Source organism: Aythya marila, assembly GCF_965140915.1.
Source record: "Aythya marila genome assembly, chromosome: 3".
NCBI lineage: Eukaryota > Metazoa > Chordata > Aves > Anseriformes > Anatidae > Aythya > Aythya marila.
The window spans coordinates 118,955,267-119,093,349 of record NC_139044.1 but is presented as its reverse complement, the minus strand read 5'-3'; the positions used below and the strand labels follow the sequence as shown (position 1 = coordinate 119,093,349).

General features: G+C 54.2%; 6 protein-coding genes across 7 annotated transcripts in view; 3 read left to right on the top strand and 3 right to left on the bottom strand.

Moving 5' to 3' along the window:
- The window catches only part of KIF3C (kinesin family member 3C), a 12,486-nt gene extending 5,169 nt beyond the window's left edge, over positions 1 to 7,317 (bottom strand). For both annotated transcript variants that reach the window (XM_082757274.1, XM_082757275.1), the window contains exons 1-4: positions 5,811 to 7,317; positions 2,016 to 2,117; positions 1,771 to 1,893; positions 1,452 to 1,570 (exon numbers count right to left, since the gene is read on the bottom strand). In XM_082757274.1, coding sequence (XP_082613400.1) covers positions 1,452 to 1,570; positions 1,771 to 1,893; positions 2,016 to 2,117; positions 5,811 to 7,247 — 1,781 coding nt within the window. In that variant the 5' untranslated portion in view covers positions 7,248 to 7,317. The remainder of the gene's footprint in view (positions 1 to 1,451; positions 1,571 to 1,770; positions 1,894 to 2,015; positions 2,118 to 5,810) is intronic.
- A 9,375-nt stretch (positions 7,318 to 16,692) lies between these two features.
- RAB10 (RAB10, member RAS oncogene family) lies at positions 16,693 to 54,874 on the top strand. The gene is made up of 6 exons (XM_082756855.1): positions 16,693 to 17,234; positions 36,477 to 36,537; positions 45,430 to 45,568; positions 48,794 to 48,883; positions 49,382 to 49,483; positions 51,896 to 54,874. Exons 1-6 carry the CDS (start codon positions 17,108 to 17,110, stop codon positions 51,977 to 51,979), a joined length of 603 nt encoding a protein of 200 aa, XP_082612981.1. The 5' UTR covers positions 16,693 to 17,107; the 3' UTR covers positions 51,980 to 54,874.
- Positions 54,875 to 56,952: 2,078 nt separating this feature from the next.
- Positions 56,953 to 64,532, top strand: GAREM2 (GRB2 associated regulator of MAPK1 subtype 2; the record flags this gene model as incomplete). The annotated part of the gene is made up of 6 exons (XM_082755505.1): positions 56,953 to 57,064; positions 59,398 to 59,538; positions 60,822 to 60,952; positions 61,879 to 63,012; positions 63,383 to 63,546; positions 63,668 to 64,532. 6 exons carry the CDS (start codon positions 56,953 to 56,955, stop codon positions 64,530 to 64,532), a joined length of 2,547 nt encoding a protein of 848 aa, XP_082611631.1.
- Positions 64,533 to 65,560: 1,028 nt separating this feature from the next.
- HADHA (hydroxyacyl-CoA dehydrogenase trifunctional multienzyme complex subunit alpha) lies at positions 65,561 to 90,321 on the bottom strand. Its single transcript, XM_082757276.1, has 20 exons — positions 90,204 to 90,321; positions 86,199 to 86,240; positions 86,041 to 86,111; positions 85,146 to 85,279; positions 83,790 to 83,928; positions 82,613 to 82,732; positions 82,425 to 82,527; positions 79,855 to 79,977; positions 79,461 to 79,579; positions 78,561 to 78,617; positions 74,762 to 74,871; positions 74,336 to 74,470; positions 73,598 to 73,769; positions 72,865 to 72,951; positions 70,681 to 70,821; positions 69,806 to 69,874; positions 68,853 to 69,048; positions 67,978 to 68,092; positions 67,287 to 67,432; positions 65,561 to 66,182 (listed from the first exon to the last, which is right to left on the bottom strand). The coding sequence occupies exons 1-20, from the start codon at positions 90,289 to 90,291 to the stop codon at positions 66,037 to 66,039; spliced, it is 2,313 nt and encodes a 770-aa protein (XP_082613402.1). The 5' UTR covers positions 90,292 to 90,321; the 3' UTR covers positions 65,561 to 66,036.
- Positions 90,322 to 91,443: 1,122 nt separating this feature from the next.
- Positions 91,444 to 104,819, top strand: HADHB (hydroxyacyl-CoA dehydrogenase trifunctional multienzyme complex subunit beta). Its single transcript, XM_082757286.1, has 15 exons — positions 91,444 to 91,782; positions 92,171 to 92,212; positions 93,618 to 93,717; positions 93,933 to 93,977; positions 95,192 to 95,291; positions 96,504 to 96,591; positions 97,148 to 97,335; positions 98,712 to 98,892; positions 99,842 to 99,963; positions 101,421 to 101,500; positions 101,590 to 101,637; positions 102,039 to 102,126; positions 103,406 to 103,480; positions 103,911 to 104,075; positions 104,691 to 104,819. The coding sequence occupies exons 1-15, from the start codon at positions 91,716 to 91,718 to the stop codon at positions 104,724 to 104,726; spliced, it is 1,425 nt and encodes a 474-aa protein (XP_082613412.1). The 5' UTR covers positions 91,444 to 91,715; the 3' UTR covers positions 104,727 to 104,819.
- Positions 104,820 to 114,737: 9,918 nt separating this feature from the next.
- LOC309875937 (interferon-induced very large GTPase 1-like) lies at positions 114,738 to 129,164 on the bottom strand. The gene is made up of 2 exons (XM_082755724.1): positions 129,143 to 129,164; positions 114,738 to 122,176 (listed from the first exon to the last, which is right to left on the bottom strand). The coding sequence occupies exon 2, from the start codon at positions 122,172 to 122,174 to the stop codon at positions 114,861 to 114,863; it is 7,314 nt and encodes a 2,437-aa protein (XP_082611850.1). The 5' UTR covers positions 122,175 to 122,176; positions 129,143 to 129,164; the 3' UTR covers positions 114,738 to 114,860.
- Between the last annotated feature and the right edge of the window lie 8,919 nt (positions 129,165 to 138,083).

The window sequence follows — 138,083 nt, the reverse complement described above, 5'->3', positions numbered from 1 at the left end:
AAAGGGCAGAGGAAGACTGTCATTCAGAGAGGAGTGGAGGAAACATCGTCAGCTCTGAGCGCTGCCTCGGGGCCAAAACCCCACCGCCTGCTCCCCTGCGGGTCCCCAGGCACGGTCTGCAATGCACGGTCTGCAATGCACAGTCTGCAATGTGCAGTTTGCATCGTGCAATTTGCAACGCACCATTTACAAGGAAGCCTGCAATGTGCAGTTTGCAACGCACGGTCTGCAACATGCAGTTGGCAGCACAGATTTGCAAGGCAGCCTGCAATGTGCAGGTTGCAATGCAGGTTGTGATCCACAGTTTGCAAGGCAGCCTGCAACACGCAGTTTGCAACGTGCAGCCTGCAACGCACAATTTGCAATGCCCATGTTGAGTGCAGTCTGCAAGGTTCAACTTGCAACACACAGTTTGCAACATGCAGTTTGCAACGCACAGATTGCAAAGCAGCCTGCAACGTGCAGTTTGCAACGTGCAATTTGCACCGTGCAGCTTGCAGTGCACGATGTGCAAAGCAGCCTGCACCGTGCAGTTTGCAACACGCAGTCTGCAGCACAGCCCCCACTGCCGAGCCCCTGCAGCTCATGGATGCACCAGAAACCCCCCGGGGGCTCCCCAAACCCAGCCAGGAGCCAGCTGCTCTCCCCAACCCCTCTGTCCCCCCCTCAGGCCCTCTTGCAGCACTCGCTGCCCCCTGCACCCCCCCAGCTGTGGGGCAGGTCGGGATTACAGCCCCCTGCCGGCGTCCCGCCAGCCCCGCTAAGAGCATTTCCTCTCAGCCCCGGATTATTCTTGTCACTTTTTTTTTTTTTTTTTCCTTTTTTTTTTTTTTTTTTTTAAAGCCTTAATTCATTTTGAAAATCCCTTCGGAGGATGGGAAGCCGAAGCGGCCACGCTGTCACAGCAGCGAAGCTTCCCCAGGCGAGATGCGGGCCGAAACTGCATCCAATTGACCCCAGAGGGAATTTTTGTTTTCCCACGTTGGTTTTGGGGTAAATCGGGAAGCTGCACAAGGCCGTTCCGAGTAGATGAATTGCCGACATGAGTCTGCAGGCTCTTAAAATGTTTTAATCACCTTCAAAAGGCCGGGTGGTAAAACTGAAATGAGATTCTGCTCGGAGTAAAACCCTGAATATTTCATCATGAAAACGCTGAAATATTTATACGTGTCTGGGCTGTTATTTTAAGATATTGAATCAAATAATTGCTTGCAGTGAAAACAGACCCACCGGGGGTGCTGGGGGCTGGACCTGTGCTTCCGAGGTGCTCGGGAGGGAACCGGGGGCCCCTGCACCTCGTTGCACCCACCCAGGGGCACGAGTGGAGCGCAGGGGGGGTGGCACCCAGGGGTGCCCGTGACACCCAGTCCTGTCACCGTGCACACCCAAACTGCTGCTGCTAATGGGGGGGGGCCGTGCTCTGTGCCCCCCATGGGCTTGGGGCCACCTACTTGAGCTTCAGCTCCCGCGTCTGCTCGTTCTGCGCCTCCTCCAGGTCCTGCCGCACGCGGATGTACTCGTCGTGCTGGTCCTGGATCTCCGCCTTCACCGCCTGCAGCTTGGCGTACAGCTGGGTTGGGGGGGGGACACCATCAGCCCCCAGCCCCTGGCACAGTGATTCCCCCCCGGGACCATGCTCGGAGCCTCCTCCAGGCCAGCAGGTCCCAGGGGGGGGGGACACAGACAGGGCAGGGTGGATATAGGACGTACCCCCCTTGAGATAAGCACCGAGGGCACGTCTGGGTGTCCCCCCCCCCAAAGGTTTCTCACCTTCTTCAGCTTCTTGGTTTTGATCTCCACCTCCTGCTGCAGCGATGTGTACGTCTCCCGCAGCTCCATGGTCTCCTCGTCCCGCAGCACCATCTCCTGCTGCATCTCCCTCTCACGGCGTTTCTGCGGCCGGGGAGGGGGGGAGAGAGGCTGAGGGCTGGCTCGGGCACGGCCCCAAACCCCCACCCCATAGGCACGCTGCCCCCCCAGCCCCAGGGACGGTCCCCACACGGGTCCTGCGGTACCTGCTCGGCGATCTCCTGCCGCTTCAGCTCCAGCATCTTCTGCTGCTCGTTGGTGTGGTCCATGATGGTCCTGCCGCCGATCAGCAGCTTGCTCTCCATGGCCTGGGGGGGCACAAAATGGGGTGGGGGTCAGTGGATCTCCAGGAGGGGCAGGCACTGAGCTCTGGGGACAGCGCCAGGACCCGAGGGGACGGCACGGAGCTGGGACAGGGAGGGTCGGGGGGGTTGGGGAGAGGTTCTGCACCCAGGGGTGGGCTCCCCAGGGACGTGGGCACGGCACGGAGCGGCCGGGGTTCGAGCAGTGCTGGGACAACGCTCTCAGATGTAGGGTCTGGTTTTGGGGTGGTGCTGCACGGACTCCTCCAACCCATGGCATTTCGTGGCTCCGTGACCTGCCCTGCCACGCTCTGCTAATTGGGCTGACCCTCGTTAAACAAAGCTGGGCCACCTGCAGCCCGAGCACCCCGGGGAAGGAGCTCGGCACCCCCGGCACCCATCCCCAGGGTGCCCAGCCGCAGCGGTGCCCGTCCACGGGATGCAGGGACACGGGGAGGGGACGGGCACGAGGCCAGGGCTGCTTCAATCCCGCTTCCTTCTGCCCAGCTGCGAGCCCTGGGGTGCTGTGGATGTGCCGGCCGGGCTGAGCCGAGCACCACGAGCACAGTTTGGGTCCTGCAGTGCTCAGAGCAGCTGGAAACACTGGGGTGTAGCGGGTCCTGGGGCAGGATCTGAGCTCCTCGCTCCAGGCACAGAGCTGGGCATCCAGCTCCATTTCCCTTGGGATAGTCTCATCCTGACCCCCAAACCCTATCCATCCCATCCACTCCATCCCATCTTATCCCTTCCATCCTATCCTACCCCATCCCACACACCCCATCCCTCCAAACCCACCCAACCCATCCCATCCTATTCTGTCCATCCCATCCCATCCTAACCCTCCAAACCCACCCCACCCCATCCATGCCATCCTATTCCATCCATCCCATCCCACCTCACCTCACCCCATCCCATCCCATATCCCCATCCCATATCCCCATCCTATCCCATCCTATCCCTTCAACCCCACCCCATCCCCTTCCATCCCATTTATCCCATCCCATCCCAGTTGTGCTTCCCATCACCTCCCCAGGGCCAGGGGCTCCCCGTCACCACGCTGTGCACACACACACACACCCTTTGCACACTCTTCTGCACACACCCACGTGTGCCGGCGCTTGTGCACGCGTGCCCTCCCGTTTACCCCCCGCACAACATTTGCACACTCGTGTGAGCGGCCGTGACAAAGGCTGCGCCCCCCCAGCCCCCCGGGACCCCCCTCGCCGCCGTCTCCAAGCAACTGTGAGGCACGAGGGCGGTGACGCCACGCGAAGGGGACCGGCATCTCCCCGGGCACGCAGGTTTCTGGGGCAGAACTGCTCAATCCCTGTTTTTTTCCCCTATTTTTTTCCCTTCCCAGCATTTCACGGGCTCCTGCAGCACCCGACACCGCGCCACGGGGACGCTGGGGAGCCCCCGGGGTGGAGAGACTGGGACCAGGCACGACGCATCGCAGGTCCTTGCTGCCAGGGGTGCTCCTGTCCCCCCTGCCAGGGTTTATTCCCTGCTGCTGCTGCACAAAAGGGTGTTTCAGTCCCGGTGCTGTGTCCCCAGAGTGTTTATTTACTGCAGCAGGGAGGACTCGCAGCCTCCCTTAATACGGCTGAACTCTAAGCCTCTCGCTGCAGCCTGCTCCTGCCCCCGGATAACTCCGTGCCCTGAGTGGGATCACAGCGCTGACCCCACTGCCCCGTGGCTGCAGGATTCACCTGGTGGATGTGCCCCGCTTTATATGTGGGAATTTGCCTGTTATTGCTCAAATTTGCAGCACCTGAGCTCCCCGCGGGGCACCCGCACCTCCCCACGTGCTGCGTGGCTCTGACACCCCCCCCGTGGCTCAAGCCCTTGGCTCATCCGTGCTGGCAACTGCTTCCCTGACCCCACAACCTGGGGAGGGGAGAGGTTGGCTGCGTCGCCCACGGGTGGGCAGGGTGCCCTGCGTGCCCCGTGCTCGCTCCCACGCGTGCCAGTGTGTCCCCCCCCACCCCCAAAGCACAGGGGCTGCCTTTGTGCCAACCCCGCTGCAGCTGCGGGGACAAAGCGCCCACGAGGGGCTGTGCCGTGCTGCCCACTGCATCTTTCCACACCACTGAAACCAGGAAAACCCCCCCCGAGCCCATCGGGGAGGGCACCGCAGGAGGCTCTGCCCCTCCGCTGCCAGCCAGGGATGGTTTTTCCCCCGCGGGGTGATGCTGAATTGGGTCCCCCCCCCCCACCCCAGGCTGGAGGCTGCGGAGGCCACCGAAGGGGCTGCAGCATCATCCTGGCCTCCGGCCCTGCCTCGTTACTCAGCAATTACAGGGCACGCCGTGGCCCCGAGCCAGACCCCACTGCACCACGCCGGACAAGGAGACACCACGGGGAGGCTGCCAGAGGGAGCCTGCGGCACGGCACCGCTGCAGGACGCAGCCCCCGTGCCCGGCACCCAGCCCCGTGAGCCCCCAGCCCCGAGAGGGCCACGGCCAGCGCCAGGATGGCCCTAAAAGCTCTGACCCCCCCTGTGTGAGCCCGTGGGTCCCCGTGCCCTGCAGGTGACCGGGCAGTGCTGGCCATGTCACACACCCGTGCGCACGGCCGTGTGCCCCCGGTGACACAGGGGTGCCCATCCCTGCATGGCGGGGACCCCTCTGGCACCAGGGTGTAACGGGGAGCCCAGCACCTGCCCGGAGCTCTGCCCCAGCAGGGAACAAGGGAAGGGGCTCCCCCCGGCTCCTGTGAGCCCCCCAGCACACCCGTGTCCCACAGGTCGTGGAGGAGCAGACATCAAAGCCACCCCGGGAACCTGCCACAAGCAGCCCCGGGGGCTCAGCACCGAGCGCTGGGGTTGCAGCAGGCGCTGAGCTGGGCACAGGGGTGGCACGGGGACAACGGGGACAGCCCCTCCCCAAATCCCCCGGATCCCCAGCCAGGCGTGACGCTGTTGACACAGGGCGGTGGTGCCGTGGCTCAGCACCCAGGCTCCTTCCCCGCCTCGGCACCCGCATCCAGGGGCTGCCTTCATCCCATCCCTGCACCCAGGCGGGGCCCGCAGCAGCCCCGAGAGGCTGAGACAGGGCCGGTGGTGCCGGCATCACCGCAGCAGGGCCGGGAGCAGGAGCAGGAGGGGGACCCAGGGGTGCTGCCGGTGCTGCAGCATGGCCACAGGGCTGGGCTGGGGCTGCTGCCACCCCTTTCACGCTCAGCCCTAAATCCCTGAGCATCCCCAAGCTGGCAGAGCCCCAGCCCCGGCCCTGGGCATGTTCCCGGGGCCACCTCAGGGTGGTGGGAACGGATCTGCAGCATCTCCCCCACCCGCCACGAGCTGCTTTGTTGTGCCGAGGGTCGGCGCGGAGCACGGCGCGCTCGTGCCACCAGCGGGCCCGGACGGGTGGCCCCGCGCCCCCAGCAGCACCCACAAAATGGTCCCATGAGGGTCCGTGCCTGAGGGCAACCCCTGCCCACCACCGCCCCAGGGGCATTGGGGTCCCCTTGGGCACCCAGTTTGGGCACATTGCTGGGGAACCCAACTTGGACACCCAGCATGGACACCCAACTTGGGATACGCAACTTGGGACACCCAATTTGGACACCCAGAATGGACACACAGCTTGGGACACCCAACTCAGGACACCCAACTTGGACACCCCACAAATGCCCACAAGCAACGCCAGCCGCAGCCCAGCACCGCTCACGCGCGCCCCCCACGTGGCGACCCCGTACCTTGTACTTGGTGGCCAGCAGCTCCGTGGCCTCCTGCTCCTTCCGCAGGTCCTCTATCATCTTCTCCTTCTCCTCCAGCAGCTTCTGCTTCTCCTCGCTCACCAGGCTGTGGTCGTCCTGGATGGCGGCCTTCTCCTCCTCCAGCCTCTCCTTCTGCTCCTTCAGGTAGTTCTCCATGTTCTTCTCCAGGCCGTCCTCGTTCTCGTCCTCCCCTTCGTTCTCCGTGGCGCTTTCTCCGTCCACCGCCTTCTTCCTCCGGCTGCTCCTTCTCCTCTTCTTGCCCAACATGCCGCGTTTCTCCAGCTGGGCCTTCAGCCGGACGATCTCCTCCTGAAACTCCCGCAGCAACGTGTCCTTGGGGTCCTCGTTCACCCGGGGCTTGTTCTTGATGTTCTTGGCCCTGTTGGCGAACCTGAGGGTGGAGAGGCTCTCGTCGTAGCTGTGCGAGGCCGGGCCCAGGGTGGCCACCATGATGGTCTTGGCGTTGCCCCCCAGGGAGTCCTGCAGCAGGCGGGTGAGCTTGGAGTCCCTGTAGGGGATGTGCGTGCTGCGGCCGTCCACGAGGGCGGAGATGACGTTGCCCAGGGCGGAGAGGGAGAGGTTGATCTTGGAGGCCTCCTTGGGGCGCTCGCCGTGGGCTCCCATTTTGCCCTGGCGCTCGCTGCCGGCCAGGTCCACCAGGTTGAGCTTGCCCACTCGGATGTGCTCCTCGCCGTCCGGCCCCGTCTCGCTGCACTCCACGGTGATGAGGAAGATGGCGTGGGAGCGCGAGCTGTACTCGTTCATGTTGGTGCTGCCCACGGCGCGCGCCTGGCTGCCCAGGTTCATCACGTGCTCGATCTCCTTGACGTTCTTGGTGACGAAGGAGGAGAGGTCCTTGATGTACACCCCCGTCTCGGGGCTCTCCTTCAGCTCCAGCTTCTTGCCGGGGTCCTTGGCCAGCAGGTCGCGGATCTCCTCCTGGTAGATCTCCAGGTAGGAGGCGCGCACCAGGTACTGCTGGTTCTGCGAGCGCGAGATGTGCGTGAAGATGTGCTCGAAGGCGCTGGGGATGACGCCGCGCTTCTCCGGCTCGGCCCACGAGCCCTGCATGGTGTAGGTCTTACCGGTGCCCGTCTGCCCGTAGGCCAGCACGGTGCCGTTGAAGCCCCGCAGCACCGCGTCCACCAGCGGCCGCACGCTCTCGTCGTACAGCTCGGCCTGCCGCGCCCCGGCGTCGTAGACGGCGTCGAACGTGAAGGTCTTGGGCGGCTCGCCGGGCGCCGCGCGCGGGTTGCGGATGCTCACGCGGCCCAAGCCGGGCTCCAGCTCCACGATGCGCTCGCAGCCCGCAGCCTCCTCCCGGCGGCTCAGCGGACGGCACCGCGCCACCACCCGCAGCGCCTCGCCGCCACCGCCGCCACCACCGCCGCCACCACCGCGGGTCCTGCCGGCCATGGTGCCCCGTTCGGCCCCGTTCAGCCCCGTTCGGCCCCGTTCAGCCCCGTTCGGCCGCGTTCAGCCCCGTTCGGCCGCGTTCAGTCCCGTTTGGTGACGTTTGGCCCCGTTTGGTGACGTTTGGCCCCGTTTGGCTGCGTTCAGCCCCGTTCGGTGCCGTTCGGTCCCGTTCAGCTCCGTTCAGCCCCCGTTCGGCCCCGTTTGTCCGCGTTCGGCCCCGTTCGGCCCCGTTGGGGCCCGTTTGGTGGCGTTCAGCCCCGTTTGGCCCCGTTTGGCCCCGTTCAGCCCCGCCGCTGCCCGCCCCAGCCGCTGCCAGCCGCGGCCCCGGGGCCGGGGGCGGGCGAGGGGCGGCGGCGGCGGCGGCGGCGGCGGCGGCGGCGGCGGCGCGGGGCCGGGCGGGGCCGGGAGGTGGGGAAGGGAAGGGAAAAAAGGGGGAGGGGATGGGGAGGGGAAGGGGGAGGGGATGGGGGGGGGAAGGGGGAGGGCGCGCGGCTCATTGGCGGAGCGGGAGCGGGGGCGCGCAGGTGCGGGGGCGCGCTGGGGGGGGACGCCCTGCGGGGAGGGGAGGGGGGGAATGGGGGGGAAAAGGGGGATTTGGGGGATTTGGGGGATTTGGGGGGTGGGATGGGGGATGGGGAAGGGGAGGGGATGGGATGGGGGGGTGGGATTTGGGGTCGGGATGCGGGGCGTGACTCAGGAGTGGGGTGCAGGATGGGATGCGGGATGGAATTTGGGATCGGGATGCAGGACGGGATTTAGGATGGGGACATGCGGCATGACTCAGGATTGGGTGCGGGATGGGATGCGGGATTGGGATGCAGGGCATGACTCAGGGTTGGATGCAGGAGTGGGATGCAGGATGGGATTTGGGATTGGGATGTGGGGCATAAATCAGGATTGGGGTGTGGGATGGGATTCAGGATTGGGATGCAGAATTGGGATGCAGGACAGAATTTGGGATTGGGATGTGGGACATGACTCAGGATTGGGATGCAGGATTGGGATGTGGGATGGGATTTGGGATTGGGATGCAGGATTGGGATGCAGGACAGGATTCGGGATCAGGATGTGGGGCATGACTCAGGATTGGGATGCAGGAGTGGGATTTGGGATCAGGATTTGGGACTGGGATGCAGGATTGGGATGTGGGATGAAATTTGGGATCAGGATGTGAGGTATGACTCAGGATTGGGATGCAGGAGTGGGATGTGGGACAAGATTTGGGACTGGGATGCAGGACAGGATTCAGGACTGGGATGTGAGGCATGACTCAGGATTGGGATGCAGGATGGGATTTGGGATTGGGATGCAGGAGTGGGATGTGGGATGGAATTTGGGATTGGGATGCAGGACAGGATTCAGGATTGGGATGAGGGGCATGACTCAGGATTGGATGCAGAATTGGGATGTGGGATGGGATTCAGGACTGGGATGTGGGATTGGGATGCAGGATGGGATTTGGGATCGCAATGTGGGATGTGACTCAGGATTCCAATGCAGGAGTGGGATGTAGGATGGGATTTGGGACTGGGATGCAGGATTGGGATGTGGGACAGAATTTGGGATTGGGATGCAGGACATGATTTAGGATGGGGACATGGGGCATGACTCAGGATTTGGATGCAGGAGTGGGATGCAGGACAGAATTTGGGATTGGAATGTGGGACATGACTCAGGATTGGATGCAGGAGTGGGATGTGGGACAAGATTTGAGATTGGGATGCAGGACAGGATTCGGGATAGGGATGTGGGACATAAATCAGGATTGGGATGTAGGATGGGATTTGGGATTGGGATGCAGAATTGGGATGCTGGACAGAATTTGGGATTGGGATGTGGGACATGACTCAGGATTGGGATGCAGGTTAAGATTCAGGATTGGGATACGGGGCATGACTCAGGATTGGGATGTAGAAGTGGGATGTAGGGTGGGATTCAGGACTGGGATACAGGATTGGGATGTGGGATGAAATTTGGGATCAGGATGTGGGGTATGACTCAGGATTGGGATGCAGGAGTGGGATGTGGGACAAGATTTGGGATTGGGATGCAGGACAGGATTCGGGATTGGGATGTGGGACATAAATCAGGATTGGGATGCAGGATGGGATTTGGGATTGGGATGCAGAATTGGGATGCTGGACAGAATTTGGGATTGGGATGTGGGACATGACTCAGGATTGGGATGCAGGATAAGATTCAGGATTGGGATACGGGGCATGACTCAGGATTGGGATGTAGAAGTGGGATGTAGAATGGGATTCAGGACTGGGATGCAGGATTGGGACCTGGGATGAAATCCAGGATTGGGATGTGGGACATGACTCAGGATTGGGATGCAGGACTGGGTTCAAGATTGGGATGCAGGATTGGGATGTGGGACATGAATTGGGAGTGGGATGCGGGATTGGGATTTGGGCTCAGTGTGCCTGATGTGGGGTGCAGGATTCAGGGTATAGGATGCAGGCATGGTGTTAGATTGGGATGCAGGGTGCTGGGAATGTGATGCGGGGTGCAGGGTATGGGATGTGGGTTGTGGGGTGCAGGGCTTGATGCAGGAGTGAGATATGGGATGCAGGGTACCCCGTGTGGGGTGTGGGGTGCAGGATGCAAGGTGCAGAATGCAGGGTGTGAGGTGCAGGACATGATGCAGGATTTGGGATATGGGATGCAGGATTGGGATGTGATGTGGGGTGCAGGGTTCCTGGTGTGAGATGCAAGAAGTAGGACTGGGACGCAAGGTGCAGGATTTGGGATATGGGGTGCAGGCTGTGGGATGCAGGATGCTGGGTGCCCGATGTGGGATGCAGAATGTAGGACTGGGATGCAGGATGCCAGGTGCAGGATTTGGGTTACGGGATGCAGGTTGTGGGATGCAGGAGTAGGATCCAAGGTGTAGGGGGTGTGGGACGTGATTCAGGATATGGGATGCAGGTTGCAGGGCACATTATGTAGGACATGGGATGCAGGACGTGGCGCAGGATTGGGATGAGGTGCTGGGTATGGGGTGCAGGGTATGGAACTGGGATGTGGGATGCAGGGTGTGGGACACAAGGAGCAGGATTAGGGACAGGAGATGCAGGACGGGGCTGTGGGAGGCCCCCCAGCCCCTGCAGGGACCCTCACCCTCTACCCGGGGTCACTGCGCTCCCCCCACACCCCACAGCGACCCCCTTGGTCCCGGCCCCCCCAGGTCAGCGGCTGGGTGGGGGCTGAACTGTGCTGGAGGTTAATGGGGCCGGAAGCAGAGCTTATCCCCTAATTAGCTAATGAGGGCATTTGCTGCCCTGTAGGGCTGCCCGGTGCCACCCCAATCCCTGGGGAGGGGGACGGTCCCCGGGGGGAGGGGAGGGTTTGGAGGTGGGGGAGAGGGGAAGGAGCAGGGATGGGGGGGGACTGGAGGGGCTGGGGGGGCAGTAGAGGGAGGGATGGGGGTGGGGAGATGTTTTTGGGGTTGCAGGGGGGGGTTGAGGGATGGAGGGGATGATGGGGAGGTGGAGGGGGCGGTGGCTGGGGTCTGGGGTGCCCCCTGGGTTGGGGTCCCCCCCCCGCTGCCCACCAGCTCCAGCCCCCTCGTCTCAACCCCCAGCAGCTCCTGGCTCAGTGGCACCACCATGGGCTCTGGGGACAGTAATAGGGACACGGATGGGGACAACACTGGGATGTCACCGTCCCGCACCAGGCCCGGGGCAGGGGTCCACCCCTGGGGGCGCAGCAGCCAGGTGGGGTCAGCCCTATGGGGTGCCATGGGGCAGGGAGCCTGGTCCCCGGTGTCCCCAAGGTGTCCCCAAGGCTGTGGGGACGTGTGGGAGGGCGACACGCGGGAGGGAGCGGTGTTTAGGAAGGGGACACAGGGACAGGGTGACACAGAGGGACAGGGTGACACGCAGGGACAGGGTGACACGCAGGAACGGGGTGACACGCAGGGACAGGGTGACATTAAGGGGCAGGGTGACATTAAGGGGCAGGGTGACATGCAGGGACACTCGCTCGCCCGCAGGTGTCAGCAGGAGGCCGGCTGGTGGCCGTGCTCGGGGTTGTCCCCAAGGCAGTGGGGACAGGGCCCTCCTGGGGTGATTTCACCCTGAGCTCCACCACAGCCGCTCTCACTCCCCCTCCTCAGACTAAAAATGGGGAAAAAAACCCATGGAAAGGGCTCGGGGCTTGGGGTGAGGACGGGGAGATCACTCAGATGCCTCCAGGGACGGGGACTCCACTGCTGCCCTGGGCCTCGCCACCCTCTCCGTGAAGAAAATCTTCTGGATGTCCCCCCTAGACCTGTCCTGGTGCTCCTTGAGACCATTCCCTTGTGTCATAAAAGTGTCCCCAATGTGTCACGGCCACCCTGGGACACCGCAGCCACCCACGGGGCATCATTGCTGCTGCTGGGGTGTTCCCAGCCCTGAGAAATCTGGCTGGGTTTGGGTACCACGGCCAGCCCCAGGACACCTCTGTCATCCCTAGGACACATTTGGGATGTCACGGTCACCCCAGGGACACCACAGCCACCTCGGCACCCCCAGGACACTGCGGGCACCCCCCGGACACCGCGCTCACCCCCGCCTGTCCCCGCTCTGCCCCGTCCTGGCCAGGGCTCTAGGGAGGGTTTCCCTTTGGTTCCCTCCCTCCCTGGTGCTTTTATGGCCCCTGAGGCCCCCCAGTGCCCCGCAGAGCCCCACCAGGGACGTGGCCGGAAAATAATCTGGAGAAATAAGTGGGAAAATCGGAGAATTTTCCCGCTGCCCCAGCGGCGCTCCCAGGCACCAAGAGCACCCTCTGCAGCCAGCGAGGTCCCTGGGGTGGCCTCAGCCCTCTGCCGGGGGAGTTGGGGGGGGATCCTGGGATCCCAAATCTCATGAGGGCAGCAGCCCAGCCCCGCCTGCTGTCCTTGTCCCGCAGAGGACAGGGGGCAGCTCCCGGCCGGGTGTCAGATGCTGTCTGTCCACGCCGTTTCTGCACAAGGTACCTGGGGCATGAGTCTCGGGTTACTGCCAAGTCCTTCTGACTGTGCCATAAACGCCCCTCGCCCCGCGGGCAAGGTGCAGAAGCTGCTGAAAGAGCAACCCCGAGACCTCCCCATGCTCCTGGCAGCCCGAGGGCATCCCACCGAGCTCCCAGGCAGCTCCTCCCGTGAATTTCTGCCCCTGGATCTCCTCCGCCAGCCTCTGGGGTTGTGGGGTGGGCTCCTGGTGCACGTCCCCACCCCGTTGGGCTGAGATCACTTCTTTTGGGGGATTTTTCCCACTGCAGCAGGGCACCAGCAGGCAGCGAGGCCGGGCAGGAAGAGCAGAGCTCCCGCAGCCCACCCCGGGGGGCCACGAGGGGATTGTTGGGGTAGATTTACCCCATATCCCAAGGGATGGGGGCAGTCGGAGGGGCAAGTGAGGCTTAACCGGAGCCTGGATTTAGGCCGGATCAGTTTGCTGGCAGCTGACTCTGCTATAATTAGACGGCGGCTTCGGTGAGGGAGCCAACTTGGAGCTCCAGCCCCTTCCAGCCCGCAGGCGCATTAAAGGCAAGCGCCCGGTCCCAGCGTGACCCCAGATGCTCACGGCAGCGGGGTGAGGAGCTGAGGAAGGGGAGATGAGCTGCAAAACCCCTGCAGAGTGGGGTTTCTTGGCCTCGGGTGTGCTCAGAGGAGAAAGCCCTCGGGGGTGGCCCCGTTGGGCTCCACCAGGACCCCCCAGATGGAAAATCACCGGGACATGGGGTAGAAAGGGTCTCAGCTCTGCCCCAACTCGCTCTGAAACCACTCTCAGTGGCCTTGTCCCAGTGGGATTCCTGCAGGAAAAGCAAGCAAAGAGCCCGGGCTGTGCCCCACGTCCCTCTTCCCATCTCTGCTGTCACCCAAGGGGAGCGGAGAGAGGGGCCGAGGGAGTGCTGGCAGCCAGTTGGGAGGCGCTGGGCGTTTATCTGGGAACGGGGTTTCAACAGATGTGGTGTGAGCAATGTCTGTAAGGCAACCAGATCAGCGTCGATGCTCAGAGATTAAAGGATTTAATGATCTGCTGGCAAGATGTAATTTAAGGAGGCAGAGCTCTGGTTTGACAGCGCTGAATACGCAGCGAGGAGTTCCCAGCCTTCCCCAAACCCACCCAAACTTCCCTTCAAACAGAACAAACCTCCCGTGCAGGGCTGGGGGGCTTCTCTACACTGCCCCGGGGGCTAACATCCTCCTTTTAACTATCCTCCTGTTTGGGTGAGCGATGATTAAATGTTTTTAAATGTTACCGTGCTCCCGCAGAGCCTTTTGCTCACGAGCTGCCCCTCATGGCACCGACCCCAGCGCCGCGCAGCCCCTTGTTCTCCTCGCTGCTCCCCTCCCCGGTGAAAAGCCCCGAAAACAAGGCGGTGACTGGCTCTGCAAAGCACTGCTGACAACAATGCCGGCCTTTCTCCTCCGCTCGCGGGCAGCGCGGGATCGTGACCCAGCACCACCGCAGGCAAGCGGTGCTGCGAGGAGAGGGCAGGAGCTTGGGCAGCAGAAAGGGGGAGAATGCCTGGAGCAGGTCGGGGCGCTGAGAAACAAGACCCCGAAGCCTTCAATTTGGGGAAGGGCCCCATGTGTGGGCAGACAAGAGGGCAGAAAGCTCCTCGCTGCCTGCCGCGGGGCTGAGCCTGGCCGAGCCTCCCATGCCGAGCGCCGGCGGCCGAGCTGCGAGCACGCGGGGCTAAATACGTCCCTGGCACTCCGAGCCCCTCTGCTGAAGGCTGGCCGGGCTCTGCGTGACCTTCCTGCCGCCTTCAAGTGCTGATGAAGTATTTCTGTACTTCTGCTCTCGATGCCAGGGTGGCGGCAAGGGCAGAATCTGGGAAGAGACGGGCCCTGCTTCCGAGGCGTGGAGCTGCCTTTCTTGTTCCTCTTAGTCCCTGGCTTTGCGCTCCAGCTGGGCTGGGGGACAGATGTAGGAAGAGGCAGAGAAGCACAAACCGAGCTGGAGAACCCACAGCCCTGCCAGAAGCTGTGGTAGGAGCCTCTCCAGATGCTGACCCATCCTCCAGGCTGCGCTTTTAGGAGGCTTGCTCATGTCTTGCTGCTCAGATCCCCCGAAGGCTGAAGAGTGGCTGGGAAGGCCACTGAAACCTCATGCAACGCCTGCAAGTGCTTGCAAAAGAAAAGCAGTGTGGGGACCCTCCTGGACTTTGTATCACTTTTACTTTCTCTTCCCAGGAATTCATTTTGCTGATAAAGCTCACTCCTTTCATTTCTTACATTTTGCAACACAAGAGTGTCTCAAAACATTCGACCAGCTCCTAGATATAGTTCAACACTGATTTATTTTGAGACCCTTGACCAGCTCCCATAGTTTGATATTTATTATATCATAGTTTGATATTTATTGCCAGGGGTTCCTGGCACCCACAGGCTGGAGTTTGGTGCTCAGGACCCGGGGTGCTCAGCAGCACAGCTGTGCTGCAGCAACCTCTGAGAAGAGCAGCATGCAGAGTCCTTTCAGCTCCTCTCCTGTCCCTCCCAGACAACGTGCTGAACATCTAGGGCCGTACCACCAGCCCCATAAGGGACCCCGTCCTTGCCGAGGTTTCGGGTCCCAGCAGTTCCCAAAATGGTGGGAGCTGCAGGCGACTGTGGGGCTGTGGAGCCTGTCCCAGAGGGCTCCCAGAGCTCGTCCCTCGGGGCGAGGAGCGGGGCCAGGAGCCAGCTCCCCCCTCTGCCAGCCCAACCCATGCCTGGGGCAGAGCAGCGCGGGTCCAGGTCACGTCCCTGCCCTGCCTGCCAAAAAACAAAGCTGTTTGCTGAGGCCGTGGGGCTGGGGATGCCTCCCAGATGACAAAAACCTTTCCCAGCCCTGCGTACACCCAGGGCCGGGCCCTGCTTTGTGAGAGGCTTTGAGTAACCAGCAAACCCAGCGCGTTGCAGCTCTCCTGGAGCAAACCTCCCCAAACTCAAACACTGTTGCACAACGGGCTCGTGATTCACTTTTTCCCTCCCCACTGCAAGATCTGAAGGGCATGCATCTTCAGCCTGGTGTTGCAACCCCAGCAGTTCAGCTGAGGAGGGGCCCGCGGGTCCTCGCTGTCTCTGTTCCTCCTAATTGAGTCCTAATTAGCCCTCGGCACAGGGGATCGGTGCCCTCCTGACACCAGGAAGGAAGATCCTTGGGAAGATGTGGTGGGGAGGGCTGTGAGAACTGCTGGGCGCCTCAATGGACGTCCCAAATGTGCAGCTTTGTGGGGACAGCCTCTGGAGCAGGACCACAGGGCACGGCCGTGTCCTTGGCCTCAACAGGGCATCTTCTGTGGGACTCAGGGCAAAACCCAGGCAAAAAATCCTCCTGGTTTGTAGAGCAATATGCAAGATTTCCTGTTACTTCCTCTCCAGGAGCCTAAAATATAAGTTTCTTTGGACTCCATTGCAGATGAAGCTCTCTAGGACCAACATTTATTATAAAAATCTATGAAAACTTCTAGTGATGTGTCTGTGCTGATGAATCTTTTGGGGACTGCAGACCCCATTGGCAACCTGTGGCGGTCTCTGCACAGTGGAGCTGTCCATTGGCACCGGCATTTCCCCCCCAAACATTTCAGTTTCAGACAAATATTTTACAGAGGGTGAGGCAGTTACATTTATTCCATGACCTAAATATTTACCTGCCAAGGTTTAAATACTCATTTTTTTCATTTTCATTCATACCTAGGAGACATTTTCAATAAAGACTTGTGAGGTGGGCTTGTACATAGGGAAGAGGTAAAAATGTTTTGTAATTATTCCACTTTGCCTCTCTGACAGTGAAGAGAGGCTACTTTTGAGGCACAAATCACATTTTTTTCCTACTGAATCTTTGGAATTGGGTGAATTACGCGGTGACGGGTGGCAGGAGAGGAGGGAAGGGCTTAAAGCTGAGTCAGGGGAAGCTCGGGCTGGGGTTTGTCACTGAGGGGAGGCTCATGGAGAGATGGGATGAGCTCCTTGGGGAGGTGGGCACGGCCCAGAAGCTGTTTGGGATTCATGAAATGTCCGGAAAATGTCCTAAAATTGAGGGACAAAAAAATATGTGGTGTAACGGCTGGGGGTGGGTGTGCTGTTAGACCTACGGGTTAACCCCCGTGTGGAGGAGGCGGCCTCAAGGACGGCCCCTCCCACGGCGGGACACCCAGCAAAGCACCGAAAAGCAACCTTTATTGGTTAATTTTTATTAAAAAGAGGCACAAACTGCGCGGGAGGGGGGGGGCCGTGAGGGGGCCGAGCCCCGCGATCACCTCACGGCCGCAGCCCCTCCCCCTCCCTAGGGGCTCCCCGCGCGACGTCACCCCCCCGGAGACAAACAGACAGCGGCCGCACCCAATCAGCGCAGCGGAACGGAGCGAGGGGGCGGGACTTCAGCGTTTCACCCCTCCGCGCGACGTCGCCGCGGGCCCGCCTGTGCGTGATGACGTCACCGCGTGCGCGCCGCCTCCTCCCCTCAGTGCCACCGCCTCCCCCCCCCCCTCCCCCTCCTCCTGGCGGCCTCCGCCGTTACCGAGCCGGGAGCGCCGGGGCACGGCCGGGCCGGGCCCAAACCGAGCCCAAGCCGGAGCCCAAGCGGGGCTGAAGCGAGCGGGGCCGGGGTTATGAGGCCGGGCTCCGCCGCTGCGTCCCGCTGAGGAGCAGCCGAGGCCCGCGGCGGCGCGGGGAGCGCGGCGGGGCAGCCATTTTGTGGGCCTCCTCCTCCCCCCCCCCCTCCTCCTCCTCCTCCTTCCTCCTCCTCTTCGGCCTCCTCCTTCCTCCTTCCTCCTCCTCCTCCTCCTCCTTCTCTTCATCCTCCTCGTCCGGGCCCGGTGCTGAGGGCGGCGAGGGGCCTGCAGCGGGCGGCGGCGGTGGTGGTGGCGGTGGGGGCGGCGGGGGCCGCCTGCGCCTCCCCATGGCGAAGAAAACGTACGACCTGCTCTTCAAGCTGCTGCTCATCGGCGACTCGGGCGTCGGCAAGACCTGCGTGCTCTTCCGCTTCTCCGACGATGCCTTCAACACCACCTTCATCTCCACCATCGGTCAGTGCCCGCCGGACACCCCCCCACAAAATGTCCCCATGTCCCCGTGGCCCCCTGGCCCTATATCCCCGGTCGCCATATCCCTGTGTCCCCCTGACCCCAAAATATCCTCGTGGCCCCAGTCTCCACATCCCCAGGTCCCCCTGGCCCCATATCGCCAGGTCCACCTGGCCCCAAAATATCCCGTGTCCCCCTGTCCCTATATCCCCAGGTCCCCATGTCCCCAGTCTCCATATCCCCAGGTCCCCCTGGCCCCAAAATGTCCCCGTGTCCCCCTGTCCCTGTATCCCCAGGTCCCCAGTCTCCACATCCCCGTGCCCCCCTGACCCCAAAATATCCCTGTGTCCCTCTGACCCCAAAATCTCCCCAGTCTCCACATCCCCAGGTCCCCATGTCCCCCAGTCTCCACATCTATGTATCCCCCTGTCCCCATATCCCCAGGTCCCTCTCACCCCAAAATCTCCCCAGTCTCCACATCCCCATGTCCCCCTGTCACCCCCCTTCCACCCCCAGCCGTGTCCCCATGGGCTGGATCTCCCCCCCATGTCCCCTCCCCAGTTCCAGCCCCAGTCCCTGCTGCCTCACCCCCCCCCCCCCACCCTCTCTCTGTGGCTCCCCACATTTTATTTATTTCTTTTTCCCCCTCCCCGCCGCCGCCTCGTTTTGCAGCTCGGGTGCCGAGCCTCAAACCCTCTCTCCGACGGGCTTTGGTGGCGATTTAAGGGAATTAAGGCTTCCGCCGTGCCTTGTGGTGTAACTAACGTGTGCGGGCACCAGCCGCACGTCAAAGGGGGAAAAAAATGGGTTGGATCTCGGCTTTTTGTGGCTGGTGGAAATCCCTGAAACGCCTGGCCGTGCAGGTGTTGACCAAGGGTGGGAGAACGCTGTGCCAGTGAGCACACGCCTTGTGCTTCCTCCTCAGTGCCCCAGCGTCACCCTAAAAATCATAGCTCAGAACTTGAGACGTAAAACAGGGGCTCGCAAGCAAGGACCTTGGTAACCTGAAGCCAAAGGGAATCTGTTCGGGCTCGGAGGGCAGCGAAGTGCCAGGGGGCAGTGCCCTGAGAGCTGCTGGGGCTTCAGCTCGTGGTTCTGCTGAGGAGTTGTTGGGCGGGGGGGGATGGGGGGGCAGTGAAGGTTGCTTAATGCCAGCTTTTACCATCCCGTGCCTGGGCTCCTGGCGGCTGTGTTTGTTTTTGCTGCCGTGGTTCTGTGCTGCTGGGCGAGTTGTGCCGTGGGGCACGCGGCGTTGGTCGCTGTTGGAGGGTGCTCGAAGGCTCCTGGCTGCTCGCAGGGTTACAAACAGCCAACATCTGGCTTCAGGAGGCAGCAGGTGGATATATATATATAAAAAAATATATAGGTGGCTCTTGCTCCAGAGGGCTGGCGTTTTGGGGACCAGTGATTTTAATAATGAGCTCCCGGGGTTCATCGCTGGGCAGGTTTTGAGGTTTCCGGCAGAGCATCGCCAGGTTTAGCAGCAAACGTGCACGAGGCTGAGAGCGTCTCCGAGTGCTCGGACCGAGCTGGAGCAGTGGGTATTTCTGGAGTGGATAAACTGTAGTGCTTATACACTAAAAGGCAAGTTTTCTTTCCCAAATTTTGAGCCGAACGTCGAGGTGTGGCAGCAGCAGGCACCGCTCGAGGTGGGTGGCTGGGTCAGAGGGTGTCAGGCTTCCGTCTTCACAGGGGAATTTGGCAGGTTTGGGGGCACAAGTGGGTTTTCCACGTGGTGCTGTTGTTTCACCTTACACTGAAGCCACCTTCATGTGGTTATTTGTCTGCAACGGCTTAGTGAGGAGACGAGGTGGGAAGGTGTGCGTGTGTGCAGGCAGTGCCAGGCGAAATGGAGACTGGACATAAACACCTTCAAATGCAGCCACGAGGGAAAAATCCTCGGCTTTTGCAGAGAGCTCAAACACCTGCCCAGTCGTCGTTGGCACCCTTACAACAATCCAGAAATCTGCCTGAAATTGGGTTTTCTCAAACGCTCTCAGGTTTTCCCTGCGGCAGTAGCAGGAATACTGGCAGTCCAGGAGGGCCACGCAGCCCGTGGAGGTGACTGCTGCGATAACCTGGCCCCTGCTGCAGCAGCGGGGTGGGTTTCGCAGCCCAAGAGGAGGCGTTGAGGAAAGAACCTGGATGAGTCTTTGACCCGGAGCAACGAGGAAACGCCGTTTCCAAATCGCTTGTGTACACAGCAGGTGACATTGAAGGCGCCTGGCTCATTGGCTGAACCTCTCCTTATATCAAAAAGAAAAAAAAAAAAGGAGAGAAACCACCTTAGGAGCTGGTTAGCTCTGATTCCTGCTTCTGTGTTTACCCAGAGCTCCACCAAGAGCCGGAGATGGCGCAGCACGTCAGAGGTGCTGCAGCACGGGTGGCTGCGGGCAGGGCTGGGGATGGCTCTCGGGGACTATTGGAGCCCGTCCGTGTGCGTAAAGGGTGTGTGGTGGGGGGAGGCGACCGGTTCTGTAAAGCAAAGGCTTGTCTGTGTGTGTAAACGCAGATGTGATGTGTGTTCCTACTCCACGTTAGCAACCTGCGTGCCCTTATTTCATCTTCACACCTTTCAGGAGTGGGTTGAGCACGCTGCGCGGTGACGGTTCGGGTGCTTGTTGGGGGGCTCTGCTTAACATTTGACTTCGAGTCGCTTCGATGCCGTACTTCCTGCCAAAACAGCAGCTAAGCTTCTGGTGCGACGCGGTGCGTGTGTGAATGGTTTCGTTACCCTGTCCAGAGGTGCTATAAATACTCCCCGTGGCTCCTCGGCGAGAATCCCTAAGTCATCGCAGCCTCCCCGCGGGGAGCAGGGCCCTTGCCCTCCAGCGCCGCCGCTCGCAGGTGGAGAGCGACCGAAGGAGAGAGAGAGGGCTGGGCCTGGCTGAGCCACTTCTGGCTCTGGCAAAAAAAAAGCAGCGATTTTGGGGTGCAAAAATGGCTTTGAGCTTTCTTTTTAAGCAGCCGTGGTGATGGTGCAGTTCCGCTTCAGGGCGCGGGTCGGGTCTGTCGCTGGAAGCCGCTCCTGCGATGTAGGGGCACCCCCGCTGCCTGCCCCTGTCCCCAGGACCTCCTGAGGTCCTTTACTCTAGGACCAGCAGTGTGAGTAGCTTCCAATCGATATTTCCTTAATTTCCTGCTGTCGATTTGTTTTGGCACCCGGCGTGACAAGGCTGGAAGCGAGCGGTTGAGGAGGGTCCGCGCGGCGAGGCCGTGCGGGGTCAGCAGGTAAAGCAGCGCCTGGGCCGCTGGGTGGGGAGGGCTGGCGGCCTCAGGATTTGAATGGCAGAACGAGCTCAAGCACATAATTGCTATTGTTTGACAAAGTAAAATGCAAATGAAGGTGAGTCACAAGCAATGTTTTCCCATGGAACCTGAATGCTTCCAGTAATGTGCTCCGGAGAACAAAGAGCGTGCAGTCCTCCTGAGAGCCCCGCTGAAACCATTGGCTTTGGTGGAACTTCCATGGGTCGTAACCCACGCTGAGATCCAGGTGCTCTCTGGGCCTGTTCTTTACTTGCAACCGCCTCAACTCCATGCTTAGGCGATTCTGCAAATACAGGGATGGAGAAAAAGCAGCAAGGTTTTGAGGTTTGGTCACTGAGTGTTTTATCCTGAACGCGGGAAGGGCTCGGTGCTGGAGCTGTGCTAGCAGCGTGCAGCACGGCCTTCTTTTAAGGGCAAAGGTATATGCAAACTGCTTGCTGATGAAATCATTTTTTTTCTCAGCTTGTTTTTATTTTTATTTTTTAATTTCTTTGGCCTTTGTTAGAAGTGATTTTGAGTGTTTGCTTTGGGATCGTTGTATAATGGTGTGTTTAGATAGTCACACTTAAAGCAAGTCCTGGGATATCAGACATACAACTAACGAGTTTCTGTATGTACCCTGGGAGGTTTGTTTGCCCGTTGTTGTAACAAATGAATATTTGGAAGGAGACACAGATAGCAGACGGGGGAAGAACGTGGTAGGAAAACAAACGGGTCAGAAATTGTTTTGGATTGTCAAAGCGCTTTTAGCTCCGTGGTGGCTGTGATGAACCCACCTGTGTTCCAAACTTTTAGGGTCCAAAAAAAGGTCATGGTATTTCTACAGCCGTCAGAAGCTCTGGCTGCTTCTGCCCTGTGTCCCTTTCTGCCTGCTCTCTGTAGCTGCTGGCAGTGACCAGCCTCGGGTTCTGTGCATACGGGGCCAGGGCTGTGCTCAGGCCGTGCCCCACTCCTCACGTGCAGCGGGTGACTCAAGGAAAAAACCCTCAAAGCAAAAAAAAACAAAACCCAAAGGGCACTGAAAGCAAACAGCACTACCAAAGCAAGCACCCCTGTGCCCCAAACTCCTCTCTGGTCACTTCCATGGCCTGGGGTGGAGCAGTCAGCACCCAGCGAGAGAGGCAGGCGTCACTTTTGCAGGTGGAGCTGGATGCTGGAGCTCGCTGCCACGGCAGCCCGTGGAGGGCAGGAGGTGGATGGGTGCAGAAGGTGCCAGTGGATGTTTTGGGGTGCTGGCTGCCACGCACCTACTGTGGGGCTGCTCCTCCTGGGGGGGCTCTGGGTGGGATACGGGGTGGCTGGCTCCTCACCTGGGGCCAGGAATAACAAGAGCAGCTCTGCTGGTGGTGCCTTGTCCCTGATCAGGGACACGGGGACATCTCTGTGGGGAGCAGCCGAGGGACGGAGCTGGCTGGAAGCTTTGTGCCCTCGCTGTTCTGCTGGGCTGCAGCCGTCCCCTGAGGTGTGCTGGGGGCGTGGGGACACCAGGGTGGGAGTCACAGCGAGAGGTTATTTGTGCAAATTGATTTTTATGGCAGCTGGCGTGTGATTGATGGCCTCTGGTGGCAGTGCCAGCACGTTCCCTGCGCCCTTCCCCTCCCAGCCCCTGGTATGAAACAGGACGAAGCCCTCGGCTGTGCCTGCTGCTTTCCTGTGCTGCTGCTGTCCCTGTCCCAGGCCGAAGGGTGAGACTGCTGCTCAGCTCCTCGGTCACACACACGCAGCCCTGCTGCTCCTCTTCTGGCCGTCCTTGCGCCCACAGCTGCTTGTGCTGGCCTGCAGGAGGCTGGTTCGTGGCTGTGCAGAGTGCCAGGAGACGGGGGCAGGATTGGGAAGGGGGCTGTGAGCGTGTCCAGGCCCAACGGTGACTTTGGCACCGAGGTGTAGCTGAAGAGTGAGCGGAGTCAGTGATGTTGCCTAGGGGAAAAACGTGTTTCAAATTCAGAGAGCGGGCTGAGTTTGACAGGCTGCCTTCACAGTCCGTAGTCTGCTCTTGGGTTTTACAAGACCGAGTGCAATGCCTGATGAAATTGGAAGGGAACTTGCTCAGGAACAGGTAGGTGGGGATGTAGGTGCTTCTGTTTGGGCTGGGTGATCTCCAGCATCCCTTCTGTGACCTCCAAACCAAGGCTGTTTTGTAGCTTGGTGATGGGCACAGCCGGGGGGTGCAGGGGAGTGCTTCCCTTGTGGCTTCTCAACCTGCCTCTTCTCCAAAGAAAGCAGCACTCCCGTCGTTATCCCGCATCCTTTTCCGTCCTCGAAGTTAGTATTGCTATTTAATTAGAGCAGTAATTGAGAGTCCATTGCTAAATACGTAACCAGGGGAGAGGAAAAAAGAAATCCTGCCTTGGAGGATCTCTGCTTTAGCCCCTGCTGCCCCGAGTGCCGAGGCAGCAGCACGGGGGCTTCGCCCTGGCAGCAGCTCCTGCTTGGCCTCCTTCTCGGGGTCCTGGGGGAGCCTCATCCTGCCCGGGGGGGACCCGATGGCACGTGGCAGTGTCAGGTCTGTGTAACTCAGGGTGCTGGAGCCCACCAGCCCCCGGTGTCTGGGGAGTTCCCTGTGGTGGTGCAGGGGCTGCAGCGGGGCCGGGGCTGCTGCACCCAGAGCTCTGCTCACCCCCAGTGCTCCAGGACCGTGTAACCCTGTGGGGTTTGCTGCTCCGCGTGGGCGGAACCAGAAGTCTTGCGTGGGTTGCAGTTGAAGTCTCTGCGTGTTTTTTGTTCCTTTCTGGAGTTCAAACAACTCCAGGCTTTTTCCCAGCGGGACCGGGGCTGTTGTTGTGTGGAGAAATGCCCTTTGGTGCCTTGTGTTTCCTCAGTGGGACTCCTCGCTGCCCGACATTCTGTTCCAACACAGCAAAACGCCCTCGGCAGCACGCACCTGGTCCTGACCAGAAGCTGTTCCTGCTTCTGGGGTGGTCCCACCAGCGTGTTTGTCTGCTTGAGTACAGAGGATTCATCTTATTCCTGATGTTCAGTTACTGACCTGAGGCATCTGGACCCGTGAGTTACCCTGCCCAGCTCTGACAGCGACTGCTGTGCCCGGTGGCCTCTCCCCTGCCTCCTGCCCTCCTGATGGCACCACGCTCCGAGCCCTGTGGCTAACTGACTTCTCTGCACTTCTTGAACCATTGCAGATCTACAATAAAGGTCCGGACTTCCACATTTAAGGAAGAAGCTGCCCGTGCTGGCAGCAGTACTGAGGCGCTACCAGTTCCTGGGGTAACAGTCTTAATTTTCAGTGTCCCCAAAGCCTGCTGCAGCCTGCACCTTACCCTCTCCAGTTTCTGAGGTGGGTTTCTTATGGTGTGGTGGCTTGTTCAGGCTGAGCAGTCAGCACGGGCTGGCTGTCGGGGCGAGGCAAGCTCAGAAATCCCATTGCTGTGACCGTGGCAGCACATACACCTCTCCATCACATTAGGGGGAGCTCAGAAGCGTGCTGCCAACCCAGCTAATTGCTGGCACACTGAATCCCAGCACCACCGCTGTTCCGTTCGGCGTGCCGTGAGCTGCTTTCATCTCCGTCTCACTTTTTGATCTTGCCAGTAAACAACAAAACATTTTTAATTTTTTTTTTAACTGCTCAAGTTTTTGGCAACAACAGAGGTGGTGCTGCTGGCTCCTCGGCTCTGTGCTTACTGCTGATGTACCCCGGGTGTGAGCTCTGGAACATCTGTGCTTCTCTTCCCGTTCCTGGTTTGGTGACTGGGGCTGGTGGCTCGCACAGAGGCGTCTCAGGAACTTCCCTGAAGATCTCTCCAGAGAGGATGTTCAGCATGGAGTTAACGTGTCCCTGCTTGAGGCTGTGCATCAGAAGCTCTTGCTTTGTGCTCCACGCCTGTGGCCATCAGTCCTGGCTGCCAGGACCCTGCTGGGGGCTGAACTCAGTGTTCGAGGTGCTGCAGGCTGCCACCAGGAGTGCTGCGGGCTGGAGAGGTTCCCCTTGGAGGTCTGAAGAGCTCCCTCTGGTCTTCAGGGATTAGGTGATGGCCCCAGTTTTGTGAAGAGCTCCTGACAAAGTTTAAGAGGTGGAAGAGCCAACGGATGAAGAAGGCAGCGACGTCTTGCTCAGAGCCCCTTCGGGTGCTCCTCACCCAGTTTTTGGGGCAGTTCCAGCGTTCCCTGTGTGTCCAGCGCTGTCGTCACCCTCGGTTTCAGCCCCTGGGACTTGTGGTGCTGCCGGTCCAGCTGTCAGTATAATTCCCCTTTAACCTGAATTCTTCGGGTCTGTCCTGGCGTCGATTCCCAACGCAGCCCCACTCGGTGTTGCGGTGGGACGCTGAGCTGCAGGGTGGGTGCTGCCGGGAGCTGATTTTGGGGTAACCTGTGATTCGAGGCAGTGCTGGTGGCGTTCTTCCAGGTCTTTCCACCCTCAGAGGTACAGGATCCCCATTTCTCGGGCTCTTTCCGTGAGTTCAATTTGAGTGTAGCAGGATCAGTAACAATTACTGACGGCGATAAAAACCTGACAAATGTGGTGCTTCTGGGCAATATTGCAGCAGTGGGCGGTTTTTTTTTCCTTCCTTGCTTCAGGTTTCCTGCTAAATAGCCTGGGAGCGTTGCTGCTCACTGGAGAACTTCGGGAGGTTGGGTGGAAATGTCTGCTGGCGTAGAACTTGGTCTCCATGGGGTGAGCGAGGTGGCGGCAGCAGCTGCTCGCAGCGTGGAAATGATCTTAGATTCCTGGGAATTGGTTTAAACCAGAGGTAAAAACCTGCAGTGCTTCGCCTCTGTGAAGGCTTCTGGTTCTTGGTGCTGAAATGTTCATAAATTGAAGGTTTTTTTGAAACCCGGACATCAGAGTAAATACCTGCTGGTGTTCAGTGACGGAGAGCATCCTCAATCACACGGTGGCTGCTTCAGGTCGGTACAAACCCAACTGTGCCCATGTCGTAGAGCAACAAAGCTCGGGTCTGCACACGCTATATTTAACAGCGAGCACGATGCCATTCTCTGCACTGAGGGTGGGAAACCACAGGCGTGTCCTTCACCAGCAGCTCTGTGCTGAGAGCCTCTGGCAGAAAGGCCGGGGTCACGTCGCCAGCCCTTAGGGATGGGGCTGCTGCTCCTGGCAGCAGTGAGACCCCGCGGCGTGCTCCAGGCAGCTGCACTCAGGGTGAGTTCGTCAATAGTGGCAGCAGTCACTGCTTCTGGGGAAAGAAACCTGTTTTTCCAGCAATATGTCGCTTACAAGTACACGTGCTCCTCCTAGTGAGCTGGAAAAGGCAGCTTCCCAGACTGTTTGACCAGAGAAAATTATATAAAATTTCAAATGCAGTGCGGTAATGGCCTGGTGCTCAAAAAAAATGCACTTCTGAAAACTTGAGCCATCCCGTGAAGCATCGTGGATTCAGGTCTCAGATACTGGTGATGACTGTGGCACACAGACAGGCTCCTAAACCCATTTGGAAATGACGGAGGAGTTTCTGACCCTTGAGTTGTGCTGCTGGAAGCTGGAGGTGGTCGCTCAGTCCTGTTCTTGGGCTTGGTGCTCGGTGCCTTCGGCTGCTGGCACGGCTGAGCCGATGAAACGCGGGTGGAGGCACATCCCAGCACCCTGCCTGGGCTGGAAGCAGCAGCGATGGCCTCTCCTCTGTGAGGTTAGCCCTACGGAGCCTTAATTCCCCCAAAAAATAACCGGTCTTAGCTTGGGCACGGCCATGAGTGGTGCCTGCAGGGGCTGCAGGGAGCTTCGAGGTGTTTCCCTCTCATCCAGGGGCTGAATCCACTGCCCTGGCGCTGCTCGAGCAGACAGCACGGACCCGGCGCCGCCTTTCTGTGCTCGCCTTCTCCTCAAGCTGGTGAGCAGAAAGCAGCCAGGGTAGGTGTCGACTTGAGGGTTCTTTTTTTTTTTTATGTAACTCGAGGCCAGAATCGCTGTTCCAGCGAGTAGTGACAAATTTTCTGCTTCACAAATAGCAGCGGCGTGCGTGAGAGCGGCTCCGTGCGCCGTGGTTACTTTCGGGCTGACGAAGAAAGCGTAAGTGGGCTGAGGTGCCCAGGAGAAGTGGTTTAAGCAGATGCAATCGGACTTGAGCATCCCTCACACACGTGCCTGGTGGTTTAGGACAGAATTCCCCAGGTTGCTACATCCTGCAGGGGCAATCAGCCCGAAAACCTGGAATTTAGGGACACGCAGAGGTTACTGCTGCAGGGGAGCAGCTCTGCAGTTGTATTTCTTGCTGGAGCTTTGCCTTTTTTTTTCCTTACTACCTTGCGAATAAAAACCTTATTGTCTCCCTTGTCTCTTGGTATGCATAAAAGATCACTGAAATAGCTCCTTTGTTCATTTTCTTTTGTTTTGGTTGTGGGAGCCCTGTGTAAGGTTCAGCCTCTGGAATAACAAAATGAGAAAGTTTCTTTCTTCTGGAAGAAGCCGTGGCTTGTGCTGAAACTGAAACTCTTCGGGGTTTCACGGACCTAAGCGGCAGTGTAGGTGGTGTCAACAGGAAGCTTCAGTTTTCTTTCTGAGCAGAGATTTTTTTTTTTTTTCCATGGGCATTGGAGCTGTACTTCCACGTGACTTCTTGGAACTCCGTCCCCAGGAGGAAAACGCTGCAGTGAATGCTGGCCTCTGGGACCCTCGCTGCTGAGCCGCCTGCCTCCTGGGCCCCCCTCCAGTCCTCCTCCACCGTGTGCCCCGCCAAGGGCCAGCCCCGAGAGTTAGAGGCTGTGTATGGTTGGTCTCTGATAGGCAAAAATTGAATTAATGCTTATAAATGGGGGGGAGGAGAGGTTCTCAGAGGCTTCGTAACCCATCCTGCCTTGAAAATGGTTTCTGTCCCCATCTGCTCTGGTGACTGGCACCAAGGTGGGACTGAACCGTTTTCTGGGATCTCAGTGTGCTGGGTGTGAGCGTAAGAGGGACTTTCTGCACCCAAAATTCATGGTGGTCGTGCTTACAAGTTAAATGGGTTTCAAGTGCTGCCACTTCTTAGTGATGTGGGTTAGGGCAGGACTTGGTTCAGTCACCACCCCTGGAGGTCTTCACAAGCCGTTTCGATGTAGAGCTCGGTGAGATGGCTTAGTGTTAGGTCAGGGGTTGGACTGGGTTTATCTCGGAGCTCTCTTCCAACCTCGTTGATTCTGGGATTGATGCCCGGGGCCTGGCGTCTGCATCTGTTTCAGGAAAGCCCCTTGCCCCGGTTATCTTCTGAACCTTGCCCAGGCTCTGAGATCAGAACTGTGCCACCACCACCCAGCTGCTTGCGGTTGTGGCCCCGTGAACTTTGCCATCCCCCAGCTGGCTGCTTCGTGCTCTGGAGGCGCTGGTGGGTACGGCTGCAGCAGCAGAGAGCTCCCCCAGGTTGCTTTGCCCAGGAGCTGCTGCTTCCACACCTCAGCTGTCTCTGTCAGCTTCACGCACACCTCCCACCTCCCAGCGCTGCGATCGGGCTGGTTTGGAGCTCCTGTGGATGGAGCCTGGCTTCATTCAGGTACCTTCCCTACAGACCTGCAGCGAGGAACCCCTAATTGATATTTTTAGGCTCATCTATCTTCCTTCCTCCCTTGGAGGTGTCATTATCCGGATTTCCCAGGAATGGTGTGTTTTGGAGTGGTCTTTGCTTCGTTATTAGCTTCTGGTTTGCAGGTCAGTGTCTGGGTGTGTGCAGTGGATGCGGTACGGGAGCTGAGGTGCGTGGAGTTCCTAGGAGTCACCATCCCTTTTGCTGCTGAGCGTGGTGGTGATGCTTTAAAACAGGCAGATGCACGGGATGGGACCTCAGCTACAGCTGTGAGCCGAGCATAACGCTCCTGTCTGACCTGCTGCTTGCTTGGGTTGGCTGCTTTAACCCCAGGTACGGGGCAGAGCAGCACTTCCCTTGTTACCGATGGTTAAACATCCCAACTGTGCCGCTTCAGGAGAGGCAGCCTCGTGGAATTCCAGATTTCTCAGCACCGTTTGCTTCCTTAGAGCCTTCTGAGCCCCAGACGTGTGGAAAAGTGCCAATTTTTGAATACAATCTGTATTTTAAAAAAGGCTGGTAAATAGGGAATAACCTATAAGTTCACAGCACCTCTGCCTCTGTCCCTATTTGATGTTTCTCACTTGAATGTCGCCCTCAGGTGCTCTTACGGAGTTCCTGGTGGGGATGCTGACTTTGGTGGTGGGTTACTCCAGAATTCAAACCACTGGTTAACACCTACATCTTCATACAAGTTTTTGAGGAGGCTTCAAGAGAGGCTAGGAGGAGGGAAGAGAGCTTTTGGTGCGCTGGAAGGCTGTCGTCTTGACCTAGATTTAATACTCAGCCTTGAACTGAGTGCTGCACAAAGGAAGCTTGCATGCTTACAGCTTGTCTGCTGCTCTGAGGGGAAGTGGGAGCACTTCAAAAACCCTTTCAGGGTAGGGAAGTGTTGTTGTGGCTCCTGGAAACCTGAACTTTGCTGCTTCTCTCTGGGCTGTGGCCGCAGCGTGGGGCAGCCTGCATGGAAAGCTCTGGGGAAGCCGCAGCAGAGCGAAGATCCCCGTCCTGAGAGCATCCAAAGAATGCGGCCGGCCTCAGATAAGAGGTTTTGGGGGTGATAAAAAGGCCGTTTAGGCAAGTTTGTCATCCAAGTGAATATTCAGCCGGGTCCCCCTTATCAGCAGGTCGAGAGGATTTGCATAAATCCAGCATCCCGGCAACGCCGCTCTTGTTTCAGTCACTTCTTTGCTTGTAATGTGAGCCAGCATCTGAGAGCACAGCGAGTGCAGGCATCTGGACTGGAAGAATGTAGGTCACGCTGGAGTTGCTGCCTCACAGGATTGTCATCTGCTTCGTTAAGAATTAATAATTGGGAGGGGATGATCTGGCAGCAGCGCTGCTGCTGCTGCTGGCCTGCGGCCTCCCTTACGGGTACATTCCAGAGCTGGGAATGGGTTGATGCAGGAATGGTGGAAATCGGGCTGCAAAGAGCTCTAGGAAGATGGTACAGAATCATACTGAAAAAAAGAAAGTTCAGGAAAGAGCCATGAATGATTTAGAGGGACTGAAAATCTGCTGCAAGGGAGATTTACGGAAACCTGACATCCAGCCCAACTCCTGCCTGAGTTTCAGGTCCTCTTGGACTTCATCAGCCTACTGAGAAAGGCAGCAAGCTTTGACTTTTTCTGCTTTTTTTTAAGGATCTCTGGTTTAGCAGATCTAGTTTTAAACATTAAAGGTAAGTCGATTGCTTGGATTTTGACAATCTGCTGCATTCCTCGAAGGAGTAAGTACATAATGAATGAGTGAGTGGTTTAAGATGCACAGCAAGAGAAATATCTGGTTGTGATGACTCTTCTTGATCGCTGCTCTACAGAAATACTGGTTTTGGGGATACTTTGAGACAAACCCAAGGCTCTCCTGTGGGTCCTCAGCAGTTGGAGGTACAGCTGCTCTCCTCCAAACTTCTGTGCTTCTTCCAAACAGCAAAGGAGTGAATGCTCCCTGACGAGGGAACCAAGGCAGGGCACTTGTTGGTTATGCAAATAACGTCTTGCTTAATGAGCGGGTGGTTTGAGGAGCTCGTAGGGGAGGCCCTTCCTGAAAGGAGAAGCCTCAGAGGTCCAGATCCCATCCACGGATGGGAGGAGAGTGACTGACAGCAGTGACTGCATATATGGGCAAGGAGGAGCGAAGAAGGGTGAAACTAATCTCGTCATCGGTGGAATTAAACTGATTGAGTCATGGTTTGAGCCACCCGGCTGCTTCCTCCTGGTGCTGTTCTCACGTGTCCCTCAGGAACACATCCCTCAAGCAGAAGGCTGCTGCTGGGCCCCGTTGGTGTGGGGCTTTCTGAGACTCCTGGAGTTAACCAGCTGTACCTCTCCGGGGATTTCATACCAGAGAGGTGTTTCTCTGTTCAGCTGGGACTCCTGGTTAAGTGTGAAGTTGTCACGACTCGAAAGCTGGCAGAGCAGGCCCAGGCAGTCCTTGCTGCTCTGCTGCTTTGTGCTCTGCACTGCAAAGCCTCGGTGCAGGGCGGGTGAAACTGGTGAATCCCCTGATCTGCTGTGGGGCTGCACAGAAACTGCCCCCAGGAGCTGGGGGTGCCCCAGCCCTGGCAGTGCCCAGGGCCAGGCTGGATGGGGCTGGGGGCTGAAATGAGATGGCTTGGAAGGGACCTTGAAGCCCAAACCTTTCCGGGATTTTATGAAACAGTCTGCTTGTATCTTAAGTCCTATCCTTAAGTCCTCATCTGTGGTCACCGAATATCAAAAATCTTGGGATTAAAGATTTAGGGAAGGGCAGCAAAGACAGCCGAGGGGTACAAGGACCCTTCTCAGCCCACAAGAGGTGGCTCCTGGTGGTTTTCTGAGCTTGCAAAGGCCGAGGTGACAGGGCAGTCATGTTTCACCATCCGAATTGTCATCTGTGCTGAACCAGCTGGATCCCTGGGTGCGAGGAGAGCTGGGAGGCTGCAGCGTGAGCTCCGTCCCGTGGGCCCTGTGAGCCCTGCTGACAGCTCCCCGGGGTGAATTCGGGACGGGCGCTCGTGGTGCTGGCACAGGGAGCGGGGCTGGCAGTGGGTAAAGTTCAGTTATCGAGTGCTGCTGTGCTAACAGGGTGTGCGGTGGGTACACCAGGTTATTTATAGCAGATTTGGCTTTGCATTGGTTTGTTGGGAGTTGTCACAGGCTAACAGCAGAACTCAGCCCGCTGGACCCCAGGTATTCAGCTGGTGAGATCCGTGCTGGCCTGCTCTGTGCTCCATCCACCTCCGGCTGCGTTGCTCTGATTGCACAGTAAGCTGCTTGCTGTGTTAAGGCTTAAAAGTCTCTTTTTTTTTTTTGCAGAGAAACTAAAATTATCTCGTGAGCAGAACAAGTCCCTTGGGGTCAGCTGTCCTGGCTCTGTCCCCTCCCGGCTCCTTGTGCCCCCCGGGCTCCTCGCTTGGCTCCTTGCAGCAACCGATCCATCCGTGTGTTATCACCACTATTTTCATCAAAAACCCAGAGCACAGCTTCGTAGGAGCCCCTGCAATGAAAATTAACTACCCCAGGGAAACCCATGGCATTCAGGCACTGCCTGGCTGCTGCCTGCTGGGGTTCCCTTCTCCTTTTCCCTTTTTTCCTCCCAACCCGCTCTATCCCCTAAGCAGAGCAGGCAAGTTCAGAAATCCTTGATTTCTTTTGAAAGAAGTTCAGAACTGTGCCATGAAATTCCCATCGATTATTAAATGTATTGCTGCCTTTCTTTTATATGGGTGCCTCATCTTTGCTTCCTCCTTTTGGAGGTGCCGCAGTGCTTGGTGCGCTTGCAGGGTTTTAGTGGGAGGCCAAGAGAAATCTTGCCAGGGATCGTGGCTTCCTCCGTGCGTTAGTCTCGGTGCTGTAGCTGTTTATATTGAAATGAAGATGTCAAAGGTGATTTGAGATGTAACTTGCACCGATCTCTTCAAAGAGGGGAGCTGGGATTGTGCTTGTAACTGTATTAACCAGAGCTTTTGTCTGCGTGGAGCTTTTCTTCTGTGCAGCTCCTTCCTTTGATCCTTCCCCGGCTCCCCCAGCTGCAGGCAGGGAGCGCAGGCCGGGCCAGCACCACGTGAAACCAGAGGAGCCTCGTTCCTCTTCCTCCTTCTGAAGCCAGCCACATCAAGACAGCCCTGTCCTGAGGCCTCCAGCCCACGAGGGCTGCCTGATTTATTTGTGTCCTGCGGCAGGGGATCCATGAGGACCTGCAGCGCTCCTTGAGACTCACAGCAGTGCTTGGTAGGGCCGTGGCACTAAGGGCCAGTATTTTTTGCAACACGTGCATTCAGTGATCGGTTTTCACCTTTCCAAATCAAGGTTTGTGCTGCTGGTGGGTTTGTGTTAAGCAATACCAGGGCTTCTACTGCTTCAAAGGCTTCATTGCCATGTTTGAGCATAGAAAAGTGTATACATACGTACCTGGGAGCTGCCCGTGCTGGCTGTAGGTACACACGTGCACAAAATAAAACCAGCAGGGGTGAGAACCACCCAGTATGGAGCGAGCTCTCCCTTGGAAGAGGCAGCCAGCCTTCTGTCGTGGCCACGCTGCCCCTTCCCCACGTGGCTGAACGTGTTCGGTGTGATCAGGGCAAAGAGAAGCAGCTCAAATTCAAGAGAGGTCTCGATTCCTGCTGAATAAATGTCTCGCTAGACAAACGTGATGTGACCTAAAGCCCAAGCTCCTTACGTGGACCTGCAGTTTCCCAATACTGCCCAAAAGCAACCGAGTCATCCTGAAAGTCATCCTGAAAGTCATCCTGACGCTCAGGTTTCTGCATTGTCTCCGGTGATCTCATTCAGACTCGGAGCGAGCAGGAGCTCGAGACTCCGTGTAGTGAAGCCTCTCATTGTTCCGTTCCCACCATCTCCTGGGAGAGAAGACTTCACGGAGAATTGAGAGCTGAGGAGATTTACCTGCTGGAGAGTGAAGTCCACGCAAGCTGTGAGCAGCAGGGGAGGAGGACGTGGGTCCCAGCTCTGCTTAGAGACCGGTTACGAGAGCTTTCTCTCCTCTCCCCTGCAGCTGAGCGCCGTGCTTTCTGCCAGAGGTGGCAGATCCGTGCTCCACGAAGACTTGCCGTGAGGCCATGAGGCTTGTCCCAGCTGGCCTAGAGCTGCCTCTTGCTTACCTCGTCAGCTGAATTTTGCTCTCGATGATAAAACTTCGCTTTCGCTCAAGCTTCTGCCAAGGGATGAGGCTGAACACCTTGAGTTTCCCTTCCCGAAGGGTCTGAGTCACGAGCAGCGTGCAGCCCTGCTAAGGATTCCTGCCCACTCGGTTCAAAAGCTGCGGATCTGACCAGGGGCACTGCGTGGTGGGTGCTTGTTCTCTTGCTTTTGTATCAAAGCAGAGTTCAATTGAACTTTTACTGAGAAATATCTAAAAATATTATTTTTAAATAAGTCTTTGGATATAAGGCTCTTTACAAGAGATTGCTGCGTGCATTTCCACGGGTCTCTGCTGAGCTGGAGCTGGGTGCTGTGTGTGTACCCGGGCACGCAGTGACCATCGGCGTGCTGTGAGCTGTTGTCCCTCTCAGCTAGTTTTTTATCTCAATCCTGTGCCCAGAACACCCGTTTCTGCACCAAACGTGCAGCGCTGTTGCAGCACAGTCCCGGTGTGCTCATCCTGTGTAGGCAGAGTGCTCTGCCTTGTAGAGGAAAGCTTTTCAAAGACCTGAGCAGTACCTGAGATCAACTAAAACCAGCGTTTTAGTTTTAAAGAGTTCAACTAAAACCAGAGCCCCTGCGTCTTGTCCAACATGCCTGTGTTGGGCTTTCTTTGGGAGGAGGAGGCCTATCTGCATCTGAAGCTTTCTTATGAGGTATTTGATCTGAAGTACGATAACAAACTGATAACAAATGCCAGTGTCTGTATATTCTTAATAAAATAGCATTCTGCAGTATTAAGGCTCGTACGCAAGGCTTGGATTGACCTCGGAGTTTATAGTTCTCAACTCTACTCAGGAGGTTTCTTGCTGGGATGTTGGAGGAGCCACTTCTTGTTTGTGTTATGCTGTAGAGGTTAATGAATTCAGAGTAGTGTCTGGCTTTGGAGATTGTTCCAGAAGTCATCTGCTTACAACCACCTTATATCAAGCCGGCCTTGAGGATCCCGGGCTCTCATAACCAAAAACTTCTGTGTAAAAGAGCCAGGCCAAGCTCTGCAAAGGTCTCTGCCCAGAGCTAATTCCCTAAGTTAAAAAACTTGCAGGCTTCATCACTGCTGTATCTTCCTGCTGCTGCTGAGCCATCTTTTACTGCTTGTTTTTGTATTTAAATAAGAATATTTTAGTGCTGCAGGGCCGCGCTTCCTCCTTCCTTCGTGCATTCAGAAGTGTCCCAAGGAGGTATAGTGGGTAGGTGCCTTTCTGTGTGGCCATCCCGGCTTTGCTCATGCTGGGATACCCAAAACCTCGGCAGTGCAGGTGAGCTTTACGTCCTCCTGCAGCTGTGAAGGCGTTTGGCGGAGCTCTCCGTGCTCTGGCTGTTTGAGGTGGGTATTGGTGCACCCCTGACCCTCCGGGGAAGATGCTGTGGCTCGGGCTGGGGGCTGCAGTGGTGCTGCCAGCTGGAAAAGGATCCGAGCACAAGAGCCATGTGGTCTTTATTGGAAAATTTGAGCGTGGCTGGAGTTCAAGTAAGAAAAACCCTTGGTGCCAGAGCCTGCGGGCACAGCGGTGGGTGGCGTGGACGCACCGGGGCACCAAGTGGCACACGCTTGCTTTTCTTCTTCCCGTTGCGATTACACGATAGCGTTAAAGCATAGCCATGAGCTAAATACGGAAATAAAATAACAAAATAAGGGTGCTGGTGATGGGAAGCTGACGGTGCTCGCCCTGCAGGTTCACCAGCAGCATCCTGGTGCCGCAGCATCCCCGCGCTGCGCTTGCTGCTGCCCGGCCTCCGGCTCAATGCTGGCTTTGTTGGCAGGGGATGCCCGCACAGCCCCTGCTGCCTGCAGAGGGCCAGCTCGTCGGCTGCTGCTCTGGGCTGCAAGATAACTTTCCCTTTCCCTTTTCAAGAACAATTGGGTTGTGGTTTAGCGAGGGGAGAGGGATCTTTGCGTCCCGCGAGGTCCTGGCGGTGGTGCTCAGGCCGTGGTGCTGCAGGGCCAGGAATAAGAAGAATCCAGGTACAGCTTCTGTCTTCTTAAACCTGGCTGCGTACGTCCAGGTTTCTCTGTGGGCTCCGGCTTGCCCTGGTGAATCTGATGAATATCTTACCAGCAGTTGATGAGGAGCTAATTTCAGGCTCATCTTTAATTCAGTAGGTCTGGCATTACCCTCCTGTGCTAGCAATACGCCATTCCATTTTTATGCCTGTTGCCATCTCGAACTCTCTCCTGAACTTGGCTGTTCCTGGAAGCTCTGTGCCTGTGAGGAGCTTTCTCTGAAGCCTCCGTTCCTGCAGCACCCGGGCGCTTTGCTGGGGGGGGCGAGCACCGCGGCCACACCGACGGCCAGTTCTTCCAGTCTGCCAGAGCCACTGGGAAACTGGGAAGGCAGCTGGAGGCGGGCAGCCCTCTGATAGCATCTCCTCTGCTTCGGGGGCTGAGCTGGGATCACCTTGGGATTGCGGTGAGAGCTGCGTCTGACATGGAATGAGGGGTTTGTTTTATCCCCGGGTGTTAGAGCTAGCGAAATCCCTTGGTGTGGAGGAGATTTGGCATGTTTGGGTAGGTCGGCAGCTCGCCTTATCTCAACGCACTCACCCAGTGGCTGCCAAACATCCTGCTTTATCTGGGCAGGACCTGAGAGCAGGTGTCGCTGCCTAAAATCCCTTCATTTCAGGGCTTTTGGCGAATGCCCTGGGCATTGGTTCGCTACTGCCGATAGCGTCGCTGCGGAGCGCTGCGCGGCACCACGTGGCACCGTGTGGGGATGGCAAAACTCGTGCTAAACGGTGCTCCTGGTCATCCAGAGGGTTTGTTCCCCAAGCCAGCCGTGTTTAATAGCAGCTGTGCTGCTTCGGAGTTGGAGCTTAGTGTGAGTAACGCCGTGCTGCCTGGCTGACGGGGAAGGAAATGGCACACGTACCCAGAAGTGAGGTGTGGGGGCCCCTGGCTGATGTCCTAGGGCTGGTGATCAGCTCCTGCTGTTAATCACCGTGCAGCCCTATATCCCTGGAGCAGGGAGCTGTGCCCTCCTGCTGTGCAGGAGCTGCCGGGGTCCTAGGCCCAGATGGGGACCCTCTGGTCCCTCACCCGTTCGTTAGGAAGTACTCAAAAAAAAAAAAAAAAGTACTCCAAAAACTTGCAGAAAATCAACTTTTTTTTTTTTTATTGCAAAAAAAAGCAAGAAATGTAAAAGCTTTTGCAAACCACATTGCCTTAGAAGCGTTCCCTGGTGGTGTCCCTTGGGGCTGGGGGTGTTGGAGGGCACCTGCCTGCGTCCAGCTTCGCGGGCACCCTGCGTTCACCAGGAGGGCCAGCAGGAGAACAAAGCTCTTCTTGTGTCTGGAGCCGTTCTGAGCTGATGGGCGATTGCTTTTTTTGTAAAGAAATACTAACTTTTTTCTTTCTTTGTTTGTTTTAGGGATAGACTTCAAGATTAAAACCGTTGAATTACAAGGAAAGAAGATCAAGCTGCAGATCTGGTGAGTAACAGACCCAAGAAGCTGCGCGGTGGCGTCCTGCTGGGCGGCCTCCTTCAGCAGGTTTTTGGGAGAAGGGTTTGCTTTTTTGGGGATTACATTTGGGACTGTAACTGTGTTGGTGTTGAGTATTTTCAGAAGTGGTCAAGCTCTCCTTTGTTCAAGAGGTGGGGAAGAGATCTGTGTGTTGCACTTACAGCCACTGCTACGGGCTGCTCTGCTGGGCAGGCTGTTGGCAAGTCAGGATCCTCGTAGTCTGTGATTTAGTGGGACGTGTTTAAAACTGGAAATCTTAAATTAGGAGTCGCCTCAAATCTTGGACTTTAAATTGACTGGTAGCCTTCCTCTGCGTCGGCAGGAAAGTGCAGTCACTCAGCATTTGCTTCATATTTTTCCGTACTAAACCAGAGAGCCTCTCAGCTGGCTGAAAATGTGACTGCTGTCCTGTAGGAGCATCTAACACAAAGCGAGACTCGCACTGCTTTCCTTCTTGTTGTGCCTGTCCAACTCGTGATTTTCTTTTGTCCCATTTTAATAGCCCTGTGACAGGTCAGGAAGCTAATGGCTGCTCCCAGCCTGCGTGTTTATTGAAACTCCCTCTTCAGCCGAGTATGTGTATTGCTGGTGTGTTCTCCTGCTGCACTGAGTCCAGAACTTGCTCCTTTTGTCCCCCACTAATAAAAAATCCTGTTCTCCTGACGGTGTGGCTGTCTGTAGGTGCAGAGATCCTGGTGCTCTGGCTCTGTCCTTCCTCTGGCAGAGCAGTCGCTGCAGTGCCCGAGGACAGTTCCTCGGGAAGGATAATCATTCAGTGACCTGGGATTTGTCTCATTACACCTTCTCTGAGTTGTTTCTCGTATCCCAGTCCTGCAAGAAATCAGACAACTTAGTTATTTTGCTTTGTATCCTGCAAGGAGGAGTTCCCCAAGTTGATTTTGCTGCAGGAACTGCCCAGCGGGTCGATGAAGAAGCAGTGGATGGTGAAGCAGCTCTGCATCAGGGAGCCCCAAAGGGTCACCAGCTCCAGCAGGGCAGCGTTTCAGAGGGAGATGTCTGCAGGAAGATGGGTATAGATCAACTGGGAACTGAAAGCAGAGCAGCGAGAAGGAAGGGGCTGAGAGCATTAGCTAAAGAGGCGTTCAGGTGTAATAGAGCTGCATCGATCGACTCGCTGGGCATCTCGCTCTGATAGCAGCTCATTAGGCTGCATTCAGATCTCCAGCCCAGATCAAAGCCCAGCTTCTAACAATTACCGTGCCTTCCTTTTTCCCACAGCAGCCTAGGTGCTGCGAATTCCACGGCTTTGCTGTGGGTAGAGCCAAGCGTTGGAATGACTTGAAAGGAAGCCTCAAACTCAGCGTTGGACGGGGTCGTTACGAAACGGAGAAACAGAAAATACAGAACGCTGGGGATGTGGAAGGTGTGGACAGACAGAAGCAAAACTGTAACGCAGCTGTGAGCACTGCAGGCTTCAGGGGCTTAGGGAAAGGAAAAGAGGGCTTTGGTTGAGCCAAGTTGTAGGAAATTGCCACCTTTCCACGTCGCAAAGACGGGAGGGTGTCGTCTGAGCCTCCAGAGGCAAGCTTCTTGCTCCTGCTGGTTTAAAATCTCACGTTGGAAATGAAGCTTGGAAAGCAGGAAATAAAGCTCCTGTAGCATGCATTTAACGATCCCAAACCGACATAAACAACCAGCAGCAGGGCATCAGGGCTCTGCCCGAGACACCGCAGCCCAGCCTTGCCTCTCTGAGTTCTGCCCGCTGCTCATTTGGCTGGAGCAGCCTCGAGCTCTGGCGAGGAGGCTTTTTTGTGCAGCACATCTATATTTAACCACGGCTTCCTGTCCTCAAACTCGCCCTGCGCTTGTAGGAGTGCTGTAACGTTTGCAGAACTACACCTCGCTCCCGCTGCCGTAGTTTGCAGGGGATGCAAACGTTGCCCACGTGAGCTTGAGGCTGTACCCGGAGCTTTTCTTCTGCCCAGAGCACGGCCGTGCTTTTGTACCTGGAGTAAGGGCACAGGAGCTGATGTAGCTGAATGAAAACAAAACAAAACTTGTCTTTGAGCCATAGCTGGAACTTCTGCTGGGATCTGTGCTTCGATAAGCTCATCAGACGATAAGGAACTGACCATGAAAAGGAAAGCAGTCGGCTTCAGTTAGGGGCAGGAGAAACAAAACTCAGCACCTGGAGGCTTTCAGGTTATGTTGCAGACGTGCTTCTGCATCAGGCACGATTAATGCAGCATGTCCATCCTCAGAGGAGGAACAACCACTCTCATTTGTGACTTCTCCCCCTCCCTGCAAACTGCTGTCCCGTTGTGTGGTTGCCCCCTTTCCCCTGTTTCTCATCTGCACGGAGCTGCTGGGTTTGGTGCCATTGGCCTGGCTGTGGCTCTCCAAGGCGCCACCAGCTCTGCTTGCTGACTGCTTGTTTTATTCTTAAACATCTTGGGTAGCAAAGGCAGCTTTGGCTGCTCTTTATATTTATTACTCCTATTTTCATCACGGTTATTACTCATGGTGCTTGTTCAGACCGGCACCTAGTGCGAGGTTTGTCTCAGGACGGTGATGCTGAGCTGCTTGCAGAATGACGACGGTGACAGCGTCTTGTTCCTTAGAGGGCTTAGGATATGCCAGCTGCTTCCCAGGTTTGGGGGACTGCATTTTCCCATGCAGAAAACACCAGAAATAGGCTGTTCCTCAGTTCAGAATCACCGTACCGACCTGTCTCTCAGTGATGCCCGTAATCCTTCATCACCCATGTACTAAATCTTCCTTGTGCTGTTCTCTGCCTGCCTGCAGCGCGGGGCCGTTGTGTTTTACTGCCCTGCAGTGTCTTCAGAGCCCTTGCCACTTCGGAGTACCGGTGACTAATGCTGGCTTTTGTACTCCTTGGGGTAGAGGTGCAGTCTCAATGGGCAATTAGTTTTACAGCACACAGATAAAAATGGCATTTTTCTAAAACAACTCGGGGCCTTTTCCTACGAGGCAGGCTGGCTGCCTTCATCGCCTCGGGGATGGAAAACGAGCAGACATGGCAGTATCTCAGCCATGCCTTGACCTCTAAAATACGTATACAGGAGGAAAGCAGGAATAGCAAGGTCAAGCTGAGCTAAACCTTGCCAGAGGTGATAAGTAACGTGATAGCTCGCTGCTATTAAAAGGGAGGCTGCTGTTCGGTAAGGATCAAGCTAGGATTAAAGTGTATCCACGTTGCTCCAAATGAAAACGTCTTTGTTGCAAAACAGCATTGAAATGAGGAGGTGGGGACAAGGGGAGGCAGGAGATGGTGGGCCTGGGGAGGGATATCTCTGTGTGCTGGGAGCCTCTGGGAAGGCCTAGAGGAGAGCTTGGGCTGCGAGCAAGGAGGGTGGGACAGGGTTCTTGGGACTGAGAAAGATGGAAAAGAAAAAAGGAAAAGAAAAAGTTGCAGAGGAGATAAAAACGCTTTTGAGGAACGGAGCAGCAGAGCTAAAAAGTTCAGCTTTTAAGAATGCAATGTCCTGCTCACCCGGACGCAGGTAGAATCGCTTTGAAATGGAAAGTGCAAGGCTGAGGTGTGCTGTAATTAACTACACTTATTAGCAGGGCGTAGCAATTGAAAAATTAAATGTGGTTTCCTGCTCCAATGGGTGAGGTGGTTCCCAGTGGGCAGGGAAGGAGGCGTCACAGCATAACATAAGATGGTTTTGATCAGCGTGCCTTAGAGAGAGGCAAGTAGGATGATGGGGGGTGTTACAGGTGTTTTAAGAACTGGGAAAAATTGGGATTCTTTGGGCTGTAAGAGGAGCGACCAAAACACAATTTTAAAATTTTAGGTATGTTGGAAGAGGTAGGTTGAGACTGCGCTAACTCAGCGCCTTTCCCAATAGAGAAGCTTTACTTCTAGCATAAGGCTGGAAGGTGGCACGGGCAAACCATCAGAAGGGAAGGTAAGCTTATCACAAGGTGTTGTGGTAGCTGCAGATGTGCACGAGCTCACAAGGGAATTCACGAAGGAACAGCTCGTTTTCAACTGTCACGTGCACAAATGTCATCTCTGGCTCCGGAATTCCTTGATCTACAGAGGGCTGGATGCTGGCAGAGCTCTGGCTTGGCCAGGGGTGGCACCTGTAAGGACACACACAGGCCAGATCTGCGTCTTTCATCCTGGTGAAATGAAGGAAGCGAAGGCTGAAAGGAAATACTGGTGTCATCCAAAAATACTGAGTGATAGACACTGAAGAGAAGGAAGGACTCTTTAAGGTCAAGGGCGCTGGAAATCAAAGTTGCTGGAAATTCACCAGCAGGAGCGAGAGACTTGGAGAAGATCCTGTTCAGCATAGCAGGGAGGAGGTAGAGAAAGGAGAACGTGGAGGGGAAAAATACCCAGAGCCACCAGGTATTTCAGAACAGAACTCGATAAATAAGCGGATCGTGATGTACCCTGTTCTGCTGTGGCAGAAGAAATTTGCCCAGGAGCCCTCTTTCCAGTTATTCAAGAATATTCTGAGAAAACTGCTTGCAGAAAATACAACCACTTTCTGGTCTCTCTCTTCAGACTCCAGACTCTGGGAAAACAACCGTGCGTTGTAAGAGCTGATCCTAAGCGTGGATTTACAGGATGGTGACATTGGGAGAGTGAACTCAAAAAGCAGCGACCGAACACCCTGATGCTGACGGCGTGGGGTGCTGGAGGGATGGGGTTCAAGACAACACAGTATTTAGGTAGAGGCTCCTCAGACCCCTCCAGTCTTGACCTAAAACTTGCCCACCACTGGGCTTTCCTACAGGATTTTGTCCCATTCCCTATTTTAGAAGTAGCCTTATTTTCTTAACGTGCAGTTCTTAATTGTTTAGAGCATAAAATATTTTTTTTTCCATCCGTGCATCTTCACTGGGAACACGTTTACGGCAAGGGAAGTTTCTGCAGGGTTTTGTTTTGTTCAGGAACGAGCTCGTTGCAAAAATAACCGCCCAGCTTGGAACACCTCTCAAGTGAAGGAAATGTGCACCAGCAGGGCTAACCGAAATAGCCCCATGTGGAAATTCCCTATTAAACACAGGAATTTGCATCCAACGGGGACGGGGGTGGCCGGCCGAAGCTGCAGACGGCTCCACTAGCTGGTGCACAATCAGTCTCATTAATTCTTGCAATTACCCGGGGAACATCTAAAGGTTAACTCTGGCTGCTGACAGCTTTTGAGGCCGTTCACCATGTGCAGAGCTCAAGGTGGAAGAGCGTATTTTGGCTTTTGTCTGACTCCCTGTAAAACAACCTGATACTTCATTAACTACGTTTTTTTTCCTGGCTGAATACTACTTCAGAAACCCCAAAATTTCCAGTAAGGGGGTGTCTTACAGGATTTCCCTCGTGAAGGAAAGCCTTTGACCCAGTTGCTGAGGCTGATAGCAGCGGTATGGTTTGCTCGATGCAGTACTCTGCTGCGTAGCTTCCCCCTTCTCTTCTTGCAGTATTTTGTACAGTAATAAAATTTTTAGGATTATCCTGTGGGAAATCGGAACGTCGAGGACCAGGCTTTCAAGCTGTGCCGATGAGAGGGATCTTCACAGATCATCAGATCCAATCTCTCGTCGCTGCATCCGCGTAAACAAATCATAGCGCATTTTAAGGCTCCCTTAGTCTCTGCTAGGTCAGCTGGAAAGCTGGCCCAGAAATTCCTTTCTCCGTTGGTTAGGCTTCCAATACGATCCAGTTTCTGCATACTTTCACGTTGGCATGAGACTAATTTCAATAGATTTTTCCCTTTCCTTGTGCTTCTCCTCTCCCAGCTCCCCCAGGACAGCCTCTTTGTCTTCCTTTTGCAGCTCACCAACCCCGGTTCTCCGTCCCCTCTTGCGCAGTAGGGCCTCATTTTCTTTGGCCGTCTCCATAATCCTTGTCTGCATTTGTTTTAGCTCGGAGAGCTAGCTGGCTTCCACAAATATTTTACCTCCACCGAGGATTTAATGCACCCCCAGCGTTTCGGAGCATGTTCTTACGTCCTGGAGGTATGAGCAACAGAATGGAAACCAGGGCAGCGAGCGAGGCGCGCGGTCAGAGTGCTTCGTGCCATTTACTCAGGGTGGATTCATCAGGCCGAGACGGGTCTGAAAACCATCACTCACTTCCTCTGTTTGCCTCAGTCAGGTCTCTAATCTCACATCCATTAAGAGTTATCTTTGAATAATGAATGGAGAGATCCATTAAGGAGGGGAAAGGGCAAAGATAGTACTTAAATACAATAATGATAATAATAAAAAAAAAGCCAGGTTCTTTGCATTTTCCCTCCCCAGCTCGCTTTTCACCCATTAGCTTAGCTTCAATTGCCAGAAAAAATCCTGTAGGAGGTAGCGAAGCGAGTGAGTTGTAGGTGTGTGGGACTTGACAAGCAGTGAGTAACAGCTGAGCGCTGCCAAAGCCAAGCTGTGTAAAAATCAATCGGCGTTCTTCGTGGGGTGCCTACCGGCCTCGTCAGCCGGGGAGAAACTGCAGATGCCATAAATCCTGGTAGTTTGGGTACGGCTCTGCTGAGGCTGCCCTGCCTGGTAAAAGCAAGCTGCAGAGGACTGGACTGGGGGAAGGCGAGGAGAGAAAATAAACTGCGTGTAAGCGAGAATTCTCTTGAGATGTTTTGCAGGAGGCCGTCCCGAGTCCCCTGCTAGGCAGTGTTTTCTTTAGTGGGCTCGATGAGGGAAGGAGAGCATGGATATTGTCTTAAAGCTAGATGAAAGTGTAAATAGCAGAGAGGGCTGGCTTGTAACTCGTGTTGCTCCTGACCCATTGGAGAAATGTCATGGGGAAAAAGCCCCGTGAAGTTCGGGAGAGACAGAAGGAAAGCTCTGAAGTTCAGTGTGTGTGACCAGTGACCCAGATGTCAGAAAAACCTGCTTAATGACAAGGCAATGCAGTGGGGTGCAGGACCAGGCACGCTGAAGTCTCCTAGAAACTGTTCCTGTGTGGTGCTGGCCCGGCTTCTGCACCCCGGTTACGTGCAGGTAAATTGGGGTAGTCCAGGGGAGTAGGTGAGGCTGGGTGGTTTAGACCTTTGGCCAGCAAATAAAGTCTGGAGAGCTTGGAGTGGCCTCAGGATGGCATCAGGAGGAACTTCAGGACATCAGGAGTCAAAAAATGGGACAGAAAGGAACTGAGAGGGATTCAGCACCGTTACAGCCAGCCATGAAGCACCAGGTATCTCTGTGTGGGACCCCCAAGGTTTTGTAGCACCAGGGCTCCTGTGGGGCCGTGAAATGCTCCTGAGCAAAGCTGCTCGGCGCAGGGCCTGCCCCTCGGCCTTCTGCTCTGCTCTTTGCCCTCTTCCTGCTGCTGTCACCTGCCAGGAGGGGACAGGAGCTCACAGCAGCCATCTCAGGGACTGCTGGACCTGGGGCAGGGGCTCCGAGCCCAACGGGGCCGATGAGACTCAGGAGGAACTTGGCAGGCCCTGCAGCTCGGGAGCTTTTCTTCACTGGTTTTGTGCGATGTGGGGGCTTTTGGTTGCCTCCCTGTCCGTCAGCTGACACGTGGAAATGAGAGAAATCAGAGAAATCTGACGTGTCCTTAAACAAACAAGCTGAGGGCAGCCACAGCCAGCGCCTGGGTCTTCACCAGGCTTGGGGCTGGCAGCACCCACCTTCCACCAAGGCAATCACGAATAGTGTTGCTCAAAATGTCTGCAAACACGTCATCTGCCAGGTTGGTGTCCTCTGGAAGACACTTGCAGAACGTGCAGTTACGTCCTAATTCGCGCTTTAATGGTGTGCAAGTTTGTTTAGCCAAATCTCGTGCATCCCATTGAAGATCTCACAATTAGCTGGGAAAGTAGATGCCTTCAGTGAGCTTTCACCATCCATTTTCAGCATCTTCCGTACAGAAACAGACAACTCAATGTTATGGTACATCTCAGATACTTTATGTTATAGTACATCTCAGATTTATTCCTCGTTCACTTATAGTCCTGAATCATTACATCAAAGTCTGCAAGATCAAGTTAAAACTTCCTAAAACTGATCAGAAAACAAAGTCATTCTCAGTTCTGAGTTCCAGAAACTGGCTTTAAACTACAAGAGAGGAGATCTACGTTAGATATAAGGAGGAAATCCTTCCCTCTGAGGGCAGTGAGGTTTGGTGCAGGCTGCCCCAGGAGCTGGGGGTGCCCAAGGCCAGGCTGGATGGGGCTGGGGGCAGCCTGGGCTGGGGGCAGGGGTCGTGCCCATGGCAGGGGTGGCACTGGGTGAGCTTTGGGGTCCCTTTTCACCCAAGCCACTCTATGATTCTGGAAAAAAAAAAAGTTGTGTGATTGTCTTCGTGGCTGCTCAGCAGCTGCTGAAACAGGAGGGGATTTTCTCCAGGAGCACCACCCCAGAAGCCAGTTCTGTTAGCGCTGCTCCCAGCTCCACCAGCCAGCACGCAGCTGGTGGGAACCTCGCACAAACTGGAGGACTGAGTTATATTTTTGTTTATTTTGGAAGAATTCAGTAAAAGGAGCGAGTGCTTGGGACCCGGTGTTGTTGGGGCACTGCTGCTGTCGCTCACGGTCCCGGCGAGGTGCTGTGAGAACGTTTCTTGCTCCCAGTCGCTGCACACCGCTGGGGCTCAGAAGTCTTTGGGATGCTGCCCTGAGACGAGAGACTTGGAAATAAAAGCCTCTTTTGGACAAAAGTTTGGAGTTGTCAGTAAAAATACAAAGTTTAAAATTAACAAATTCCTACCATGGTTTGATACCGGGTTTATTTACTGGGGTAAGATACCGGGCTGCTGTGGCTTACTGCTTTGCTGTTTGACAGCTAAGAAAGAAGGCAGAAAGCAAAGCTATGTAAGCCCCATTAAGCAGTCCAATGTCTTTCCTCTGTCATATTTTTTTTCTGAAAAAGTGTTTCTGTAGATCTTGCCTCTGACACGCGCTCTCTTTGCAGGGACACAGCAGGGCAGGAGCGATTTCACACCATCACCACCTCCTACTACAGAGGTGCCATGGGAATCATGCTGGTGTACGACATCACCAACGCCAAGAGCTTTGAAAACATCAGCAAGTGGCTCAGAAACATAGACGAGGTGAGTGGCATCTGTGCAATCCTGGCCCTGAGCTGTCTGTGGTGACCTGCAGAGCATCTCGTGAGTCCCCCAGAGCGTACCTTACGCTTCTGTACTGGCACGAGGTGTGGTGCACCACTTAACGTGGGGTTTGGGTGCTGTCCTGAACCTGGCCCATCAATGGAATAACATTTCAGGCTGCCCTGAACCTGGCCATCTCCTGCCTTCCCCCCCTCAGCTCTCCCCGCAGCAGCAGGGAGGGTTGCAGCACTACCCAGGGGGCTGGCAGTGTCCAGATGTGTTAAATCCATGCACGAACAAACTTTGTGCCTGTGCTAGAGAACACTTGGAGGTAGGGACCACAGCTTTTGGCAGCTGGGCAGGGCTGTTTCCAGGAGGAGCTGCCACCACAAGGTGGTGTGCGAAGGAGCTGCGCTAAGCCATGAGCTGGAGAGCAGCTGTGGAATGATGCACCACCTCTGATACGGACTCATTTTATTTGTGTGGCTGTGTTGTCCTCAAAGATGATTAAATCTGATCACCTCCACTCTGTTGTCTCCACCAAAACCGATGTCCTGATGCATTTGCAGGTTTGTCATTGCTGTTACAGGTAGTATTGCAAACTGCTCTTGTTGAATTCCAGCAAATTACTGAAATTACTGAAATGTGTGTAGCCAGTTGTTGGTTTTGTTAGGGGAGTACCAAACAAGGCAAAATGGTTTTACCTTGTTTCATCACACAAAGTTGGTAAAATTTCAAGTGAGGTCAAGTGAAGCAGAAGAAACTGGTGTGGAAGCGTTCAGTGCCTAGACCCCTAAGAGTTTGCTCTCAGGGAATGCCAAAATGTTAGAGAGCAGCACGACTGTTGGGTTTTACTTCTGCTATGGTGTCTTCTGATGGAATAAACGTTGGGGCTTCCAGCTTTGTTACTTTTTAGAAAGCACAAAGATGGCCCCGCACAACTGAGTGTCGGCAGGTGGGTGCTGTCAGGCACTGCTGCTTGAAGCTCTGAGGCTGGTGAAAGGCTCTTAGGGCAAAAATGTTACGTTGGGGCTGTAATTTTCCTAGCAGAGACATGGGAAATTACACGGATACAGAAAGGCAAAGATTGAGGTGGGTGTGGAAGCAAGAAGAGGGGAAGGAGTGGGGTAGGGCAGGAAGAGACTCAGCAAGGAGCCGAATATGAGCTGGAAGCCAAGGCCTTTAGACTTGTTGCTTTATTTAAAAAAAAAGTCATGTCCAGGCTGCTGAGTAAGGCTGTCAGCTGTGCCACTGTGCTCTCAGAGCCAGGTAGCACAAGCCCTGCAGCTGCCTTCAGGTGTGTCCGAACCCCGAGGTTCAGCTCCAGCACTCAGGCTGCTCCCTGAAACGCCTGCCAGGTGCTGTCCCCTCGTGTGCAGGATTACTGCTGGTGACAGCAGCAAACGAAGCAGTCGAGTGCTTCTGTCTGACAAGGACCTAATGCTGTCAAAGATATTCTCTCAATAACGAGAAGTTTGGATCAGAAAGCTGCCGTTCGGAGTTGCAGTTCAGCACAAAGAGGTGCTTCTACAGGATACGTAAGCCCTGATTCTGAAATAATTGGGAAAGCTAGAGACGTGTAACTGTCACACCTTCATCCTTGCTAAATATTAAGTATTTAAAGGCTGCCAGCTCTGCAGAGGTGCCCCACGCCGAGCACTTCTGCTGCAGGCCAGCGGGAGTTCATTGAGGTGTTCAAGTGCTCAGTTTTATGCACGGGGGCTGGCTGTATTTGAGAGGTCTGCTGCTGTGTGAGCAGTTCTCGGGGCACGAAAAATCAACATTTCTGGTGTCTTAATCTGCACGGCGTCTTTGCCATCTGGTTGTTCTTACTCCTTATGACCTGGAGGGAAAAAACTGGGGGCGATTCTCCTGAGGAACATGAAATGGGTTATTACTGTGAGCAGGAGTGCTGGATGCATGAGGCTCTTGCCTGTGTCGTTGTGTTAGTAATTCTGCTGTAAAACAGCATTAAGGCTGCTGGAGTGAAAGTAACTTCAGATTAGACTTTCCAAGAAGCTTCTCATGTCAGGCTGCAAAGTACCTCAGTTATCCACTTAAGCGATGCTTCGTGCTGGAGCTCCTCTGCTGGTCTGATGGGTATCCCTGGCGTGTTCGTGCCTCGTTATGGTGGATATGGGCAGTACTTGAGGTGTTCCTGTTCATACAGCACTCCTGGAGAAACCCCTTGGTATTGGTTTTGCCTTAGGAGGCTCATTCCCTGTGTATGGGGTCCTGCTTTTTGTTGGATCTCGAGTGTTAGCCCAGTGCTCACTTCAGTTTTCCCGTTGTGATGGACAAGTTTAGGTGCACTCAGTGTAGAGTCAGTGCCCTTTCTCTACATGAGTTTGCCAGCTTCTGGGTGAAACACTTAGCAGGTAGAGCTAAAGCACAAAACTGATGTGCAGTTGTGCTCCGATGATAGCACGATGCTGGAGAGCTTCAATTTGCCTTTGTTATTTAACCCAGGAACTCCTCAAAAACAAACAAACAACAAAAAAGTGTTTTTTTTTTTTTGTTTGTTTTTTTTTTTTGTAACTTAGAAACAACTTTTCTGTTGTTTAGCTTTGTGGTGGTTGAAAACACTGCTGTGACTTACCTGTCTGGAGCAAAACTATGCAGACAATGCCTTAAATCCCAAAAAAGTAATAGTGTCAGCTGGAGGCACTGCAGTGCGTGGAGCGTGATTGTTGGCAGCTGTAGTTTTGGGATTCATTTTGTCCTCCAGTGTTTTGGCCTCTGTAGCATTGTTTCTGTAAGTGTGTGTGTCTAGAGCACGAAAAACCTCAGGCTTCTAAGCGCCAGGCAGGAAGCTGCTTCGTTTCCCATGTCGCTGAATGCAGCCCAACCAGGGTTTGCTCGGCGAATGCTGGGAGCTGGGAGAATCTGTGTCGCAAAACAGCACTTAATCCTTTTCAGAAAGGAAGACTTCACACTTAGACTACACAAATAAAAAGGAAGGGGAAGAATAACTGACGTTGGGATGGTGGCAGTCCTGTCTCCGTGCCGTTGTCTAATTCCACTTCCTGGATACACGAGCTCTTTATTTTCAGGGTAGGGTCTGAAGAATGATTTCTGCCAGTCTTTGTTAGGACTCAGGAAAGAGCTGGTCAGCTAGGCGTGTAAGTGAGCCTGGACTTTGAGCAGTGTGGAGATCCAAAAGTAGAGCAGCTGCTTGCTGCGTGCTGGGGGAGATGTGTAATCCTGTCTGTTATCTCGTTGCAGCATGCCAATGAAGATGTGGAGAGGATGCTGTTAGGAAACAAGTGTGACATGGAAGATAAAAGAGTTGTTCCTAAAGCAAAAGGTGAACAGGTAGGTGTGGACAAAAACTTATTTATCCAAGTAAGCAAATCAGTGCCAGGACTTCCTGCCATTGTCGGGTGGTTTAAGTGCCACGCGGGGCATGCCAGGGAACAAACAAGGGTTTGCTGCCTTGTGAGCATAAGGAATGTTTCCTGGAAGTTGCGTTGTGAACAACTGCCCTGAACGGAGTGAGTTCAGCTGCAGTTCCTTCTTTTTTGGAGAGCTAAAATTCTGCAAGCAACCTTTGTTAAGCTGCTTCTCGTGTGACTGATTTGAGCGGTATCTGTCCTCGTGTTCAGGCATCAGCTTGTAACTTAATACACTGTGACTGCTGTTTCTGATTTAAATTCTGAATCTTTTGGGACATTTTGCTTAGCTAGTACTTCTGATGCCTGCCACACTGAAAGTATTACATGCTCTTAAATGTTACTAATCCCAAAGTTACAGCAGCATCAATTGAATAACACCACAATAACTCTAACCTTCTTTTTTCTTTTTTTGGTTTAGATTGCTAGGGAGCATGGTATTAGGTTTTTCGAAACTAGTGCAAAAGCAAATATAAACATTGAGAAGGCATTCCTCACATTAGCAGAAGACATTCTTCGAAAGGTAGGTGATCACAGGATTTGTTTGGGAAAAAAAAATCCTAAAATGTCAACGTCTGTTTCTTTTGATGTTCACCTGAATTGTTGTGGCTTTTTACTTTGGTATGCTAAGACAAACAAGTCCCTGAAGGAAGACTATTGTACATCTAAAGCTTCTGAAGCTTGTTTGATGTGTCATTATTGTACTGGTGCTATCTAGAGGGAGTAGCATACATCAAAGCACCAAGGAACTCCTGGTTGCTTGGTCCTTAAACTCGGTGGTATCACACGCGTGCTTGCAGTTAAAACGTTTGAATTAATTTGGAGGAGAATTGTCCTTTCCCTGCCACCCTCATTCTTTGCTGCTTTGTGGAGAAGGAACGTGAATGTTCATCACTTCCTCTCTGATGCCTGGAGTTATTTTAATCCTGAGGAGACTGAAGTCACTGGAACTCAGGGATGAGCCCTGGTGTTGCTTTTTCTGTTCTGTCTTTCCAGTCTGTGTGAGGTGGGCCACACGGTGTCCTCAGATTTCTCTTCTAAATAGCCAGCGTTGTCCCTCTGTAAAACTACAGCCAAAAGATTTGACAACTCACAGCAACAGAGAATCCATCAGAACCTCAGTAGGCTCTTCTGGTGGCCGTACTTCAAAACTTCCTGCTTTAAACATGGGCTTTATTTCAGAATGCAGTTCTCAGTATAGTTGTTGACTCCTGCGGGGGCCTTTTTCCTCAAATAAAGGAATCCTGTCTTTTCCCTTCTCCTGCCCTGCCATATTAGCATTTGCCTTTTTTTTTGCCAGTTTTGCCTTTAGCCATTTCTGTCAGTACCCAGAGTTGTCTAAAAAGTCTGAAGTTTCTGCCAGGCCACTGAATACCTAGACCCATCACTTCTACCTCATCTCAGTGACTGCCCCTCCAAGCCTCCGCGTTTCGTTGGAAGCCTTGATGGGCAGGTTAAATTGCAGCTGAGAGAAGAACGTGGATCACCAGGGCTTCCTGGTGGCTGCTTCTCTCTCCTGAAATACACCATGAAGAGGGCTGTCATTGCTGAGTCATGTACCCAAAGCTTTGTGTGCCCAGAGCTACGAGATATCGCTGTCCTTGGATCCCTGGTGTCTGTCAGAACTGGGAAAAGCATCGGTTTCCAATAGCTGCCACTGTTTTGTTGCTGAATCGAGCTGAGCAGACGTGCAGGTGGCTGCAGGGCTGATTTTCAGTTAGTTTGTGTTCTCCTCTACCAAGGACTTGATTAAACCCCGTGCTGGCGTGTCCCTGCGTGCCATCAGCTCACGTCTCCAGCACTGAAACTCTGCGAGCTCGAGAGGCGTGGGTTGGCCAACTCCAGCACGTGTGCTTTGTTCCGAAACGTTTACGTATTTTTGCTGTGCTCCAGGTTAGCAGTAGGGACGGGATCATCTTCCCCCACGTGAACGCTATCAGTAACGTCGTCCGGGTTAATTGGTTGGAAATTTAGTGCAAGGTCACGGCTGAATCTTTCCTCAGCCCTTCTGAATACGGCTCTGCTCAATGTGCCCTGGGCACAGCCGGAGTTTGGAGTTGTTTCTTCATCAGTTTTTGACAAGCTGTATGTGAGGAAGCGACTGAAAATCGTTGGCCTCTGGTGAACAGGAGGGTTCCTAGCCTAACGGGTCCTGCTGCACCTCCTGACCTTTACATTTTCACTCAGGGCATTTGTCTGAAGAAGGGGCAGGGTGGGCGATGGCTTGCAGTTTGTTGCAAGGCTGCGGAGTAGAGAATAAGAGAAGGAATGCAGGGACTGAAGCGCTGTATTCGTATTCTCATGGATGTTTAGATTAGTTTCTAAACAGCTGAAAGTAGACGCTAGCATCTGATCAAAACCAGGGGACTTCAAGTTTTGTTTTGGTCAGACCGAGTTTACATCCCATGGTGCAGATGAGATGTTTTGTGCGCTGCCTCGGAATCTGGTGTCCTGACTAACTGGAAGGCAGATGCTTTTGCTTTGCCTTTTTTTTTTTTTTCTTTACCCATAAATAAAATTGCTCTGTCATTTTTAAGGTCATTAGTGCACATAATTTAACTTCAGCTCGTGTACGTCGCACGCTGTGATTTACTCCCCCAAAGTCCGAGCGTCAGTTCTAAAAGCGGGATCTGGAAATAATTCGTGTTTACTTTGGAGCAGTCCGAGTTTGAAAGCTTTTCCCAGATTTCTGGTCGCTGTTGATTTAAAACAACAGCCACAAAAAAAAAAACAAATCCTGAGGCTGGTTCTGCACGCTTCTGCTGGCGAGGGAAGGAGGATTCCCTACATTTCTGTCGAGCTCTCTGTCCGTGGTTTATTCGGGATGGTATTTGGTGGTGTCAGTCCTTCTGTAAGCCTCTGCCTCTCCAGCTCTGAATGCTCTTTTTCAGAATGTCTCGGGACTTCTCTAACCTTCTTGCTTGTTTCGTTGCAGACCCCTGTAAAAGAGCCCAACAGTGAAAATGTAGATATCAGCAGTGGAGGTGGGGTGACAGGCTGGAAGAGCAAGTGTTGCTGAACGTTCTCCTATATCACCAATCGCCATCCACCGCTCCTTTTTTCTCGCTGCAAAACAAACCACTCTGCCCGTTTTTAACCTTAAACCGATGTTTTGTTCCTCATCTTAACAAGCTCCTGTCTCCCTTTGTTTTTCTGTTTAGGACAGCTTGCGTACTATAATTTCCTCGACATGTATAGGAAAATCATCTCCGTGACTTCATTTTTTTAATGTACCTGCTCAACTTACCACTACGTTTTGGTTGTATTATAGTCCCGTTCCTCCTGACATTAAAACATATAGCAATCATATTCAACTCTACTCTGCAAATTGTATAAGAATAAAAGTTAGAATTAACAATTTATTTTGTACAACAGTGGAATTTTCTGTCATGGATAATGTGCTTTGAGTCACCATGTTCTCTAGAAGCATCAGCAAAAGAGCCAGGAAAACACTCATTTTCGCCTTGAGTATGTGAATGGGGTTTATTTTGTCCTGTGCCTTATGTGGAAAGGAACTTTTATTTTCACTTTTTGTTTCTCTTCTGGTGGAAGCATGTGCAGGAGACATACCATCCATTCCCGATCGTTTTAAAATACTGAACTCTTTTGTGGTTGCTTTCTGTAATTGTTGGTGTAATGCATCGAGGACAAAGGGTGGTGCAAAAAATACTGCATTTAATCTGCTCTGTCTCCTTTTTGGTGATCTCCCCATTCGGAACTGTTCCTGCTGCCATTTTTTTTCCTCACTCGCAGCTCTTTCCTTTTGCCTGCATGCTGCTTTTATTTGCTTTCCTTCATGGTGTGATGTGTTAATTAAAAGGATGGCAACGTGGTATGTTTGCCAAAAATTTAATACAAAGCACTGATTTAGCTTTCAAGGTAAAATGTTGACGATACCTACTAATTTCCCTCTAGCCAATGTCAGTTCACTAGTATATCTTCTCTCCTCCTGCATAGCCATTGGGTTTTATGATATGGAAGAGTTATTTGCATGCACTAGTTTTCTATGGAGGGTGATGTGGTTGTCTACTTTATGTGTATGAATATAACATGCGATTCCCAAACTGACAGCAGTTAACATGAACTTTTCAGTTCTGTCTCTCACTGTTAGCCGCTCCAACGAGATGTTCGGTAGCCTAGCAAGAGGCTGAGTACAACTAGATTTAAAAAAAAAAAAAAAGGAAAAAAAAAAAAAAAAAGGAAGAAAAAAAAGTCGGCAGTTTAATTTATTACCTCCCTGAAAACTTTTCCACTTTCCAGTGTTAGAAGCTCTGAGTCCTTCGTGCTGCGGTCACTCTTGGCTCGCTCCCGGGGCACGGGCAGGCGGGCTGCGCCGCCGCGTCCCCCCCCAGGCACTCGTGCCCTGCGGTGGCTTCGGGTGTGAAGTGAAAGGAAGGGGGTTAACGACTGCCAGCCCCAATTCTTGGGCTGCTCCCGCTGAGCTGGGTGTCCGGGCTGCAGGAGCAGTCGTGCGTTCACTTGCCTTGCCTTTAGATCACGGCGCAGGAGAGCTGCTCCAGCCAAGGACACAGAGATGCTCCAAACAGCCGCCTCCCCCCGGCCCCGCGGTCCCTGAAGCTGGACAAGCCTCGCGCCTCCCTCTTGCCCGCTTGGGTTTTGGACTTTCTCCAGTCAATAAAGTAGTAACTAACGCTGATTTAATTTTCATGAAATGACAGTGTTTTAACACGGAAATTCTAGTTTTTAAAACCGCTTCCCGTGTAGTAACTCGGCCGGCGTGTCTCCCTTTTCTCCGTGTGTTGGCATTTTGTCTCTGTGTCAGCCCTTCCCAGCCGTGTGGCCAGGCGGGCCCGGGACCCCCGTGGGCAGACGGCACAGGTCGGTCCCCCCCGCGCTGTGCCCGCGGTGGCCAGCACTGTAAATAGCGTCCGGCTACCTTCTGGTGAAACCTGCACTTTTCAACATGATCAAAAAGGGAAAATGGAGAATAGACATCAATTTTTTTTTTTTGTATAATCTTTGTTTTAAACATGAGCTTTTTATTTGCTTCTGGGGGCTTGGCTCCTGTATAAATCTGTCGGGGTCGTCCCTAGGCGCTGCGCTCGTGGTGCCCGGGCCAGGGGAGCGTAGACCCCTCCCTACCCCCGCAGCACACGCAGACAGGTCTAGGTGGTCCTCTTCTATAAAAACATGAATTTTAACCATGTGGCTTGGTTTTGTTTTGTTTTGGGAGTGCAAAGGCCCAGCTGAGGAGGAGTGAGCACCAAGAGTCGATTCTGATGCTAAAAAAAAAAAAAAAAAAAAAAAAAAGTAATAATAATCGTGTTGGAGGAATTCGCAGTAACTTTATTTCTGCCGGTATCTAAATTTACCGCTCGCTAGCCAACTAACTGCTTCTGGCACCTGCGTGTGGAAACCCCCCCGGCCCCAGGTGGGGATTGAAGCCGAAATCTGCCCGGACCCCCCCCCGGAGCCCCTCGAGCCTCCCCGGGCGCCGCCGCCGCGCTGGATCCGGCCGTGCCAGCAGCCGCGGGCTCTCGCGTCCCCGGCCGGCAGCGGAACAACCCCAGTGCTACCTTTTTGTCATGGCAAAAATGTAACTTAATTAAATTGGTAATGATGAACTAAACCCCGAGGTTGGGTCTATTGTATGAGCGCGTTCCCTGCTCTGGACGTGGCGTGGCCGGGGCGGCGCGGGGCGAGGTGAGGTGAGAGCCGCGCTTCGTCCGGCCGGACTTGGATGGTGGAAAAACAAAAACAGCATCGACTTCAGGTCTAGGATTAATTCCCATGCCTACAATTTTTTTACTTAATCTTTTAATATTTTTGCTACTCCACTCTGGCTTTTTATTTAAAACACATTCTTTTGTACCACTTACTGTATCAAATTGTATAAAAGATCACTGTCCCATTCTTGGTCATACCAAGAGCAAATAAAAGCTTTTATAAACTTGCACTGGTTACTTCCTGGGCCCCTGACCGGCGCCTTCCCCCGTCCCCCGTGCTGGCCGCAGCCCCCCCGGCTGCGTTACCCAACCCTTCAGAGCTGCTCCCTGCTGTCAGGAACCCAATTTTGGCACAGCCATTTCTTGGTTTTTCACCGAGAAAGTGGCAGCCGCTTCTCAGGGCTGGGGACGGGCTGCGGGGGCTGTCCTGGGGGTGAGCTTGTGCCCCCAGCTCCTCGGCGAGGCGGTGGGGGGAGATTTTGGAAACCCCTGGGACGGGGGCAGCCTCCTGGGTGGGTTTCCACCTCGGGGGAGCCACGCGTGCTCCGTGTCACCACCGCCACCAACCCACGGCCCCTGTCCTGCTGGAGGCACCCCGGGGCCCGCTGGCCGTGCTCGTGGTCTAAAATTTTGGGTAGACCCAAAATGTGGTGTGACGCCAAGAGTTGGACTCGATGATCCTCAGGGATCCCTTCCAACTTGGGATATCCTGTGATTTTATGATTCTTCGTGCTCGCCAGCCCCATCTCAGAGCACGGATCAGCTCCGTGTCCCCCGAGCAGCGGGGAGCGGGTTCCCCAAACCCCCTGCGTGCGCTTTGGGCCATGCCCAGCTTGGGGACATCATTGCCTGTCCCTGTCCCCATCCCCCTGGCACGGGGGGGGGTCTTGTTGCTTCCCACTGCCGCGGTGTCGGTACCCGGAGGGGTTTTGTGCTGCTGTCGGGGCCACAGCCTCGTGTCCCCATCGGTGCCACCACCACGGTGCCACCCACGGGAGGTGGCAGCTCCCAGCCTGGCCCCAGCACCGGGCTCCCTCTGCTCCTTTGGGTTCCCCATCCCAAATCCCCAAGGGTAAGGGCTGGGGGGGCACTGAGGTGCTGCAGGAGCCCCCCCTGCCCCACGTCGGCCACGAGCACGTCCCCAGCACCCGGGGGCCTTCCCCTGGTGCCCCCCAGCTGGGGTGGCCTCGAGCCACCGCTCGGTGTCGGTGCCATCCATGCGTGTCCAAGGGAGAGGGGCCCAGTGTGGGGGGGGGACACAGCACCAGGGGGGTGCTCCTGTGGCTTTTTGGGGTGACATCCCCAAAAAGCCCATTTTTGGGCTTTCTGGGACATCCCCAGCGGGACGCAGCACCCCAAGGAGCTGGGGGTGCCCCCATCCCTGGGGGGCGCCCAAGGCCAGGCTGGATGGGGCTGGGGGGGGGGCAGGGGTCGTGCCCATGGCAGGGGGTGGCACTGGTAAAGGGGGGGGGATCTGAGGACCCCACCAGCCCAAACCCCTCTGTGAGCCCCCCCCCCTGCAGCTGCGGGGGCACCGGGAGGGGGCTGACCTGACCCCCCCCCCCAGTAAATAAATAAAATAAAATAAAATAAAATAAAATAAAATAAAATAAAATAAAATAAATAAATAAAATAAAATAAATAAATAAAATAAAATAAAATAAAATAAAATAAAATAATGAATAAATAATAAAATAAAATAAAATAGATGAATAAATAAGATAAAATAAAATAAAATAAAATAAAATAAAATAAAATAAAATAAAATAAAATAAAATAAAATAAAATAAAATAAAATAATAAATAAATGAATGAATGAATAAATAAATGAATGATTAAATAAATAAATAAATGAATATCCGAGCCTGGAGCTCCCCCCGTTCCTCCCACACCCCCTCACCCAGCTTCGGGGGGTGTGTGTGTGTGGGGGGGGGGGGGGGGGCTTCACCCCTTCACATCCCCCAAAAACCCATCCTTCACGTACCCCAAATCCGAGGGGCGAGCAGCCCGTCCGTAAATAGGGTGGGGGGTGGAAAATTACAGGGGGGGGGGGGGGCTCCGCAGCCCCCCGGGGGAGCCCTCAGGGGCCGGCCAAAGGCTGAGAGCCCCGCCGCGGGGGCGGCTCCCGGCTTCTTCTCCCCCCCCCCCTTTTTCTCCTTTTTTTTTTTTTTTCCTTTTTTTTTTTTTTCCCCGCTCTCGGTGGCGATGGAGCCCGGCGCTGCCTCTGCCCCCCCCCCGGGTCCCCCCCATCGTGTCCCGGGGACTCGGTGACGGGGGTGGGGGTCGGGGGGGCGATGCGGGGGCCATGGAGCAGCTGGCGGCGGGGCTGGCCCGGCTCCGCTGGAGCCCCGCGGCGCTGCCCCTCGACGCCATCGTCAGCAAGTGCCGCCTGCCCACGCTCGTCTGCCTGGGGCAGGGTGAGGGCTGGGGGGGGTTATTGGGGGGGTGGGGGGGTGGGAGAGGGGGTAGGGGGGTGATTGGGGGGGTGGGGGGTGTGGGGGAGCAGGGGATGGGGGATGAGGGGTGGGGGAAGAGGGGTGGGGGCAGAGGGATGGGGAGAGGGGACGGGGGGGTGCAGGGGATGGGGGTAGAGGGATGGGGGATGAGGGGTGGGGGGGGGGGTAGGGGATGGGGATGGGGATGAAGGGACAGGGATGGGGACAGAGGGATGGGGACAGGGGGAGCAGGGGATGGGGGCAGAGGGATGGGGATGGGGACAGGGGATGGGGGCAGAGGGATGGGGACAGGGGCCGGGGGGGTGCAGGGGATGGGGACAGGGATGGGGACAGAGGGATGGGGAAAGGGGACAGGGGGAGCAGGGGATGGGGGCAGAGGGACAGGGACGGAGGGATGGGGACAGAGGGACAGGGACAGGGGATGGGGGCAGAGGGACAGGGACAGGGGCCGTGGGGGGCAGGGAATGGGGACAGGGATGGGGACAGAAGGACAGGGACAGAGGGATGGGGGCAGAGGGATGGGGACAGGGGACAGGGGGAGCAGGGGATGGGGGCAGAGGGATGGAGGAAGAGGGACAGGGACAGGAGCCGGAGGGGTACAGGGGATGGGAGCAGAGGGATGGGGGATGAGGGGCTGGGGGGAGCAGGGGATGGGGACAGGGATGGGGACATAGGGACAGGGACAGAGGGATGGGGACAGGGATGGGAAGTGTGGGGGGATGAGGAGAGCAGGGACGGGGACAGAGGGATGGGGAGTAGGGGGTGCAGGGGACAGGGGCAGGGGGATGGGGACAGGGACGGGGTCAGGGAGCAGTGGGGGGCTGGGGGGGTCGAGGGGGGGACTGAGGGGCAGGGAGAGCGGGATGGGGAATTGGGGGGGCTGGAAAAAGAGGGGCTGGGGGGGGGGAGGACTGCAGCGGACGGGGACGGACAGAGGGACAGGGATGGAGCTGGAGGGGCTGGGGAGCCAGGCAGGGGGCTGGGGGGGGGTCCCTGTAGTGCTCCCCCCCCCCAGGCACAGGCTGAGGGTTGGGGGGGGCACAAAGGGGCCGCCTGTGCGGGGCTGTGGGGCCAGCACCAGCCTTTGCCCATTGCCCTGGTAACTGTTGCTGAGATTTCGGGACGGAGGCGCCCGGCACGGCCGCGGACCCCCCCCTCCTGCACCCCAAATGCTCAGGGATGGAGGCGCAGAGCCCCTCAGCCCCCCCCCCCGCCCCAAACCCATCCCTGGTGGTCCCCAGCCATGGAGCGGGCTCAGCCCCGGGTCCCCCCTGTTTTGCCCTGGGGTGGCCCCAGCTCCTGCTCACATTTTTGGCTGCTTTCCTCACCCCCCAGCCTGGCCCCATTATCCTGCAAGCTGGGGGGGGGGGGCTATAAGGGGTGAGGGTGCCCGGGGGGTCTTTGGGGGTCTTTGGGGGTGCTCAGGGGGGGCAGCTTCAGGTCAGTGCCTGGGGATGTGCGGGTGCAAGGAGCTGAAAATGAGCTGGGGGGGGGGTGTCTGGTTGTGCTGACCCCAACCAGGAACAGGGACAGGGATGGGGACAGGGATGGGGACAGGGACGGGGCACATCCAGGAGCACCCAACCCTATTGCACGGTGTTGGGGCCAAGCAGGGTGTTTGGGGTCAGGCTGAACCCCCCGGAGCAGGACGCATCCCCCTGGGAGCTGGCTGCACCCTGGGGGTGCCGGGACCCCCCCATCCCCATCCCCATCCCCATCCCCATCCCCATCCCCATCCCCATCCCCATCCCCATCCCCATCCCCATCCCCTTCCCCATCCCCATCCCCATCCCCTTCCCCGAGCCGCCTCGCCCCGGCCCGCAGCCCGGACCCCGTGTCAATAAACTTGTTGTTCGGCCGCTGCTGCAGCCTTTCAAGAGGGACAAAGAAAATTGTTTCCAGGGCAACTGGCGGCTCTTGGCAGCGGGCACCTGCTCACCCATCACCCCCCCCCCCCCCCCCCCATGGGCTCCCCCCGTGGCCGTCCCCATGGCCACGCTGTCCCCTCCATCCCCCAGTCCCCAAAAGCAAAATTGGGGGTGCTCTGGGTGTGTTTTAGCCCTTGGCATCACCGCTTTGTATTTTTGGGGCTGTTTCTTGCCTAGGAAAGTGTTTGGGGGGGGGTTGAGAGAGGCTTGTGGGGTCGGGGGTTCAGCCCCTAATTTTGGGGTAGGCGCTCCCCAGGCTCTGGCAATTGGGATGCTGCTGTCCCGGGGGGGGGGGGGGGGGGCTGGCACCCATGGGTGGGCTCCCCAGGGGTCAGCTTGTCCCTGTCCGTCCCCCCCCCCACCCAGGGGAGTCGGTGGAGGGGGTGAGCGCCCAGGACGTGCTCCTGATCCACTCCTGCCGCCAGTGGACGACGGTGACGGCCCACAGCCTGGAGGAAGGGCACTACGTCATCGGCCCCAAAATCGACATCCCCCTGCAGTACCCAGGTGGGGACGGGGCCACGAGGGAGGGGGCAGGGTGGGCTCGGTCCCCCCCTGTCAGGAGGAATTGGGGCTGGGGGGGCTCCAGGTGGGGTGAGCTGAGCGAGGAGCTGGGGGCTGCTGGTGGTGTGGGTGGCACCCAGCCTGGAACGGGGGCGAGGAGGGACTGGGGGGACTGGGATGGGATGGGGGGGACTGGGATGGAGACTGGGACATGGATGGGGATGGGATGGGATGCAGAAGGGAATGGAGACAGGGATGGGATGGGGACGGGGATGGGGATGGGATGGGATGGGATGGAATAGGGATGGGGACTGGGATGGGATGGAATAGGGATGGGGATGGGGATGGAGACAGGGATGGGATGGGATGGGATGGGATGGGGATATGGGATGGGATGGGATGGGATGGGATGGAATGGGGACTGGGATGGGATGGAATAGGGACGGGGATGGAGATGGAGACAGGGATGGGTTGGGATGAGGACAGGTACAGGGATGGGATGGGGACTGGTAAGGATCGTGGATGGGACGGGGACGGGGATGGGGACGAGCCGGGGCTGCTGCAGCAGCTGAAGGTGCTGAGCTCACCGCGGCCGCCGTAGCCAGAGCCTTAATGACCTCTCTAAGTGCTCGCCATGGCGGCAACGAGTCCTGCTAATAAATAAATCATGGGAAAGGCAGCGGGGGAGGGGCAGATCGCCCATCCCAAGGGGGTCAGGGCATTGGGGGGGGGGGGGGGCACACAGTGTGTTAACCACCTCGCTGGGGCACAGGGCAGCTCCTGCCCCGGTCCCCATCCCTTTGCTCGGGCTCCGTGTCCCCGTCCTCCCCCAGCTTTTTGTGTCCCCTCCGAGCTGGCCCGAGCGGAGCAGCCCCGCGCGGCGGCGCCGAGTTAATATTCCCATCAGGTCCCGTCCCCGCCACGCTGGTGCTAATGAAGGCAGAGCTCCTGAATGCAGCCCTCCGGCTCCCAGGCTGTGCCTGAACCCCGTACACCGCTGTCTGTAGGGTTTGGGGGGGCAGAAAGCCTTCAATAGCCATCCTTGGGGCATTTTTGGGGGTTGTTTTGGGGTGTTCTCTGCCCCTATGGGGGTGCTGCAGGGAATTGGGGAACTTGGTGTCCTCGGGGGGTTGTGCTTTGGGAGGGGAGAGCTCGGGATGAACCCAAATGGGACGGGGACTCCAGGCTGGGCTCATCAGCAGCCACCCCAATGAATTGTGCCAGGGCTGGGGGGGGGTCTCCCCGTGGTCCCCTCTGACTGCCCCGGGGCTGGGTGTCCCCTGCAGGGAAGTTCAAGCTGCTGGACCAGGACCGGGACATCCGCGAGCCCGTGCAATATTTCAACAGCGTGGAGGAGGTGGCCAGCATCTTCCCCGACCGCGTCTTCGTCATGGAGGCCATCACCTTCAGCGTGAAGGTTGGCGTGGGGGCGGTGGGGTGGGGTGGGGGGACAGCAGGGAGTGGTAGGGGGACACTGAGGGCACTGGGGGACTGTGGTGGGGCAGCAGCCAAACAGGGAATGGTGGTGGAACATCAGGAGATAGTGGTAGGACACCAGGAAGTGACAGTGGGACACCAGGAGATGGTAATGGGACATTAGGAGGTGATGGTGGGACACCAGGAGATGGTGATGGGACATCAGGAGGTGGTGGTGGGACATCAGGAGGTGGCAGAGGTGGCTGTGGGACATCAGAAGGAGGTGATGGAACATTGGGAGATGGTGATGGGACATCAGAAGGTGGCAGTGGGACATTAGGAGGTGGCATTGGGACACCAGGAGGTGATGGTGGGACACTGGGAGGAGGTGATGAGACTTCAGGAGATGGTGGTGGAACATCAGGAGATGGTGGTGAGACACCAGGATATGGTGATGGGACGCCAGGAGGTGGCAGTGGGACATCAGGAGGTGGTGGTGGGACATCACAGAGTCACGGTGGGACACCAGGAGATGGTGATGGGACATCAGGAGATGATGGTGGGACATTAGGAGGTGGCGGTGAGACACCAGGAGATGGTGATGGGACATCAGGAGGAGGTGGTGGGACATTGGGAGATGGTGATGGGACATCAGAAGGTGGCAGTGGGACATTAGGAGGTGGCAGTAGGACACCAGGAGGTGGTGATGGGACATCAGGAGATGGTGATGTGACATGAGGAGGTGGTGGTGGGACATTAGGAGGTGGTGGTGGGACATCACGGAGTGATGGCAGAACACTACAGGATGGTGGTGGGACCTCAGGACCTCAGTGTTGGTGGTGGGAGGTACGGGGAAGGCAGCAGGACACCAGGGGACGGTGACGGGGCACGGGGCACCTGCTCAGCCGGCGGCTGTCCCCTGTGCAGGTGGTGTCGGGGGAGTTCAGCGAGGACAGCGAGGTGTACAACTTCACGCTGCACGCCGGGGACGAGCTGACGCTGATGGGCCAGGCCGAGATCCTCTGCGCCAAGACGGTGAAGGAGAAGTCGCGCTTCAACACCCTGCTGCGGAAGCTGGGCAAGGCGGCGGCGCCGGCGGCGGCGGCGGCGGCGGGGGCCAAGCAGGTGAAGGGCAAGATGCCCTGCCTGATCTGCATGAACCACCGCACCAACGAGAGCCTCAGCCTGCCCTTCCAGTGCAAGGGCCGCTTCAGCACCCGCAGCCCCCTCGAGCTGCGGCTGCAGGAGGGCGAGCACACCATCCGCAGCATCATCGAGAAGGTGCGGCTGCCCGTCAACGTGGCCGTGCCCAGCCGCCCGGCCCGCAACCCCTACGACCTGCACGCCATCCGCGAGGGGCACTGCTACAAGCTGGTCAGCATCATCTCCAAGACGGTGGTGCTGTGCTGCATCCTCCGCCGGGACCAGCTGGTGCCTTTCCATTTCCTCCTGCTGGCCGACATGCCGCGCTTCCAGCTGCCCGAGGGGCTGCTCGGGGGGGACCCCCAGCTGGAGAAGCTGCTGCGGGACAGCGCCGCGTACTGCCACGAGCGCTTCAACCCCGACGAGTACTCGCGGGCGGTGCGCGAGGCCAAGCCCGATTTTTCGGAGGAGTGCGCCAGCCCCCGGCGCCTGCGGCTCTGCCTGCCGAGCTGCGCCCGCGAGGAGCTCAGCCAGCCCCTGCAGCGCCTCTCGCTCTGCTTCTACGGCGGGGGGCTGCCCCGCGCCCCCCAGGACGCGGCCGCACGCTGCCAGGACCCGCCGGGGGCCGGGACGGGGACGCCGCGCCAGCAGCCCGACTTCGCCGACCCCGAGAGGGAGTACATGACGCCCGACTGGGCCGAGCCCGAGTTCAGGACTCAGGAGCCGCTGGAGATCCCCTACGAGGAGCTCTGGAGCAACCAGGGCTTGGAGAGCTTCCCCTCGGCCGGTGGCACGGGGCGCCCCGACCTCGTCGCCTTCGGGGCCGCGTCCCCGCTGGGGTCCCCGCACCGCCCCGGTGTGCCCAGGGAAGAGCCCCTGGGGGATGCGCCACCCCCGGTGCCACCCAAATCGGAGGCGGTAAGAGCTGTGGGATGCCCCCGGGACTGGGGGGACCCAGCGGTGTCCCCATGCTGGGAGCATGGGGGGGCACCCACCGTGACCTGCTGCGCCACAGGGTGTGGGGCTCCTCGCCACCCAGCTCCGTTTGGTTGCCCAAATCCTCTGCGCCCCCCACCCCGTGCCGTGGGGAACCCCGCTCCCGGCATCTCCCCAGCCCCGTTGCTCACCGGAGCCTCGTGGCTTGGTCGGGACCAGCTGGAAAACTGGGAGCCACTGGGGCCGGGCCCCCATTTCTGCTCCTCTCCCCCCCTGCACCCCTGGTTGGGGGGTCCCGGGGCAGCGTCGGCCCCACAACGATGTGGCCCTGACGGTGCTCACCCCATTGCAGGTGAAGGAGGAGTGCCGGCTGCTGAACGCGCCCCCCGTGCCGCCCCGGGGCGGCCGCCCCCCAGCCCCCCGCAGCCCCCCAGCCCCCCTGCGCTTCCCGAAGCTGGCTCCTGCTCCCTCGCCCAGCCCCAGCCTCTCCTACTACTCCTCGGGGCTCCACGACGGGTGAGTGGCTCGGGGTCATGGGATAACCCCCCTGGGGCGGGATGTCCCCCGCACCACGATTTTTTTTTTGGGGAGGGGGACACGGCACGGCCTTGGGGTGACGCTCACCTTCCTCCATCAGGTCGATCCCGCGGAGTGGCAGCGGTTCACCCTCACCTGATGCCTACTCCCTGTACTGCTACCCCTGCGCCTGGGGCGACTGCAAAGCTGGGGACCCCCCCGGCCGCCCGCTGCCCCCTGCCACCCAGCCCGGCCCCAGCGCCTGGTCGGACCCCTGGGCCTACGCCGAGGCAGGGGCCGGGGGGGGCAGCGGCCGCTCCACCCCGCTGCCAGCGGCCGAGCCCCCCCTGAAACCCTTCCGCAGCTGCCCCCGCCTCAAGCCCCCGCACCCCCAAAAACGCTTCGCCCCCTTTGGGGCTCTCAACCCCTTCGCCAGCCCGGCCGAGTGGCCGGAGAGCCCGGAGTGGCCCAAGCCGCCTTCGGCCCCGGCTGCTCCCTCTTCCTCCTCCTCCCCCGAACCCTTCGCCCCCTTCGAGGGGCTGGATCCGGCGGCCCCCCCCCGGCCCCCAAAAGGTTTCGAGGGGGACAGCATCGTCATCCGCGGGGCGGCCCCGCTGTCACCCGCTGTCCTGCGTGGGGCCGAAGGCGGCGTCGCCCGCCTCTACCTGGCGCAGGGCGTCATCGAGGTGCCGCCGGCGGCGCGGGGCGAAGGGGGGGCCCCGCCGGCTGCCCCCCGTCCCAGCGGGGACGGCTCGCCCTGGCTGCCCCCCGCCGACCTCTCGGCCCTGTCGGTGGAGGAGGTGTCCAAGTGCCTGCGCTTCATCGGCCTCTCCGAGGACGTCGTCAGCTTCTTCGCCCGGGAGCGCATCGACGGCAGCATCTTCGTGCAGCTGAGCGAGGAGATCCTGGCCGACGATTTCCGCCTCACCAAGCTCCAGGTGAAGAAAATCATGCAGTTCATCAAGGGCTGGCGCCCCAAAATCTAGCCGGGTGATGGGGGGCACCCCAAAGCCCCAGCCACGCAGTGCCTCTCCCCGCTTACGGCTGCGGGGTTCCCTCCTCCCCGGGAGCTCGGCCCCGCTGCCGGGGGCTCCCCCCCCCTCCTCCCCCTTTCTGTTTTAACACTGGACAGTAATTTTGGCCTCGCCGGGCTGGAAAATGTCGGAGTTTGCATTGACTGCTTTAACTTAATCCTTGTGGATTAGTGTAATAAACAGACGGGAGAGAACAAGCTGCCGGAGAAGCCCCTTGCTCGGGGAGGAGGGGGACAGGGGCTTGAGGGGGGGCGCACGGAGGTGCAGGGAGCAAGGGGAAGCTCCATCCCCAGCCCCTGGGCCGTGCAGGGAAAGCAGAGCTGGTCCAGGCAAGGCTCAGAGCCCAGGAGCACAGCTCAGAGCAGGGCACAGGTCCTGGGGGCCGCTGCCTCCCCCCCTGGGAAGGGCTGAAGGCCGCTCGCCAGCCCTGCGAGCAGGCAGCCGCCTCCCCCAGGGCAGCAGAGGCAGGCTGAGAAGACGCCTCGGCCAAGTTTCGCGCTGCTGGCGTTGAGAAACGAGCACAAACCCGACGTGGAAAGAGCAGCGTCGCCCTGCGAGCACCCTGCTGGTGGTTGGGGCCGGGCAGGGCAGCGCAGCAAGGCAGGGAGGTGGGGGCTGAGCTGGCTCTGAAATTAGCGACAGGTGCGCGGAGATTTAAAGCCTTTTAGTTTAAATTGAGCTCTCCCCACGGGGGGAACCCTTCTGGCCTTTGGCTGCTTGATTTGCAATTACAGGCGGGTCCATCTGCCAGGATAACCCCGGCGGCAGCGCTCGGGGCCAGACAAAAGAGCCGGAGGCTCCTCGCAGGCACTGATTGATGGCGGAGGTGACAGAGCAGGGCTTTGTTCTGCTCTGCCGCCCTCCCCTGCCTCTCCCCACCAGCGCGTCCCCCCCCCCCCAACCTTTTGTCAAGTCTCACAGCTCAGCAGGCTGCCAGCCAAGCGTGGGCGGCCCCCCGACACACCGAGAGGACCCTGGAGGATTGCCTGAACGCTTTATTTCCACCCCGAGCGGTTCCGTCCCTCGGTGCCAAGCGGCTGCGCCCCAGCGAGACAGGATGAGAAGCAGGCATGGAGTCCGAACCCGGGAGACGGGGATTTATTGGTGCTGTACGGAAAAGGCGAGGCCGCAGGGCCAGCCGTGTGGGTGCTGCTGCCTGCCAGGCCCCAGGAGCACTGGTGGGTGCGATACGAAAGCCGACGCAGCAGCAGTGCTCTCTGTCGTGTCAGCAAGCAGCCCCCAGGCCCACGCCGGCCCAGGACGGATGTGCCCGACACACGGTAGCTGATTAAGGCACTTGAAATGACTGCAAGCCACAAGGCCATCATCTGCTGCCACCCTCCTTCCTCTTCCCTGCCTCCCCCCCGGGTGCTTTGCAGATTAACCTATAGAGAATGGGGTGTTGCTGGGGCGCTGCTGCCCCCTGCTCAGGCTGTCGGTGCGTCCGGGGCCACGCTCACTGGTGGAATTTCTTGCCCGGGCTGTTGGCGTAGTCCAGCAGCAGCTGGCAGGGTGTGAACTGGCTGCCGTAGACGGCCTCGTACTTCCGCAGCTTGTCCACCAGCTGCTTGGCTCCGTAGGAGTCTGCGTACCTGAAGGGACCTGCAGGGGACAGGGGGAAACGGGGACGGGTGGTAAAGAAGGGAAAAACACCACAACAAAGGTCCCAGAAGGGTGACAGCACTGGGTAGGGCAGATTTGTCCTCCAGAAGAGCCCCCCGGCTGCTGACACGTGCAGCCAGCATCCCGACCTTCCCATGTGTGAGCCCAGCTTGGAGGGGAGGAGAAAGATGCTGCCACCTCTGTGCCTTGTGTCAGCCCTCGCTGGTGCTTTTGCTTGGTCTGAAATGGCCACCCTAAAACTGGCAGCAAAGCTGTCAGGGTCCCTGCGTGCCACAGAATACGCTGGGAGTACTGCAGGCTGGGACCAATTATTTTCATTCCTCTCCCAGTTTGAGCTTGCTGCAAGGAGGGAATCACCAGGGACCCAGCAGAAGCACTGCCACGTGGCTGAGAGCTCTCACTAGCTTTGAGTTGTGACCCAAGCCTCAGCTCACGCCTTGCCCAGTGCCCTGGCCATGGCCACGATGTTTCCAGAAGTGCTGCAAGAAGCCTGTCTGCCTGCCCAGGCCAGTCACAGTGGCAAGAGAGGAGAGCCGTGGTTGGATCAGATGATCCTGAAGGTATTTAGCAACCTTAACCATTCTAGGATTCTGTACCAGAGCCTCATTTTTCACTGAAGGCCATACAGCTGCACAAAAGCCAGGGACTTAAAAATGTAGGACCTTTGCAAATCTCCCAGTTGACTGCCCCCACGACTAACAGGCAGGAAAGCTTTCTTTTGAGTGATGGAAAATGCTGATGAGGATGGGGCCAGCATGGCTCTGCCTTCTTACTCAAACCTAAAGACAGCAAGCGGCTTGGTTCCTGTCCCCTGACCCTCACCACCTCTGTGAAACAGCTGTACCAGCAAAGGAACTCCCCAGGGCCCTGGAAGAAATGCCCTGCACTCCTTTAAGCAGCTCTCAGGCCCTTTGCAAGCTCTCGGGTGGGAATGCTGAAGCAACTTCCCTGGATCAGGCTTCACGTGGGAGAGGAACACTCAAGCAGCACCTCAGACCTGGCCTCAGAGCCCACCAGAAAAGCCCACGATGGAGTTTTTGAGTCAAATCAGGCAGGCCTCACCCCTGCGGCTCCCACACTCACCTCCCAGGCACGGCGGGAAGCCCAGGCCAAACACAGCACCAATGTCTCCCTCCACGGGGTTGCTGAGGATCCCTTCCTGCAGGCACATGGCTGCCTCATTCACAAACCTCGTCACCAGGCGCATCTGGATGTCCTCCTCGGTGCAGCTACCAGGAAAAAAGAGTCTGTAAGGGCTGTGTGGCTTACCCAGCAGCTGGATGGAGGAGTACGTGAGACCAGCAGAGGTGGAGGGCAGGGATCAGGCCTTGAGGGGGGTGAGGAACTCATTGGAAAGGTCCCCAGCCTTGTGAGGCCAAGGGCTGCCAAGTTCTGTGCTGTGACTCCGGGCAGGCACGTAGGGGTGGCAAGGAGTCCATCTGGCCGGATGGGAACTGCTCCAGGAGATATTTCAGCATCAGGCTGTGCAACAGCTCTGCCCCGTGAAGGTCAGGGCAGCTGCTCAAACCCAACCCTCCCGCTGTGTCAGAGCCCACCTTGGGAAAGCTTCCTGCAAGAGGTGCTAAAGCAAGGTGCTAAATCCACAAGTGTGCCACTCCTGCTAGCACGGGCTCCCCAGAGCCACCAGCCTGCCCCCTGCACGCTGCTTGGGGACCCAAATGCCACCCGGGGTGACTCCACGCTCAACAATGTCCTGCTGGGCTCCCGGAGCTGGGAGGAGCTGGGCAGGGGCTGAGCCACCACAGGTACTTACACTTCAGGCTTGGCTGGCACCTTGAACCGTGTCAAGATCTCATCCATGCCAGAATTCACGCTCCTGTTCTTCACCCCCTCCTGGTAAACGTAAAAGCCCTTCCCTGCCTTGCGGCCTGCCAGGGGAAAAAAAAAAAAAAAACAAAAACAAAAACAGAGTCACATCCTGCCACGTGTCTCCTACATCAGTGACACCTTTGCCTCTGATCTCGTGACTGCCCCTTCTGTTAGCCTGAGCCATCCTCCCAGCACAGGCAGCTTCCCTGCACTTCATTTCCTGCCTCGTGAAGCAGGGAGGGAAGGGCCCACGTCCAGCTGGCTCCTCGGCAAAATGCTGCTGCCTGTGCCAGGCCCCAGCGCCTCTGCTGGGTCTGGAGGACAGTCAATGTCACAACCTGTGGCTACAGCAGCAAAAAGACACAGCCTTTAGCCGTGGGGGCAAGGGAGAGAGATGACAACATCCAAGTAACACTCACTGCCAGCTGCTGGTCACAGCAAGTGGTGTTTGGGGGGTGAAATGACAAAGTGCAGGGCCCACTGGGGCTCACTGCTCCGTCCTGGTACGCTCAGAGGCAACATCCTCCCGCACGTGGAGCTTCTAAACCTCAGTTCGGGGCTTGCTTCACTTCAGCACATTCATTTCCAGCTCCCTACCTCCCAGAGTGCACATGCAGGTTTAATGGAGGGGCTAGAGAGAACTTCACGGCCTCCTGCCTGCTGCCTTTGCTCTGCACAGCACCCCCTGCTGCAGCCTGGACCTGCAAAGGAAGGTCCAGCTGCACCCAAAAGTTCATCCTCTGACTGGGGGCTGCTGGCTGCTATTACCTGCCCTCGAACAAAGGGTAAATGTCGGGTTAAAACATCCCGGTGCCTCACCTAAGAAGCCTTTCTCCACCATGAGTTTGAACAACTCGATGCTGCCGCCTCCAAAGCGCTCGCCGAAGGCCTTGCCGAGGTCCTCGGCCACGTGCGTGGCCACGTCCACACCCACCTCGTCGATCAGCGTGGCAGCGCCCACCGGGAAGCCGAAGGCCGTGGAGATGGCATCTATCTTCTTCGGGTCAACGCCCTCCTGCAGGAACAGAAGGGGGAGCAGTGAGATCTCTGGGTCCTGGGAACCCAGCACGGGGGCAGAAAGGTTCATCGGGGGCCACAGGAGGTGACCAGCCCCACTGGCTGCTTGAGAACAGGCAGGAGCAGCGTAGCTGTGCTTGCAGCACTCCTGACTCTCCCCTGGCACTATGCAGAGGGCAAACCCACTTGCTCGTGGTCCACCAGCCACTGCGTGCTGTGCCAAGCCCTGATGAGGACGGCCTGACTCCTAGCCCAGAGAGGCTCTCTCAGACCTGCTCTGCTCAGCTGCAGAGCCAAGGGAAATGTGTCTGCACCCCTGCCTTGCTCCCAGCCTCTGTTTTGAACGTGGTACAGGTAACACTGCCCTCTGCTCCGCAGCCCTGGGCGGCTGATCCAGGGGGAGCAGGTCACTGCTTTGGGAGAGCTGCCTTGCAGGCGATGCAGGAATCCCCACGGGGCTTGTCACAGCACAGAGCAGAGCACGGTGCTGATAAAAGGGCATCTGCCATGCACGCCCTGCCTCACACGTACCTTACATGTTTTGGAATCTAGATCCTGTACAACAGTGAGAAGCAGTGAGAAGACGGCCGCTCTGCAGGTGTAACTTACACCAGCATTTCCACGAGCTGCCTCAGCTGCACCCTCAGGCTGCTTCCTTACCCACTTCCCTCCTTGGCCAGGGCTTGGGGCCAGCCTGGCTCGGGGCGAGGAAGCAGCAGAGCTGGGGGACACTCAGTAGCCCACGGGATACACACCTGGAGAACTCGGACCACTTCTGCCAGCATCGGCCCCAGGCACCTGGTGGTGTAGAAACCAGGTCCGTCCTAGGGGAGAAGAGTGAGACAGGAGGCAGGTGAGAACAAGCTGCAGGAACACGGCCCCTGTCAGCAGCACAAGAAGCGAGTTTCACAGCCCAGGCTGCAGTTCAGACACATTCAACTCCATTTTTAATGGTGTGCAGTCAACTCCTAGAACAGCTTTTACCTGTAGGGCTCAGCAGTGTTTGAAGACTTCAGAATTTACTGCCTGGAAATCCCCACGAGAGTACTTTTATTTCAAATAGTGCCTGGAGGACCCAAGCAGGCGGCAGAAGACCCCTGGCTTCACCAAGCCCAACAGGCTGACAGGGTGAAAGTGTGCTTGGACATCATAGCTGTTTGTTCTCAGCCCCTGCCTCTCTTCTCCCTCTGCTTTGCACAACTCTTCCTCTACATTTGCACACATATTTGTATCCTCCCCCTTGCACAAGATTTAAATCCAGAAAGGGGATAGTTACTGCTCCCAGGCCCCTCTGTCCTTGCATTTCCCCTGGGAGAAGAGCCAGTGGGAGTCCTGCCAAGGCTGTTCCATCTTGGATGCCACTACAGACTGCAGCCTCCTGAAAGCTGCTTAGAGCAGGGATGCCAGCACCTGTGCCTTCTGACCCTTCATGGCTGCTCCAGGGGACACCTGAAGGATCACCTGGGCACCTGCCCTCTTCTAATCTCCGTTTCTACTTCTCAGCATGAAGTAGAAACACTAATTCTCAGCTAATTCCATCTCATCAGCCAAGTTTCAGCCTCCTCTCAGCACACAAGCCCACCCTTTTATTCATTATCCCAGCCTGCATTTTGTGCAGCCTTTCTCTCACCTTTACCACGATGACGACCTTGCCCTGTTTGAGGCCAACAGCAACAGCAGAGGCAGCCGTGTCCTGGGACGTTTTGTCCGTGGTGATGATTTCCAGCAGCTGCATTTTGTCAACGGGGGAGAAGTAGTGCATCCCGATCACCTGGGCAGAAGAAGAGCTCAGGGTTAAGACAGATTCTGGTTCTCCCAATAAACTACTGGGAAAACCAAATCCCAGCTGCAGAAGGAAGCAGGCCAGCACGGGCTGCAAGACCCACCACCATACTGCACTGATTTCCAGCCGTGTACTCCTCTCTAACTTCTCCTTTCTCTCCTTGGCTTTCCCAAGGAAGCAGCCCCTGTCCCACAGCTCTTGTTGAGCAGAATCCCTGTGCTCTGCTTGGATTTTTTTTTTTTCTGGGGGGGTGATGAAGTGAATCTAAGGACAAGAAGGCATGTTTCCATGTTTCCAGAACCTAATTACAGGGGGAAGCACAGCCTCCCTCTGGGAGCAACATTTAAGAGGAGATTATTCGTCTGTGTGCCTCATCCTGCCACCACGGCCGTGTAATCAGGATGTCACCTTCGTGCCTCCTGGAAGCTACACCTGGCACTAAGTTCTGCACAGCTCAGAGGCACCTTGAAGGGCATCTACAGTCTGCAAAACTAATTAAAGAAAATACATTAATTAGTTAACCGATTTCCTATTAGTTTCCCCATAAAGAGTCATTACACAGGCAATTTATTCAGCAAGAGGATGTTATTTGCAAGCACGAACAAGTAAGACACAATTTGCATTTCTGATGCAACTGAGGCCTGAAGAGCAACACAGGAAGAAGCTCTCCAGGGTCACAGGAACCTCCAGCAGCAGGGAGGCACAGCGGTACACGACTCGTGCTGTAAGACAAGCAGCAGGGGCAAGGCACTGCCCTGGGCAGCTCTGAGACCCTCGTAGGAGTTCAGGAAACCAGCCACAGGCACTTCTGCCTTTGTATTTGTGTAATCATCCTCCCCAGATGAGCTCTAGAGCTTCCCTTTCCTTGGGGGCTACTGTCTTCACATTCCACCTGAGAGAACCTGGCTCTTGCCATGGTGTTATGACCCTGCAGGGGAACTGCTTGCTCCACCCTGTGTTTTCTGCAGCCCCACGTGGGCAGAGCAAATGCCTCAAATAATGGGAAAACACTTCTCCCTTTTGATATCAACACCGCCCTAGACTGAGGCTGAGCCCACAGGAGGTGACTCCAGATGGTTACAGGTTCCTCACGCTCCTTCAGATGCTGCTGTGTCACTGCCACGTCTGCTCTCCTGCTGCTGCTCCTCCCTGCATTCACACACCTCAGAGCCTGGCTTTCCAGAGATGAGGCATAAACATGCTTCTATGGGCAGCCTGTTCAGTGCCTCGCCACTCTCATAGTAAAGAATTTCCTCCTTAGATTGACTCTAAATCTCCCCTCTTTTAGTTAAAAGCCATTCCCCCTTGCCCCATCCCTACACTCCCTGATAAAGGGCCCATCCCCAGCTCCTACCTGGCTGCACTTGCCTGGGCTAAGGGATGAGGATGCAGCTGTTGCATGGATAAAGCTGTTTAGACTTCAAGCAAACAGACGAAGTCCTGTTCCAAACGCTCTGCTACGAGCTGTATCGCTGCACTCAGAGCCCTGTTCACATGGACAACTTGGAGCCAGACAGAAAACCCCCCACGCCCCTCAGGAGTTTGATTCTATGGCTGACCGTGGCTTCAGTTTCAGCACTTTTGAGTTCAGCTTCCAGCCACCAGCTCTTCCTCCTTTTTTGCTGCTGACTGGTGCCTTCTCCCTGAGAAGACGTTCCCATTGTGGCAAGTCACTCCTGTGTCTAATGACCTTACCAAAATGACTGAAGTCTCCCTGGCTGGAATTTTCTCAGCTCGAGTCCTTCCATAGCTTCTCTGCCCCGCGTGCATCAATGTTTCCTGACGCACGCTGACCTCCCTAACGCACACTGCCTCGCCAATGCCACACTTGATGGGAATCCACCTTCATCCCCTTCCTACCTGCCCAAAGATCACAAGCTCTTTGTTCAAAGCTGGCTCTGGGGGCAGAGGCTGAGCTGTTTCCTGTTCTGAGGAAGAAGCAGAAGATCCCAATGCTCACCTACAGCAAACCATTTTGCCACTAACAGGCAGCTCGGCACACTCCCAAGCTCTCTGTCACTGGGTACTCACCTTCTCTGGCCTCTTGCTAACAGCAGCAATTTGGTTGATCGGGAGGGCGGACGTGTTACTGGCGAAGATACAGTGAGGAGGGATCACCTGTGGCAGGGGGTGGAAGAGGCAGTTTAGAGGCACAGGCTCCAGTCGGAGGTGATGTACAGAACCTGAGAGCAGTGCTAGCACAGGGCATTCCCAGCAGATCTCTGTCAGAGCAGTGTTAGAAACTGATCCTAAAGCAGCAGCCCAAGTCAGCCAGGCCCAGCTTCTACTGACTCCCCTCTAGGTCTGTGGGATCAGTCTCAGAGCCCTCACGATTCTGCCAGCCCACTGCAGCCACATTAGATGCTACATCAGAAAGAAGCCCAGGCCAGCTGCTCTACCAGTTATTTCCTCAAGTGTGTTCTTGAACAGAGAAGAGCAGAGGCAGCAAGCCAGGGACAGCAGGTACAGGATATGTTGTGGAGATACATTTTTGTCATATCACTGTGCTCAGAAATGGATTTTTTTCTGCGTGGCTCCCAGGAGTCAGGGAGTGTTGGAAGTGCCTCTGTTCAGCTAAGAACTAGCGACTCCTTAATCACAGGACAGGAAAGCTGCCCTGGATGCTCACCCATGTACTGAAATTAATAATTTGCACCAAGCATCAAACTACTGCATAAGGAAATGTGAGAAACCCAGTGGGACAACCCGAGTCTCCATCACACAGCGATCCTGTCTAGCATAGCTGACCAGAACTGCTACTCACGGCCTCCACTTCCTTCAGCACTTTGTGCTTGATGTTAATGTCCTCGAACACAGCCTCGATCACCATGTCTGCTTTATCGAAGCCCTTGTAGTCCAGCTGGCTTGTCATGTTGCTGAGAATAGAGTCCCTCTCAAACGATGTCAGACTCTTCTTCTTCACCTTGCCATTCAGCCTAGGGAAGAGATCTCTGTCAGAGGCCAGCCCAGACCGCTGGAGGAGCACCACGACACCAGGGCTATCCCTCCCTCCTGGAACAGGGACCCAAAACACCATCTGCGATTCAGCAGGACTATCACTGGCCCACCCTGCCATCTGGAAAAATGAGAGCCCTGTTCACACAACTCCGTTGGTGCATCAGTCTGAAGATCAATCACACGTGAGCACTGTTACCGCTGAGCCAAGGAGGCAGAGGAAAGAAGTCCAACTTTTCAGAAGTCTGACCCAACGCTTCCCCTGACACGGGCCTCTAGGCAGCCACAATTACTCCCTCCCCTTAGCTCTAAAAGCTACTGCTAAATCTAAAGATGAAGCAATCTGTGATTGTCTACCTACCTAAGGAGCTAGGGCTGAATACACTGAGCCTATTCCAGAGCAATAGCCTGGCACACTGCACAGGGCAACCTTAAAGAACACTCCACAGAAACTATGGTGTCACGAGTTCCTGACTGCCTGCAAGCAAAAGATTATTTTGATGAAAGCTCCATCCCATCCCAAGTGAATTCCTGCAAACTCACGTACCCCTTGAAGACCTGCTGCTGTCCTCTGTCCAAGCCTTGCTGCGTCGTGTCCTTCAGAATGGTCTTCAGCCCCTTATCCACGGAAACCTGTGCAATCCCAGCTCCCATGAGCCCCGCTCCCAGCACTGCCAGGGTCCTGCACAGAAAGTGGTGAGGGGGGGAGGACAGTCAGGGCTCGAAATAGCTGAATTGCCATTGTTGTCATCAGACTCACACAGACTCTGTCCATCCAGGCACTATTTTTAGCGAGGTCATGCAAAAAGCTTCCATTTGTGGGTGGGACCTCCAAACTGCAGAGGATTAGTGTTCCCAAGGCAGGAAATCTCTCTGCTCTGCTACACTGCAGGACTCTAGGCCACAAAGTGCCAGGAATCTGTCAGCAGAGGTCCTCCAACTGCTCCTCCAGACACCTCACACTCGTACTTACTTGACCTCTCGCTGAGGTGTTCCAAACTTGTTCTTCTTGCAGCGCACCTGCCCGTGGTAAAGTCCTATCAGTGCCTTGGATTCCTTCGTCATTGCGAGGTGGCCGAAGCTCTGAAAAAAGGGAAGGGGGAGGGAGACAGGTTGGCCTTTAAAAGCTGTCACAGCCCCAGCACGCACAGATCAAAGATATGGCACAGGGACAGCACGGCCACCCGTGCAACTGCCCAGACCAGGCATTTGGGTAGAAATGGAAGAAAAGTCGGGGGTGTGTGTGTCCTCTCTGCACAGGGGGCACCCTCTGTGCTAGGCACAGCCTGCTTTGCACTATTACCTCCCGGATGGGCAGCCAGAAGCAGTGAAGAATTGTTCAACATCCTTTCCCATAAAAAAAAATATAATTTAAAGCATCCAAAAGAGTATAACACACTAACACACTGCAGTGTCTGCAGGGGTAGAGGTCTGCCAGGGAACAAGAGTAGCCCTTGTATTTGTGTCCATCTCCTTCCCTCCCACTAACACACCCTTTGCTCATTTCCACTCGTCCTGGGACCCCCCAGCACAGCCCTGGGGAGGAGCACTCAGCAGCAGCTCCCTGCTGTGCTGGTAAACCAGAGGTGACCCTGCTGCCCCAGTCAACCAGCAGCTGTGGGGTCCTGCAGACCAAAGCAGGAGCCACTTCTGCTTCCCAGTGACAGGACTGCAGCTCACTGACGTGGGATTAGAGCGAGGAGTGACCCTTCTCTCCCACGAGCATCCTGCTCTAGCCACAGCCATCGCCCCATCTACTTCTAAGCAAAAGAACCCTGTACCCAAACGTTGTGAAAAGCTTTAAAACAGGCCAGTTTTCACCGATAGCTCTGGAAATAGCTCTGATGCTATTTTCAGAGGATCATGGAGAGGCTACGGAATTAAAGGCCTGCAAAACCTCTCAGCATTAGGCATGAAATGGGAAAGAAGACAGGGAGATAAAAGACAGCATAGGGAGACAGCAAACTAATGATGCTGTCTGAGCCAAATCAGCTAGGAAAAGCCACTAATATAATGTAGTGTAGAGCAGGCAGTATCTTCCTTCACTGCTGTCCTGTGAGTTAGAGGCTTGTTAAAATATCAGAAACATGAAGACCAGAAGAGAATCTGCAAGTCTCCTATCCTAGGGGAAGAAAGGAGGCATTAGAAAAGGCATGACATGGGCACTTATTCTTTAGGGGATCCTGGTAAGATCTCCATCATGCTGCTATTCTCAGGAAAAAAAATAAAAAAATCATTCTTTTCTGCAAGGAACAGAGCATCCTGAGCCTCCCATTCAGCATCAGATCAAATGGGGGTGGAATGAAGAACTAGAACAGGCAGGGTATATCCAGGTCACCGTTAAGGTAAGGGGCAGACAGCCGGATCATCACTGGATGAGAACAAAAGGATCTCCAAAACATGGCAAGAGAAACTGCTGGACCTGGCAGTGTGAGAAGCTGGTGAAGGCTGCAGGCTGTGCTGAGAGATGGCTGGATTTCACTGGTGGCATAGAGGCAGTGACAGGACAGATGTCCCAAACAGACGAACAGATGGGAGTGTTGTGGATAACATGGGGATTCGGGTCGTGCAAAGCCAGCAGCGCTCAGGTAAGCACGTATCTCCTCTTTATCAGAAATACCAAGATTGAGTACTGATACAGCAAAATTCAGATCAAGAGGAAAAACTAATTAAGGACAAGTAGTTTACTACAGAGGAGACAAGGATAGAGAAAGGGAGGAATCAAGATGCCTGGGGGAAGAACAAGCACTGGAAAATGAAGTGGAATAAAAGGGTCACACATAAACAAGCCACTGGCCGGTATGCTCATCTGCTCAAGCTCTGCACCTACCCACTACGTCCTACCTCCATATAAAACTCGATTCCTATTTTTCTGCATGTCTCTCTAGTACCCTGAAAACTTCAAATAAGACTGGACAATGTCTAGGACATGAGGTCTAGGTGCCTGCAACTGGAGACAGGGGGCCTGAGGGGCCAGCTACTTGGTAGAACAAACTCCTACGGGCCAGCTACTGAAGCTGTGTGTGTGAGCACACACACAGGACCACAACTGAAGCTCAACCTGGCCCAGCCAAACAGGAGGAACAGCCCTGACTGTCCCAGCTGCTCACGTCAGTGTGAACGGTTTGTGTGTCCATGGGTGTCACCAGTAAAGGCACTGTGCAGTCTACACACCAGCTATGTGCGTACAAAATGTTTGTGTGTGCACATCATCGATATCTCTGCAACATCTGCCCAGCTAGACCCATGAACAGAAAAAATCAGCAGAGAAAAAACACCTCACCAAGAGGTGAAACCTCCCAGGGCTTAAACAGCTAAAGATTTAACTTCCCTTAACAGTCCTTATTGGTCTTAAACAAAACCTATGTACCAGGGAACTGAAGAACTGAGGGCAAAGGAAGAGGTTTATTTCACAGAATCAAAGGAACACAGAATGGCTCAGGTCAGAAGAGACCTGTGGAGATTGTTTGTCCAACCCCACTGCTCAAAGCAGGGTCACCTGGAGCAGGCTGCTGAGTCCAGCTGGGTTTTGAATCCCTCCACTGAGGGAGACTCCACAGTCTCCTTTGCCAACTTGTGTCAGTGTTGAGTCACTTTTACAAGTAACAAAGCTTTTTCTCCTGTTTAAGTTTAATGTCTCAGGTTTCAGGTTGTGCCCTTCACCTCCTATCCTGCCACTGGATACCACCAAGCAGAACGCAGCTCTGCCTTCCTTACTGCTTCCCTTCGGGTATTTATATACCCCAAAAAGATCCCCCTTGGCCCTCTCTTCTCCAGGCTGAAGAGTTCCAGCTCGCTCAGCCTCTCCTCACGTGTCAGATGCTCTAGGCCTTCAATCATTTTTGTGGCCCTGTGCTGGACTCAGTCCAGGCAGCTGCCCCTCTGCCTGTTCTGGTGCCTGGAGTTGTTCCTCCCATGGGGCAGGATTTGGCATTTCCTTTACATTTCCCTTCACGAGGTTCCTGTCTGCCCCATTCTCCAGCCTGTCGAGGGGTCCCCCCTGAATGGCCAGCACTAGAGCAAGTACTCTGACTGCAGTGGTTACCAAATGGGTCAGTTTCACTGAGGGATAAGGAGAGAGAAGTCCTGTTCTGGGTAAAAAAAACACTGAAAAAAATAAACAAAAAAAACAAAACCATCACCACCACAAAAACATCTAATTTTCATGAGTACTGAAAGTTACCTATCAGCAAAAAAGGGCCAGCGCAAACTAGAAAACTGGACAAATGGCAAAACGAGTAATGGGCAATCAACACCGTCGACAAAAAAGATGGCAAAAGGTGCCAGAGTAAACTGAAATTAAAGTTTGTTCATGGAAGGAATTACTTGTTTGCACCAAACCACCTGGAAACACTTATGAGACCGACAACATTATACCTCCACCTCCAGGTTACCTGTCCCACGTGACAATCAGACAAAAACAAACAGAGCTCAGACACACAGAGAAATCAAATACAAAGTCCTGTTATGTGAAACCCCGAGCACTGAACTCAGTCTGGTCATTCCCAACTCAAAAAGCCTAAATAGACAGGAATGAGAAAAGGCACAAACTGTTTTCACAGATGAAGAACCTCAAAAAAACCCAACAAAACACAACGGTTCTATTGCTCAAGATGGGCCTTTTCTACAGCCCCACTCCCAGAAGAGCAGGCAAGGATCCAGGCAGTGTTCTGAGCAGCCTGTGAAGAATATTATCCTTTGTGCATGGTTGAACTCATTTAGCACACACCTATACAGCTTATTTATTGCTACCAGGGATCTAATCTGCTTACCTGGGATTCGGTGAGGTATCCAGTATCACGTCCCTGATCAAGACCAGCCTTTACAACCTAGTCAAAGAACAGCAATAAAGATACCCCACTGTTAAAGGCATGTCCATCAACAGCCGTGCTTTAAAGAGATTGCTTGCTTAGCTGCACCTCCTGTTTGCACCAGTGACCCCTCCCCAAAATTCAAGGGAGACTTCAGACTCGCTGGGTCCTGTCCATGCTGCTCAAAGCAGAGCCATGAATCTCCTTGTCCTTCTGACACAGAGCAGCTGCCAGGACAGTTGAGTTTTCTGTCAGGTTAATTTTTACACCTACCTTGTGGCTTCAGGGATTGTTTCAGTAGGACTGTGCTCCCGTAAAGTCATTGCTCTCAGAGTCAGAGGGGGGCACTCACAGGTTTTAGAGAAGTCTTGACAACAACTTAAATAGTGAAAATTCATTTGAAAAAATCCAACCACGGACAATGTCTGAGAGTAATACAATGCCCGAGCTACTTACGGAGCTAAGTTTTAAAGTTTTGTGGGGTTAGTGCTACGAGCACAGCAATTGATATTTTCCTGGCTTCAAACAGGTTAACCTGTCTCATTAGAAACCTTACAGGGAACTGAAGACTGAAAATTTTATGACCAAGTATTCCAGCTAAACCTTCCCTCAGTTGGGATTCTCCATCTCCCCCTCACTGGTGCCAGTACACCATAAATTGGTGTTCAAGCTCTGGGAATTCTGCATTTTAACATGCTTGCTTGACAGACCACATGGCTAGCCTCATCAAGACTGATTTTCTGTAAAGATCATTACATGTGGCTTGACTCAGGGGAAGAAAACAGCATCCCCCATCTGTCGCCCTGTTATCCCACATCTCCTCCTCCTCTGCAGTTTCTGATGCCTCACAGCAGGCATTACCTCAATGATTTTCAGCGGAGCAGGGTACAGTCCTTTGGTTTGCTTCTGAACTTTGCTCTCCACTGTCTTGTAGACTTGCTTCCTCACAAATGGAAGAGCCATAGCGTAGTCTGTTATCTCTGTAAGAGGTGACAAAACATGTCTCAGTGCAGTGCTACATGAGCAACCAGCTTTTAAATAACTAAGCCAATAGTTAAAGAGTATAGCTGTGAACGTTACATATCTGCAATCGTTTTAACTACCAGCCCACCCGGCTCAAGAGGCAATTGCACCATCAAATAACTTTGTTTTGATGATGGAGTTAAGTAGGAGCGTGACCACATCCCTGAGAAGCAAAGCTGGATTCTACCCACTGCAGTCCCCTGGGATTTGGCTGTGGTGCCCTCAGACTTACTCTGTACTAGCCCTTTTGATCTTTTGGCAGACACAGTCCTGTTGGCTAGTCCTCTGGCAAAGCCAATGGCTACCTCCTCCAAGTACTCGATTGTTCGTGCTTCTGGGGTCTTCACACCTGGCCCTGTGAACAGAAGAAGAGTCTTGAGGAAACACAGCAGAAGTTATCTCTGATGGATACAGCTCATGTGGGGAAGCAAGGGTGAGTCAGCAACAGGGCACTCCTTTGAACTGCTCCCACTCCCCCTCACCCCCCTTTGACTTTTCTTGGCTCTGGTGAACAAGACATTTAATATCCGTGGTGTTATCCACAAATACCAAAATGCCAAACGCGTAACTGCCAGCATCACTTCTACCTTAACAGAACTAAAGTGCTCAGCCACCTCTCCCTCTTGTTGCACCTCTACCTCCCTGTACAGCATAAAAGCCTGCACAACTGAGATGTGACAACGCTGTTGCTATTAAACAGACAGACACAGTTACCCAACACCACGGCCTTGAAAATTACCTGCTCTGTAGATAATGGTCAATAAAACCTCAACCTCTGACCTCAGGTACAAGAAATCTCTCACTTGCTTTACCTACTAACACCTAGCCAGACTCAGCACAGTAACTGTTGTAGAAACCTTACCAGGGGAGCTTCCAGCTGCCGACTAATACCTGGCATAAAATAAAGCAGAACCAGATTTGGGCACACCATTAAGTGAAACAAGACAATGTTGTGGATACCCTTAGTGAAAGAGAACTGCTTGCACCTCATGAAACTGCCTCCTGATTAATGCTGTCTCTTTCCTTCAAAGCTTTCCCTAACGAGCTAAATTACCACCTCAATTAAAGCTGCTTTCACCCAGACATTGAGAATGAACATGAGAATACTCAGCAGAAAGCCTTCTGGCACTGGGTGCTGTCTGAATGAACAAGAGATGCCTCTAATGCTTGCATATCATTTTTGTGCTCCTCCTATGTCCTCATCTGGTTTGAGTCAGGATTTGTAACACATTGACCACATCAGGTTTCCTTTAGGCAAGCCAAAGTGATCACTGATATAAAAAGTCAAATTTGCGGGCTCTTAAAATATAATTCAGGCCCTGGAGAGGGATCTGGAGGGGTTGGGTTGATGGGCAGAGGCCAAGGGGATGAGGTTCAACATGGCTCAGTGCCAGGTCCTACACTTTGGCCACAACCACCCCATGCAGTGCTAGGATTGGGGCAGAGTGGCTGGAAAGCTGTGCGGAGGAAAAGGATCTGGGGGTGTTGGTCGACGCTCACTTGAACACGAGCCAGCAGTGTGCCCAGGGGGCCAAGAAGGCCAAGGGCATCCTGGTTGTGTCAGGAGCAGTGCAGCCAGCAGGAACAGGGCGGTGATCGTCCCCCTGGGCTCTGCTCTGGTGAGGCCAAACCTCGAGTGCTGGGTTCAGCTTTGGGCCCCTCACTACCAGAAGGACATCGAGGCCCTGGAGCAGGGCTACGAAGCTGGGGAAGGGCCTGGAGCACAAGGCCTGTGAGGGGCAGCTGAGGGAACTGGGGGTGTTTGGTCTGGAGAAGAGGAGGCTCAGGGGAGACCTTATTGCTCTCTGCTGCTACCCAAAAGGAAGGTGTGGGGAGCTGGGGGTCGGCCTCTGCTCAAAGGTAACTAGTGATTAGTGATAGGAGCAGAGGGAACGGCCTCAAGTTGTGCCGGGGAGGTTCAAGTGGGAAATGAGGAGACATTTCTGCTCAGGAAGAGCAGTCAGGCGTTGGGACGGGTTGCAGTCCCTGGGGGTGTTCAAGGAGAGGTTGGACATGGTGCTTGGGGACATGGGTTTGTGGTGACATTGGTGGTAGGGGGTGGATGAATGATATGATCTTGGAGGGCTTTCCCAACCTTCATGGTTCTATGAATTCACAATTAAGCAAGTATACAGCAGTAAAGTTTACTCAGCAGATTTTAACTCAAGCCTGGGTACGATGGAACCATCTTATAAGCAAGAATAGAGCTTGCCTTGCATTTCTCAGGGTAGACAGCAGCACTTATTTTTAAAATTTATTTTCTTCAAATTCAAAAGCACTGGGAAGTGTGATTTGGTTTGCAATCCGCAAGGAATTGCTCCATCCAACTGAAAGGCAGTTATAGCAATTCAGACAGCCTAAAGCCGTGGGGGTTGGCTTCTTTTCAAGATCTTGTCACTGAGATTAACATCTGCAGGCTGCGTAATTGTAGGCATTGGTCATCTATTCTTTCATTACGGGTCGCAATCTGTCCCTCTGACATGATAAATGAGGAATGCAGGTTCTAATCTGTATAATTAGCTTATGCAAGGGAGCCAACAGGCCCGCCGCCTCTGCTCTAACCTTTCCCTGTTCGATTTAGCTTCAGCCTGACTTCTCAAGGTCCCTGCACACATGCTTCTGAGGTGGGAAGGGAGGTTACAACCCTGAAGAGCACGGCAAGGACTTCACAAGGACTTCACAGCTCGTACGCCCTGCCTTGACTGCGGGTGGCATCAATGGCTTCTCCACCCACCAAGGTGGAGAGGTTAACCAACAGGCAGTAGATCGGCTTCCTAACAACTGAGGGGCATCACATCTGACCTAGCGGGTCCACCAGCTGGTCAACCAGGCCCATCTTCTTCGCTCTGTCGGCACGGATGTTCCTCCCCGTCAGCATCATGTCAAAGGCAGCAGGAAGTCCCACCTGGAAGGGCAGAAAGGGGATTTTTAAACAAACAAGTAAGCCATGAGCAGAAAGGACTGCTGAGGAAGTTTTTTCTCCCACTTACCATCTTTGGCAGCCGCTGAGTACCCCCTGCTCCTGGCAGGAGTCCCAGTAAGACTTCAGGTGTTCCCAAGATTGTTTTCTTGTCCTTTGTTGCTATTCTGTAGTGGCAGGCAATGGCAACCTTAAAAAAGGGAGGGAAAACTAAAGGTTTCCCCGTGAAAGACCACAGAAGAACTGGGCTTCCATCACAAAGGTCTCTTGTATGCCCTGCTTCAGCTTTCCTCCTAATCCTACCCCAAGTCTCCAATTCAGCTGCCCAAATTCCCTCTGTGCTCAAAGCTTCTTCTAGCAAGAGGCACGCACCCAGGGCCAACAGCAACAAGCAGCTACTGATGTGAATGTGAAAGTAGCAATCTGAGCCAAGCTATTTTCAAACCTTATCTAGGTTTAATTTGAATTTTTACTTAATTAATTAGAATCTCATCTAGACTACTAAGGGCTAGAGTCATCTGCTGCACTGAAGGCATGGTCCCATTTACAGCTGTGATACTGCTTTATCACTGGATCACCGAGTCCAGATCAATCACCACTGTGATTTTATAAAAGGCTGCGAGTGATTGAGAAATAAGAATGGAGCTGAAGAGACTCCATTCCCATAAAGTTATTCCCTTTTAACAACAACTTTGCTCCAGGAATTACCACAGAGCCTTCCAGTTTACAAAACACCGAGTGGAGATTACGAAGCAGACGCTGCCCTCAGCTGAAGTGGCAAGTGATGGGGCAGGGTATGCAGGCAAGGGTGGAGCCTGGCCAGGTTCCCCACACTCATCCCTCTCACAAGAACTTTTAAAAGAACAGAAACTGCTGGGATATGAGACTCTTTTCACTCAAAAAGAAATCATTTCCAGCACATACTCTGCCAGCAGCATCAATGTCAATTCAACGCTTGCTGGAAACAGCCTGTGTGCCCTGGGATGCTCTCACCTCAATATTAGCCTGGCCCACACGGATTCGTACGTGACTAGCTCTTTCAACAGAAGTAGAAAAATTAGCATCGCAGAGCTCTGAGGCACAACCAACCCATTAACTTGCCACAAACTCATTTGAATGGATGTAATGAATCCACGTCAGGTCTCAAATCCCTCTCACAGAAGTCCTCTGGGCATCACGTGGATAGTTTAGAGAACCAGTGCTACCAACTCTCACTGCTGCCCGGCAGACCCAGAATTGCTCAATACCTCCAGTCCTCCTCCCAGGCAGGAGCCACTGATGGCAGCAACTACGGGCTTTGGAGACTGCTCAATTTTTTCTAGCATCTTCTGTCCGTCCTGAGAGAGCTGAGTCACTTCCTGCGAAGTCTTGCAGGCTTCAATCATGCTGCAGTGAGGCAGAAAGGCTGATCAGAACTGGAAAAGCACTGAGAAAACAGCAGTGAAACGGAGAGTGCTGTAAGGAGTTTGCTCCCCTGTTCCCACAAAGCTCCAGCGACTGACAGACAGGCGGGAGCTATTCAGTCCCACAGCCTCACATTAATGAACGACACAGGAAGACTACTAAATTCGGTGGGTTAAGTCACTGCAGGCTGACACTGCTCTGTGCCTGCAGGCAGTGAATGAGCTTCCTTGTGTCAGAGCTCTGAAAGCCTTGGGGGGAGAGGAGGAAGGGTCATAGGAAGCCTCAAAGCATTTGCCAGGAAGGGTGGAGGGGGAACCCGGGATCACTTTTTAGAGAAGCAGATGGCCGAGGCTCTGATGCTGCTCTCTGCCAATTAGATACTCCCTCTGCCAATTATTCCCATGGAGGCTGATGGCGTTTGCCAGGCAGGCCCAATTTTGCAGGCTTGTAGCACTGAGGCTGCCCAGCACCTCTTACACACAGCCTGTCCTTTTGCTCTGCTATTGCTACCGCCTCCTTCCCACCTGCATCAAGTGTCTGGCTTTTATCAGGGCAGAGGAAGAGGTAAAGTTTTTAAAAAGCTGATTTGTAATTTACCTTGCTGAGAGCTTTCTGGCTTTTTATGTCTTTAAACGACTTTTCTGCCCTGCCCGAGGTCAGGACTAGCAGCCAGTGGCACTCCAGGTCCCAGGGAGAGCACCCACACGGGCCCCCAACACCCTGTGGGAGTTACCCACGCTGAACGGCCCCGGAGGCCGCTCAGATACTCGGCGTGGCAGAAAGCCAAATCCTGCCTAATGAAGGGGCCGTGCCGGCAGGCTGCCAGCCACTCAGCCCCAGATTAAATGCAGTTCTGCATGTAAATTATCTGCTCTTGCTGCGTCCCAGACCGAAGCACAATGCTAACCCTGGAGCCAGGAAGGGAACTTTCCTTGGCTGCACCCCAGCACGCAGGAAGGAGCGACCCAAGTGCTACAACCCAACCGAGTTCCTGACCAGCCATACTCTGCTTTGTCAAGGCCCTAACCTCATTTGAGCGAGCTGCACACGCTGTGTGCATGGATCTCACGCTCAGCCTCACCCCGGGGAGGTGGCTGTGAGAAACTGCTCGGTGTGTGCAGCTCACCAGGCCATGGCCCCAAGGTTTTGGGCTTCTGAGGGAGCTCCATGGGAATAACCTGTAACACCCACAAACTTACTCGATATCTGCTCCAGCAATGAAGGAGCCTGGCTTTGAAGAGATGAGGACAGCGCTTTTGATGGCTTCATTGGCCCAGATCTCGTTCATTACTTCGGTAAACTCCGCGCTCAGTTGCTTGGACAGAGTGTTCACCTGGAGGCAGCAAACACACGCTGTAAATAAGGAGCCCGTGGTGGAGTTCAACCTCTGATTAAGCACTGGCATGAAGCAACTTATCAGAAAGCTTGCCAGGAAGACAGACCAACAACAAAAAGCCAAAGCCAATTGCAAGTCTGAATGCATATTCCCGTCTGTCTGAAGCTAGGAGGAACAGTAGCTCTGCAGCTTTTTCTTTTTGCTTTCTGCAGACAAAAGGAACAGCCCACCCAGGAGTTCACCCAACACCAGAGCACTGCTTGGCACAACTCTAACGCTGCTGGGGCACGCATGTGGAGCCCAGATCTGATGGAGAAGAAGTTAGTTCATCCTGTGTCAAAATAAGGGCAGGAAAACCTCCAAGATGAGACCCTGAAGCAGGTTCTCAATTAAGAATTCCCTCCTTAACCTCACCAGCAGCGGGTTTGTGACCTCAAACACAGGTTCTGTAAACTTCTGCTCTTTTATTTTTTTTCTGTATAACTAGCAATCTCCTTAACCACCTCGAGTCCAAGAACTTAACTAGATTCAGGACTATCTTTTGCTGCTAAAACAAATTATCTTGGTACATACAAAATCCTTCCACCAGGTATTTTTCAGGTGCCTCTTTAAACACCCACACGCTCATGCTCCCATTTCTTTGTTCACAACTTCGACAGCTGCAGGTTAGGAATGTCCTTAATCTGAACATGGCATTTTCAGTGCCCCCTCTGCCCTACCACAACTCCTGCCGTTCCTCCAGCCAATTCAAGCAGTACCTTGGAATTCGGCGTGTTGAAGCGTACAACGGCCACATCTCCCTTGATGTCGTAGTTCACGTGGGTTCTAGCTGGAAACAAAGGGGAACGCGTTATCAGCTGGTGGCCAGCGGCTTCCAGGGAGGGGATGGACTCGCACAGAGAAACTTTGTGCTTACCCTGAAGAGCGGTGGAGGTGGAGATGTTGCGGCAAGCATAACCTGAAGAAGAGACGTTGCAGATGTTAAAGGAATCCTCAGCAATGTCAGCGTTCGTGTCCTTTGGTAACGTCCCCTCTGAACTCCCCTGGGCTGCCAAGGAACGTGCTACAGGAAGCCCTGAGCAGCAGCCAGCTCCCTCTGACGGCTCGACCCGTGCCCGCCACCAGGGCTCAGCAGACTCCACGCTATTGAGGTGACCTTCAGGGCTTCCACGCTGCAGTTCCCAACAGCAGCAATGCCAAACCGAGGCCAGAAAGCAAAGCTTGCTCCCCAAAGAGCCGACAAGAGACGGAGTGGGCGGCACACGGGGGTTTTCTGCCACCAGTGCACGCAGTCCAACACAACAAAGCAACGGCCCTGCTGCACTTGGGGGAGTTTCATGGCTATGAGTTAAGGTCACGGCAGATCCAACACGGTTGCTGTGCAGTGTCTGTGCAAAAACACGCTCCTGTGCCAGCAAACGGCACCACCCCAGGCACTGACACCCCAGGGAGGAGCTGGTGAGCAACAAAGAAGGGGCACACAAAATATTTACCCTCTCCTCTGGTGCTGTCAGCTGGACACTAAACCCACCTCCAGTGACCACAGATGGAAGCACCCAGAGAAACCCGTCCTGTTTCAGAGCACTCAGACCACAGGACGAGTGAGATCCCACTGTCCTGCCCCATAAATCCCACGGTCCTGCCCCATAAATCCCAAAGCTCCTTGCTCTGCTGAGGAGCTGTTTCTCCTGGTGACCTCCCACTACACAAACAGATCAGCCCTGTTCAAGTGACCTTGATCCTGCCCGAGAGGATCCTCTGACACCGACCCAGGCTGAAGCACTGCCAAAAGCTGCATGGAACACGAAATGTGGCAGGAATGCTACTTCTCCAGCACACAGCTCCTCTGCCAACTGGAACCCAGAACCCAGCTCGCTGCTCGGCGCTGATAACGCTCAGGAATAAACCCACCCTGTCCCAGCAAGGAGGCAGAAAGTCCAGCAGGGGGAAAAAAAAAAACCCTAAAACGCCTCACCAGCAGGCACCTTCCCTCCCTACAACCCCGGGGCCGGCTCCTCTGCACTTTGACCCTCCTTCCACTCGCCTCCAGCGCTGGCAGCGGGGAGCGACCTTTGTGCTCCATTCCCCCAGCCCAGCAGACGCGGTGCCACGCCGTGGGGACTGGAAACTCTGTGTTGGTCCCAGCAGGTGGGTCGGGGTGTCATGTGCACTGCATAAACACGGAGTGAGCTGGGTTCTGCTCCCAAGCTGCAGCCCCTGTGCTCAGTGTGCACCTCCCTGAGCTCTGGGTGCGCTCAAGTCACGCGTTTCTGAACCCAGGCGCTGCTTTTCCCAGAGCTGAGCGTGGCCTGACAGCGGGTCCCCTGCTGAGAGATGCTCCCCAGCAAAATAAAATGCTCCTTTAACCCAACGGCAGTGTTTTAGCCCAAAAAAAGCCCCACGGCTCCACCGCTTTGGGGAGAACACAAGCACTTGGCCTCTTCTGAGCTCTCTCGCTTTAATCCTGTGTTGCTGCACAGCACGGGTAGGAGGAGATCAGCCAGAGCTCGGTTGCAGAGAGCTGATCACGTTCTCCTTCCACACCCAGGATCTGGAAAAGCTGGGACGAGGAAGGGAAGCAGCGACAGCTCTCCCCAGCTCCCACCTTGACCAGGGTGCTTACTGGGACATTTTATACAAAAAAAAACAACTCAAAACAAAAAAGTGAATGGATGAATTGAACTTCTCCTTCTGTGCCCTACCACGCTTCCCTTTTTCAAGTCACTTCTGACCAGGCTGCTTCCAAGGCGGCCTTAAGCCTGGAATTCCACTTTGCTTTCAGGTTTAGCAAAACAGATACAAAGCAGGAAAGAGAAAATCAAGGGCGAGACTGAGAAAAATCTCGCTACCTTCTGGATAGAAGCTCCTCTGGGAGCAGCAGTGGCATTCAGGTAGCAGCTGCTCAATATCCGAGTGACAAAGTTTTGTTTTAGGTCCCAGAACACTTGGGGGAAACACCTTCCAAACCCCAAACTGGCATCCTCCTTATCCCAAACCACGAGCCAGGAAACCCTCCCTGGTAATCGTGAGGTGAACGGCACGGCTGCGGGCCAGATGCACGATTCTGCCCTTTCACTGGCATCTGCTTTAGGACTAAAACCTGTGAATAAAGGAATAAAGGCCTGATTTTTGCTGCTTCATTCACTCCACGCCTAGAGCAAGGGACACCCAACGCTCCAGAAAACCCCTCCTGGCATCAGCAGAGACCTTCAGATGCGGCACAGACCTAAAAACCAACCTTTTTCCAGCAGCCAGGTCTGCACCCCGCCTGGCAGAACAAGGCGCAAGAAAAACACCATTAATTACGACGAGCGATGTTAATTAGCTCTGCAGACACGAGCAGCCTGCACGCACACATCTCCCAGACAAGGGAATCGTGTCCCAGCTCCCAGAGTGAATCCAAGACAGTGCCAAAGGGTGGGGGAGCATCGGTGACCGGCAGAGATGCTCGCACACCAAAATTGGGGCAGATCCTGGGGGCTCTGCAGGCACAGCACTCCTGGGGGGGCCACGCAGGGACCCCCTGCCCTCAGGTGCACACAAACGGGCCCCCGAGGATGAAGTTTTCCCCCAGGGGGGCAGCCGCACGGCCCCCTCCCCTGGCTACGCCTGGAGAGCAGCACCAGGAGCCCAAGGACACGGGGACACCCCCATGGGGACGGGGAAGGACACGGGGACAGCCTCCCCCCCCCCCGTGGATCAGCTCGGGGGCTGGGGACAGCCCCACCCGCAGCCCTCCCCCCTCAGTGGGGTCGGGACTGGATGATCCTACAGTTTTGTGACTGCTCCCAAGCACGGAAACCCCCCAAAACCATACAAAGATCCCCAAAACACGCAGGGGAGCAGCCCCTGCCCCCTGGTGACACCACAGCCCCCCCAGGACAAACCGGGGGTGGGTGGGGACGCGTGAAAGACCCTCCCTGGGGGGAACACGGAGACCACACCCCAGCGTGGGACACAGCCACAGGTGAGGGGACACAGAACCATGGGGGGGGGAACACAACCACGGGGTCCTAAGCAGCTCCTCAGGCGCCCCCTGCCCCACCTTCCTCAGAGCCTTGCAGCCCCCCCGGACATGTATACTAGGAGCGTGTTCCCCCCCCCTTCAAGCAACCCCCCCGTGTCCCTCCCCTCTCCCATGGGGGCACCTCCCCACATCCCCCCTTGCACTCCCCATGGCCGCACAGCCCCACGCCCCCCTCCCCATATCTCCCCCGTGCCCACCATTCCCTGTTTCCCCTCGCAGCTCCTCTGGGACCCCCCCCCACGCATATCTGAGCCCCCCAACACCCTTCCCACATCCCCCCCAACCCCTCACGACCCCCACACACACACACCCAACACCCCCCCCAGCCCCTCAAACGCCCCCCCACCCCCCTCAACTCCTCACGACGCCCCCCAGCCCCCCCCAACCCCTCACGACCCCCTTCACACACCCCCAAACCCTCACGCCTCCTGCCAGCCCCTCATGGCCCCCCCAACCCCTCACAACTCCCTTACAGCCCCCCCCAGCACCTCACGACCCCCCCCCACACCCCTTCAACCCCCTCACGGCTTCCCTACACTCCCCCCAACCCCTCACAACTCCCTCACGACCCCCCCAGCCCCTCACGACCCCCTCCCAACCCCCCCCAGCCCCTCACGACACCCCCCAACCCCTCACGATCCCCTCACGGCCCCCCCCAGCCCCTCACGATCCCCTCACGGCCCCCCCCAGCCCCTCACGATCCCCTCACGGCCCCCCCCAGCCCCTCATGACCCCCTCAACCCCTCACAACTCCCTCACAGCCCCCCCCCCCAGAACCTCACGACCCCCTCACGGCCGCCCCGCAGCCCCTCACGGCGCCCCCCCCACCCCCTCACAACTCCCTCACGGCCCCCCCCAAGCCCTCCCCACGCCTCCCGCGGGTCCCCCCCTGACCGTCGGGGGGCGGTCTGGGTGCCGGGCAGTGCTTGGCGGCGGCCGCGAAGCGCCCGAGGCTGCCGATGGCGCGCACCGCCGCCGCCATCTTCCTGCGCGCGAGGTCGAATGAGGGAGAGGCCGCGCGGGGGCCTCGCTCCCGGCGCCCCGCCCTGCCCCTCCTTTGAGGTTGCCCCTCGCTGCCGCCTGTCCCCGGAGCCGCAGAAACCGCCGCCTCCCGCCGCTTTCTCTCCGCCTCCGAGCCCCGCCGCGCCCCGATCGTCGTCGGAGCTACCGAGAGCAGCGGTAGGAAGGGAGGGGGCGCGGCGGGAGAGGGGCGGGGTGGGGCGCGGTGATCAGGCGCGCGGTGGGGCAGCCCTGTAAGGCGGGGCGGGAGCGGGGTCCTGGCTGAGGGGAGGTGGTGGCGGCGCTGGGGTGAGGGGGCTCAGGTGGGGGCGGTGGGGCCGGGAAGAGGGGGGGCTGCGGGGCTGCTGTGGGGAGGGGGCGGCTCCGTGAGGGGTGTGGGGTACGTGAGGGGGCTCCGGGGTCTGTGAGGGGGTCCGTGAGGGGATATTGGGGGCTTTGGTGGTGGGCAGGGGCGGGGCAGAGCGTGGGGGGGGTTCTTTAGGGGGTGTCCTGGGGGTTGTGGGGGGCTTGGGGGGAAATGAGGGGGCTGAGGGAGGCTGAGGGGGGTCTCTGGGGGATCTCTGGGGAGGGGGCGTTATGGGGAGGGGGCGTTATGGGGAGGGGGAGTGCAGAGTGCGGGAGGGAATGGGGCAGCAGGGGCAGGGAGCTGGGGGTTTGCCTCTTTTCACAGATAAATAGTGATAGGAGCAGAGGGAATGGCCTCGAGTTGTGCCAGGGGAGGTTCAGGTGGGAAATGAGGAGACATTTCTGTCAGAAAGAGCAGTCAGGCACCGGGACGGGTTGCCCAGGGAGGTGGTGGAGTCCCCGTCCCTGGGGGTGTTCGAGGAGAGGTTGGACGTGGTGCTTGGGGACGTGGCTTGGTGGGTGACATTGGTGGTAGGGGATGGATGGATGATATGATCCTGGAGGGCTCTTCCAACCCTCATTTTCCGAGGATTCACCCAGTTACTGGGTTAGTGCCGGTGGTTAAAATTAGGGGCAGCGGCGAGAAATGGTGCCAAGGGGAGGGCATCAGGAGAGTCACGCTGACAGTGATACGGGCTGGGCACCGGGACAATTTTCCAGGGGGAAGCGGTGGAATGGTTATTGAGGGGGGAGCCGAAAGCTGCCCTGGCTGCTGATAGTGCCGGGCTGGGTCATTGGGGAGAGCGGGGTTTATTTGCCTTGTAGCAGGCCACAGTTACAAGCCAGTCTCCTCATCTCTTAGATGCTGCTCGGAAAGTAACAGCAAGAGGTTCTCCCTGCTGCTGCTCTCAGCTGCCCTTGGATCACCTTCCCTTTCTCAGCTTTTTTGGCTGCGTGGAGCAGGCAGACTGCTTCTTCTGGAGTCGTTCTGAAGAGGTCAGATTGGACTAACAGCGGTCTCTGCCACCTCTAGATATCAAAATGACTTCCATGCTGACCCATGCCATCCGAAACCTCCCTGCTTCCTCAGCATGGGCTGCCAGGGTCTGTAAGTATCTTTGCATTTATTAAAAGCTTGAACTGGGAGGTCACAAAATTCCGTTTTCCGTGTTAGGGTTGGAGTGGATGCTTGTAGCTGAATCTTTGTTCCGCTGTCATCTGTTTTTTAAACAGCCGATCCCGTTGCTGACATGTTTGTCCTGCCCACGTCTTGCAGTGTGGGAGGAATCTTGTGTTACCCTGGCAGTATGAACTATGCCTCTGTTATGAACAGAGTGAAATAAAAAATATCTCACAGACGTGTAGGTGCATGCCGTTGTCTTACTGTGATGTTATCTTTTTAACTTTTAATATTTCTTAGAGAAGCTGGAAATGCTTTTAACACCTAAGATTTGACGGATTCTCCTGATTCTCCTTTTCCTTTCCTTGTTTTTCAGTCGCTCGGTCGCTCAGCTGCTCCCCACAGTTGCAGGCTGCAGGTAAGGTGATGGCACCAGGCATTGCAGTGGGGCTGTGCTAACAGGCAGGTTGGGAAGCTGCCTCCCTGTTCCAGACCTGTCTCATCCTGCACTGACCTCAGAAGTGCAGTGCAGCCAGCAGTAGAACAAGAGTGCCCCCCAGAAGGTGCCACCAAGTAAAACTTCAGGCAGAGCACTGCAGTGGAGCCCCCCGAACACCTGAATGCCCCTCGCCCCCAGCAGCTGTGCCCACTGCAGAGCTCCCAGCGTGTCCTCACCTGATGAATTACCATTTCTGGTGTCTAAACCAAAAATCTAAGCCAGGAGGTTACAGGCTGTTGAGGTTTAACCAGACCTCTTGCCCAGGATGGGGTGGGGTTGTCCCTGAGTAGGGGAAGCTTGTAAGATTAGCTCTGATGTCCAGTGAGACCAGTAAGAGGCTCGGGTCTCAGTGGAGCTGCTGATTGCACCGTTACACGGGTTTATTAGCTCTGTGTCTTTGAGCTGCCTGCATTTTGGAAATGAACCTAGACAGTAGCTCCCCCTTATCTCCTTGGCTTTGTACAGAGAGCTTTGTAAAACCCACGAACAGTGCTGGAGTTTCATACTTGTGCTTTCGTTGAGCATGGTGTTTAGCTGGATTTAATTTTTTTTTTTTTACGTGTCTTTGTGCTTTAATGGATTAAATGGAGCTGCCCCGTGTTGCTGTAAATGCTTGCTAAGACGTGCAGGCCTGATTGTGTTAGGAAATTCTCACTGAATTCTCTCAATCGTTGCTTTGGAAGAGCTCTGGCAGCGGCCTGTTGAATGGTGGTGCATCGGGACACCGCTTTATCTTGACCCCAAAATCCCAGGAGGCCTTAAAGAAAAGCAGCAAGTTACCTGCAGTGACTGTACTTCCCAGGGAAGTGCAAGCTGGTTATTTCCTGAGCTGTGCTGACTGGTCACGAAATATCTCCCTGTCACCGTGCAGTAAGAGCACATCTGCAAGCAGCTGCGGGTTGTTTGTGCTCGCTGCACCCCATTGAGAGGCTGTGTGAGGCCTTATTCTGGCTGCAGGGCTTTGAATGTGGTCTGCCTCGCTCGTTTTTGAAGCCATGCAGCGTTTTCGGAGGTGTCTGTTCTTGCACTGCTCTTGCTGGTGGTAACAGAGACCACGAGTTTGTGCCTCGATTCTCAGCTGTGCTGTTGCCTCGGTGTGGCTGTAGATGAATCCCTCAACTGACGAGGGAAATACTGAGTTGTTAAAGCACTTTTACAAACCATGTAATTAACCAGACAGAGACAAGATCACAGCCCAGGTGTCCTACCTACAATGCTTTAAATATGCACTAAAAGACAACATTTTTCCATAGTTTTCTGTCAATTTTAACAGCTTTAAGCTCAATCGTGTTCTCGTTAACAGCTAGGTATGCTTCTCTTTTAGCTGTCCAGCCTAAGAGTAAGAAGACCTTAGCCAAAAGTGGTGTGAAGAATATTGTTGTGGTGGAGGGCGTCCGTATTCCGTTCTTGCAGTCTGGCACCTCGTAAGTACAAAATAAGGAAACGCCCGCTCCCTTGGTTAACAGTAGAATCATTTTTTTTTGAAAAAAGTTGCCTTACTTGTCATCTTAACGGAATTATTTTTTATGCCTACAAGCCCAGAAATGAGAGAGTGCTGACGTTTATCCCGTCTTTATGGAAAAAGTACGGTTTGAAGAAGATTGCCCTTAATTTTCTGCCTTTCTTCTTTATCTTCCAGATACGCAGATCTCATGCCCCATGACCTAGCCAGAGCAGCACTGCAGTAAGTACACGGAATGCTAAAAGAGCCCAGAAAGCTCTCGTAGAGCTGCTGAGGTCCTGGTGCTGGCACAGTGGCACACGCAGAGCTGTCTGGTCTTGTCTCTGAGCAATACTTCATTTTTCTTGCTCAGCTGCTGCCGTTGTAGGTGGCTGGAGCAGCAGGGCTTGCAATGGGCATGAGTAAAACTTCCAGGGATTTTCACTGCTGTCTTGCTTGAACAGCTAGTTAATTTGAATTCTGCCTGCATAGTTGTCTAAATACAGGGGCTGCTCTTGAGGTGTGCTTAAAATTCAAGGGAAAAACCGTCTGCAATTGAGAGAGAACTGGCAAGAAGAGCAGCCAGCTCATTCTGCCGCCTTCCTGTCCCTCGCATTCTGCAGCGATTTGACAAGAGCTGCGTGTCCTTAGCACTGGGATTTTTGTTGTTCAGGCTCAGGGCAAAGTGCTGTTGAGAAGAAAGAAGGCATTACCGGGGAGGAAAGGAGATTTCAAGGCCTGAGGAAGGATTGGGAGGCTGGGTGCAGTCATGTCGTGGCACATTTGGCCAGGGCAGGCTGCTGTGGTTGGCAGGCAGAGTGCTAATGCTGCCTGGGGGCTGTGTCTTGGGCTTTGGGGTGGAGGGAGGCTACAGTGCTGCTGGAGAGAATTTTTTGATGGAAGTGACTATGTTTTCATTTTTATTTGGTGGTTTGCAGTGCACGAAGCTGTCTGAATCCCGCTGTCCTTAATCACTAGAGTGGAATTTCCTGTCTTGCCATATTTGCCAGGATGTTGTAGCAAATTATGCAACGTGTTTCCCGATGAGCTGGGAAAACGCACTGCTCGTTTTCTGCATCTCCATGGAAGCTTCACGTGTTCCTACACCTCTGTAATGGGCTCTGTTTTCTCTGGGGCCTTCTTCCTACAATTTGGGTGCCACAATTCTCCAAACTGGGGAGGGTACTGACAGCTGCACCTGGAGGGAGACAGTGACTGGTTTCATGAAATCAGGGAATAAAGCATCGTGATACCACTACGATTATTTGCAGTCTGTGGTCAGTGGCACTTGTCATTAAATATCCATGCACACAACATTTCCTTTGGACCTCTGGCAGCTACAGCCCCGTCGTTGCCATGTTCTCCAGCCAAGCTGGTGCCAGATAGATCTTTGAGGGCTTGTGGCAACGCCTTTGCTTGCACGGTACAAATTCTCCTTGCTTCTGTCTTCTCCCTAGGGGCCTGCTGAACCGGACCAATGTCCCGAAGGATGTTGTCGATTACATTGTGTACGGCACGGTGATCCAGGAAGTGAAAACGAGCAATGTTGCCAGAGAGGTGGGTTGCGTGCACTGTTCCTTCTGTTTCTTCATTCTTCTAGAATGGAGACAACAAGCCCTTGAGAAAAAAGCCCAGTGCAACTTGGCTTTAGAAATATAAACTAGTTGGGCCAGTATTGGCAGACAAATAACTGTATGGGGCTCTGAAATCTGCCCAATATCGAGCATTTTTTAATGCTGTGAGGCCTCTGCTTGATTCTTGCCTGAAAGGGAAGCTTTTCTTGATGACTGCTGATCACTCAGCTCTAATTACCGATTGGACTCAAAGGCTGGTATGGCCAAAGTAGGTGAGAGGCCCGGAGCATGCTGTGATGGATTGCTTTGTACCTATTTATTTCAGTTGCCTGCTCAGATGCAGCATTTGAACGATTTGCAGCAGCTTAGTTGCCCTTTCTTCTGGCAGGCAGAAAACCCAACTCACGCGTTGTACGCGGAAGGAGGTCGGTCTGCTACAGGAATGTGATGTGGCATGTGATTTTCTGTTATTCTCTGCAAGCCGGCAAAACGATTACGTAAAGAGCTGGAAGGGCTGAGGAGATGATGAGGCTCCCCAGCTCCATCGGCAGTTTGAGCCTTGTGTATGCAAATACTTGCTTTGGTCACCTGCCAGTCAGATGAGGCCGCGGTTTAATTTTAACTTGGGAACAAGTGGTGAACTTTAAACCAGTTGGCCACGTCTCAACTAGGGAAGGTCTCGCTGCGAGCAGTTTTCCTGTGCTGGGTCAAACGAGACTGCTGGCTGAACTGCAGATGTTTTTCTGTCCTGTTGGAAGGAACTCGCGGCGCCTTGTATCGAGGGCTCGAAATAACTCTTCACGTGCCACCTTTTGCAAATAATGTGAAGCAAAGACAACCTTAGGTGCTTGAAAGCTCTCTCGAAGTGATGAGGTGTGTGATTAGTTTGTCCCTGGTGACTGCACAGCCTGAGAGCCCTGAGAGGGGGGCAGCTGCCTTCTCTGGTTCCCAGGGTCCAGGGAGGGGAATTGCTGCTGCAGTAGTTGGCTGAGTGGGAACTCAGAATCCCAGAATCATCTAGGTTGGAAGAGACCTCCAAGTTCACCTAGTCCAACCTCTCTGACCTAACACTAACAAGTCCTCGAGGTGCTTGTTTTCAGCTTAGTCTGCAAAGGCGTGTTGCTGGGCAGGAGGCAGATCTGGCCCCATGGAGCAAAAGGTGCAGGTTTTAACAGTCGTTCTTTGTCGCTCGTAGGCTGCCTTGGGAGCTGGTTTCTCTGACAAAACTCCAGCCCATACAGTCACCATGGCTTGCATTTCTTCGAATCAGGCTATGACCACAGGTATGTTGACTAGAAGAACAAGCTGTGGTTTGAAACCGAGCTTGGCAACTTCTTTCTGTCCCTCAGCTAGCTCGTGCTGCTTAGTGAACATCACTAAGCAGGCAAAGAAATTCTGGAACAGGAGGAGGACTTTGAACTAACAAAATGCACTACAAATTGAGCACCTGCGATAGCTTGGCTCTGTTTGCATTCAGCCACAGCCTCTGCTCAGTATCCATGTTAGCTTGGGAGGTAAAGACTAAATCTTGATGAGGAATTTGCTGCCTTTCAGGCTGCTGTCATCTTTGATTAAGCCTGGACAGAGGAGAAAAACATATTGGTCTCCTGCATCACTGGGAGTGCTCTTCTCCCATGCTGTGTGTGACAAAGAGGAAGCAAAATTACAAAACTAGTGTGCTTCATAAAATGTCTGTTTGTCCTGCTCTGTCTCAGTTAAACACATTCTGTCTCACTTGGCCAAAGCCAGAGGCTGCAGAAGGACATAAAATATAGTGTCCTAGGCACTAATGAGGTAAGCATTGCTTCTCCTCACGGCAAAGTCTGTCTCCTTCTGCAGGCGTGGGTTTGATCGCAGCTGGACAGTGCGACGTGGTCGTAGCAGGGGGTGTGGAGCTCATGTCGGATGTTCCCATTCGTCACAGCAGGAAGATGAGGAAGACTATGCTCACTCTGAACCGAGCCAAGACCTTGGGCCAAAAGCTCGCTCTGATTTCCAAAATTCGCCCTGACTACTTTGCTCCTGAGGTACTTTTTTGCAGGCATTTAGACGCTATTAGAAACTCTTAAAACTTACTAATCTAAAACTTAAACTATTTTATAAGGAGGTGTGGATCAAGTTGGCTCAGGTAAGTTTTTAGCTTCACTGGAGAACATACGTGGATTTAAAAAAGGCAAAGGTGGCTTCCCATGGCTCTCTTTTATTTATTTTATCTCCTTTATCTCCTCTATCTCCTCTTTATCTCCTTTATTTATCCTCTCTGTGATTTACATTAAAGCTACAGTTGCCTGCTGCAGCTTGTAGCATTTGTGACTCTCCTCTTTGTTTTCACTTTGTCCTCTTACACATTGGTCTTCAGGAAACCTAATTTACTTCAACATTTCAAACCTCCTCCTCCTTTCTGCGGCTCCTAGCCAAACTGTGTGCTGGAGACTGGAAAATGGAAGCTTTTTTCCATCAATGCAAAGCTCATGGCATTGTCATAAAGCATCAGAGGAATTCTTGTTTCCTAAATAATGAGGTGACATGCTCAGGAAAGGCGCATCCTTAGGACAATAACGTGGTTACTGTTTGATTAATGCCTCTTAAATATTGCCTTTTGAGTGCTGTTCCCAGCCACGTCCTGCCAGGTGCTGAATGTCTTCAGTTCCCACGTTTGGGCCCCGATGAGAACGGGGAGCCTGCTGGTTAATGTCAGGAGCCTGCTGTAGAGGGGGCCACTCTTGCCTTTCCCTGAGGTCGTGAGGGAGGTGAATTACAGCATGATGGAGGTTGGAAGGAAGAGCACTTCTCTCCAATGCCACCAAACTCTTCACAAGAAAACTGTTTGTCTCTCTCCTGCTGGTCTCCTTTAGCTGGAGTGCAGGGAAGCTCAGTGTGCACCTTTGCAGAGATGAGATCCAAAGTCTAAATAATTTATTAAAATTGCAGACTTAGAGGCACGCAGGGATTTCCTGGGTGCTGCTGGAAGAACAAAAGCTGAGCTGCACTCACCTGCTGTCTCTGGCTTTGCTTGTGGAGGTGTTTAACAGAAACCTTTAAGGGCCCAGGATGGGGTGTTTAATCTTGGCCCAAAAGGTCCGGTCACCCCTCCTGGGGAGCTCTTGTGACATTCACAGAGCACCATGGGCACATCCAGCGTGGTTCCTGAACCCCTGGATTTAGCAGCAACCTGGATCTCACTTTATCTGTTTTTTTTTTCTGAAATCATACGCTTTGAAAGTGAGGATTCTTCTCGAGCTCTAACATTGACAGCTCTGCTGAAGGAGTGGAAGGGCCTCGTTCACTGACTCTGCGAGTCTTAACCAGCTTCTGAACTCAGTGGTCTTTCATAAACTGCCTTTAACTGCTACAGTGAGAGGCGTTTCTGTGTGCTGACTTTATTTTTATTTGATTTTTGTAGCTCCCAGCTGTGGCAGAGTTCTCCACCAGCGAGACCATGGGGCACTCTGCTGATCGCTTGGCTGCTGCCTTCGCCGTGTCCCGTGTGGAGCAAGACGAGTACGCCCTGCGCTCGCACACGCTAGCCAAGAAAGCCCAGGACGGAGGCTTGCTGCTCGACGTGGTACCCTTCAAAGTGCCAGGTAAAAGCACACGCATTTCACTGCTAGTATGCACCAGTTAAATAAGGAAGGGCTTTATTTAGAAGAGGAGAGGAAGCACCGGGGACCAATTCATAACATTCTGTGTGTGTTACAGATTTTAACTCCTTGGTACGCCCTCTCTGGCTCCCTGGAAGGCTACTAAAAGAGCGTGTTTCTAGAGATGCTTACCTGAATATATAAACATCTCCTTGCATATCTCACTTTTGTAGTACCCATCTTGTATCCTTGCTAATGTGACGATAGAACAAGGAAAATCAGAACTGATTTTTATACCCCAAGCTGTCAACAACAAGTAGAAATAAGCAACAGATTCATCCTGGTCTGATGAATATGTGCTGGGTAGGAACACCACAAATATGATCCACTTACCCGGACCCCAGTTCACCAGGCCTCACAGTCATTGCTCGGATGTGACATGGTCTGGGTGCTTTAATTTGGGGCACTTCCACTCTGTACTTCATTTCCGTATGAGTTTCGTGTTGTCTTTGTACTAGAATTGGTGTTTTTTGTTAGCTGGTGTGTTTAAGCAGTCAGTTTAGCTGAAGATGCATGTATTTGGTTCTTGCCAGCGCTCTCACTTCCTCAGAACTTGGCACATAAGCATATACAGATTTAGATCTAGCTCTCCAATTTAGGCTTTATAATCTCTATTTAGTCTTTTTATCAGCTGGGCTTTCTGTGTGGTATTTTTTCCTTATTGTAAATAGACTGCAGCACTTCATGTTGTTTTTTTTTTTTGTCTTTAGAGAGAAAGTAAAGCAGCTTCAAGTGATATTTTTAGCCATGTTAACTATATTGATACCGCAAATGGATTTTCCCTTTTTCTTCCTCCAATGTGTCATAAAAAGCAGAATTTTCTGATTTTTTTTTTCTGAAGTCCTGACACACAAATTCGTGTTTGCTGAACTTTATTTTTAAACATCAACAGGCAGAGATACGGTTACCAAGGATAATGGGATCCGCCCTTCCTCGATGGAGCAGATGGGCAAGCTGAAGCCAGCTTTTGTCAAACCATATGGAACTGTCACAGCTGCCAACTCATCCTTCCTGGTAAGGTGTTCGTGAGCCAGCCGGGAAAACTCTGCTTTGCCCTTTGCCTCCACAGGCACGTGGACTCGGCTGGTGTAATCTGTGGGAATGAGCTGTCTCCTTTGTGCTATCACCTGATGCTTTAAGATTTTTTTTGTAGTGAACTTGGGGACTGGATTGTTTTTGTTTTCAAGTCAAGAATTAAGCCCCTGAATTTATTTATTTATTTATTTATTTATTTTACACGTTTGCCTTTCTGTAGCTGTCTCTTGGAAAAGCAACCTGGGGTTGATTTTGTAGAAATTATGTTCCAGGATGAGATCAATCACTTCGTAAGTCTAGAATTTAGTCGTTTTTAGTAGTTAGCTCATCACGTTACGGCTTACCCTGTAATGCACAGAGTGGAAAAGGAGATTCCTCTAGCACATCTGTGATGGAGCCCTCTTCCACAGATGCTCCTTTTCTTCTCTCTAAGGCTTTTAAGCTAAGGTTTTTTTCATAGAATCATTGAGGTTGGAAAAGACCTTCAAGATGACATCAAGTCCAACCGTCAGCCATGCTGAAATCTAAAGTGTTTAAAAGGCTGTCCCACAGTTTGTGATGAGCACAACTGATGCCGGGGCTCCTAAAGCAGCAGTGATACCTTCTCCTTAAGATTCTTGGGGACTTGCAGGGGCCTGATAATGCCATAGCCTTGGCTTTGGGAACAGTTGAAGCACTGCTGGTGTGCTGCACGCAGCAGAATTGTATGCCAGGCTGGACTATTTATCCCAGAAAGGAGTGATCGTGTTGCCAAGGCCATGATGTTCCTTTTTGCAATGTGTTAAGCCTGTGGCTTTTGGCATCCCAGAATTATACCCCAGTTTTGGGATGGGGCTGAATGAGCAGGTGTGTTTGGGATAACCAGTTTGTCCAAAGGACTGGTAGTGCAGCTGGGCACCTCTGTCCTGCTTGAAACCAGAGGGAGTGGTGGACTGTAAGGTGCTCCAGCGGGGTGTGCCTGCATCATTCACAGGTTGTCTGTCCATCTGCTCAGTCGGGCAGACCTGTCCTGTGCCACAGGGCTCCTGCACGTGCTGGAAGGTAAATAATTCCTCATAAAATCCTCGTCCTGCTTGAGGCCTGTGCGTGTAGCTCGGGCAAACGAGTGCAAGCTGGGGATTCAGTTAGGCAAGGCGAGCAATGGGGACGCAGTGGCCTGGACGTTTTCCTGCTCTAACAACTGTAGGGAACCTGCTGTTAGCAGGGGTTTGGACTTGATGATCTCCAGAGGTCCCTTCCAGCCCCTACAACTCTGTGATTCTGTAACAGCAAAGCCAGCTTTGCACACCTTGGAGTGCTGTGGCAGAGCCTGGTGGCCCTGGTTATGTTTGGGTGTCTCTTAGGGGCTGCTCCACAGGGTTGTCAGGCTCTTTTTGTGCCCGGTGTGTGCCCGCTCATCAGGCAGAGACCTCACTGGGCTCTTCTGCCTGTTGCAGACAGACGGCGCCTCGGCGATGCTGATCATGTCTGAAGAGAAGGCTCTGGCGATGGGCTACAAGCCAAAGGCCTATCTAAGGTAACAGAGGGGCTGATCTGTGTGGGGCCTGAAGCCTGTTCTCATTTCCTTCTCCTCCTTCTGTTGCTAACAGCATTTCTCCTCTGCAGGGACTTCGTGTACGTGTCCCAGGATCCGAAGGACCAACTGCTGCTGGGGTAGGTGGCGAAGAGGAACGGCCTCCCCTAACAGCCCGTACTTGTACAACAGCCTTGACTTGCCATTGCGGGTTTGGTTTTGTTTTGTTTTTTCTCTTCGTGCCTTCTCATGAAGGTGTGAGAGCTGGCGTGGTAGGTGTGACTTGGCAGGGGATGTGGCTAACGCGGGAGGGCAGCTGTGGCACAAATATCCGCCCTGGTTAGCTGGGGGGTGTCGCAGCTCCGTGGTGCTGGGGGTGGCTCCTGGGGCTGTGTTTCAGAGTGGGAAAGGCAGAGAGCCATATTGTGCACCCTGGGGAGACAGAGTGTAATGTGGCTTCCTGTGGAAAAACGGGAATGATGATGGGAGGAAATGTATTCGTGTGTGACTCCTGGTTCTTAACTCTTCTTCTCTTTTTCAGTCCAACGTATGCTACGCCCAAAGTGCTGGAGAAAGCTGGTCTAACCATGGCTGATATCGATGTGTTCGAATTCCACGAAGCTTTTGCTGTAAGTATCTCTGAACACCAAGGCTCCCTCTAGCTGTACGATGCCATTCTGCAGACAGACTTCTGGTTTTTCACTTCTGTGTTGGTGAAAGCACTTGTTAAGATCTCCCCTGAATGTAGATCTGCAAGTGGTGTGTATACACAGTTAATAACCAACATTTTATGCACTGACACAACCCATTGGAAGGATGGCTTATGTTGCTTGAGGTCACCAAGGGAGTACAGGTTCTTCAAGAAACCATATTAAAAAAATCTTAAGTCACCAAGAGCCTTGTATGAAGGAAACCACTTCTGCAGGTCATCTACTAAATGGGTTAGGATGTGTTAATTTGGTGACGTGGCTTGTTAATTGGGCAGTGTCTCTTTCTAGCTAAATGACACCAAGCTGTGTGGTGCAGCCCACACGCTGGAGGTGAGGGATGCCATGCAGAGGGACCTGGACAGGCCAAGAGGTGGGGCTGTGTGAACCTCATGAGGGTCAACAAGGCCAAGTGCAAGGTCCTGCACCAGGGCTGGGGCAATCCCAAGCACAAATCCAGGCTGAGGATTACCCTGGGCTGCACCAACAGCAGCGTGGGCAGCAGGGCAAGGGATGGGATTGTCCCCCTCTGCTCTGCTCTTATGGGACCCCACCTGGAGCCCTGCGCTCAGCTCTGGGGCCCCCAGCACCAGAAGGACACAGAAGTATTAGAAGGAGTCCAGAGGAGGCCACAGAGATGATCGAGGGGCTGGAGCACCTCTCCTACAGACAGGCTGAGGGAGTTGGGGTTGTTCAGCCTGGAGAAGAGAAGGCTCTGGGGAGACCTCAAAGCAGCCTGCCAGTGCCTAAAGGGGGCTGCAGGAGAGCTGGGGAGGGACTCAGTGTCAGGGAGTGTGGTCATGGAACAAGGGGGAATGGCTTTAAACTAATTAGGGTAGGTTTAGATTATATATAAGGAGGAAATTCTTTATTGTGAGTGTGGTGAGGCCCTGGCACAGGCTGCCCCAAGGAGCTGGGGGTGCCCCAGCCCTGGCAGTGCCCAAGGCCAGGCTGGATGGGGCTGGGGGCAGCCTGGGCTGCTGGGAGATGCCCCTGCAGGGGGCTGGAACTGGGTGATCTTTAAGGTCTGTGATCTTTAAGGTCTGTGATTGTAAGGTTGAGCTGATGCTGGTTAGCAGAGTTGCTCCTGTAAAATGCTTTCTTCAGTTGGCTGTGTTAGTTTTGTGGCTGGAGCTGATCTTGGGGCACCTCCTGTTTATCTGTGGATTTTCCTCAAAGTCTGCCTTCCCTTCCCTTTCAGGGGCAGATACTGGCTAACTTGAAAGCTATGGATTCGGACTGGTTTGCACAAAACTACATGGGCAGGAAGTCAAAGGTAAGCAAACAGCCGGGCTGTCTTTGTATTTCATTTACACCCAGCACCGTTGGATTCCACGTTGTGGCTAGAGCTGCTGTGTTCTGTGAGGGGCTTTCTCAAGCTCTGGGTCAGTGAATCAGAAGTTTCTGTGGGAGTGGAGGCGTTCCCAGTGCCAGCAGGTGGAGACCTAGAGCTGTAGCAGCTGGTGAGACAGGAATCAAAGCAGCTGGGGCTCAGAGCTCCTCTATTCCTTCTGACAGCACGGGCTGGACCTGCCCGGCTGGGAGTGAAGCAGGAAAACTTTTGGTGTGGTTTTGTGCCATCATCAGGCCCATGCACGTGCTAAGGAACGCTTCCCAGCAGCCCAGGCTGGCTCTGGGGGTTCGGTATCATCGCAGCTTCCTTCCAGACAGGCGATTATTAAGCGTGTCCCTCTGTGTCCCTGCAGGTTGGAGCCCCTCCTCTGGAGAAATTCAACACCTGGGGTGGTTCCCTCTCGCTGGGACATCCTTTCGGTGCCACTGGCTGCCGCCTTGCGATTACTGCAGCCCACAGGCTGAAGAAGGAGGGAGGGCAGTACGGCCTGATTGCTGCCTGTGCTGCAGGAGGGCAGGTAACGACGCCGTGTGGTCTGCCACTGTTCCCCTAAAAGCTCCCTCCTCCCCGATTGCTTGCTCGTCCCTCCAGCCCAGCAGGAGAATCGTCCCTGGGCAGTGGGGACGCAGCGTGTTGCTGCCTGTGGGATACACAGGGGAAGGAGAGGTTTCTGCCATGCCCTCAGGGGTTTGTGTGCTGGCTCTCAAAACCTTCCCAGCTTTTAGCTTGCGAGGCTCATCCTTCCAATCTTGGGAAGAAAGATGTCTACAAGAAAAATGGGTGGGAGATGGAATGTTCCTGATTTCCATCAGGCTGGGGATGGGAGCCCTGGTTGAGCGTTGTGCTGCCTGGGGGTAGTTCTGTGGGTAACCCGAGGGCCTGGCCCTGGCTCGCCCCTCGCTGAGTGCTTTAGGGGCTGCCTTGGGAGCAGCGTGGTGTGCTGGTCTGCCTCGGCACCTGGAGCTGCCCTGTGCTGGCACGGAGCTGCCAGAGCAAATCTGATCGTGAATCAGCTCTGGGCTCCCACCTCACCTTTATTTTAGTATGGGCGGGAGGTGGGCATCTCCTGTTGACTGCTGCCTGTAATACCCAGTCCTTTCTGTGCCTGTTCTCTTTTTCTCTCCATTTCTAGGGGCACGCGATGCTAGTGGAGCTCTACCCTCAGTAATGGGACAAGGGACTGCTGAACGAGTATTCATCAACGAGTATTCTGTGCCTGGCAATGCCATTTCAATGCACTAATAAAAAGATACAAATAATCCTTCTTGGGAAGGATTTTTGGTGGCCTTTGTAAATACCTTTTAGCTACACTGCTGGTAATTTTCAGCTAATAAACGCACTCTAAGACGTATTCCAGGTCGAGGAAAATAAAAGTTAATGTGGCTCTTAGTGTCTCCGAGGTCCTTGTAACCAGTCTGATTTCTACTGTAATTCTTCAGGAAGCAAGATTTATTATTTTCTTTTTCCCTGGAAAAGAAAAAAAGAATGATTCCCAAGTGCTGTACAAAGAATGAAGCTCAGAGGTGAGGAGATCCACAAAGTGCTGAATGTCGGCAGGCTGAGATGTGGGGTAACGTGCCGTTGTAGGGAGTAAACTTCAGAAGCAGGTTTAAACTCAAGTGGCTGACACCTGGTTCAAAGGGGGAAGATTGCACGATGTCTGAACAGCATGGAACTAGCAAATTGCCTCAGAATTGAGTCTCGCTGATGTTTGCCACAATAAACCAGGAGAGAAAAAAAAGTTTGGCTGGTGTTTGTTTTTTTTTTCCCCCCTCTCCCTTGCTTCTCTGTGCACCCTAATTCCACATTTTTGGTGTTATCCTCTCCCTGTTTCTGAATTTTAAACACACTTGGGCAGAAACAAGCTGGTGACAAACAAACATCGGTTCTGCAGACTCATTCTCCCAGGATTTTGGGAACATGAGATCGTTGTTCCTGCCCTTTTGGTCAATGTTCTGAGTTATTTTCCTCCCTCATCTTTTCACGTTTTTGTTACGATGAGGGTGGCTTGGGCTATGCCAGGCACTACAGAAATCTTCCAAAACACCCTGCAAAAATCTTCGGCTCCTTTGTACGGAAGGAACCTTGCCTCTGCAAGCCACCTGCTGCCGAGCAGCCCTGCAATTGTGGAGGCAAAGCTGAGATCAGAGCTGGGTGGGACGGCGGGTGCTGCCTGCTTGGTGCTGGCTGGAAATCTTGTGCAATGCTGCTGCTCTGTGCTGAGCTGCCTGCGGGTGGGAGGGAAGCTGAGGAGCAGGGGCAGTGCTTTAGTTTTCTGTAAGCACCTTCTGTGCTTCGTGGACCTGGTGTCCCAGCGGTCGGAGCATGCTGGGCAGCCAGAGTGGCTGAAAATCCATCCCTCTGCCCACATTTGGGTAGCTGGGGGCGTCCACATCACCAAGAGCTTCAAGGGGCAGAGGTCCCTTTGGGGTCTGGGGATGGGGAGAGGTGCTATGGAGACCAGGCACTGATCCCCACCCTCCTTTCCGTGCCTCCCAGCCCACTGGGGTAGGACGGTGTGAAGCGGACCACTGAAATCCCCGGCGTTCCCACACACGTAGGAGCACGTTCCCAGGGCTCCGTCAATGTCCTGCCAGCTCTGCGTCTACCTGGATGCACAAGACTTTTTTTTTTTCTTTTTTCTCCCCACCCCTGGAAGTTGCTTAATAGCTTGGTGCACTCCTACTTCGCGGGATGTGTTGGGTTCAGCAGCCTTTAAAGATATTTTGCCACCCGACAGCGATGTCTGGGTGCTCGCTTTGCTACGAAGCCTGGTGCTGCCTGCGTGGGCACTGAGCTGGCCCCAGGACCCCCCCGGGGCTGCGTGAAAGTGGGGCACAGGCAGTGGGGACTGTTGCAGGTAGGGGCAGGGCTGCAGCCCTTCGGGATGTGACTCATCCTCGGGGCTCGCCCTGTTCTGGCGCTCGCGCTGGAGGTGAGGCTGCTGCGGTGCGCCCCGCGTCGATCTGCGTGGGGGCTTTTACCCCGTGGGACGGGCTGCGATGGGCCCCTTCTGCACCTAACGGGGACGGGAGAGGGGGGAGCCTTTGCAGAGCTCCTGCACCTGGTTGTGGTAAGGATGCTGCCCCGCTCTGCCCTCCTCCAACCCCTGGAAAACCTCGTGTCTGGATCTGGCCGGGGTCTCGCCAACCCCTGGAGCTGCGTGGGGAGGGTGAGGCCAGGGCTGGGGTAGGGCAAAGAGGAAGGGGGAGCACGATTGGAGCTCGCAGAGCAGCCGCCGCGCCCCTGGCAGCCCTGGGTGCTGTTGGGGTGCCTGCAGAGGGAGCGCCCGGGCAAAGGTTCCTTTTGCTCTCCTGCTTCCCGTGCGGTGGGTTCCTGCTCGACCCAGGGCAGAGCTGTGAGCTGCAGGGTGGTGGGGAGGAGGACGTTGGGCTGGGGAAGGGGTCCGGGCTGGCTTGGGGGTGCCAGGGCACGCCGGAGCCCCCCGGGGCTTGCGGAGGTGGTGGGGAGCTGGGGCTGGTCTCGCTTCCCGGGTGTGCCCGGCTCCGTGCGCCCACGCGGCAGGATGGGTGCTGGGGCCTTGTCCCAGTTCCAACTGGGGGGACGGGAATTGGGTGGGCAGGAGGGGGCTGCACTGGCGGAGGGCAGCCACCACACGCCAGGGGATGGTGTGGAATAGGGGTGCAGGGGGCTGTGCTCACCCCAGCTTTTGCAGCCCCCTCTGTAGGGAGCCCCAGCTGTCCCCACGCCCTGCCGGACCCCCACATGGACACCGAGGTGCAGGATGGTGCCGAGGTGCAGGATGGTGCTGAGGCTCTGTCAGAGGGATGTTCGCTGGCCGAGGTGAGTGAGGGCAGGGGCTGGGGGCTGGGGGCTAGGGGCTGGAGTGTCCCTGGGGGCGAACGGGAGACCCCACAGGGATGTGAGCACCGGCACCAGCATGGGCACGGGGATGGCAGAAGGGTCCCATTTTGGGGAGGGGTGGAATTTGGGCATGGAGCAGCCAGCCTGACCCCGTATCCCCCATGGGGCTGGAGGGACGGGCTGGGGGTGCGAGGGGGCACCCCAGCTCACCCCTCTCTTCCCGGTGCAGGTCTCGGAGGGGCCCCCAGCACAGTGGTCGGTGCCGGAGGTGTGCGCCTGGCTGGATGCGCGGTGCGGGGACGGGGACCTGGTGCAGCTGGCGGCCGAGCACGGGGTCAGCGGCCGGGCCCTGCTGCGAATGACCGAGGGGACCCTGCGGCGCATGGGGGTCGCCCCCCGCAGCCGGCGCCGGGAGCTGCTGCGGGAGCTGCTGGGGCTGCGGCTGCAGCAGGAGCTGGAGGAGCTGCTGAGCATCGCCGGGGGTGAGCATCCCCCTTAGCGCATCCACGGGGGGCACCGGCCGTGAGGACGCCGGGGGTGCCTCCAGGTGGACTGTGGTCACCTCTGTCCTCAGAGTGACGCGGACAGGAGCTTGCGAGCAGGGAGGCGATGCCATGGGATGACAAAGCGGCGGCTGGAATTAAGCACACGACATGGAAGCGGTGCTGGAAGGAGTCCCGAGGCCACCGTGTCCCCCAGAAAAACCCAAACCTGGCTGGAGAGGCAGGGCTGTGCGAGGAGAAGGAGCCTGCCCTCGCCCCTCGCCCCCTGAGCCACCCGCTGCTGGGTGACAGCGGGTCCCACAAGGTGCCACTGCGCCCTGCGGGGTGTGGGGACCCCTGTGGCAATAACTCAGCCACCAGATCCTGCTGCAAGCCCAGGGTGTGAGGGATACAGAGAGGGGACACGGAGGTGTGACACCTTCCTTGGCTGTGCCCAGGAGCAGCGCATTGATGGGGGAGCCCACGAAGGAGGTGCCGGGGCATCCTCTGCCTCTGACCCCGGGGCTGGCAGGGTGTGCAGAGCAGCAGGGCAGGGCTGAGGGCCTCAATAAACGTGGCTGGAGCCGTGAAACCACCGGAGTGGCTGAGCTTGAGGGACCTGCTGCCTCCCAGACAGCGAGGAGAGGCAGCCTTGGCTGTGGGCATGAGGTAGAAGGCTTCCCACTCCTTGCTGGGAGCCTGTTGTACCCACGCACGGCAGCCCAGCTATGTATGGGGTCCTGGCACCCCTCATGTGCCCAGATCACCCAGGGGTCTGGGGCACACCCAGGGCAGCCTGAGGGTGCCAGCGTGGTGGGTGACAGGGGAGTTACTGGGTGATGGGGGCTCACTCCCAATTTCACAGAATCACACAGAATTTCTAGGTTGGAAGAGACCTCAAGATCATCGAGTCCAACCTCTGACCTAACGCTAACAGTCCCCACTAAACCATTTCCCTAAGCTCTACATCTAAATGTCTTTTGAAGACTTCCAGGGATGATGACTCCACCACTTCCCTGGGCAGCCTGTTCCAGTGCCTCACAACCCTTTCAGTGAAGAAGTTCTTCCTAACATCTAACCTAAAACTCCCCTGGCTAAACTTAAGCCCATTCCCCCTCGTCCTGTCACCAGGCACATGGGAGAACAGACCAACCCCCACCTCGCTACAGCCTCCCTTGAGGTACCCATAGAGAGCGATAAGGTCGCCCCTGAGCCTCCTCTTCTCCAGGCTGAACAAGCCCAGCTCCCTCAGCCGCTCCTCGTAGGACTTGTTCTCCAGGCCCCTCACCAGCTTCGTCGCCCTTCTCTGCACCCGCTCAAGCACCTCCATGTCCTTCTTGTAGCGAGGGGCCCAAAACTGAACACAGTACTCGAGGTGCGACCTCACCAGAGCTGAGTACAGGGGGACGATCACCTCCCTAGCCCTGCTGGTCACGCTGTTCCTGATACAAGCCAGGATGCCGTTGGCCGTCTTGGCCACCTGAGCACACTGCTGGCTCATATTCAGCCGACTATCCACCATCACTCCCATGTCCTTCTCTGCCTGGCAGCTCTCCAACCATTCCTCTCCCAGTCTGTAGCTCTGCTTGGGGTTATTGCGCCCCAGGTGCAGGACCCGGCACTTGGCCTTGTTGAACTTCATGCAGTTGACCTCAGCCCATCGGTGCAGCCTATCCAGATCCTCCTGCAGAGCTTTCCTACCCTCAAGCAGATCAACACACGCACCTAACTTGGTGTCATCTGCGAACTTACTGAGGGTGCACTCGATGCCCTCGTCCAGATCATCGATGAAGATATTAAAGAGGACCGGCCCCAGCACCGAGCCCTGGGGGACGCCACTAGTGACTGGCCTCCAACTGGACTTGGCTCCATTCACCACGACTCTTTGGGCCTGGCTATCCAGCCAGTTTCCAACCCAACGAAGCGTGCGCCAGTCCAAGCCATGAGCAGCCAGTTTCTTGAGGAGAATGCTGTGGGAGACGGTGTCAAAAGCCTTGCTGAAGTCAAGGTAGACCACATCCACAGCCTTTCCCTCGTCCACCCAGCGCGTCCCTTTGTCATAGAAGGAGATCAGGTTCGTCAAGCAGGATCTGCCTTTCATAAACCCATGCTGACTGGGCCTGATCACCTGCTTCCCCTGCAAGTGCTGCGTGATGACTCTCAGGAGGATCTGCTCCATGAGCTTCCCTGGCACTGAGGTCAAACTGACAGGCCTGTAGTTTCCCGGGTCTGCCCTCCGGCCCTTCTTGTAGATGGGCGTCACATTTGCTAGCCGCCAGTCAACTGGGACCTCCCCCGATCACCAGGACTGCTGATAAATGATGGACAGTGGCTTGGCCAGCTCCTCTGCCAGTTCCCTCAGTACCCTTGGGTGGATCCCATCCGGCCCCATCGACTTGTGCACATCTAAGTGCCGTAGCAGGTCACCAACCAGTTCTTCATGGATAATGAGGGCCACATCCTGCTTCCCATCCCCTTCCACCAGCTCAGGGTACTGAGTATCCAGAGAACAACCGGTATTGCTGCTAAAGACTGAGGCAAAGAAGGCATTGAGCACCTCCGCCTTTTCCTCATCTCTTGTAACTAAGATTCCCCCCGCATCCAGTAAAGGATGGAGATTCTCCTTAGTCCTCCTTTTTGTGTTGATGTATTTATAGAAACGTTTTTTGTTATCTTTAACGGCAGTAGCCAGATTGAGCTCCAGATGAGCTTTGGCCTTCCTAATTTTGTCCCTGCACAGCCTCGCTACATCCTTAAAGTCCTCCCTAGTGGCCTGCCCACTTTTCCAAAGATTATAAACCCTCTTTTTCCTCCTAAGATCAAGCCACAATTCTCTGTTGAGCCAGGCTGGTCTTCTTCCCCGCCAGCTCGTCTTTGGGCACGTGGGGACAGACCGTTCCTGCACCATTAAGATTTCCCTCTTGAAGAGCGCCCAGCCTTCCTGGACCCCTCTGCCCTTCAGAACCACCTCCCAAGGGACTCCACCAACTAGTGTCCTGAGCAGCTCAAAGTCAGCCCTCCGAAAGTCCAATACAGCGGTTTTACTGGTCCCCTTCCTGGCCTCGCCAAGAATAGTGAACTCCAGCATTGCGTGGTCACTCTGCCCAAGACAGCTCCCGACAATCACATCCTCCACCAGTCCTTCTCTGTTTGTGAAGAGAAGGTCTAGCGGGGCACCACCCCTGGTAGGCTCACTAACCAGCTGCGTCAGGAAGCTATCTTCCACGCTCTCCAGAAACCTCCTAGACTGCTTTCTCAGGGCTGTGTTGTGCTTCCAGGATATGTCAGGGAAGTTGAAGTCCCCCACGAGTACAAGAGCTGATGATTTCGCAACTTCTGTCAGCTGCCTGTAGAATTCCTCATCCGTCTCCTCATCCTGGTTTGGCGGTCTATAGCAGACCCCGACCAGGACACTAGCCTTGTTGTCCCTGCCGATCCTAACCCACAGGGACTCGACCTTGTCATTCCCAACCTCGAGTTCTACAACCTCGAAAGACTCTCTAATATAGAGAGCCACACCACCACCCCTTCTATGCTGCCTGTCCCTTCTATAGAGCTTATAGCCAGGCATTGCAGCACTCCAGTCATGAGACTGGTCCCACCACATCTCCGTGATGGCAACCAAGTCATAGCCTGCCTGCCGCACGATGGCTTCCAGCTCCTCCTGTTTGTTACCCATGCTGCGTGCATTGGTGTAGATGCACTTCAGCTGGGCCATTGCCTTATCCTCCGGCCTTGCCATTGTTCCCCCTGGCGCAGCCCCAACAATCCTAGCTTTAGCCCCATCCCCCTTCCTACCTAGTTTAAAGCCCTCTCAATGAGCCCTGCCAGCTCCTGGCCCAGGATCCTTTTTCCCCTAAAAGATAGGGACCCGTCTGCGGCCATCAGGCCAGGTGCTGAGTAAAGTGCCCCATGATCAAAAAACCCAAGATTTCTGCGTTGGCACCAGTCCCGGAGCCACGTGTTTAACAGGTGGGCTTTCCGTGTCCTCTCTGAACCCCTCCCTGCCACCGTAGGGATGGACGAAAACACCACCTGCACTCCCGCTCCATCCACTAACCGACCCAGTCCCCTAAAGTCCCTTTTGATAGCCTTGAGGCTTCTCTCTTTGATGTTATCACTGCCCGCCTGGACTATCAAAAGGGGGTAATAGTCAGAGGGGCGTACCAGGTTAGGAAGCTTCCTGGCAATGTCCCTGACCCTGGCCCCAGGGAGACAGCAGACTTCCCTACGGGTAGGGTCAGGCCGACAAATAGGGCCCTCTGTTCCCCTAAGAATCGAGTCTCCAACAACAATAACCCTCCTGTCTTTCTTGGTGGAGGCAGTCCTGAGGCGTGGAGTCGACCTCCTCGCCCTAGGCATCCTCCTGGGAACACTTGCTACCTCTTCCTCAGCTACTGGTCTGTCAAGCTCCAGGGCCTCGAACCTGTTGTGTAAGGGCACCTGGGAATGCGGGGCCGGAAGGGGAGGGCGTCGCCTGCGATGTCGAGCAGGGACCTGTTTCCATTCCTCCTGAACTCCCAGATCCCCTCCCTCTGCCCGACGGGGACAGGGCAGGGGGTCCACCCCCATTTGAGGAGTCTCACCTCGATACCTCCCCTTGAGGCCCTGCAGGGAGTTACTCCACAAGTCTATCTCTCGCTCACACTCCCTGATGGCCCTCAACCTCTCCACCTCCTCCTTGACCTCCTTGAAATATATATGTAATATAAAATTATATACTATATATATAATATAAAATATAATTATATACATATATCATATCATATCATATCATATCATATCATATCATATCATATTACATTACATTACATTATAATATACAATAAAAATATATAATGATATATATGATAATATATATATGATAAATATATATGATAAATAAATAAATAATTAAATAAATAAATAAATAAATATAATGTGTAATTATAATTTAAACATAAATATATATATTGATATATATAAGAGCAGGACCAAGGAGAATCTCCATCTTTTACTGGAAAATGACTACGGAGGATAAGGAAAAGGCTGAGATTCTCAATGCCTTCTTTACATCTGTCTTCAGCAGTCAGACCAGTTATCCTCAGGGGCTCAGGCTCCTGACCTGGAAGTCTGGGACGGGGAGCAGAATAACCCCTCCACAGTTCAGGTGGAAAGAGTAAGAGACCTGCTGCTCCACCTGGACTGTCACAAGTCCATGGGGCCAGATGGGATCCACCTGAGGGTGCTGAGGGAGCTAGCAGATGTGATTGTTGAGCCACTTTCCATCATCTATCAGCGGTCTTAGTCAACTGGGGATGTCGCAGATGTCTGGAGCCTTGCAAATGTGACACCCATCGATAAGAAGGGAATGGGCCCAGGTTGTGCCAGGGGAGGTTCAGGCTGGAAATGAGGAGACATTTCTGCTCAGAAAGAGCAGTCAGGCATTGGGATGGTTGCCCAGGGAGGTGGTGGAGTCCCCGTCCCTGGGGGTGTTCAAGGAGAGGTTGGACATGGTGCTTGGGGACATGGTTTGGTGGGTGACATTGGTGATCAGGTTGGACATGATGATCTTGGAGGGCTTTTCCAACCTTCATGATTCTAGGATTCTACAGGAAAGCTGGGGTGGGACTCTTTATCAGGACGTGTAACAATAGGACGAGGGATAATGGCTTTAAACTAAAAGAGGGGAGATTTAGATTAGAAATTAGGAAGAAAATCTTGAATATGACAGCAGTGAGGCACTGGCACAGGTTTCCTAGAGATGCTGTGGATGCCCCATCCCTGGAGGTGTTCAAGGCCAGGCTGGATGGGGCTTTGAGCAACCTTGATCTAGTGGGAGGTGGCCCTGCCCATAGCAGGGGGATTGGAACTAGATGATCTTCAAAGTCTTTTCCAACCCAAACCATTCTGATTTTATGATTCTAGGATAATTGTGGCTCACCTTGAAATGAAGCACGCAGAAACCAGTCCAGTCCAACTCAAACAGTTTATTAGCAAAGACTACAAAGTATTATAATGAATCACCACTCTTGACAGCTCTTCAGGAGACTCTGGTCATTGGGTTTGCAGCAGGATTGCAGGAAAAGTGCACAGTAAACACCCCCTGCCACTGCACTGGTGCAGGCAGAGCCACTTCCATGTTCTCCAGACCATTTTTGTTCAGTTGCCACCTGCCCGTCTTGACAGCACAAACGCTAAGCTCACGCACTGCTGACAGCTGCTGAGGAAGCTGCAAAGCTTTCTAATTCTCTACATTGGTTATAAAGGGCTTTTACCCAACACAGAAGTGCTTGGCAAAAGCAGTTGGGGTGGCTAGGAGCTGGAGGGACCTTTGCCAGGCCCAGGCTCATGAATAGGAATGGCTCATGGAAGTGGGGGCACATCTTAACCTAGGACTTATACCTAATAACCACACAGTTAGAAATCACTGTCTAAATCTGCATAGGATGCTGCGTTAATTGCTTTAATGGCATCAGAAAAAGAACAGAACCTGAGTACTGAGTTTATGAATGCAAACAACAATCCCAAAAACCAAAATTGCCAAGTTCCCCACAAATGTTCACCTGCTCGCAGACCCCGCTGTCCTTTCTGCAAGTGTGACAAGTATTGCTGCAGGGAAACTGTTCTTTTGCCAGTGTCATTTCTTTTCCCATAGCAGCTGATAAACTGGTCCTTTCTAATGCTGCCTTTGCTCTTCATCTGGCACTTGGTCTTGATCTTGGCGGTATGACTGCTTCCTGCAGGAATATTTTTCTAGTTTGCTTTAAGACAAAGCTGATGTAAATATTTATGGCAAGAAAGGAAGAGGACTTTGACTTTATCACAAAGCAAGGGAATTGCTGAGCAGTGGCATAAGAAGCACTCCTTAGTTCACCTAATGCTGTAGCAATTACATTTAGTTTTATTGACATGGTTTAAGTCATAATCATTACAAGAAGATTTTGTGGTTATCCTCGTATTATGTTCTTCTAAAATGCAAAGCACTTGCAGTTTTTCCTTCATACCAACATAGCCTAACATTTCTCCAGTTCAGCGAGTGCATTCTGCTTTGTAACTTCCTGCCACGAAGCAGGGATTTCTCCTTTGCCATGAAATTTCCCATTGTAGTGTTGTTCTAGTTGTGTCCTGAAAGAAGACACAAACCATTTCCAGTATGCTTGCATGGATGGATCAGGAGGAATGCTCCAAGTGGAATAGGGATGTCCTGCATCCCGGTATTTCTTGTAGGGGATCCATGTGTCTTCACCAATCCTGAATAAGCAGTCACTTGAAACACTGCTAGAACAAATATCAATGACTAGGTTGTCTGTTTTATGCCATCTGCGTCCTGTCAAAACTTTTGGACGATGGAAGACAACCCGGTGGTCTCCGTCATGCTTTGGCATAGTGTTAGTGCAAACAGCCCCACAAAATGGACACTGCTCCTGGCACCCTGCAAACTGCTCAGCCAGTATTGTGTGAGGCTGCCTTTCAAAGGAGCTCATACGAGCTCCTTCAAACTCTTTCCTGAGATCATCAATAACAGGAGACAGTGCTTCTGTCATGGCATTATTCAGGAACTCTATGTCTGTTATCTCCTGATGTTCAATGCCCTTCAGGTCGCTCCTGGGCAAGCTTAGCACATCTCTGAGTGCTCTGCAGAATTCATCCAGCCAAAGAGAGATTTTATCCTTTCTGTCTTTTCTGTCTTTGACAACCGTGGTTGATGCAAAAACAGCTGACTGAATGTTTTCATAGTAACGAGAGAGGGAGTCTCTTAAAAACGTCTCTAGCCTTCTGTTCTCATCTAAACAGTACGTCTCAACTTTTGTCTTAATGTAATTATTTAAAAAGTCTCCTGGGGCTTTAAGGTAATGCTTGAAATTTTCAAATTTTTCTTCTTCTGCTAGGAATTTGAGCATGTAATATTCCAGAGTGGATCTATTGCCTTTGAAATCTGGAATTTTATCCTTCATGTCTCGAGCTATGTCAAGAGCTGTCTTCTCATAGATGGCGTGTCGAAGAGCTGGGGCAATCTTGCTGCACAGGAAATCAGCAAATGTTGTGATGCAAGAGGCTCCTTGGCAGGAAATCTGGAAACATTTGAAGAAGTCTTCTCTCTTGCTCTCCAGGTAGACGACTGGATCATTTGCTTTCCTGAATGCTGCATGCATGTCTTTAAACCTTTCTGCTGCCATTCTGCACAGGTACAGTGATAATTCCATTTTGTATTCTTTATTAAAACAGTAATTTGCACTGTTAGGAACAGACTTCATACCTTCCTCCACTTCATTTAGTATTTCATGAATAAAAGTTCGACTGTAATCAATTTTGTCCTTTTCCTTCTTCTCAATGTTTTCCCTCACATGCATTATGATGTTATCTGTAATTCGTTGCATGCTGTTCACATCGGCATCGTCCAAACTTTTAGAAAAGCCAAAAAAACTTTTCTTCCTAGAAATGTGTTTCTCTTTGTCAACACAAAAGACAGTTTTTTGGGAAAACTTTCTGATTCGTTTATCTACATTAGGCTCCTTAAAGTGATCTAGAAGGACATTTTCTATGTCCACATCAATGTCCACCTCTTCCTGAGGGGGAGCAGCAGAAGAGACTTCATAAAGCCACTCCATCCAGATAGAATTGAAGCGTTTTCTCAGTTCACTTTCACTTAATTTCTGGCCTTTTAGAGACAGGGCCAACTCTCTGCTCTTTCTCAGGAGCTCGTTTTCATATTCAGACTTCCTCTCATCCAGTTTACTCTGGCTCTTCTTTACTTCTATAAGTTTCGCACACTTCCTTTGCGTTTCAACAAGAAGGGACTCTCTCAGTTCTTTCAGCTTCAGTTCTGTGCTGCATTTCCACTGGATCAGTATTTCACGGTCTCTGTCTTCACTGAAGAACGTTTCCATGTTCTTGGTGATGGCATCACTTCTCTCTTGCACCAGTTTTTCAAGGTGATCCGTGGTGACCTTGTCCAACTCTCCATTCCGCACCTTGTTTTCCAGTTTCATTTGCAAGTCTAAGATGTGACTTCTCAGCTGCCAGGTCCACTGACTAAATGCAGTTTCCAGTTTCTTGTAGGCAGCAATCTCCACTGAATTCTTGAAGCTGAAAACGAAGTTTTCATTCAGCAAGGCATTCCACAGGTCACTAATACGAACTTTCAAGCTGGAGAGCCTCAAAACGCTGCTGTGCGATTCCTTCTTGGCAGCTTGGAGAATTTTGCTCTTTAATTCCTGGACGTTCTGGCTGTAGGTGGGGTTGGGCGGTGCCATCGGTGGGTTTCCTTCCCACAGGTGAGCAAAGTAATGAATGTGGGTGTTCACGTCAAAGCGGATGACGTCGCTGAAGCAGGTGATGTCACAGAATTCCTGCTGGGCCGCAGTCACGGTCATTTCATCCAGCTTTTCCTGCAGACGTCTTTGTCCTTCCATGTTCTGTTCCTTTGCGGTTATTTCGCCCACGTTTTGGTGCACAAAGAGACAGCCTGGGGAAATATTAACTTGCTTCATCCTCAGGAAAGCCTGCACAGCAATCTGAAGGACGTCTTGCATTTCCGAAGGATTTTCTCCAAAGATGTTGATCAGAGTCATGTTGCCGATGCCAATGACAAAGGTGGCCAGCTCATTGTCATGGTTAAGTGACTGCTTATTGGCCATCTCTATGGCACGAAGTCCTTCTGTGTCAACAACGAGCAGGTAATCAAAGTTCAAATCCTGTTGGAGCTTCTCGTCCACTTTAATGAGCTGCATAAACGCTCCCCGGGTGCACCTCCCTGCGCTGACGTTAAACTGCAGACCAAACATGGCATTCAGCAGGGTTGACTTCCCTGTGCTCTGGATGCCAAGCACGGAAAGCACAAATACTCGCTTGTCCCCTAGCTTCTCAATTAACCTGTCAAAGACGGCTCCAATCCATTGCAGTGGTACGTAAGAAGCATCACCATCCATCAGCTCAATGGGATACCCTAAAAGCATCAGATTGGCAGCAATTTCAGGTAGTTTGACATACCATTTTTCTTTGGAGGTTGTTGATTCCAGTGCCTCATAAATCTGCCCCACCTCTCTCAAAATATGCTCAAGGCCAATGGACGAATCATTGATTTCATCGGAAAGGGCATCTAATTTCTTCACCAATTGTGTTTTCAGGTTGTTATTTTCATTGTTTTTCTTTAATGCCAGGATTTGAGACCATAAGTGATGATACTCTCTCTTCAGCTCATCAAGGCGATCAGAGGAGATGTCGTCCATGAAGATCTTCATCCACTGCAGAAAGAATTTCTTGGTATTGTCTGGCTGTGACTGGAGAAAGCCAAGGACTGTTTTCATCAGCTGATTGAGGGGAAACGCTTTACCTAGTTGCTTTCTTCGTATTGCAGACTTCTCCAATTCAATTTGGCTCCGATGATGCTCTATGCTCTTGTTCCTCTTTTCCTGCAAGCGAGTGAGTTCTTTGTCCTTTTTACACCACAGGTACCACAGTTTTCCCTGAAGAGGCAGTAGCTGTGATTTGATCTCAGACAACTTCTCTTTCTTTAACAGATTCACCAGTTTGATTGCCATTTCTTTGGCTGTCACGCATGCTTCTGCATCTTCATCAACTAGGAAGCCGTGCTGGCGAGCTGTGCTCAGGCATGCATTGAGGCTAACAAGCGTGCTCGACCCTTCCACTAGGTCTCGGATGGTTTTTGTCAGCTCACCCACTAATTCTGCTTCATTTCTGTTCTTGATCCCTATTCTTACATTTTGGCCAGATCGGCCAGCTGCAATGCTCTCTTTCTCAGTGAAAAGGCAAACCAAAGGCCTCTTAGACTGCCACAGATCATGTAAAATTTTCCTGCCTTTCTCATTGCTCTGATCCAACTCAGAAACAAGAACCACATTCACGGCAGAGATCTCCTGTAAAAACTGCAGCTGGGGTTCATGATCCCTCGCATCTCCGTGCAGGTTACAGAAAGCAACAGGGCCGTTAAAGCTGTCGTCGTCGCTACCACGGGGAAGGTACCAGGAGATCTCCACAACACCTTTCATCAGGAAGCAGTCTTTGGTGCTGCCTTTGCAATGGCGGTGGAAAAAAGTGTCGTGTTTTTTCCTGCTCAGCAGGGCATTCAGGAGCTGAGACTTGGAAGAGGAAGGAGAGCTGCCGATGCGGAGGAAGGACACGATGGGCATCTCTGCCTGATAAATGAGTTTGTTTTTGTGACTGCTAATCCTCATCTGCTCTCCCGATCTCACCGTCCCTTTCCAGCTCTTCTTGATTTGGCTGAGGGACCAGAGAGGGAACTCTATCTGTGAAGTGCCCGGGTTTGGTACCAGGAGGGGTAGTGCAAACTGGCAGAAAGCGAGCTTGGATGAAAGGTACTGTCTCATGAAATCATCAGCACAATGAAAAATTGCCATCTGGAGGTCCATGGGGTGCACATGACTCTCCCTGCTTACAGATTCAGGGGCTCCTTTGTCCAAGTCACTGAAAAAGTCATCAAAGGAATCAGAGGGCTCGTGCTCCTCCCCTGAGGTGTTTGGTCTGGGAACAACTTCTGGCTTACTCGCCTCCTTGCAAGTCAGGTACCTCACCCTGTAATCCACGGTCAGGAGCCTTTGCAGGAAGTAAAATGGTAGCTCGCTGTCCTTGCTGGGCTGGCTGTTGTGTACAGATGTCTGGTGTATTATGTGGAAATCTTCTGTGCCCATTTTTCTTGGATAGTACCTTTCCAGCCCGAGGCACTTAAGTAAGTTGACGAACTCTGGGTTTGCAGCAGCTTGACTTGCTTTGGATTTGCTGCTGTCTGATTTGGGTTTGCACTGACTGGGAGGCTGCATGCCTTGAAAAGCATCTTCCAGGTCTTTCATTATATTGTCTTTGTTCAGGTTGCCAGATGTGTTTTCCAGTTGCCCATCGATGAAGGATTGCAAATCTCTTTCCAGCATCTCCCAGTCTTTGAATGCATTGTGCTTTCCGAGGAGAGCTTTCATCTCTGTGGACCATGTGTTTTTCATCTTTTCTTTCATGAAAACTAAGCGGTCATTCTTTTGCTCAGGGGTCATCTTCTTGTTTTCGGATGTTATGGTGAGCCCCGTCAGCAGCAGGAAGGCCTGAGCTCTGCAAGCATCCTGTTCCTTCAGGCTCTGATACTCGTTATGTGCCACGCGCATTTCCTGTATCATGAAATTAATTTCTGGACACCCAAGGAGGTACTGAAAAGTGCCGCTTTCTACTTGGTATCCCGTGCTGGTTGTAACTAAGAGCACTAAGAGTTCTATGTCTTCCTGTGCCCTTTGCTGCAGAGACTGGAGCAAGGAAGAAACAGACTGGCTTACAGTGAAGGTGGCTTTGATCTTTGCCTCATGAATGGCAGATGCAGAAGTTGCTGGTTCATAGGTGACTTCCTGGATGTACTCCTTCATCTGCTTCAGTGTCGTATTGAGATCTTCAAGACTGGAAATACTGGGAGTTTGGGGAAGTGTGTGCTCCTTGTGGAAGACCCACTGCATAATGAAGGAAGTCTTGGGGAAGTCCTTGACAGAATAGATGTGAGGATCCAGCAGGCACTGCAGCAGAGATTTGATGTAGATGGTGTTTTCTGGAGAAGACTTCTGGCAAAAAGAAACAGTGTTCACCAGGAACTCCTGCAATGCTTTGTCTGACAGACACATGTTGATCCAGACACTGTGATTTTTTGTTCTTTTATTCAGGCCCTGTTTAAAATCTAGCAACATGAGCAGTTTCTTTTCATCCACTGTCCCCTCCCAGGTCTTTACTTGCTCCAGGAAAGCTCTGGCCTCTTCTACGGCACTGGCCAGTTCCTCTCCAAAGATCACACCGGTGCTTTGATTCGTTAGCTCTTCGTAGACAGCCCTGAGGCTGCTGCCCATTTGATGGGAGGATTTAAAATCGCTGCTGTGGTTGGACAGGATTATGTCCCACACTGGGATCAGCTGAAAGCCCCGGTCGATCACACACCAGGTTGTGTTATTGGCCACAAGCCCGCATTTCCACTCGGGAAGGGAATCTGTCTCTGCTGGGCCCCCTGTTTTGGTCACATAGAGCTGAACTGCTCTGTGGGTGCTGCTTCTGTCTCTTCCCTGAAATGATGCCTGTGAGCTGGAGTTTGAAGCATCCCCCTTCACTCCCCACTTGGTACCGAAGCCGCTGAAGCTAGCGCCGACGTAGCTGTTCAGTGCTTCAGATGTTTGTTGCTTCATCTCATCCCATTGCTCTGCCCTGAAACCTTCGGCAGATGCTTTCCACCAGAATATTCCCCCAAAGTGGAGGGGTCCCTGGTTCACGTGGGACCCAAACCTGCTGAAGAAGCTGGCGCACCTGCTCTTCAGTAGGTGGAACCTGTCTGCCTCCTGGGTGATGCTCAGAAGCTGTTCGATGTCTTGCAGCTCTCGCAGGGCTGCATCTGAGAGGCGAAGCTGGTCCTTTTGGAAGTAGTAGGAGGCCAGAGGGATGTATTGGTACTTGGTGGTGCAAATGTACGCCTGCTCCGAGCGTGACCGACGGGAGTCCTCTGACTGTGAGGACTTGCCATAATCTACACCTGTTTCAACACTGAACCCCCAGAACCCAGCTTTGACAGAAGCATTGATGCTGAACCCCAGCTGCTCCATGGACTTGGTGAAAGCAGCTTCTGCTGCAGAGGAGGAGAACTCCTTCCTCTCAAGCAGCGACCCTTGCACTGGACCAGTGAGCATGAAGCCATCAGGGACCCTGATGAGTTGCTCTCGCTTTGCCAGCACATCCTCCAGGCTCTTGGTTTGGTAAATCCCCTGCAGAGCCAGGCCTCCCGATGCCCGCCTCAGGACCTCCTCGTCAGAGACGTTCTCCCTCTCCCCCATGGACTTCTCCTGCTGCTCCAGTTGCTTCCGGATGCTCACCAGCTCATCCAGCAATGCCTTCTCTGGAGGTGCCCAGTACTCCCTGGGAATGTCCATGGCTTGCTGTAGGGCCTCCTCTTTCTGTCTTATCATTTCCTTGCTGTGGCTGTGGCTCTTCTGCATTTCCTCCAGCTCCTGTAGGATTGACTTGGCTGCTTCTTGTCTCTGCTTCATCATCTCCAAGCGCTGCTTCTGTACTTCATCAACAGCTCTTTTGTTGTCTGTGATTCCCAGGAGCCTTTGGAGTGCCTTGGTCTCCCAGGGGTACCGTACTTCGCACTCCAGTTTAAGGCAGTCTTCATATTGCAGATGTTTCAAAGCATCTCTTGACTTAACACCCAATATCTCTGACAGTTTGGGGAGCCAGTATTCTTCATCAAGTCCTTCCTTCTCAAATGCTTCTGCCAGCAATTGCTTAGCAAGTTGTGCCTTTTCCCCAGCAGCTGCTCTCTCCTCCTGTGACTCCATGGCTGTAGAAGGGGAAAACAGACTTTTGTTACATCAGGTTAGAGGAGGCCACCACCCTTAGAAGAGGCCTCTCCATAGTTTCTGGCTCAAGGATTTCTTCTGCCCTGCTGCTGGCACCCAGCCTATGGGCACCCCTGAGATAGGCAGACACAGACAGACATACACATGCAACCACTGGCACGGCTACACAAATAGCCACGGACAAGGCGCTGCCTTCAACAGCACCCATGTATAAGCTGCTGTGGTGGTTCCGCTCGAGTGGGCAGCCAAGCTCCAACACAGCCGCTTTCTCACTCCCCCTCCTCAAAGAGGAATGGGGAGAAAATACGATGAAAAGGGCTCAAAGGCTGAGATAAGGACAAGAAGATCACGCAGTAATTATTGTTACGGACAAAACAGACTCAGCATAGGGAGACAGTAAGATTTATTGCGTATTACTAACAAGCTAGAGAAGTGAGAAACAAAGGAAAGAAACCAAAAGCACCTTCCCCCCCATCCACCCTCTTCCACCTCCTCCCCCCGAGGGGCGCAGAGGAAAGGGGGAATGGGGGTTATGGTCAGTCTACAGCGCTTCTTCTCTGTCGCTCCTTCTTGGTCACTCTCGTCCCCTGTGCTGTGGGGTCCCACCCACGGGATGCAGTCCTTGATGAACTGATCCAGCGTGGGCTGCCCACAGGCAGCTCTTCCAGAACTGCTCCAGATATGGGTCTGTACCACGGGGTCCATCCCTCAGGAGAAAACTGCTCCAACCTGGCTCCCTCACGGGCAGCAGCTCCTGCCAGGTCACCTGCTCCTGCATGGGCTCCTCTCCACAGGCTACAGGTCCAGCCCGGAATCTGCTCCGGCAGGGGTCTTCCACAGGCGGCAGCCTCCGTCGGTGCAGGGCCACCTGCTCCACCGTGGTCTCCTCCACGGGCTGCAGCGTGGAACCCTGCTGCACCGTGGTACTCCATGGGCTGCAGGGGGACAGCCTGCTTCACCATGGTCCTCACCAAAGGCCGCAGGGGACTTCTGCTTCGGCGCCTGGAGCACCTCTCCCCCTCCTTCTACACTAACCTTGGCACCTGCAAGGCTGTTTCTTACTCCCTTCACACTCCCGGCTGCTGTGTGGCGCAGCATTTTTTTCCCTGTCTTAAATATGCTCTCACAGAGGTGCAAAACAACATCGCTTACTGGCTCGACTCTGGTCAGCAGTGGGGCCCTTACCAAACTTGGGGCAGCTTCTAGATCCTTCTCACAGAAACCACCCCTATGGCCCCCTGCTACCAAAACCTTGCCACGTAAACCCACTACATCTGCCAGGACTGGTCTCACCCGTCACTGGCTCCTCGTCCTTACAGCACTCACTCACATGAGGTAGAGAAAGGGATTGCCTGGAGAGAGGCAACCTCTGGACCATCATGTAGCAACTGGAGACTGGATAACCTTAATGAAGCCAACACTCTCGCCATCCACATATCCTTACACTTTTTTCATGCAAAACTACTAACTAAGTGAACAGCGACAGTACATTTTCTTGAGGGGAAGAGCTATGAGGAGTGGCTGAAGTCACTTGGATTGTTCAGCCTGGAGAAGAGAAGACTGAGGGGAGAAATTGTGGTGGCCTCTAGCTTCCTCATGAGGGGAGCGGAGGGGCAGGTGCTGCTCTCTGCTCTCTGGTGTCCAGCAATAGGACCCAAGGGAACGGCATGGAGCTGGGGTAGGGGAGGTTCAGGCTGGATATCAGGAAAAGGTTCTTCACCGAGAGGGTGGTTGGGCACCAGAACAGGTTCCCCAGGGAAGTCACCGAACCTGCCAGAGTTCAAGAAGTGTTTGTACAATGCTCTCAGGCACATGGTCTGATTTTTATTTATTTTTTTGGGTGTTTCTCTGGTGGCACAGGAGTTGGATTCAATGAGCCTTGTGGGTTCCCTCTAACTTGCGTATTTTATGATTGTATGTATCTAATGGATAGAAGGACATCGAGGTGCTTGAGCAGGTCCAGAGAAGGGCGACGAAGCTGGTGAGGGGCCTGGAGAACAAGTTCTACGAGGAGCGGCTGAGGGAGCTGGGCTTGTTCAGCCTGGAGAAAAGGAGGCTCAGGGGCGACCTTATTGCTCTCTACAGGTACCTTAAAGGAGGCTGTAGTGAGGTGGGGGTTGGCCTGTTCTCCCACGTGCCTGGTGACAGGACGAGGGGGAATGTGCTTAAGTTGCGCCAGGGGAGTTTTAGGTTAGATGTTAGGAAAAACTACTTTACCGAAAGGGTTGTTAGAGACTGGAACAGGCTGCCCAGGGAAGTGGTGGAGTCACCATCCCTGGAAGTCTTTAAAAGACGTTTAGATGTAGAGCTTAGAGATATGGTTTAGTGGGGACTGTTAGTGTTAGGTCAGAGGTTGGACTCGATGATCTTGAGGTCTCTTCCAACCTAGAAATTCTGTGATTCTGTAATGGGAGGTGTCCCTGCCCAGGGCAGCTAATTGGAATTGGATGATTGTAGTGGGTTTACGTGGCAAGGTTTTGGTAGCAGGGGGCAATAGCAGTGGTTTCTGTGAGAAGGATCTAGAAGCTGCTCCAAGTTTGTAAAGGCCCCACTGCTGACCAGAGCTGAGCCAATAAGCGATGTTGTTTTGTGCCTCTGTGAGAGCATATTTAAGACAGGGAAAAAAACGGTGTACCATAAAGCAGCTGGGAGAGTGAGAGGCATGAGGAAAATCACAGAATCCCAGAACTGTAGGGGTTGGAAGGGACCTCAAAAGATCATCGGTCCAACCCCCCTGCCAAAGCAGGTTCCTCAGAGCAGACTGCCCAGTTAGGCGTCCAGACAGGCCTTGAATATCTCCAGAGAAGGAGACTCCACAACCTCCCTAGGCAACCTGTTCCAATGCTCCGTCACCGCCACCGTGAAGAAGTTCTTTCGCATGTCAGTGCAGAACTGCCTGGGCTCTAACTTGCAGCCATTGCCCCTTGTCCGATCCCCACAAACCACTGAGAAGAGGTTGGCTACATCCTACTGTCCCCCACCCCTCAGATATATACACTGAGGAGATCACGTCTCAGTCTTCTCTTCTCCAGGGTGAACAGAGCCAGGTCTCTCAGCCTTTCTTCATAGGGAAGATGCTCCGTATCATCTTTGTGGCCCTCTGCTGGACTCTTTCCAGGAGATCCCTGTCTTTCTTGTACCAGGGAGCCCAGAACTGGACACAGTACTCCAGGTGAGGCCTGACCAGGGCAGAGTAGAGGGGGAGGATCACCTCCCTTGACCTGCTGGCCACGCTCCTTTTAATGCACGCCAGGATCCCATTAGCCCTCTTGGTCACAAGGGCACACTGCTGGCTCATGGCCAACCTGTCGTCTACCAGGACCCCCAGGTCCTTCTCTTCAGAGCTCATCTCCATCAGGTAGTCCCCCAGCCTGTACTGATTCTTCGGGTTGTTCCTTCCCAGGTGGAGGCCCCAAAACTCGCTCTTATTAAATCTCATTTGTCTTCTTCCTGCCCATCTCTCCAGCCAGTCCAGGTCTTGCTCCAGGGGGGAGCCCTCCATTTCCCAGACCCTTTGTCGTATTGTCAGGGGCGAGGAGTCCCGGGGCAGTGTCCTTGGAGCAAAGACTGAAGCAAAGAAAGCATTCAGTATCTCTCTGCCTTCTCAGCGTCTCCTGTGACCAGGACACCCCCCTCATTCAGCAAGGGACCCACATTATCCCTAGTCTTCCTCTTGCTGTTTACATACTTGAAAAAACCCTTCTTATTATCCTTTATCTCTTTTGCAAGCCTCATCTCTAGGTGGACTTTAGCCTTCCTCATTGTGTCCCTGCAGGCCCTGACAACACATCTATACTCCTCCCAAGAGGACAGGCCCTTTTTCCACATTTCATAGACCATTCTCTTCCTTTTGATCTTATTGATGAGCTCCTTGCTCATCCACGCGGGTTTCCTGCCCCCGTTCCCCGATTTCCTATTCTTCGGGATGCACAGACCCTGAGCATGGAAGTGCTGCTTAAATGTAGCCCAGCTCTCACAAGCACCCTTGCCTTCTAGCAACCTATCCCATGAGATACTCCCAAGCAGGTTGAAGAAGGAAGAGGTTGAAGTTGGCTCTTTGGAAGTCCAGGGTAGCAATCCTGCTTTTAGCCTTACTTCCTTTGCCTAGTTCCACCTGGTTCTCCACCATCTCCTGGTCACTGCATCCCAAGCTGCCCCCAACCTTCACATCCCTAACAAGGCCATCCCTGTTGGTAAGAACGAGGTCCAGGAGCACCCCCTGCCTCGTCGGCTCCTCCACCACCTGCATCAGAAAATTGTCTTCAACACATTGTAGGAACCCTTTGGACTGCTTGTGCCTGGCCGAGTTGCTTACCCAGCAGATGTCTGGGTAATTGAAGTCCCCCATGAGGACCAGCGCTCGTGATCGTGAGGCTACTAGCAGCTGCTCGTAGAAGGCCTCATCGACCTCCTCCTCCTGATCTGGAGACCTGTAGTAGACCCCCACCACCGTATCTCCCATACCAGCCCACCCCTTAATTCTCACCCACAAGCTCTCCACTTGCCCCTCACTCTCCCCCAGCTCTAATTGCTCCCTCACATAAAGGGCAACCCCACCCCCTCGCTTCCCCAGCCTGTCTTTCCTAAAGAGGACATAGCCCTCCATGACTGCGTTCCAGTCATGCGAGCTGTCCCACCACGTCTCAGTGATCGCACCGAGATCGTGGCTCCGCGACCGAACACAGATCTCAAGCTCATCCTGTTTGTTTCCCATGCTCCGTGCATTGGTGTACAGGCACTTTAGGGAAGCAGCAGGTCCAGTTACTCCTGGGGGGATGCAAGAAGAAGATACTGGACGGGGGATCGGGAACGCTACCTTCTCTGAAGAGTCCTCAGACAATCCTATGGGAGAGCTCAGAAGTTTTTCCCTGTCTTCAACTGTGACAGCAGTGATGACTTACCCAGCCCTTCTCTGTTACATTTAGCTCCCCTCCCTTCCCCCATCAAACCTAGTTTAAAGCCCTGGTAATCAGCCCAGAGAGCTTGCTCCCCAACACACTTGCGTCCCACTTGGTGTCTGTCCGTAGCCCACATACCCAGCCTCTCAAAGGACGGCCCAAGATCAAAATACCGAAATCCCTGGTCTAGACACCACCCCGACAGCCAGTCATTTACCTGTAAAAGCCTTGCAGGTGCCAAGGTCAGTGAAGAAGGAGGGGGAGAGGTGCTCCAGGCGCCGGAGCAGAAGTCCCCTGCGGCCTGTGGTGAGGCCCATGGTGAAGCAGGCTGTCCCCCTGCAGCCCATGGAGTACCACGGTGGAGCAGGGTTCCACGCTGCAGCCCGTGGAGGAGACCACAGTGGAGCAGGTGGCCCTGCACCAACGGAGGCTGCCGCCTGTGGAAGACCCCTGCCGGAGCAGATTCCGGGCCAGACCTGTAGCCCGTGGAGAGGAGACCACACAGGAGCAGGTGACCTGGCAGGAGCTGCTGCCCGTGAGGGAGCCAGGTTGGAGCAGTTTGCTCCTGAGGGATGGACCCCGTGGTACAGACCCATATCTGGAGCAGTTCTGGAAGAGCTGCTGCCTGTGGGCAGCCCACACCGGATCAGTTCATCAAGGACTGCATCCCATGGGAGGGACCCCACAGCACAGGGGACGAGAGTGACCGAGAAGGAGCGGCAGAGAAGCGCTATAGACTGACCATAACCCCCATTCCTCCTGTTCCTCTGAACTGCTTGGGGGGAGGAAGTGGAAGAGGGTGGATGGGGGGGGAAGGTGCTTTTGGTTTCTTTCCTTTGTTTCTCACTTCTCTAGCTTGTTAGTAATACGCAATAAATCTTACTGTCTCCCTATGCTGAGTCTGTTTTCCCCTCACAAATAATTACTGTGTGACCTTCTTGTCCTTATCTCAACCTTTGAGCCCTTTTCATCGTATTTTCTCCCCATTCCTTTTTGAGGAGGGGGAGTGAGAGAGCGGCTGTGTTGGAGCTTGGCTGCCCACTCGAGCAAAACCACCACAATGATCTATAATATGCCTTCCATCTCAAACCATTTTAGGATTCTTTAGGATTTAGAGCCTTGGTTTCTCACGGTCGGGTAGACGACCTGGCAATGTACAGAATATGCCTCTGGGGCTGTTTTCAGAGCATGATGCAGGGAGCAGTCAATGCCTGCCCAGGGCCATGGTGGAAGGGCCCTGGGGGAGCTGCCAGAGGAGCATGAAGCCCACTGGGGTGGTGTTGGAGGATGTTGTGGTTTAACCAGGCAGGCAGCAAAGCACCACACAGCCGTTCACTGGCTCCCCCCACCCCCACAGCAGGATGGGGGAGGGAACTGAAGAAAAAAAAAGTTAAAGGGAAAAAAAATATCCAGATCCTCTTAGAAGCTCATCTAAGCGCACTTGTTGAGTGATCTCCCTGTCCTTATCTCAATCCATGTGCCCTTTTCATTGCATTTTCTCCCACTTTTCCTATGAGGACGGGGAGAGAGAGAGCAGTTATGGTAGAGCTCAAATGCTTAGAACAGTACCACCACAGTCCCTTCCAATCCAAACCAGTTTAGGATTCTATGAAGTGCTAAAAACCTGCGTGTTGAGAAGAAGACAGTTTAATAGGACAGAAAAGGAAGGGATAATGATGATGGTGATAATAATAAACCAACAAATATCCAAAGCAAGTGATACACAGTGCAATTGCTCACCAACCACTGACTGAAGCCTAACCCTCCCTTTACAGCGGCCACCCCACCCCACCCCAGCCAACTCGCCTAGATTTTATTGCTGATCAGGACGCCCTCTGGGATGGGACATCCCTTTGGTTCCTTGGGGTCAGCTGTACTGCTTCTCTGTCCCCTACCCCCGAGCAGAGCCCATTTCCCCTGTGTGAAAAGCCCTGCTGCCCTCCTGGCATCTCACAGCCCAGTAGGAGATGGGTGAAACAGCAAGCAGGAGGCCAAGGGGTCTCCGCATGTGGCCCCTTCCCTGCCCAGTGCATGTCAGCAGGGACCTACCTGCCCTCCCTGGTGCTCTGCAGCTCCAGTAGCGTCTCAGCCCAGCTCCCGCACCATCTCAGCGCAGCTCCTGCACAGCCTCAGCCCACCCCTGACCCCACTCTTTATAGAGCCCCAAGCCCCTGCACTGGCCACAGTTTATTGGTTGCATGGCAGGGAGATACTTTTTGCTTTCCTGGAAGTCAGGCTGTTATCTTTCAGGCAGTGCCAGAAAGTGAAACTTGACCGTTGCTGGCTGTGCTGGGGCTGAGTCAGGCTGCTGGCGTAGCCACATCCCCAGGCACTCCTCCAAGGAAGGCAAGGGGAAGTGGAAGAAGCAGGCAGCTCTAAAGCAGAGCCATCACAGAAATGGGAGGGAGAAGAGACAGAAGTCGTAGCAGAGTCAGAATCCACCTGAACCCTATCCCTGAGAGAGGTGCGAGGTAGCAAAAGGATTTCAGCTGTCACCTACATGAGCACATTCTCACCTGGCTGCTCTGATGCTGGGATACTGGGGCTGGTAGCTAGGAATCAGAAGGCAAGGAAGCCAAGCAGCTGCAATCCCTCTCTAGGAAAACGGTCCTTGAAAAGTGATTGGGAAAGGGCACAAGTCCTCAGCATCTGGAGATGTCCCACGTCAGGTGTGAAGGAAAGGTATCCATCCCCTCAAGGAAGGTACTGTACATCAGCCAGGCAAGTCGACCACCATGGAGAAAGGTCTCCAGTACCTGAGGGAATCAGCTGTGCTCGAGACAGTTTATGGTGATCTGAACGATGACCAGGTACCCAAAGATCCAGATGAAATTTGTTCCACATGGTGGAAGTTTATACAGAGCACCACCGTCGTGTGCCAGCATGCTGGCAGTGATGAACTGGATTGATGGGATGGGACCAACAGTGTTTAGTGTCCGGCTAACTCCAGAATTATGAAGACAGTGGACTAATGGCATGCAGGCCCCTGTTTGCTTTCCCTTGCAGGGGCGTCCAGTCCACCTCAAATCGACTGCCCCAGGGGTGGAAACGCAGCCCCACTGTTTGCCTGGGACTGATCCAGGCTGCACTGGAACTGGGGGAAGCTCCGGGGCACCTGCAATACCTCAATGCCACCGCTGTGTGGGGTAACACAGCAGAGGAAGTGTTTGAGAAAGGGAGGAAAATAATCCAAATTCTTCTGTAAACTGGTTCTGCTATAAAGCAAAGCAAGGTCAAAGGACTCACACACGAGATCCAGTTCTTGTGAGTAAAATGGCAGGGTGGATGTGATCAATTAGATAACAGCTATGTCCCCACCAACTAACAAGAGAGAAACACAAGCTTTCCTAGGCCTTGTGGGATTCTGGAGAATGCATGCTCAGTCAGTTTGTGACTCTATGTTAAGAGACTCGCAAGAGGGACTGTGATGAGTGCATCCTGGCTTGCATAAGAAACAGTGTGACCAGCAGGGCTAGGGAGGTGATCGTCCCCCTGTACTCGGCTCTGGTGAGGCCGCACCTCGAGTACTGTGTTCAGTTTTGGGCCCCTCGCTACAAGAAGGACATCGAGGTGCTTGAGCAAGTCCAGAGAAGGGCGATGAAGCTGGTGAGGGGCCTGGAGAACAAGTCCTACGAGGAGCGGCTGAGGGAGCTGGGCTTGTTCAGCCTGGAGAAGAGGAGGCTCAGGGGTGACCTTATTGCTCTTTACAGATACCTTAAAGGAGGCTGTAGCGAGGTGGGGGTTGGCCTGTTCTCCCACGTGCCTGGTGACAGGACGAGGGGGAATGGGCTTAAGTTGCACCAGGGGAGTTTTAGGTTGGATGTTAGGAAGGACTTCTTTACCGAAAGGGTTGTTAGACATTGGAACAGGCTGCCCAAGGAAGTGGTGGAGTCACCATCCCTGGAGGTCTTTAAAAGATGTTTAGATGTAGAGCTTAGGGATATGGTTTAGTGGAGGACTGGTTAGTGTTAGGTCAGAGGTTGGACTCGATCTTGAGGTCTCTTCCAACCTAGAAATTCTGTGATTCTCTGACTCTGAGTGCCTGGGGATGTGGCTGCTCCAGCACATTCAGCAACTGCTAAGTTTCACTTTCTAGCACTGCCTGAAAGATAACAGCCTGACTTCCAGGAAAGCAAAAAATATCTCCCTGCCGTGCAACCAATAAACTGTGGCCAGTGCAGGGGCTTGGGGCTCTGTAAAAACTGGGGTCAGGGGTGGGCTGAGGCTGTGCAGGAGCTGCGCTGAGATGGTGCGGGAGCTGGGCTGAGACGCTACTGGAGCTGCAGAGCACCAGGGAGGGAAGGTGGGTCCCAGCTGACATGCACTGGGCAGGGTAGGGACCACATGCGGAGACCCCTTGGCCTCCTGCTCGCTGTTTCACCCATCTCCTACTGGGCTGCGAGATGCCAGGAGGGCAGCAGGGCTTTTCGCACAGGAGAAATGGGCTCTGCTCAGGGATAGGGGACAGAGGAGCAGCCCCCTCCGGTGTTGCCTTCAGGGGGCAGTGGCGACCTGGTTCAGGAACGGCACGGCGACCAACCCCAGGCCGCTCGGTCCATCTGCTCACAGACACCAATGTGGTGGATGGCAAATGGCGTTTATTGTCGAATCACACGGTGTTATATAGCCGAGGCCCACAACATCACTTCCGCTTGCTTATGCCACAGACCACGCGCTACTGCCCATCAAGGGAGGGTCTCCACCTTTCCGTACAGCGCGACATCTTCCAGCCGCCAGAGCCTAACTACCCACATTTCCCCCCTCCCTATGCACAACCAAATTAGCTAAAATATAACAATCTAAAAAACAATTCTGCTCCCGTCTCAGTTTTATACTTTATAACAATCTTAAGAGGTAGACATCATAACTTTAACAAAAAACATAAGGCACAATAACCAGGAGAAAACTAGGAGGTAACCGGTAATAATGGGGTGTAACTTGGGATAACTAGGGATAACTGGGGATAACCCTGAGTAAATCCACTCTTAAAGTAGTTGTTGGTGTTCTACCAACACAATGCCAACTTTCTCTAACTGGCTTCCAACAAACGACACAAACTTATTTAGTATACAAGGTCCAAAGATAAGATCACAAAAAGGCATCGCACCCCCCCCCTCCCCCAACGGAGGCCACTTCGCTGTTGTCTGGATTCTGCCGGTGTGGAACTCTCAGGCGTAGACAGGACGCTTGCCGACTTATTGGCTTCTCTTGTCACGGGGGTATACAGATTGCAGGGGCATCCGATGATCCATTCCTGTGAACAGAGACTCACAGTTTTCATTAGTTTTATTCTGAAGGTCCGGTTTGATGGACTTAAGCGGACACCATTTGACCCTGCCATCTTTTTTGACTGCAGCATACCCTCGCCCTGTCAGAACTAATTTCCACCCTAGTTCCCATTCTCCCAGCTCGTTTCTAACTATAACTGACGGGCCTTCATCTAGCGCTCGAGTGGCCCAATGTTTTTGGATGGGGCTATTCACCTCCTCTCCCCTGGGGAATTGATTTAGTGCTAACAAAGTGGTCGCTAGCAAGTGTGCTTGGTCTCCTGAGGGAACGGTGGTGGTAAAACCTTCTGCTTTTGCTAATACCTCTAACTTAGATTTCAGAGTTTGATTCACTCGTTCGACTATGGCTTGTCCTGTACTATTATACGGGATGCCGTATATTGGAGTAATACCTCATTTCTGAGCGAATGCCTGGGCTGATTTGGACACAAAATTCGAACCATTGTCCATTTTGATCTGATTAGGGACGCCAAGCCACGCCATGGCTGTCAGCCAATGTTGGATGGTTGCTTTGGAGTCGGCCTTAAGGTGTTGTGTGGCTACGATCACCCCGTTATATGTGTCTACGGTTACTGGTAGCCACACTCAAGGTCTCAGTGACTGACAGAGCGTAAAATCTGTCTGCCACACCTCAGAGGCTTTGAGACCTCTGGGATTGACTCCACTGGACCATAGTGGTGCTTTTTGACAGTGGGGACACATAGCTACTATATGTTTCGCGTCGGTGGTTGAAATCCCACATCTCTTAGCTAGCGCTTTAGCTCCAGTGTGGAGGGACTCATGTAGCTGGCGGGCATCTTTTAGTGTCCATAATCCTTTTGCAGCGGCATCTGCTTTGTCGTTACTGATTTGGTAAAACCCTTTGATTGTGTTGTGGCTGTTGACGTGGGTGACCGATATGGTGCCTTTTCGGGAGAAAAGTGCTTCTTCTAGCATTAGAGCGACCGTGGATGTTGACACGCCGGGCCCCGACATGGCCAAGCAAAGTTTGGCTACGAACATTGAATCAGTCACGATGTTGAGGTGTTCCATTGGGAACAGTCCACAGGCTGGTACTACAGCCGTCGCTTCTAATTGCTATACTGAAAGCGCACAATCGTTCATTTTAATGCTGTGTCATTCTCCTCCTAATTGCCATACTGCTGCCGCGGTTGAGGTTGCTGAGGATGCATCTGTGTCCCCATTGGGGCCTGTCCATGATCTTCCGTTGGAGGTTGATGTTGACAATTTTCAGCATTTGAGCCCAAGGGGGCTTAATAGTGTATTGAACTTCTCTGCAAAATCCGGCAAGGGCTATGGCTAGAGATTCTGACATCACTACTGATTGAGGTAGCAGCTGTTTACAAAAGGGTAGATATATCGTGGCGGGTTCGATACCTAGGTGTCTTAGGGCGAGTTTTCGGCCTTTCATGATGAGGTTACCAAGGCACTCGACTCCTGGAGAGAATGTGCGTGATGGTTTTCCTAGGACTATCCACTGTATTGGTTGAACTTTTTGAGGGGGGCCCTGGGCTAGTGCCCCTACTCCCCCCCTTTCCATGAAGTATACATACAGATTAAGTGGTTCATTCGGGTTCCATCTGGCAAGCGTGCTTGATGATACTTTTCGCTCGATAAAATCGAGAGAGTTCATTGCTTCTGTTGTCAGAGTCTTTTGCTCCCATGTTTTTTTTCCTTTTAAAAGATCATACAGGGGAGCCATGGTTTCGGGAGGAATCAGGACAATATTGCAGAGCCATTGAAAGGATCCCACTAATTGTTGCATATCGTGGCGCGTTTTGATGTCCCGAAGGATTTTTATCTGGGGGGGGGGATTATGTAAGAACTTGTGATCCCCACTCCCAAAAAACTTACACATGGTCCTTTTTTAATTTTCGCGCTCGCGATTTCAAACCCGTTTGTTTTTAGAGTTTCTGAGACTGTTGACACTAGGTGGTCCACTTGACTTCCTGACGGCGCAGCAATCAGGATATCATCCATGTATTGGATGATAGTCGCTGTTGGGTCACTGCACCGAACTGGCACCAGCGCCCGATCCACCGTGATCTGGCAGATAGTAGGCGAGTTGATCATTCCTTGAGGCAGCACTTTCCACTGGAAGTGTAAGTTGGGGCGTTGGCTGTTTGGAAACACGACAGAGAAAGCAAACCACTCCTTGTCTTCTTCATGTAGAGGTATCGAGAAAAAACAGTCCTTAATATCAAGGACGGCACAAGGTTGCCCTTCTGGTATCATAGAGTTCATAGGCAACAATGTTTGGACAGGACCCATTGGTTGAATTATCTTGTTTACTTCACGCAGGTCATGGAGGAGGCGAAATCCTTCACTGGTTCGCTTGGGTATTACAAAAACTGGAGTGTTCCATGGGCTAGTAGAAGGCTCTATATGACCTCGTTGTAGTTCGCGGTCGACTAGCTCAAGAAGAGCACCCATTCGAGGCCTCGACAGGGGTCATTACTCGACCCACACTGGGTCGGACGATTTCCACATCAGTCTAATCGGTGGAAGTGGGTATGTGGCAGTGGCCCTTATGGTAAATTTGTCACCCTGGCTTTTAATAGGGCTAAAGCGTCCCTTCCCAACAGGGGAGGGACTCCTGACATGACATATGGGAAGAGAGTAATGGTTTTCTCCGGTCCCTTTTTAGTGTGGAGCGTGATTACAACCAATTGAGTGCTCTTCCAAGCTTGGGTTAATCCCCCAACTCCACCCACCATGGGGACATCTTCCAATTTCCAACTCGGAGGCCAGCTCGTCTCAGGGATAACTGTAATGTCTGCTCCAGTGACAATCAAAAAGGAGACACTTAACGGTGGTGTCATTTAAGGTATCATAAAGGGAACAGATCCCCCACACCACTGGCGGGTTATCACACTTTACTGCCAGGGCCACCCTGGGGTCTTGCCCCCAGAGGGTGGTCCTTGCTGTCCCTGAGATAAAGACAGGTTTGGCTGGACTGTCGGTTGAGCCATAAAATTGGTCGCCTCTTGAGGGGGCAGTGGGTTCGGGGGCACCGCACCCCATCTGGGGTTGGCATAGTTGGACCACCTCGTGTCCCAAGTGGGAGAGGGCTGTGCGCGGCCCAATTGCCCTCTCCCCCTCCCATTTCCCTGGGTTTTAGATCTGCATTCCTTGGCGAAGTGCCCTTTCTTTCCACAGGCCCAACACAGTCTTCTGGGTCGGTTTTGGCATGGGGGGAGCGCTGTTGGCGGACCCCCCAACTGAGGGCAATTTGCCGTGATGTGGCCTGCCTGGCCACATTTAAAACATGCCATCACGTTAGCTATTGCGGTGCGAACAGCTACCTGGCTCGGGGTTACGTGCTCTTCTTTCGCGACATGTTTAATCATGTCCGCGATGCTAGACCCCGCCGGCAGTGATCGCAAGATTTCTTTGGTTGCCGAATTACACTGCTGGCATAGGCATTCTGCTACGACTGGGCCTTTTGCCTCCACGGGCAGTGACAAAGAGTCGACCGCTGCCTGGAGACGATCTACAAATTGCGAAAAGCTCTCGCTTTCACTTTGTTTTATTGTTGACCATGGCAATGGCTTGGCAATAACTCTAGAGGCTGTACGAATAGCTTCTCTGGCCGCAGGAGTAGTTGCCATAACTTCATGGGCCTGCAGGCCCTGGGCTTGCACCTGGGGGGTGATCATTGTTGGGTCCGTACCCATTAGCCACTGCAGGCTAGAGCCATATAGTGGGTGATCCACCCCAGTTACTTGGGCCAGTTGTCTCGTACAGTTGTCCTCCCATTCTTGTTTAAAAACGATCATCCCTGCCCCGTCAAAGATCAGTCTGCAAGTTTGTTTTATATCAAACAGGAGCATATCGTCTCCCCCGAAAACACCATCTGTGAGGGTGGGGACCATTGCAGAATTAAGCCCTTTATCCGCGATGGCTTTAACAATCGCTTGTACATTCTTAGGGTTTATTGGCGAGTGGATGCTCTGTCCCCCGTCCGTCACCTGGACCAGGAACGCTAGTGTGGCCAATGGGGCCCAGTCAGCGCACACAATCTTAATTTTCCTCCAAACCATGAGAGGAATTTCTCCCCCTCACGGTTCTGCTTTATTTTGGATGGGGATATTTTTGCTTTTGACTCTATCTGTCCCCATTTCCTCCTCCTCCTCCGAATTTGAATCAGTATCTGATCCGGAGTTGGAACTCTACTGACTAGTCACCTCTGAGTTCCAGTACCCTTCCATTGAGCCCACCACCCTTGCGGGCAGGCCGTTCACTCCCTCGTGGCTCACCCCACCTTCTTCTCGGCGAGGTGTTTGCCCACAAGAGCATTTTTTCGGATGGACGTTCTGATTGGCTCTCTGCCCCTCGCTCGCTTTTCTACCTCCTTCCCGGTCGCCCCCACAACCCTTCTCTTTCTCGTTCTCCTCCACCATTTGCACGTGTTAGTTAAATCTAGCACTTCCTCCCCGCTCCCGCCAGAGGCATCTTCACCCCACCCTTCGTCTTCTAGTTCGGCGCCATCTTGGGGCGTATATGGCGGTGGTCTCGCCCAGATTTCATCAGACCCTGGATCCCCAGTGGCGCCCCTGGCTTCCTCAGCTAACTCACCCCATTGCTTGTGTAATTTTGACACGACCTTCACAAGGGTTTCCATCTTCCTTGTTGGGCCAAAAGCGTCCTCCCCGCTGGGCTGGTCCTGCCGCTCCGGCTGTCATTCACCCGAATCCAGGAGTTTTCCCGGGTTTCAGCACCACTTGTTGCCTTCAGGGGCAGTGGCGACCTGGTTCAGGAATGGCACGGCGACCAACCCCAGGCCGCTCGGTCCTTCGGCTCACAGACACCAATGTGGTGGATGGCAAATGGTGTTTATTGCCGAGTTACACGGTGTTATATAGCCGAGGCCCACAACGTCACTTCCGCTTACTTACATCACAGACCACGCGCTACTGTCCATCAGGGGAGGGGCTCCACCTTTCCGTACAGCGCGACATCTTCTGGCCGCCAGACCCTAACTACCCACACTACAAGAAAAATGGGTGGGAGATGGAATGTTCCTGATTTCCATCAGGCTGGGGATAGGAGCCCTGGTTGAGCGTTGTGCTGCCTGGGGGTAGTTCTGTGGGTAACCCGAGGGCCTGGCCCTGGCTCGCCCCTCGCTGAGTGCTTTAGGGGCTGCCTTGGGAGCAGCGTGGTGTGCTGGTCTGCCTCGGCACCTGGAGCTGCCCTGTGCTGGCACGGAGCTGCCAGAGCAAATCTGATCGTGAATCAGCTCTGGGCTCCCACCTCACCTTTATTTTAGTATGGGCGGGAGGTGGGCATCTCCTGTTGACTGCTGCCTGTAATACCCAGTCCTTTCTGTGCCTGTTCTCTTTTTCTCTCCATTTCTAGGGGCACGCGATGCTAGTGGAGCTCTACCCTCAGTAATGGGACAAGGGACTGCTGAACGAGTATTCATCAACGAGTATTCTGTGCCTGGCAATGCCATTTCAATGCACTAATAAAAAGATACAAACAATCCTTCTTGGGAAGGATTTTTGGTGGCCTTTGTAAATACCTTTTAGCTGCACTGCTGGTAATTTTCAGCTAATAAACGCACTCTAAGACGTATTCCAGGTCGAGGAAAATAAAAGCTAATGTGGCTCTTAGTGTCTCTGAGGTCCTTGTAACCAGTCTGATTTCTACTGTAATTCTTCAGGAAGCAAGATTTATTATTTTCTTTTTCCCTGGAAAAG

Excerpts from the sequence above, each read along its gene's own strand:
- RAB10 (XM_082756855.1), top strand. The coding sequence starts at position 17,108 with ATGGCGAAGAAAACGTACGACCTGCTCTTCAAGCTGCTGCTCATCGGC. Across the intron at positions 17,235-36,476 it reads CACCTTCATCTCCACCATCG|GGATAGACTTCAAGATTAAA; the intron begins GTCAGTGCCCGC and ends TGTTTGTTTTAG. Across the intron at positions 36,538-45,429 it reads AAGATCAAGCTGCAGATCTG|GGACACAGCAGGGCAGGAGC; the intron begins GTGAGTAACAGA and ends CTCTCTTTGCAG.
- HADHA (XM_082757276.1), bottom strand. The coding sequence starts at position 90,291 with ATGGCGGCGGCGGTGCGCGCCATCGGCAGCCTCGGGCGCTTCGCGGCC. Across the intron at positions 85,280-86,040 it reads TCAACACGCCGAATTCCAAG|GTGAACACTCTGTCCAAGCA; the intron begins GTACTGCTTGAA and ends TGCTGCCTCCAG. Across the intron at positions 83,929-85,145 it reads ATTGCTGGAGCAGATATCGA|CATGATTGAAGCCTGCAAGA; the intron begins GTAAGTTTGTGG and ends GCCTCACTGCAG.
- HADHB (XM_082757286.1), top strand. The coding sequence starts at position 91,716 with ATGACTTCCATGCTGACCCATGCCATCCGAAACCTCCCTGCTTCCTCA. Across the intron at positions 91,783-92,170 it reads AGCATGGGCTGCCAGGGTCT|TCGCTCGGTCGCTCAGCTGC; the intron begins GTAAGTATCTTT and ends CTTGTTTTTCAG. Across the intron at positions 101,501-101,589 it reads AAGCCAAAGGCCTATCTAAG|GGACTTCGTGTACGTGTCCC; the intron begins GTAACAGAGGGG and ends TCTCCTCTGCAG.
- LOC309875937 (XM_082755724.1), bottom strand. The coding sequence starts at position 122,174 with ATGGAGTCACAGGAGGAGAGAGCAGCTGCTGGGGAAAAGGCACAACTT.